Source organism: Papio anubis, chromosome 11 (genome assembly GCF_008728515.1).
Source record: "Papio anubis isolate 15944 chromosome 11, Panubis1.0, whole genome shotgun sequence".
Lineage (NCBI taxonomy): Eukaryota > Metazoa > Chordata > Mammalia > Primates > Cercopithecidae > Papio > Papio anubis.
This window is the reverse complement of record NC_044986.1, coordinates 23,068,430-23,212,608: the sequence shown is the minus strand read 5'-3', so window position 1 is coordinate 23,212,608 and position 144,179 is coordinate 23,068,430. Positions and strand designations below refer to the sequence as shown.

Below are 144,179 nucleotides of genomic sequence, written 5' to 3'. Positions count from 1 at the left end.
AAGACATTTATCACAGTCCTGGCACATAGTAAGGGCTCAATTAAGAATTTTTTTTTTTCAAGGCAGGGTTTTGCTCTGTCACCCAGGCTGGAGTGCAGTGGTACACAATCACGGCTCACTGCAGCCTCGACTTTTTGGGCTCGAGCAATCCTCCCACCTCAGCCTCCTGAGCAACCGGGACTCCAGGTGCATGCCACCGTACCCGGCTAATGAGAACTAATTGAGTCACTGCTCCTCGCACTACTTCTTTGTAGTGTAACTCATCTGTTTCCTTGAAGCTTGAAGAGATCTGATCCAGCCTTCTGTGTCTTTCAACGGGCCCATCAAGGTTTGTAAAATAGCTTTGAGCATTTGGAAGCAGTCCCCAAACCTGCAGAGGTCTCTGCCCAGACTCCCAAGCTTCCTGTCACCTCCTCCTTCAGTAGAAAGAGAGAGTCTAGTGTCATGAAGAGTTCAGGGAGGCTCTTCTGTGCCTTGGGAGAGCACACAGGGCCCTCTGAAGGGACCTCAACTTACCTTCCCTGTAGGTTTTGCTTAAGATTTTCTCCTGATTTTTGCACTGAATGGCCCCGATCCCAGAAAACTCCTCCATCCCGGGCAAACCAGGTCAGTTAGTCACCCTACTTTCCCCCTACTTTCCCGGCCCCCCTCTGGTGGCCTTTATCCCCCACCCAGGACTCCCTGCAGCCTCTCACTTGGAATCCCCCGCCCCTCGCGCACATGCACGCTCTCTGCTTTCCTGCTCCCTGGGCCCTGGCTTCCTCATTCGCTGCCTTCAAAGGCCCCAGCTTCACTGGCATTTCTCAGTTGACTCATCCACCTTCGCAACTAATCTCTGTGTCCCTTGAGGCCAGGGACTCTGTCTTGTCATAAATTCAGCCTTGCACCCCTCAGCAGATCCCACCACTTGAAGGGGAGGACTGGCGCCTGACTGAGCGCTGGGCAGTTGGCTCAAAATCAGGAGAGAACAGCTCCAGGGATCACCTCCTCCTCTCCTCCCTGCTCATTTCACAAACCCAGGATGCCCCCCACCCCTCTGGAATTCTACATGGATGCCATGGCCCCAGACATGAGTAGAATTAACTGAGAGTCCTTTTGACTAGAACCATCAACAGAGATGACAATGTGGACTCTGAACCAGTCTTGCTCAATGGGCCATGTTATCAGGAATGATAGTGACCTTTATTTGAAAACACTGGCCGGGCGCGGTGGCTCAAGCCTGTAATCCCAGCACTTTGGGAGGCCGAGGCGGGTGGATCACGAGGTCAGGAGATCGAGACCATCCTGGCTAACATGGTGAAACCCCGTCTCTACTAAAAAAATACAAAAAAATAGCCGGGCGAGGTGGCGGCGCCTGTGGTCCCAGCTACTCGGAGGCTGAGGCGGGAGAATGGCGTGAACCCAGGAGGCGGAGCTTGCAGTGAGCCGAGATCGCGCCACTGCACTCCAGCCTGGGCGACACAGCGAGACTCCGTCTCAAAAAAAAAAAAAAGAAAACACTAATTCTTGCTGGGCGTGGTGGCTCACGCCTGTAATCCCAGCACTTTGGGAGGCTGAGGCGGGTGGATCACCTGAGGTCAGGAGTCCGAGACCAGCCTGGCCAACATGGAGAAACCCCGTCTCTACTAAAAGTACAAAAATTAGCTGGGCATGGTGGCGCGTGCCTGTAATCCCAGCTACTTGGGAGGCTGAGGCATAAGAATCCCTTGAACCCGGGAGGCACAGGTTGCAGTGAGCTGAGATCGCACCACTGCACTCCAGCCTGGGTGACAGAGTGAGACTCCATCTCAATAAAATAAAATAAAATAAAATAAAATAAAATAAAATAAAACAAAACAAAATAAAATAACTCATCAATTCCTGAATTCCACCTTGTTGTAATCAATCAGAATCCTTCAGGATGGGGCCCAGGAATCTGCTTTTGAACAGGTAATTCTGACGTCAACTAAAATCTAGAAACCATGATCTAGTTGTAGAACTTCCTTCACCTGCTCCACTCCCAGGTACCTTTCCTGGACTCAATCCCTGGCTCACACTCTACTGGAGAAGCAAATGTCGGCCCACCCAGTAATTTCAGAGCAAGGGGTCAGGTGGGGGGCGAGTGGCCCAACAGCATGGTCATTCCAAACGGATGATGTGGACAGGCCAGCCCCTTCCCCAGCCTGAGACAGACCCTAGAATCTGGAATTAGTGAAGGGGAAAAGTTGGCTCCAGAGCAGCCTGGCCAAAGACCCCCTGGCCTGGGGCTTCCCTCTTCCAGCATGTGGTCTTTGCAGAAGTTTAAGCCCCAATATTAGTCTTGAGTTTTTATTTTATTCTTTCATTTTTATTGTGAGACAGGTCCTTGCTCTGTTGCCCACGCTGAAGTGCAGTGGCACAATCTCGGCTCACTGTAGCTTTGACCTCCCGGACTCAAGCGACCCTCCCACCTCAGCCACCTGAATAACTGGGACTACAGGTGCATGCCACCATGTGAAGCTAATTTTTAAATTTTTGGTAGAGATGGGGTCTTGCTGTGTTGCCCAGGCTGTTCTTGAACTCCTGGGCTCAAGCAATACTCCCACCTCAACCTCCCAAAGTCCTGGGATTACAGGTGTGGTCTACTATACCTGGCCTGTTTTGAGGTTTTTTTTTTTTTTTTTTTTTTTTTTTTTCTGAAGTGTTGCTCACCTGGAACTGGACCCCAAAATAGGATTTTAGGAGAGTCACACAACCCTTGAAATTGACTACACAGTTGTGCCTCTGTGTGTGTAAATGCACATGTACGCTCATGTGCTTAATAATGGTTAATGGCGTGGACTGTGGAGTCACACTCACCACGTTTGAAACCTGGCTATACCAGTTTACAACCAGTGACACAAGTAACTCAACCTCTCTGAGGCTCTGCTCTCTCATCTGCAAAATGGGGATAATGAGAATATTTACCATATGGGTTGTTGCTAGGGTTAAATGAATCAGTACATGTAAAGCACCTAGAACAGCACTTGGCCTGCGGTAGATATTACTGATCATTGGCTGACAAAATAATAGCTTTTGGCACATCTTCAAAAGTCAATGTTCCAAAAGGAGGTTAAGAAACATTGACGTTCTCTTGGGGCCCAAGAGGCAGGATCGTGGGGTGGTTAAGAGTCTAGTAGTCCCATCCACGAGCTCTGAAAGCTCTGTCAGTTTCAGCCAGGCTGGGGACAAGTAACTAACTGTACCCCTCTAAGCCTATTAACACATCCTTAAACTGACAGCAACCATGGCACTCATTTCATGAGACTTCTGTGAGGGTTAACTAGGGGGCTGGATTTAGGGTGCTCAGCACAGCGTCCGGCAAGCATCAGTGAAGGCTCAGCAGCCATCACCATCATTTTGCTGCTGCAGGGGTTCCCAAAAGACAAGACTTCTCTATAAAATCTCCTCTGCCAGCTTCCCAAAACACCATCCACCGAAGCAGTCGGGAGAATGGTCCACGAAAACCTCTCTCCATCCATCCATACTGTCTCCGAACGGGTAACTTCTCCTCTGCAAGGGAGAGTTTTAACCAGGACAGGCTCCCTCCTCTCAGCCTCGGGGTGGAGAGAATCACTGAATACCCTCCGAGCTAGAAATGAAAAGCTTCCCCCTTCACCTCCTCCCCTTCAGCTGGCAAATGTGGCTTTCCTCTGCTTTTTCCTGGCTCCCAGGGCTCCTCCCAGCCCTGCTCTAGGTATCTCTGGGGCATCAGGGCGGCTCTGAAGACAGCTCAGGTGCCCTGGAGCCGTCAGAAGGTGCCAGAAAGTCTGACACAGTGGCTCAGGAAGGACCTGCCTAAAAATAGAATCTCCAAATCTCAGGCCACACAGGAGTCGGAAGCCCTGATAGAGTATCGGGTGGAGCTTCCTCTCAGTGGGGGCTCCCTAAGGCCATGCCTCCCACACCTACTTAGCGCTTGCTAAAAGCAAACTCTGGGGACCACCCCGCCTGCCCGCCCCCGGAGATTCAGCTGTGGTTCTGGAGGGGGAGGCCTGGAATCTGGAGGTGGAGAAGCATCTAAGCAATTCATGTGTCAAATAAGTTATAGCGTCTCTTGAATACCTCTGGGAATGAGGAACTCACCTTTGGCTGCCCAAGGTTGTGAGGAGGATGGAGTTAATGGTTAAGAGTGTGGACTTTGGAACCAGCAGCGGGTAGGGACCTCCGCTCTCCCAGGTGCTAGCTCAGCCACATTCAACCAGTTACTTAACTTCACTGAACTTAATTTCTCATCTGTGTGTGATCTAGGGACAGTAATTAATTGCAGGCATCTACTTCCCAGGTGGTCAAGAGGTTTACTTAAGCCAGTGTAGATAAAAGTGCTTAGCATACAACTTGATGTTGTCCTCCAGAAATGGCTGTTGCTAGAATAACAATGACAACAACAACAACAGCGAGAAAGTAGTTCTTTCTTATGTTAAAAGAACATCTCCCTCTCTAAGATGTATATCCAAGGCGATTCTCTCTGCCCTCTGAAGCCCCACTTCCTAATCTCTTTTTTGTGGCAGCCCTGCAGGTATCTGAAGGCAGGCACCACATCCCACTTACTCTCCTCTCCCCAATATTTTTTTTTCTTCCCTTTGAATATGAGAATTCTTAAGGCTGGGTGGCAACCTCCCAGGTACAATTTGAGGACGCAGTAGAACTCTCCCCCTCAGACCCTCCAGGCACCACAAATCACCCAAAGTGTCACATCTTTATTTCTACAAGGCCCCTAGTAAAAATGTTTGTGATGGTGACTTAATGGCAGTCAATAGCCACTAGCACAAAACAGCTTTTGGAATGTGTTAGAAAAGGGGAGCAAGATACTCAGGAAGAGGGTCACAGAGCAGCCAAGGTGGCTGGATCCCAAGCATCCTCCTTGCACTGAGCATCTGCTTCTCTCACCCACCCACTCCTCAGCTCCGTTCTCTTTCCTGGTGTTGAACCTGTACCTCAAAGCCTCTGGAATAACTGCCCCCACTCCACATTTTTCAGAAGGAAGGGAGAGAGAGAGGGCTGAAAACGTCCCATTGGATGGCCTTCAGGGGATGGAGGACATTGTGCATTTTTTGCAACTCTGAGAGGAGCCCAGTATCTTCCCGTGATGTAGAGGTTAAGTGCTCAGGCTTTGCAGAGACTGCTTTGGCACTGATCTCCCATCTACCACTTAACCTCTCTAAGCCTCTGTTTATTCATCTGTTAAAAAAAGAAAGAAAGAAAAAGAAAACAACAACAACAACAACAACAAAAAAAACCCACGAATATCCACTTCACATGGTTACATTGAGGAATAAATAAGATAATCCATATGAAAGTATCCTGCAAGCCTTTGCTACTGTGATCTCCTGCGCTACAAATGGGAAGGTTTCACCAGCCCCAGCGGGTCTCCACAGCCGTGACAGATTTGGTTTAATGTCCTGGGCGTCAGAGCTTCGCACGATGTCCCCTAGAGCCTAAAGCCTGGTGGGGGGACTGGAGCAGCTGTTTGTCAATGAGGAGAGATCAATGTTTCTGAACCAGGGGCTGGGCTCTGCCACATCCCCAACCCGGAGCAGCTGCTCACATGGTACAGTTGAAGTGACAACCCTGGAGCTGCCCTTGAGCCCTTTATGACCCTGGGCTCGGCCATGGCGGCTGCCCCCTCCCCGCCCCCGGGAAGGAGATGGTCAGTTTCCTTGTCCTTTTCTCTCAACTTGTAGCAGGAGGACACCCTGGAGGCAGGAATGGGTGTGGCTTTGCCGAAGAAGAAGTTTTCTAGCAGCCTGGGGGTTGCAGGAGGGGATCCTTCCTCTCCCTAACAGCCTTGAGCCAGGGACTTTAAACAACCCAGGGTGGATTTTCTTTCTGTTTGCATTTGGGCTCCGGGAAATTAAGCCTGATGTGTGGTCCTCCCAGGCCTTCCTGGAGAGGATCCCCGCCTTTCTCTCTTCCTCCCCAGCCCATTTATTGTGTAGCCCTTGTGGGCTGCTGGGTCCATCAGTGGCCAAAAACATTTTTTTAAATCTGCTAACAAAGAATACTTCCTCTATCTCACACTGCACTGAGGAACTATACACTTTCTAACAGAAATGGGAGATGAGGAGTCAAAATATGAAACCAGAAAAAAAACCACTAAAAACCCAGACTGTTAATTTGCACAAAGGGCTGGGCTCTGTCTCGCAATGACTGCTTGTTGGAAGGCAGCTGCCCCTGGTCGGGGGCAGACCATCCTTTTCTTTCAGGTCCAGTGACTCCCTGAGGCTCTGAGCTGAGGAGAACCCCAGTCGTCCGCTGGGAGCCCAACCTTGCCTTTATAGATGCAGTAGCTGAAGGGAAATGACTCACCTAAGATCACAGCTGAGTGAACCTTACCTTTCCTCTCCCAGGAGGAGGATGTCACACCTCATGTTTCAGAGTTAGAACTGTGCTGTGCGCAAATCGCCACTATGTGATGTTGGAAGCAACAACGGATCTATATGTATGTATTAGACACTACAAAATAAAAGGAAAGAATGAAGATGAGTGTGCATCCAGTTTGCTTCATAGAAGCCGTTTTATTATCAGAAAGGTCAACGTAGGATGTTTTGGGGATCAAAGGGAAGCCAGCACATCCATCCTCTCGACAAACCATCTTTACCCTAAACTGCACAGCTTGAAACTCAACCCATCTAATAAATCTACTTTTAGTCTGAGAGTACACACACACACACATACACGCTCACACACACACACATATAAATATATATATACACACACGCACACACACACATATAAATATATATACACACACACACACATATTTTTTTTTTGAGATGAAGTCTTGCTCTGTCAACCAGGCGGGAGTGCAGTGGCACAATCTTGGCTCACTGCAACCTCTTTCTCCTAGGTTCAAGCAATTCTCCCTCCTCAGCCTCCCAAGTAGCTGGAATTACAGACACCCACCATCATGCCTGGCTAATTTTTGTATTTTTGTAGAGAGGGGGTTTCACCATGTTGGCCAGGCTGGTATTGAACTCCTGACCTCAAGTGATCCGCCCCCCTCGGCGTCCCAAAGTGCTGGTATTACAGGAGTGAGCCACCATGTCCGGCCTTATTTATATTTTTTAAACATCGCAGAATGACTTGACCACAGTTTAAGGACCTGTCTTTCATGTGATTAGTGGGCATCCAAGTTCCTGATGTGATTTGAAGGACATGGAAGAGGCCGCCCTGCACCCTAAAACTCTCCCCCAGCATGCTGGCTCTGTGTCTGAAGTTCTATCATAGGTTCTGCTGCACATTCTTTGGTTTGACTTTGTATTTCTGGGGTCCCCAGAAATAGTTCCAGGGTGCCAGCTGAGCATTTGTCTACCATGAAGTCATTCAAGTTCCAACTCGAATGACCACAACTTTTCCTGATTTTTCCCATTACCGTGCACTTGTTTCCTTCCAATCTGCACTGTTGCTGTTTTGCAGTGCTCTGACAGCCAGATGTCACGCGTCTCTCTCTTGCTACCTTCAAGATTTCTCATGCATATTAAGCAAACATGACTAAAAATGACAGTAATGCCCATTTACTTTAAAACAACTGTTATTTTTATGTTATGATGTCCCCCTACTGTCATTGTCACTATGCTTATACGATTTTACACAGGTGTAATCAAGGCTTGGAAACTGTTTTGTATTCTTTATTTACCTGAAATTGTTTCATATGTACTTTTCCACAGATCTACTTAAACTTTCGTATTATCTTTCCTTTTTATTTAATATTATTTTACCTCTTTTATTTTTCTTTGGAGAAGGCATCATAACTCAAAAACTTCCTTATTTTCTTTCTTTCTTTCTTTCTTTCTTTCTTTCTTTCTTTCTTTCTTTCTTTCTTTCTTTTTCTCTTTCTCTCTTTCTTTCTTTCTTTTTTCTTTTTTTTTGAGGCCGAGGGTCTCGGCTGTCACCGGGCTGGATGCTGGTGGGGCAGCAATCTCACTAAAATCCGCCCTCGGGTTCAGGCCATTCTCCTGCCTCAGCCTCCGAGTAGCTGGGACTACAGGCATCCCTTCACCCGCCAGGCTGGTTTTGTATTTTAGTGAGCGGGGTTTCACCATGTTAGCCAGGATGGTCTCCCGGATCCTGATGACCTGCGTGATCCGCCCGCCTCGGCCTCCAAAGTGCTGGGATCAGGCTTGAGCCACGGCGCCCGGCCTCTTCACTTTCTTTTTTCTTTCTTTCTTATACTACTCTGTCTCTCACTGCTTTCTTTCTTTTCAGATAGAGTCTTGCTCTATCGTCTAGGCTGGAGTGTAGTGGCACAATCTTGGCTCACTGCAACCTCTGCCTCCCGGGTTCAAGTGATTCTCCTGCCTCAGCCTCCCAAGTAGCTGGGATTACAGGCACCCGCCACTACTCCCAGCTAATTTTTGTAGTTTTAGTAGAGACGGGGTTTCACTGCGTTGGCCAGGCTGGTCTCGAACTCCCGACCTCATGATTCACCAGCCCCGGCCTCCCAAAGTGCTGGGATTACAAGCGTGAGCCACTGTGCCTGACCCCTTATTATCTTTCATAACAGTAATGTGCTATTCCATCAATTTAATAAAACAAGTGTACTTAACTATTTTCTTTTGTTGGACATTTGGGCAATTTCCAAGTTTTTATCACTGTGGATCTTGCTGTTATAGCTTTATACAAACAGCTTTTTAACTTTTGACCAACATCCTGGGGATGGCTTCCCCAAAACCCCTTTGGATTTTGAGTTCATGGGAGAAAGGGACTGCACTTGCTGTTTCTTTGACATTGCATACTTTTATTCTTTCTTTCTTTGTTTCTTTTTTTTTTTTTTAATTACAGGCAGGGCCTCCTCCCTATGTTGCCCAGGCTGGTCTCAAACTCCTGAACTCAAGTGATCCTCCTGCCTCAGCCTCCCAAAGTCCTGGGATTATAAGTGTGAGCCACTGTGGCCGGCCATGACATGTCATACTTCTTATGTCCACCTCTCAACCCCTGACCTCACCCAGGAAAGAAATCTGCTCATCCCGAGCGCTCTATGCTTTTGCTGACTGATACTGCAGAGGGATAGCCCTGTCTTTCTCACTGTCCTTAAAGAAAGGGATAGACGATCTTTCTTTAGGAAATACCCTAATCCTCGGCCGGGCGCGGTGGCTCAAGCCTGTAATCCCAGCACTTTGGGAGGCCGAGACAGGCGGATCACGAGGTCAGGAGATCGAGACCATCCTGGCTAACCCGGTGAAACCCCGTCTCTACTAAAAAATACAAAAAACTAGCCGGGCGAGGTGGTGGGCGCCTGTAGTCCCAGCTACTCGGGAGGCTGAGGCAGGAGAATGGCGTAAACCCGGGAGGCGGAGCTTGCAGTGAGCTGAGATCCGGTCACTGCACTCCAGCCTGGGCGACAGAGCGAGACTCCGTCTCAAAAAAAAAAAAAAAAAAAAGAAAAAATAAAAAAATAAAAAAAAAAGGAAATACCCTAATCCTTAACAGATTTGGCTGCCAGGACACATTGTCCAATGGTGGTTGGAGAAAGACCCTCCCAGGAATTATGGAAAGAAGGACTGCCCAGTACACGAGGCCGGCTGCCCACACATCAGCTGCAGAGTTTCACGTGAATAGCGCTCCTTTAGAACTGAGCGGGTCCGGTTATTTCTGACCTGTGAGTGATGAAGACAAGGAGTGGTTCTTCACCCCAGCACAAAGGGTCCTGGACCGAAAAAGTCAAAGGCCTCGGTGCTGAGCCAAGGTCAAGTCTGATTGTGTTTCCAGGAGATCAAGAACATTTCATGTTAAGCTATATGTATTCAATAAACAGAAAAAGAGAGATTATGTCCCATTAGTGGGACTCCTCACAGGCCCTCAACACTGTAACAACTGGTCTGTGGGGGCAGGATGGGCTCTTAGAATCTCTGCCCTGGCACTTATCAGCTGTGCATCAATGGGCAAACCACTTGACCCCAGTGATTTCCTTGGAGGCTACACAATGGAGACAATGCTGATGCTAAGGGACTCCACAGAGTTATTGTGAAATTAAACAATGTAATATATGAAAAGTGCTTTGTAAATAAGAAGCAGATGCCAAGGATTTCTGTTACTGGTATTTGGATGATCATCGTTGGCTAATTGGAGAACACGTCCATTGTGCTTTTGAATGGAGGCTGTGACCTATGGCTTCTCTTTTGAATATCAGGTAACTGAGCTTAACAGCTCAACCTAGTCATAAGACAATATGATTTCAATCATCATGATTGAATGTCAGTTTTTTCTTTTTTTCTTTTTGAAACAGAGTCTTGCTCTGTCACCGAGGCTGGATAGTGGTGGCATGATCGCCGCTCACTGCAACCTCTGCTTCCCAGGTTCAAGCAATTCTCTTGCCTCAGCCCCCTGAGTAGCTGGGACTACAGGCGTCTGCCACCACGACCAGCTAATTTTTATATTTTTTAGTAAAGACCGGGTTTCGCCATGTTGACCAGGCTGGTCTCAAACTCCTGACCTCAAGTGATCTGCCCACCTTGGCCTCTCAACAGGCGTGAGCCACCATCCCTGGCCAATTGAATGCTATTTTATGTGTAAGACTCTGAGCTTCCGTGGAAAGAGAAGAGAGAGTTACTCACTGTGTGGGAGACTCTTCCCTGTCCATTATGTTATTCAATCCTTACCACGACTTTGCCTGATAGATACTATTATTCCCCTATAATGGAACAGAAATTACTTGGGAAAAGTCACATCTCTGTACATGCCACAGCCTGGGACCTGAACTCTGTCTGACTCCAGGGCCTATGTTTTCGCCTTGATATTTTGCTACCTCTTTGTCCCTAGGACTTCAGTGTAGATGGGCAGTAGGTCAAGAGACATAGACAGGAGGTACTAGAGGAGGGAGAAAGGACAATAATAGCTTCCTATATGCATCAGTTAGCTATTGTACATAACAAACCACCGCAAAATGTAGCGGCTTAAAATAATTCACTTGTCTTTAGATCTTGAGTCTGTGGGTTGATGTGGTGGTTCTTCTGGTCTAGAACAACTTTGTGTGTGCACCTGTGTTCAGCTATTGGTCATCTGTAGGTTGATTTGTTGACCTTGGCTGTGCTTTCTCACATATCTAGGGCCTCAGCTGGGACAATGAGGCTGATTCAGTTCTGCCTCACTTAGTCTCTTATCATCCAGCAGGCTAGCCTGGGCATGTTCCCAAGGCAGAGACAGAGTTCCAAGAGAGAGCAGAGTGGGTAAGACCTCTTGGGGCCTAAGCTCACAACTGGCCCACCTGTCACTGCTGGCCGAAGGCGGGGGGCAAGGGTCAGGGGAGCAGGCGAGGCAATGTTTCCTGCTGGCCAAAGGGGAAAAAAACTAATATTTATGTTTAACATAAATTAAAATATTTAATCCTAATAATAACGTTTTTGAGATGGAAACTGCTCGTAGTCCCACTTTACAGGTGGGGCTATTGAGTTACGAAGGGACAAAGCAAATTTTCCCTAAGCAGCACTCTCTGTTAAGTGGCAGAAAGTTGAGATTACAACCCAGAAGTCACTCTCTCAGCCACTTGTGCCTACAGTATTTGCAACATGATGCTCCCCTGGGGAGGGGCGGAAACCAAGGCTGCTGAGGGAGATGGGGTAGGTTACACAGCACTGAATGCCTGCCTGTGCCACCCTGATAGGCACCCAAGTTGCCCAGCTTCTGTGACCTCCTTCTCCTGAGAAGATGCCGAGGGAAGAGAGGGAAGGGGCCCTGGAGGATGGCACAGCCCAGCTCGGGCCACTGGCCCTTATATCACTGGAAATGCTTGTTTTGGTGCATTTAATTTTTTAAAAACGTCCCCTGGCTGGGACTTTCCATGTCTGGCTCAGTCAGAGAGCTGTTTGTCTGGGACGAGCTGGGAAGCCCTTGGACCTCGGAGGCCCCGATTGCCGCGTCAGCTCAGCATTGTAACAAAAATAGCCCTTCTGGGGAAGGTAGGTACTTCCTCTGGCTGCGTTTCCCCTCTCAGCCCCGCCTGGCCCTCAGAAGAAAAGAGACACAGAAGCCACTGCACACAGGACTGGGACGTGGCTGGGGAGAGGGCTTTATGGGGACTCAACAGTAACAAAGGGAGGAAATGAATATGCAGTATTAGTAATTATACTGTACGCGTCCCAATTTGTATTTCAATATGTCATTTCCATAATAAAACTGCTGAAGCGAGTAACTAATGACACGGACTCATGTCAGGGAGTTGGGAGAGGAGAGGGGTGACAGGGGCTTTTTTTTTTTTTTTTTTTTTCCCCTAATAACAAAATTGCCTTCAGTGAGAAACTCTTTCATGGCAGACTGGCTGTTCACAAGGCAGATGTATTTCAGGAGATGAAGCTGCAGCCCAAACCCTTTATGGAAAAGGAGTCAAGGTTGACTGGCCAACTGTTGGAGCTCCCTGGCTTCCGCTACTGTGTGGAGTTATGCTCCGGGGCAGGGACACAGACTATAGGACCTCGAGGCTGGATAAGAACAAACTGAGATGTAATCTGAGCTTTTGAGTATGAGCTGGCCGGTCTTGCGAATTTCGCTGTCCCATTCAAGGTCCCGAACCTATCATATTTCTTTTCTTTTCTTTTTTTTCTGTGAGACAGAGTTTCACTCTTCTTGCCCATGCTGGAGTTTCTTTTTTTTTTTTTTTTTGAGATGGAGTCTCGCTGTGTCGCCCAGGCTGGAGTGCAGTGGCGCGATCTCGGCTCACTGCAAGCTCCGCCTCCCGGGTTCACGCCATTCTCCTGCCTCAGCCTCCGAGTAGCTGGGACTACAGGCGCCCGCCACCTCGCCCGGCTAGTTTTTTGTATTTTTAGTAGAGACGAGGTTTCACCATGTTAGCCAGGGATGGTGTCGATCTGCTGACCTCGTGATCCACCCGCCTCGGCCTCCCAAAGTGCTGGGATTACAGGCTTGAGCCACCGCGCCCGGCCCATGCTGGAGTTTCTATGGCGCGATCGCAGATCACTGCAACCTCCACCTCCCAGGTTCAAGGGATTCTCCTGCCTCAGCCTCCTGCGTAGCTGGGATTACAGGCATGCGCCACCATGCCTGGCTGATTTTGTATTTTTAGTAGAGACAGGGTTTCTCCACGTTGGTCAGGTTGTTCTCGAACTCTCGACCTCAGGTGATCCGCCCGCCTCGGCCTTGCAAAGTGCTGGGATTACAGGCGTGAGCCACCGCGCCCAGCCCTGAACCTATTATATGTCTAAAAACCTCCTTGCCTTTGCATTTGCTGTTCCTTCGCTTGGAGTGCCTTTTCTCCTTTCTTTTTCTTTCTACTTGTTCATTTGTTTGAACTCAGCATTATGGTCACCTTCCTAAAATCCAGCCCTGGCCACCAGTCCCCAGATTCGGATTCCCTATATTGGAGAAATGTGCTCTGTGCAGGCCCTGGGCTGACATCTGCAACACTGACCTCATCACTTCACTTCTCCCCTCCCACCTGGGGCAGAGAACCCAGCACAGTAGGTCAGAAACTCCAGGCCAGGGCCCTTCTGAGGAAGGGGAGGAGGAGCAATCGCCAGAACCTTCTCCACCTCCCGATGATCGGGTCAGATTTACCTGGCTTTGCCCAAAGCACCTTTCTCCACTTACAGATGGAAGAGAGTACAGGAAAAATCACAGAGTAAGTGTCTGGTTATGAAAAAATAATAATAACACCCCCATAATTGTATGGTGCTCTACCAATTACACAGCCCTTTGGGAACCCTGTTTCAACGGATTCTCTCTTAACAACACTGCAAGGTAAGCAAACAGGAATTATAGTTATTTTCATGTCACAGAGAAGAAAGCCAAGACTCCAAGAGTGAGTGACCTGCTCAAGGTCACATAGTGCAGATGTGTGTTTAGAGCTGAGACTTGAACTCTGGTCTCCAATTCCAACTCCAGGGCTTTTCCTACTGACATGGAAGGTGTCGTGATGGTTTCATAAAGCATATCAGTCATCAGGTTGAGATGTTATTATTTTTTTTAAATTATTTTTATTTTTATTTTGAGACAGAGTCTTGCTTTATCACCCAGGCTGGAGCGCAGTGGTGCGATCTCGGTTCACTGCAACCTCTGCTTCCCAGGTTCAAGTGATTCTTGTGCCTCAGCCTCCTGAGTAGCTGGGACTACAGGCATGTACCACCGCACCTGGCTAAGTTTTGTATTTTTAGTAGAGATGGGGTTTCACCATATTGGCCACACTGGTCTCAAACTCCTGACCTTGTGATCTGCCTGCCTTGGCCTCCCAAAGTGCTGGGATTACAGGTGTGAGCCACCGTTCCTGGCCAGGCTGAGATGTTATTGTGGCTCTGCAACTAGCGGGCTTGGGTTACCTTTAGCTCAGATTTTTGTCTTTTCTTGTTTTTTTTTTTTTGTTTTTTTTTTTTGTTTTTTTTGAGATGGTGTCTTGCTCTATTGCCCAGGTTGGAGTGCAGTGGCCTGATCTTGGCTCACAGTGTCCCCCACCTCCTGGGTTCAAGCAACTCTCCTGCCTCAGCCTCCCACATAGCTGGGATTACAGGTGCTCACCACCTTGCCCAGCTATTTTTTTGTATTTTTAGTAAAGACTGGGTTTTGCCATGTTGACCAGGCTGGTCTCGAACTGGCTTCAAGTGATCTGCGTGCCTCAGCCTCCCAAAGTGCTGGTATTACAGGCTTGAACTACTGCACCTGGCCCTTTAGCTCAGATTTTTGAAGAAGCCAATAAAAAAGATTACGAATTTTATATATATGTACACACACACACATATATATACACACACACATCTATATACAATATATAAACTCGCCTTTCCTGAAACTGATATCAGATGAATATTCTTTAGAATTATCCTCCAGTGAATTTTAATCTTAGAACAGGAAGTTTTGAGCAAAATGAAAGAAAATGAGGATATTCTCTAGCTGAGGGACCCTGGAAACACAAGCCTTTTGAGTTGAAGAATTACATAATACAGTTCAACCTTTTATTTCCTCAAAATCTCCTTTTTCGTCCACTGTCTTGTTCCCTCAGCCGAAAATTGCGCTTACACTTCACCATCCAAAGAAATAAAACAAGATCAACCAACAAGCAAATAAGAAAACTCTTGGCCAGGTGTGGTGGTTCGTATCTGTAATCCCAACACTTTGGGAGGCCGAAGTGGGAGGATTGCTTGAGTTCAGGAGTTTGAGACTAGGCTGGGCAACATAGCACGACCTCTTCTCTATTTAAAAAAAAAAAAAAAAAAAAAAAAAAAAAGCCAGGTGTGGTGTGCACCTGTAGTCACAGCTACATGGGAGGCTGAGGTGGGAGGATCACTTGAGCCCAGGAGTTCCAGGCTAGAGTGAGCTATGATTGCCACTCCAGTCCAGCCTGGGTAACAGGGGGCGACCCCGGCTCAAAACAAACAAATCAACAAACAAACAACAACAAACTCTTCCCTCAGCTCCGTCTTTTCTTCTGTTCTGCAGTAGGTTTTTAGAAAGAGCATTTTCAACGTCTCCACATCTTCTTCCAAAACAACTTGCCTGCTCCATCTCCAAAACCACCAGCTTTATTGGGACCCTCCTTTTCTTGCCCCTGAACAGTTGCATCAGCCTTCTGAAGGGTTTCCCATCTATCTTCTGGCTAGGCCCATCCTCTTCGCAGCTCACCAAGAGGAGCTCTCCAAAGCCCCCAGGTCCCCATTCCTGACTCAGCCAGGATTCTTCAGACTTGATTCTACTGCTTGTAGGATGACCAGCAGAGGAGTTCCTGAGTGGGCTGTTGTCTCCCACTCTCAAAGCGTGGTCGATCCTCATGGGGATAGGAGGAGGGAGGGAGGTGGTAAAGGGCTGTATCTAAATCACAGACGGTACTGGAGATATGCTTGTGCGTGCAGAGAATATCTCCGGAAGGATACCCAGGAAACCAGGTGGCGGGGTGGTGGGAGTCCAGGAGTGAGAGAGAGACACCTTTTGTTCATTGAGTCAATAAACAAAAGGTATCTCATTGTTATTGAGCTACAATTTGTCAGGTACTGTTTTAGGCACCCCTCTGTACAGCTCACATCTTCCCATGTATGCATTCTCTTTACAAAAAATAAGTAATAGCCTTACCAACATGGTGAAACCCTGTCTCTACTAAAAATAAAAAAATTAGGCCAGGCACAGTGGCTCATGCCTGTAATCCCAGAACTTTGGGAGGCTGAGGTGGGTGGATCAGAAGGTCAGGAGTTCAAGAGCAGCCTGACCAACATGGTGAAACCCCGTCTCTACTAAAGATACAAAAATTTGCTGGGTGTGGTGGCACACGCCTGTAATCCCAGCTACTGGGGAGGCTGAGGCAGCAGAATCATTTGAAACCTGGAGGCGGAGGTTGCGGTGATCTGAGATCGCACCACTGCATTCTAGCCTGGGTGACAGGGAGAGACTCTGTCTCAAAAGAAAAAAAAAAAAATTAGCCGGACGTGGTGGCACACGCCTGTAATTCCAGCTACTTAGGAGGCTGAGGCAGGAGAATCGCTTGAACCTAGGAGGCAGAGCTTGCAGTGAGCCAAGACCATGCCACTGCACTCTAGCCTGGGTGACAGAGCGAGACTCATCTCAAAAAAATAAATAAATAAATAATGATTTTAGGCTGAACATGGTGGCTCACGCCTGCAATCCCAGCACTTTGGGAGGCCGAGGTGGGCGGATCACTTGAGGTCAGCAGTTAGAGACCAGCGTGGCCAACATGGAAACCCTGTATCTACTAAAAATACAAAAATTAGCTGGGCGTGGTAGTGCATGCCTATAATCCCAGTTACCAGGGAGGCTGAGGCAGGAGAATTCCTTGAACCTGGGGGGCAGAGGTTGCTGTGAGCTAAGATCACGCCACTGCCCTCCAGCCTGGGCAACAGAGCAAGAATCTGTTTTTTTTAAAAAAAGAAACTGTTTTAATAAATAAAATAGAGGGGGAAAAGTCACATCCATACTATTGAACACTATGTGCCTATTCAAAAGGATGGGAAGAACACAAAGATATATACATATATAAATAAATTCGAAAATGTATTTTTATGTAGGGAAACAAATCATAATGTATACTGTATTATTTTCTGCATGTAAAGAAGTGTACATCTATAAAATCCCATATGTCTATGTTTGCATAGATGAAAACATTAATTAATTAATTAAGGTTAAAATGATTAAAATCCCAGAGATGGTGGTGAGTGCCTCTAATCTCAGCTACCCAAAAGGCTGAGGCAGGAAGATTGTTTGAGCCCAGGAGTTTGAGGCTCGCCTGAGCAACAAAGTGAGACCCTATCTCTAAAAAAAATTTTTTTAAATGTTTGCATAGCTAAATGCAAACATAGAAGGAAAAATCTGGGAGGACTGTAGTGCGTGTATGGGGGTATAACAGAATGAATGAGAATTACACTTTTTACACTATCTTATATATTTCTGTGTTATTTCAAATGTTTTTATGTGTAAAAATTAACTTGAATCTTGAAAAAGAAGCCAGAGACCATGGCTGGTCTCAGAGCCCCTCTCCCGGCAGGGTGAAGTTCCACGGCCTTTGAAGGCTACTTCTGGCCCTGGTTAAGACAGACACTCCAAATCTAGTCAGGGCCTAAAAGCTTCTCTTCTGTGGAAATAAAGCAAGCCTGTCAGCTTTGAAAACTGGTAACACTGTACCTGAAGATAAGTCCAAAGCCCCCAGGAAGGCTGGAGTGAGTGGGAGGGCTGGGGGCGCTGCAAGAAACCACATTGTTGATGGTGTCGTCTGGGTCCTGGCTCCAGGAAGCAACAATGAAAAGATATTGGCAACTTTGACATGGGGGAAATTGCTCTCTTCTGTAGGAAAGAGGATTCTGCTTTGAGGACAAAAAGCCACTTGCCCTGACAAAATGCTTAATTAGGAGATAAGCCAGGGAGCAGTGGGAGGGGTGTCGTTTGCCAGGGGTCCTGGGGAGAGTGTACACAGATGCTGTCCTCCGTGTCCTGTGGTCAGGGCTGATCAGGGCTTCGCAGGCTGCTGGAGAAGCTGTGTATAAGCTATTACCGCCAGGGCTCTCCTGGCCCCTGGACAAGCCATCGAATCTGTCAGGACCTTAGTTTACTCATCTGTAAACTGGCGACGGTAATCCCCACCTCACCAGGGGTGGAGAGGATTAAGCGAGACTCTGCATTTCAAGTTCTCAGCACAGTGCCAGGCACCTAGTCCCTGCTCAGTGACTAGTGGCAGATGTCACTGTGATTATTACAAAGGCAATTCCACACATTGGTAAGGACATGGGCTCTAGGCTCAGACCACCCTGGTAAGATTCTCAGCTCCCTCACTGACTAGCTATGGAATTCGGGCAATCTCTTGACCGCTACATGCCTTCGTTTACTTATCAGTAAAATGGGGATAATGCTAGTACTTACCTGGTAGAGTTGTTGCTAAGATTAAATGAACTAATGTTTATTAAGTGACATATGTCTGGCCCAAAGCGGTCAGGGCTTGGTACATGTTAGCTGCTACTATTGATAACAATGGTGGTAACCACAAGGTAAGTATGTCCTGAGGGTTTGAAGTCTTCTTTCCCACACGCATTCTCTCACTGTCCAATCCTGTTAGGTTGAAAGAGATATGCAACAGAATTCCCTTCTTCCTCCTGCCCAGACAGATAAAATAAAGAGGGAGGAGGTTTCATTCCATGTCCCAGATGCCCCTGCTGGAAAGTTGAGGCCCAAGATTCTCATCTCCCTTGTTTCAAGACCCATGCTGTTTTCTCTCAATGTGGCTCCAGGCACTGGCCTGATAGTCAGTGATGTGGACTGAGTGCCACTTGCCTGCAGCTTTGGATAAGTCTCACAAGAGGGAAGGTGGCAAGTGCAGGGATTCCTAATTGGAATTTGAAACCTGAGATGGTCTAGTGGGCACTGCCACCACTGAAGGTGGAGAACCTGGAAGTCTGAGAAGAGATGACCTGGGTCTGTCCCTAGGGGTTGGCACTGCTCAGATTTGGGCTCAGCAGTTTTTAGTGGAATCATTTCTTCCCGAAAGGGTGAGGGAGTAAAGTACTCCCTGCAAATCATCTACTGAGGCAGTGGTAGCTGAGGGACACCCAATCTCTTAGTGCCAGATGCAGATGTTACAGAGGGGTAGTCCACTAAAGAGGCCCACACGAACCTTCTCAGACACCCATGTTTAAAGTACCAATTGCTGGCCAGGCATGGTGGCTCACGCCTATAATCCCAACACTTTGGGAGGCCAAGGTGGGTGGATCATTTGAGGTCAGGAGTTTGAGACCAGCCTGGCCAACATGGTGAAACTCCATCTCTACTAAAAATACGAAAATTAGCCAGTTATGGTGGTGGGCGCCTGTAATCCCAGCTCCTCGGAAGGCTGAGGCACGAGAATTGCTTGAACCCAGGAGGTGGAGATTGCAGTGAGCCAAGATCATGCCACTGCACTCCAGCCTGGACAATAGAGCGAGACTCAGTCTCAAAAAATAAAACATAAAACAATTAAAAATAAAGTGCCAATTGTCACGGGAGAGTCATCAGCATAAACTTTTATGCATATGTTAAGAGCAAATCACAAATTAATTGGCAGCTTCTTGAAAATTAGAATGACACTGAAGTGATGAAGACACTATGTGTTGGGGAGAAGGGATAGGAAGTAGACATCTTCATACACAGCTGATGGGAGCAAATAAACTCCAGGACAATTGGATAAAACCTTTCTCTAACCTCAACAATGTACAAATGTCTATCCAGCTATTCTCTTTCAGGGAGGATTCCTAAGGAAATGATTAAGGATGAGGGCAAAGATTTTGCTATAGAATATTTATTGGAACATTGTTTACAGCAGCAAAAAATATCTGGAGACAATTTAATTGTCCACCATTGGGAGACTAGTTAAATAGTTAAATTAATTATGGTGCAGCCATACAATGGAATATTGTACAGCCATTAAGATATCATAAAAGCATACTTATTGACCTGGAAAGATGTTCATGATTCATTATTGAGTGAAAAAAAAAGAGGTTACAAAACTGTCTGTATGGTATATAATTTTCAAGAAAAAAATATACATACATGCACACTTTGTAGGTAGGGAGAGCATTTTTTTACAGAGGACTTTGCTAGGAGAACATGTAATACAGGGCCTTATGTGGAATGTTTCTGCATTATGGCAACACAGCTTTTTCACATAACATGTTTTTACTTTACCCAGAAGGTTTGGGGAGGTACAAACCAAGGAGTCTAAGTGGGAAAATAGGTGTTTGTGTGTATATATCCACCAAAAATGTTATCACTAGCAACTGGGATTTTGATAATTTTTATCATCTTCTTTTTTCTTTTCTTTTCTTTTTTTTTTTTGAGATGGAGTCTTGCCTTACTGCCCAGGCTGGAGTGCAGTGGCGCCATCTCGGCTCACTGCAACCTCTGCCTCCTGAGTTCAAGTGATTCTCCTGCCTCAGCCTCCTGAGTAGCTGGGATTACAGGCATCTGCCACCACGTCTGGCTAATTTTTTCTATTTTTAGTAGAAACGGGGTTTCGCCATGTTGGCCAGGCTGGTCTTGAACTCCTGACCCCAGGTGATCCACCCACCTCCGCTTTCCAAAGTGCTGAGATTACAAGTGTAAGCCACCACGCCTGGCCTATATCTAATTTTTTCATCTTTGTATTTCTGTAATGATTATTTACTTATTTCGAAATTTTTTAAGTCTTTTTTTTTTTTTTTTTTTTGAGACGGAGTCTCGCTCTGTCGCCCAGGCTGGAGTGCAGTGGCCGGATCTCGGCTCACTGCAAGCTCCGCCTCCCGGGTTCCCGCCATTCTCCTGCTTCAGCCTCCCGAGTAGCTGGGACTACAGGCGCCTACCACCTCGCCTGGCTAGTTTTTTGTATTTTTTAGTGGAGACGGGGTTTCACCATGTTAGCCCATGTTGGGATGGTCTCGATCTCCTGACCTCGTGATCCGCCCGTCTCGGCCTCCCAAAGTGCTGGGATTACAGGCTTGAGCCACCGCGCCCGGCCTTTTTTTTTTTTTTCTTTAAAGACTAATGGAAATCTAGATGGCCAGAGTTCTACAAGACTTGAAAGGGAGGGGAGGGGAGTGGAGAGGAGAGAGCAATAAACTCCAGTTGCCTCAGAATCTCATCTGCAGCCCCTCAGGGACCGATGCCCCTGACATTTCCAGAGACTCTCTTAGACACATGCCACCAATTGCCAGGCCTTCTTTTCTCTGGTCACATCTCCTTGGGGTGATGGTGCGGACAAGTACCACGTGCTAGATTCTGTTTCTGAGCAGACACTGGGTCTCTGCCACATGGCCACCTCATTTTGGTTAGGCTTGGAAAAGAGAAAAAAACAAGGGAAACCAAAACCACTGCTGCACCGGAAAAACGTGAATGGGAACCGGGGGGACACATGAAAAAGAGAACTTCAACCCAAGACAACAGTGCGCAGAAAAGAGAGCTCCTGCCTTGTGCGTGTGTGCGTGTGTGTGTGTTTTAGCTGCAGCCAATATTTTATGAAAATGCCATTAAAGTGAATATAAGCATATATAAAAATAAGTAAATAAAACATACAGTGATAACTATTAGAATATAAGAACGTTATACTGAATAAGTGTATTATACCAAACATTTGTGTTAGAGGAACTCTATACAACACTAATGAATTGTTTTTTCTTTTTAAAATTTTATATCACAGTAAGATAACTGTAGTTTGTTTCTGGGCAAGAGGCTACCCATGTTGAAGTGGAATAAGGTATATTTTGACAAATATATATATATTCAGCACCTATGAGTGGAGGACATAGTTATATCTTCCAAGGGTAATTCTGATTCCTTCTTTCTGTTTATTTCTTGCCCTATTTTTAATTAATCTTTTTATTTTGATATAATTATAGATCTTGTCTACCCTTTACCCAGTTCTCTAATCCTGCAAAGCTATCATACAATACCACAACCAGGATATTGACACTTCGTACAGTTAAGCTACAGAATATTTCCATCACAAGGATTCCTCATGTTGACCTTTTATAGCCACACCTACTTCTTCTCTTCTGCATCCATCCCCTCTTTAATCCCTGGCAGCCACTAATCTGTTCTTAATCTCTTTAATTTTATCATGTCTTTTTTTTTTTTTTTTAATTTTAAGTTCTGAGATACATGTGCAGAACGGGCAGGTTTGTTACATAGGTATACATGTGCCATGGTGGTTTGCTGCACCTATCAACCCGTCATCTAGGTTTTAAGCCCCGCATGCATTAGGTATTTGTCCTAATGCTCTCCCTCCCCTTGCCCCCAACCCCTGACAGGTCCCAATATGTGTTGTTCCCCTCCCTGTGTCCATGTGTTCTCATTGTTCAACTCCCACTTATGCGTGAGAACATGCAATGTTTGGTTTTCTGTTCCTGTGTTCGTTTGCTGAGAATGCTGGCTTCCAGCTTCACCCATGCCCCTGCAAAGGACATGAACTCATTCTGTTTTATGGCTGCATAGTATTACAGGGTGTGTATGTGCCACATTTTCTTGAGCCAGTCTATCATTGATGGGCATTTGGGTGGGTTCCAAGTCTTTGGAATTGTAAATAGTGCTGCAATAAACATACGTGTGTATGTGTCTTTATAGTAGAATGATTCATAACGCTTTGGGTATATGCCCTGTAATGGGATTGCTGGGTCGGATGGTATTTCTGATGATATAGAAATGGAATCATGTAGTGTGTAACCTTTTGGGATTAGCTTTTTCTTTTCAGTGCAATTCCTTTGAGATTCATCCAGAAGGTTGTTTGTTTCAGAATTTCATTCCTTTTCAGTGCTGACTAGCATCTCACGCTATGGATGTACCAGTTTGTTTAACCACTCACCTGTTGAAGGACATCTGGGTTGTTTCCAGTTTTTGGCGATTACAGATAAAGCCACTGTAAATGTTCATTTACAGATTTTTGTATGAACACAAGTTTTTCTTCCTCTTGGTTAAATGGCCAAAACTACAATTGCCAGATCATATGATTGTTGGATATTTAGTTTTGAAAGAAACTGCCGGCCGGGCGCGGTGGCTCACTCCTGTAATCCCAGCACTTTGGGAGGTCGAGGCGGGTGGATCACGAGGTCAGGAGATCGAGACCATCCTGGCTAACATGGTGAAACCCCCTCTCTACTAAAAATACAAAACAACCCAAAAATTAGTAGGAGGCTGAGGCAGGAAAATGGCGTGAACCTGGGAGGCGGAGCTTGCAGTGAGCTGAGACCACACCACCGCACTCTGGCCTGGGCGACACAGCGACACTCCGCCACTCCGCCAAAAAAAAAAAAAAAAAAGAAACTGCCAAACTGTTTTACCATGTGACTGTACCATTTTACATTCCTACCAGCAGTGTGTGAAGGATTCCATTTCCCCACATCCTCATCAGATGTCACTTTGTTTTATTTTAGCTATTTTGATAGGCGTATGATGGCTATCTCATTGTGGTTTTAATTTGTGTTGAACATCTTTCCATGTGTTTATTTGCCATCTGTATACCTTCTTTTGTGAAATGTTTCTTCACATCTTTTGCCTATATGCTAGTTGGATTGTTTGCTTTTTTTTAACCGTTGAGGTTAGAGAGATTTTTATACACTCCAGATACTAGTCCTTTGTCAGATATGTGGTTTGCGAATATTTTCTCCCAGTCTGTAGCTGGTCTTTTCATCCTCTTAACAGGGTCTTTCATACAGGAAATACTTTTAATTTTGATGGAACTCAATTTATCAGTTTTTCCTTTTAGGAATCATGCTTTTTATGTCGTCTGTGAACTGTTTGCCTAGCCCTAGACCCTAAAAGTTTTCTCCTATGTTTGTTTCCAGAAGTTTTATATTTTTATGTTTTACCTATAAGTCAGTGATCCATTTGAGTTAATTTTTATAAAAAGTATGAGACTTAAGTTTAGGTTCTCTCTCTCTCTCTCTCTCTCTTTTTTTCCTATAATGCTCAATTACTCCAGCACCATTTATTGAAAAAGCTATCCTGGGAGGGTCAGTTTCATTTTAACAAGTATTTTTATACTTTTGGAGAACGACTAGAATTTCTGTATATATACAGAAGTTTAAAAGAAAAGTCTGTCTTTCCTCCGTTGAATTGCATTTGCACTTTTGTCAAAAATCAGCTGAGCATATTTGTGTTGGTCTATTTCTAGATTCTTTACTGTCTTATTAATCTACATGTCTATTCATATGCCACTACCACACAGTTTTGATTACTCTGTGTGTGTGCATAAATCTACTTGATTTTCTTCCTTCCTTCTTTCCTTCCTTCCCTCCCTCCCTCTCTCTCTTTCTCTCTCTCTTTCCCTCTCTTTCTTTCTTTCTCTTTTTCTTTCTTTCTCTCTCTCTCTTTCTCTCTTTCTTTCTTTCTCTCTTTCTTTCTCTCTCTCTCTTTCTTTCTTTCTCCTTCCTTCCTTTCTCTCTCTCTTTCTCTCTCTCTCTCTTTCTGTCTTTCTCTCTCTCTCCCTCTCTCCCTCTCACCCTCTCTCCCTCTCTCCCTCTCCCTTTCTCCCTTTCTCCCTTTCTCTCTCTTTCTTCTCTTCTCTTCTCTTCTCTTCTCTTCTCTTCTCTTCTCTTCTCTTCTCTTCTCTTCTCTTCTTTTCTCTTCTTTTCTTTTCTTTTCTCTTCTTTTCTTTCTTGGCAGAGTCTCATTCTGTTGCCCAGGCTGGAGTGAAGTGGTGCACAGCGCCGCAATCTCGCCTCATTGCAACCTCTGCCTCCCGGGTTCCAGCGATTCTCCGGCCTCTGCCTCCTAACAAGCTGGGACTACAGGCACGTGCCAGCACCTTCGGCTATTTTTTGTATTTTTAGTAGGGACAAGATTTCACCCTTTTGGCTAGGCTGGTCTGCAACTCCTGAGGTCAAGTGATCTGCCTAACTCAGCCTCCCGAAGTGCTGGGATTATAGGCATGAGCTGCCGCGCCCGGCCAATTCTCAAGATTTTCTTTTCTTTACTTTTTCTTTTTCTTTTCTTTTTCTTTTTTTTTTTTTGAGACGGAGTCTCGCTCTGTCGCCCAGGCTGGAGTGCAGTGGCGCGACCTCGGCTCACTGCAAGCTCCGCCTGCCGGGTTCACGCCCTTCTCCTGCCTCAGCCTCCGGAGCGGCTGGGACTACAGGCGCCGCCACCAGGCCCCGCTAATTTTTTGTATTTTTAGTACAGACGGGGTTTCACCGTGTTAGCCAATATAGTCTCGATTTCCTGACCTTGTGATCCACCCGCCTCGGCCTCCCGAAGTGCTGGAATTACAGGCTTGAGCCACCTAGCCCAGCCAAGATTTTCAAGATTTACTATACATAACAAAGGAAACCAAAACTGTTGCTGTGCAGAGCTGTAGCTGCGACACATAGGGGGTGGCTACTGGCTCCAGTATGCATGTGTATCTGTGTGTCTATATACATACATAAATAAATGTGCATATTCATGTACCATATAACATTTTGGTCAACCATGGACTGCATATATGATGGTGGTGTAAGATTATAATATTGTGTTTTTACAGTAACTTTTCTTTTTTTTTTTTGAGACGGAGTCTGGCGCTGTGTGACCCAGGCTGGAGTGCAGTGGCCCTATCTCGGCTCACTGCAAGCTCCGCCTCCCAGGTTCAGGCCATTCTCCTGCCTCAGCCTCCGAGTAGCTGGGACTACAGGCGCCCGCCACCACGCCCGGCTAGTTTTTTGTATTTTTAGTAGAGACGGGGTTTCACCATGTTAGCCAGGATGGTCTCGATCTCCTGACCTCGTGATCCGCCCGCCTCGGCCTCCCAAAGTGCTGGGATTACAGGCTTGAGCCACCGCGCCCGGCCTACAGTAACTTTTCTATGTTTAGATACACAAATATTTACTATTATGTTACAATTACCTATAATATTCAGTACGGTAACAGTCTGTACAAGTTTGTAGCCCAGGAGCAATAGGCTGTACCAGATAGCCTAGGTGTGTAGTAGGCTATAATATCTAGGATTGTGTACGTGCACTCTATGATGTTCACATAGTTATGAAATTGCCCAATGACTCATTTCTCAGGAAGTATTTCTGTCATTAAGTGACACATGACTATATATATTATATACACACAAAGTTTTAAAATCTGGTTTGAAATCAAATAGATTGATACCTACCACTTTATACTTTTTAATTCAAAATTGTTTTAGCTATTCTAACTCATTTACCTTTCCATATAAATTTTAGAATAATTTTGTTCATATCTACAAAAAATCTTTCCAGGATTTTGATAGAAAATGTATTAAATCTGTGTCTCCTTTTAGGAAGAATTGACATTTTTACTATGTTGAGTCTTCCAATCCATTAACATGGTATGTTTCTCATTTATTTAGCTTATCTTTGATATCTTTCCTCAGCATTGTGTCATATTCACCATACTAGTCCAGAGCTATTTGTTGTTTTGTACCTAAGCATTTCTCTAAAGAAAAAATTTGTCAATTTTATTGATTTTTTTCAAAGAAACAACTCTTTATTTTGTAGATTTTCTCTATATTTTGTATTCTAAATTTTGTTTATTTCTACCCTATATTATTTTCTTCCTACTGCTTGCTTTGGGATATTTTGTTCTTCTTTTTCTAGGTTTGTGAAGTGAGAGCTTGTTGATCTCAGACTTTCCTCTTTCCTGATGTATTCATTTAGAGCTATAAACTTCCTTCAGTACTGTTTTAGCTTCTCCTCACAAATTTTGATATACTGCATTTGAATTTTCATTCAGTTCAATGTATTTTTACTTTTCCCTTGTGTCTTCCTCTTTGATTCATGGATTATATGGAAGTGTGTTGTTTAGTTTGCAAGTGTTTGAAGATTTTATTGTTACCTTTCTATTATTAATTTCTAGTTTGATTCTATAATAGTTGAAGAACATGCTTTGTAGGATCTTATGATTTTATATTTGTTGAACTTTTTTTGCAGCCTAGAATATGATCTAGCTTGGTATCTCTCATGGCCACTTGAAAAGAATGTGTGGCAGGGCGCGGTGGCTCACGCCTGTAATCCCAGCACTTTGGGAGGCCGAGACAGGCGGATCACGAGGTCGGGAGATCGAGACCACCCTGGCCACCAAGGTGAAACCCCATCTCTACTAAAAATACAAAAAAAGAAAAGAAAAGAAAAGAAAAGAAATTAGTTGGGCATAGTGGCGGAGTGGCGGGCGTCTGTAGTCCCAGCTACTAGGGAGGCTGAGGCAGGAGAATGGCGTGAACCCAGGAGGCGGAGCTTGCAGTGAGCCGAGATCGCCCTACTGCACTCCAGCCTGAGCGACTGAGCAAGGTTCTGTCTCAAAAAAAAAAAAAAAAATGAAAGAAAAGAATGTGTATCCTGCTAGAGTTGGGTCAAGTGTTGAGTAAATGTTGATTAGATCATATTTGTTGAAGATGCTACTGAATTCTTCTATATATCCTGATTTTCTGTCTAGCTGTTCCATCAATTATTGAGATAAGATTACTGAGATCTACAAGTATAATATTGAATTTATCTATATCTCTTTTCAGTTTTAGCTTTATGTGTTTTGCAGCTCTGTTGTTTGGTGCATGTGCATTTAGGACTGATACATCTTCCTTATGTATTGACTCCTTTATTATTATATTCTGTTCTGTTTCTTGTGTTTTTTATCCTCTGAAGTATACTTTATCTGATATTCAAATAGCCATATCTGCTTTTCTTTGATTAATACTTGCACGATATATCTTTTTTCATCTTTTTACTGCCAAACTGCTTATAGTGTTACATTTGAAGTGAGGTGGTTTGTTTTTTGTTTTATGGTTTTTTTGAGACAGGATTTCACTCTATCACTGAGGCTGGAGTGCAGTGGCATGATCTCAGCTCACTGCAGCCTCTACCTTCTAGGTTCAAGCAATTCTTCCACCTCAGTCTCCCAAGTAGCTGGGACTACAGGTGTGCACCACCATACCTGTCTAATTTTTGTATTTTTTGTAGAGACTGGGTTTAACCATGTTGCCCCGGCTGGTCTCAAACTTCTGAGCTCAAGCAATTGGCCTGCTTAGGTCTCTTAAAGTGCTGGGCTTACAGGCATGAGCCACCATGCCCAGCCTCAAGTGTTTCTTGTAGACAGCAAGTTTGGTCATGTTTTTAAATCCATTCTGTCAATCTCTATCTTTTAATTAGTGTATTTTACAATTTATATCGAATGTAATTCATGATATGTTAGACTTAATTCTGCCATTTTATATTTTGTTTTTTGTTTGTTCCGTTTTCTGTTTTTCATTTTTTAGAATTTTATTTTGATTTCTCTACAGTATTTTTGAGAGTATCTCTTTGTGTAGCTTTTTATGGAGTTTTATTACAGTCTACTTATATCATCACTTTACCAGTTCATATGAAGCACAGTATCCTTACCTCTCTTTACTTATCTTTATCCTCCTCCATTCTTTGCCATCTTCCATATATACCATATAGTTAAGAGAATTATATATCCTGTGATATAATTATCTTAACTATTTCCTCTACATACATTTAGAGTAATGTCAGACAGCTGTATTTTCTTTCACCATCAACATATAATTTTAAAAATTCAAGAGGAGAAGGAAAGCTTAGTATATCTACATATATTTTCGCTTACATGTTCTTTCTTCCTGATGTTTCAAAGTTCCTTTTTTTTTTTTTTTTTTTTTTTTAAATCATTTACTTTCTTGTTTAGAGAACTTTTTAAGCCATTCATTTAGGGTATGTCTGCTGGTGACAAATTCTCTTAGCTTTCCTCATCTGAGATGTTCTGATACTCTCTTCATCTCTGAAGGATATTTTCAGTAGGCATAGGATTTTCAAGTGACAGCTGTTTCAGCACTTGAAAAAGATTGTGCCACTTCCTTATGGCTTCCATGGTTTTTGATGAGAAACGTACTCTCACTTGAATTGTTTTTCCCTACAGATAAAGTATAATTTTTCTTTAGTTACTTTCAAGAGTTTGTCATTAGTTTTCAGAAGCTTAGTTTATGGTGTATCTTGGAATCAGAAGCTTAGTTTATGGTGTATCTTGGAATCAGAAGCTTAGTTCAATTATGGTGTATCTTGGAATGAATTTATTTGGATTAACTCTGTTTGGGGTTCACTAGGCTACTTGTATCTGTAGGTTTATATCTCTTGACAAATTTGGGAAGTTCTCAATCATTATTTCTTCAAATACTTTTCCAGCCTTGCTGTCTTTCTCCTCTCATTCTGGAACTCCAATGATAAGAATGTTAAATCATTTGTTATAGTCCCATAAGGCTCTGCTCATTTTTTTCAGTCTATTTTTGTCTCAATTATTCAGTTGAGTAATTTCATTGTTCCATCTTCCAGCTCCATTTTTCTTTCTTCTGCCTCCTCCATTCTGCTGTTAAACCTATCTACTGAGCTTTTTACTTTTGTTATTGTACTTTTTAGTTCTATAGTTTCCATTTGGTTCTTTTTTATATCTTCCTTTTTTGCTGAGACTTTCTATTTATTCATATATATATATAGATATATATATATATTTTTTTTTTTTTTTTTTTTTTTAGACGGAGTCTCGCTTTGTTGCCCAGGCTGGAGTGCAGTGGTGCGATCTTGGCTCACTGCAAGCTGGTGAACCGGCTCACCCGGGTTCACGCCATTCTCCTGCCTCAGCCTCCGAGTAGCTGGGACTACAGGAGTGCACCACCACGTCCGGCTAATTTTTTTGTATTTTTAGTAGAGACGGGGTTTCACCGTATTAGCCAGGATGGTCTCGATCTCCTGACCTCGTGATCTGCCCGCCTCGGCCTCCCAAAGTGCTGGGATTACAGGCGTGAGCCACCGTGCCTGGCCTTATTCATATATTTCAAGTATGTTTGTAATTATTCATTGAAGCATTTTATTGTAGCTATTTCTCTTTCATCTAAGCACTGTCATCTATTTTAAAATTATTTTTAAAATTGACAAACACAAGTTGTATACATTTATAATGTGCAACATGTTCTGTATATATGTATATATACACAATATGTATACATTGTGGAATGACCAAATCAAGTGAACTAACATATTCATTATCTCATATATTTATCATCTTTTGTGGTGAGAACACATAAAATCTACTCTCTTAGCAATTTTCAAGTATGCAGTATGTTGCTATTAACTATAAGCACCATGTTATAAATCGATTTCTTGAATTTATTCTAACTGTCTAACTGAAATTTTTTTTTTTTTTGAGACAGTTCGTGCTCTGTTGCCTGGGCTGGAATGCAGTGGCACGATCTTGGCTCATTGCAACTTCCGCTTCCCCTGTTCAAGCGATTCTTGTGCCTCAGCCTCCCGAGAAGCTGGGATTACAGGTGTGCACCACCATGCCCTGCTAATTCTTGTATTTTTGGTAGAGACAGTGTTTCACCATGTTGTCCAGGCTAGTCTTGAACTCCTAACCTAAGGTGATCTGCCTGCCTTGGCCTCCCAAAATGCTGGGATTACAGAGATGAACCACTATGCCCAGCCCTAACAGAAGTTTTATCCTTTAGCCAACATCTCCTCAATTCTCTCTCCTGCTCCCATCATCTTTTGAGTGTCTTTTTCATTTGGTTCGAGATCTTGCTGGTTCTTAGAATGATGAATGATTTTTTTTAATGGAAACCTGGAAATTTTCCTGTTATGTTATAAGGCTCTGCATTTTATTTAGACCTTCTGTTTCATGTGGCTTTCTCTAACACCGCCATGGCAGGGGAAGAAAAGGTACTGCCTTGTTACTGCTAGGTGGAGATAGAAATCCAAGTTCCTTTGTTGGTCTCCAAGGACACCTGAGGGGGCACTTTGTTAAATTGTGCAGGAATGGGAGCGCCCCTGTGGTCTCCACTAATCACAGTGGGGAAGGCCCTTATTACCAGCTGGTAAGATTGAAAGTCATGGCCGCCTATTCTGCCTTCTCTGACATCATTCTGGTGGAGGAGTGGGGAAGGCGTATTACAGCCTGGCTAGGGTGAAAGTTGAGGCTCCCCACTTGGCCTTTGCTGGTGAGAGCGTGGGTGGGGTCACAGTTTCTCTGTGGTACTTGGCTGGAGTAGAGTGGTTATTATCTAAAAGTTTTTGTCTTGCTAGGCTGTCCCTTTCCTGGTCCTTTGGCTAGAGAGGATAGGCTTTTGTTGAGATTGTTTTAACCTCTGCACTTTTTGGAGTGTCCAGGTTACTGACTTCTTCAGCTCTAAGCCTGGAACATATAAGGCAAACATAAAATCCAGAGAATTAATCACTGTGTTGTTCCCAGGCTTCTGAGATCTCTGGGCAGTCTTCCTTTCTCTCTCCACCTTTTAGAGTTGTCTTATGCTTGTTTTATATATAATGTCTAAGGTTTGGGGTTGTGCTTAGGAGGAATAGAGAAAACTATGTCTACCCCTTCTTTTTGAAAGTAGAAATTCTTTCTGCCCCGTTTTTATTTACACTTCTTAACCGAAGCAAAACCCCACTAAAATTTCAGTATCATTCCAACTTTCAGCGTAACTCATCAACATTTTCAAGCGATCAAAATCCTTTGCTAATAGAACGTCTCCATGAGATATTTTGGGCCCATCTTTCCAGAGAGCTAATCAGGCCTGAGTTATTCAAGCATCCTCTCTGGGTAAATCTGTTATCACAGTAAAATTAACCCCATCAAAGGTTGTTAAATCTCCATAGTTCAAAGAGGGAAGATAGTTTTACACTCCGAGTGGCTGTCCCAAAAACACCAAAATGCCCAGCTGTTGGGTCTTGCTTTACCATGTCAAAACTCCGACTGGTGGCTGGTGATGTCCCCAAATTAAGTATCTGCAGCCCACATCCCACTTTTTAGATTTGATCTCCTGGAGATGTGGCCTAAATTCCTATTATGTTTCTTTCAGCAAAGCAAGTGACCAAAGTCGAATCAGAAACAAATCTCTGAATATTATGAATAAAGAAGTTTCCTGTGAACTGAGTCTTTTTAACTGTGTTTCCCAGAGATTTCCTGTGCAGCTTCAAAAGGAGTTCACGACCACTTTGATTAAGACTTTATCTCAAATCCTAATGGAGACAGGCGTTTTCTCAGAATACCCGTGTATGAATGTTAGCCAGTTATATAGCCTTGTTAAAAAAAAAAAAAAAAAAGCAACATAACCTCTCCTTGGGTTACACACTAATAAAATGATTTTCTTCATTAGAGGTGAGAGGCAGCTATTTATCCAGCTCTGAACCCTGTGGCAGGAAACTTCTGGAAACCCAGAGAACTTTTCTGTTGGTACCATGTTTGCTCTGAGGTTCATCCTGATACTGATCAAACATGGACAAAATGCTGTGTGTTGCAACCAGATAATATATTGTCTTTTATTTCACTATTATTTTAGTTATTTGGGGATTTGGAGAAAGAGGATGGGGTGGGGGATGGTTAATGGAGACAGATGGCCAATGCAGTTATCACTTGAAAAACAGGTTTGTCCTTCAAAAATGACAACAGTGGACTCTCAATGGCAGGTGAAATTTGAAAAAGGATTAGGAACGGATTACCTAAGAGAAAAAGAACAGGTGCATCCAGGGTGCTCCAGTGAGCAGGGAGGGGCTTCAGCGTTTGAATGACACCCTCAAAATAGTCCTTTTGCATTTCAGTTCTATTTGTACTCTGGACTTCAACAATGGTCAGTGCTGGGTGAGTTTGGGCTCATCTTAAAGATGGGCAAAAGACAGAATGAGCTAAGAAGTTTCTCTCCATTCTTTGACGGGAAAACAGAACTTAAAGATCATATGTTGTACTTTTCAGTGAAACAGATATACAGATGTACCTGAAGAAAAGGCAGGAAACCCACAACTCTGCGTGAGCCCCAGTTCTCCTCTTCGCAACCCTGGGAATAGGTAGGGAAAGAATATTAATTATCTGGGGAAGGTGGCGGTAAAGTCAAGGCAAGAATTTCCATAAGGGAGCTTATCAAGGAGTATTATGGATGGAAGTGATCATCTGGCCCATACTCATTAAACAGATGAAGAAACTGAACCCTAAGTGATGCAATGACCTGCCTAAGGTCATGACAAGTTATTGGCAAAGTCACAGCTGGAAATCAGGGAGTCAGGTCCCTTTTATCCACCCCTGCCCTTTTCTTTATGCCAAGAGTAATGCTATTTTGGCTAGGCACAGTGGCTCAAGCTTATAATCCCACCACTTTAGGAGGATGAGGAAGGAGGATTGCTTGAGCCCAGGAATTTGAGACCAGCCTGGGCAACAACATAGTGAGACCCTGTCTCTACAATAAATAAATAAATATGTGTGTGTGTGTATATATATGTATCTCCAGGAAGCATGATGGCTGCATCTGTAGTTTCAGCTACTTAGGAGGCTGAGGCAGGAGGATTACTTGAGCCCAGGAGTTTGAGGCTACAGTGAAATATAATTGTGCCATTGGATTCTAGCCTGGGCCACAGAGTGAGACCCTGTCTCAAAAAAAATTTGTTTTAAAGAGTGATACTATCTTAACAGGCTTGGACTATGTGTTTCCCTCAAAAGCTGAAAGATGGGAACAGGGCGTTCTGAGCCTACATTCTGTTCAGCAGAGGGACTCCTTGAGGAGCTCCAGGTTTTATAGTACTGCACTCCCACCTGCATGGACCAATGTACCCTGCTCTCCTGCTGCTGCCAAACGTTGGGAGAGGAGGATCTGTAGGGGACCTCTGGGAATGATAACAGCAATAAAATAATAATAACTACTTATTGAGCGCTTTGTCCATGCCAGACGCTGGACCAAGTAGGCATTTTATAGGCATTATCTCATTTGATTCTCATGATAATCTTGTGAGGGAAGTATAATTATCATTCCCATTTTGCAGACGAAAAACTGAGGTTCAGAGGAATTATGTAATTTGCCCAAGCTTATGTACCCCCTAAGTAAATGACAGAAATATAATTTGCACCCATCTCTGTCTGGCTCCAAACTTCAAGCTTTGGACCCTGTGTTGTGTGACTTGTCAAGACGGACTTCACTCTGAGCTCCTCAAGTCACAGGAGACATTTGGGTGGCTGCTTAACTCACATACACAAAGGAAATGAAATTTGACACATACTGGTTTTGCTGTTTCTGGATGGAGGTGGTTAGTGGGAGGGTTGATGTCTTTGGAGGGCACTGAGCTCCCTCGAGATGGTACTGGGCACTCTGGTGTGACCTTGAAAACATGATGGCTGCACAGTCCAGCTCCACTCTGACTGTGGCTGATTTCGTCTCTGGGATGTGGCCCAGCAGAGCTCCCTGAAGGCAGAACTTTGGGTAGGTGACATTTGTCACATGTCTCCACTCCCTTCCTACTTAGGGGTTGCCCACTCTGGGCCAAACCCCATTTTCCCTCCTATGATCTCCAAGATTTTAGCTCTCTTCTATCAGTGATTCCCAAGCACAGCTGGCCACTAGAATAACCTAGGAAGCCTTTTAAAATTGTTAGTATCTGGACTGCATTTCAAGAGATTCCGATTTAATTATTCTCAGTTGTTTCCCAATTAAGGTTGCCAGATAATATATAGGATGCTCAATTAAATTTCAATTTCAGGCCGGGCACGGTGGCTCAAGCCTGTAATCCCAGCACTTTAGGAGGCCGAGACGGGCGGATCACAAGGTCAGGAGATCGAGACCATCCTGGCTAACACGGTGAAAACCCGTCTCTACTAAAAAGTACAAAAAACTAGCCGGGTGAGGTGGCGGGTGCCTGTAGTCCCAGCTACTTGGGAGGCTGAGGCAGGAGAATGGCATGAACCCGGGAGGCGGAGCTTGCAGTGAGCTGAGACCACGCCACTGCACTGTAGCCTGGGCGACAGAGCGAGACTGTCTCAAAAAAAAAAAAAAAAAATTTCAATTTCAAATGACAATGAGTACTTTTTAGCATAAATATGTCGCAAATATTACATGGGCCATATTTATACTAAAACATGATTTGTTGTTTATCTCAGATTTAAATGAACTGGGCATCCTGTATTTTCACTAGAAAAATTTGGCAATCCTATCCCCAAGTGATTCTGATGTACAGGCACAGGCTGAGAATCTGCCATATGCGATCCACAGTCCTTGCAAATGCACTTATGCATTACTCTCCGCTTCACAACCTCTGTCCAGGGCAGCAAATGCATGCATTTTCTTAGGGTCTTCTGTGGATAATGGCCTAGTGTCTGCCCTCTAACTCAGCAGTGGGGCTGATCATGTGAAGGGGAAGACAGACACCGTGAGAGGTCACTGTTGGTGCTCATAGGAGGTTGGTAATGTCTGATAAATAACTGGAGGTGCTATCTACTCCCTGGGCTGGCCCTGTATGGAGTTACTAGTAATTGAACAATCTTATTGGGTAGCTACTGTATGCATGATGCTTGGTAGGCCATGCAGGGGATGCCATGGATGCTCTAGAAGAACTCACAAACTGGGAAGGGAGAATCCGAGTTTCCTTTACTAGAAATTTTAATCTACAATCTAATGAGGATTAGATTGGAACCAGTACCCCTTTATGCACATAAACCCAATTAGTAAGATTGCATACACTTATACCCAACCAATAGGTGCCTGTACAGAACTGAATGAAGATATGTGCATTGTAAGCAGGAAGAAGGAACGTCTTGCCATTTCAGGCTGGAGACCAAGAAGAGCTCCAGCTCCACCACTTACTAGCTATGCCGTCTGGGTCATGGTATTTATTTTTCTTCAGTCTCCATTTCTTCATCTGTAAAATGGGAATGATATAGGCCGGGCGCGGTGGCTCACGCCTGTAATCGCAGCACTTTGGGAAGGCCGAGGCGGGCGGATCACGAGGTCAGGAAATTGAGACCATCCTGGCTAACACGGTGAAACCCTGTCTCTACTAAATATACAAAAAAAATTAGCCAGGCGAGGTGGTAGGCGCCTGTGGTCCCAGCTACTCGGGAGGCTGAGGCAGGAGAATGGCGTGAACCCGGGAGGCAGAGCTTGCAGTGAGCCGAGATCACACCACTGCACTCCAGCCTGGGCAACAGAGTGAGATTCCGTCTAAAAAAAAAAAAAAAAAAAAAAAAAGGAAATGATGATAATAGGTCATGGAGAGAGTATGACGGTGAAATGAAACTGTGCATGGAGTATGGGTGCTGGAATACCAACACACCTTAGAGATACTGCAACTTTGGAGTTTTGATTCCAGACCACCTTCATAAAACAAATGTCACAATAAAGCCGCTTACATGAATTTTTTGGTTTCCCAGTGTATATAGAAGTTATGTTTACATTATACTGTATTTTATTAAGTGTACAATAGCATTATGTCTAAAACATAAATGCACAAACCTTAATTAAAAATACTTTATTGTGGCCAGGCACAGTGGCTCACTCCTCTAATCCCAGCACTTCAGGAGGTCGAGGTGGGCGGATCACCTGAGGTCAGGAGTTCAAGACCAGCCTGGCCAACATGGCAAAGCCCCGTCTTTCCTAAAAAAAAAAAAAATTAGCCAGGCTTGGTGGTGTACACCTGTAGTCCCAGCTCCTCATGAGACTGAGGCAGGAGAATCACTTAAACCCAGGAGGAGGAGGTTGCAGTGAGCTGAGATCATGACCCTGTATTCCAGCCTGGGCAATAGAATGAGAATTCTGCCTCAAATAAATAAATAAATTAAATTAAATAAAAAAGAAAGAAACTTTATTGCTCAAAAATTCTAACAATCATCTAAGCCTTCAGGGAGTCATAATGTTTTTGCTGGTGGAGGGCCTTCCCTCGATGTTGATGGTTGCTGAGTGATCAGCGTGGAGTGACTGTGGCAATTCCTTAAAATAAGACAACAGCAAAGTTTGTTGCATTGATTGACTCTTCCTTTCACAAAAGATTTTTCTGTAGCATGTGCTACTGCTTGATTTCACCTTACCCTCAGTAGAACTTCTTTCAAAATTGGAGTCAATCCTCTTAAACCCTACCATAGCTTTTTGAACTAAGTTTATGTAATATTCTAAATTCTTTGTTGTGATTTCATTAATGTTCACAGCATCTTCACCAGCAGTAGGTTCACTCTCAAGAAACCACTTTCTTTGCTTATCCAGAAGAAGCAACTCCTCATCTGTTCAAGTTTGATCATGAGATTGCAGCAGTTCAGTCACATCTTCAGGCTCCACTTCTAATTCTAGTTCCCTTGCTATTTCCACCACATCTACAGTTACTTCTTTCACTGAAGTCTTGAACCCCTCAAAGTCATTCATGAGGATTAGAATCAACTTCTTCCAAACTCCTGGTCATGTTGATATTTTGACCTCTTTTTATGAATCACAAATACTCTTAATGGAGTCTAGAATGGTGAAACCTTTACAGCAGGTTTTCAATTTACTTTGCCCAGATCCATCAGAAGAATCATGATCAGTGGCAGATACAGGCTTATGAATTATATTTCTGAAATAATGATTTGAAAGCTGAAATTACTCCTTGATCCATGAACTGAAGAGTAGATGTTGTATTAGCAGACATGAAAATAATATTAATCTCCTTGTACATCTCCATCAGAGCTCTTGGATAACCAGGTGTATTGTCAATGATTAGCAATATTTTGAAAGGAATCTTTTTTTTTTTTTTTTTTTTTTCCTGAGCAATAGGTCTCAACAGTGGGCTCAAAAACAGTAAACAGATGTGCTGTTATCCAGGCTTTATTGTTTCATTTATAGAGCACAGATGTAGAGATTTAGCATAATTCTTAAGGTCCCTAGACTTTTCGGAATAGTAAATGAGCACTGAATTCAACTTAAAGTTACCAACTGCATTAGCTCATCAGTCTCTACCAAGACAGTCAGCCCGGCCTTCGAAGCTTTGAAGCCAGGTATTGACTTGTTCTTTCTATGACTTCTTTAGCTATGGAAGTCCTAGATGGCATCTTCTTCCAATAGATGGCTGTTTCATCCACATTGAAAATCTGTTGTTTCATGTAGCCATCTTTATCCATTATTTTAGCTGGATCTTCTCAATAACTTGCTGCAGCTTCTACATGTTATGGAGATGCCTATGTTATTATGGAGATGGCTTCTTTCCTTAAATTCGTGAACCAGTCTCTGCTAGCTTCCAACTTTTCTTCTGTAGCATTGTCACTCCTGTTAGCCTTTATAGAATCAAATAGAGTTAGGGCTCTGGATTAGGCTTTGGCTTAAGGAAATGTTCTGGCTGGTTTGATCTTCTATCCAGACCACTAAAAACTTTCTCCATAGCACCCACAAAGCTGTTTCACTTTCTTACTATTGACATGTTCACTGGAGTAGCACCTTTAATTTCCTTCAATAACTTTTCATTTGCATTTACAACTTGGCTAACTGGTGCAAGAGGCCTAGTTTTCAACCTATCTTGGCTTTGTCACTAAGGTTAATCATTTCTAGCTTTTAATTTAAAATGAGAAACATGTGACTCTTCCTTTCACTTAAACACTTTCTGGCCATTGTAGGGTTATTAATTGGTCTAATTTTAATATTGTTGTGTCTCAGGTAATAGGGAGGCCCCAGAAGAAGGAAAGAAATGGGAGACTAGCTGGTCCGTGGAGCAGTCAGAACACACACAACATTTATTGATTAAGTTTGCCATCTTTTGTGGGTGTGGTTCATGGTGCCCCAAACATTACAATAGTAAAATCAAAGATCACTGACCACAGATCGCCATAACAGATACAATAATTATTTGAAAGTTTGAAATATTTTGAGAATTATCAAAATGTGACACAGAAACACAAAGCAAGCACATGCTGTTGGAAAAATGGCGCCAATAGTCTTGCTCGATGCAGGGCTGGCCCCATTTTCCATTTGTGAAAAATGCAGCGTCTTGGGAATGCAATAAAGCAAAGCACGATAAAATGAGATGTGCCTGTACTAAGCATGCTATAAATATTAGCTCTTATAATGACAGCATCTCTAAGACAATATGGGACCATATTACCCATGTTTATAATGCACTCAAAAGTGTCCATGTCCAAAGAATTTAAGAATAAAGCTACCAAGAGAAGACCTTTCCTTTAACACCAGTTTAGTCTAGGATTTGATAGAGCCTAAATCTTTGAAGACTGTGAAACGTGACACAGGAAATGGAGAAGAATTTCCCAATTCTAGTCTCCCTGTTTAGTATTTTCTACTAAATTTTACTTTCACAATGATGCAATAAGTATCCCAAGTGTAGAGCAGGTTCTTGCAACTGTATGCCAACATGTTATTCTCATGTGCCTGCCTGTCTGGGATGGGTGTTTTTAGGGTGTAGTTATATGGAAATAGCCTCTGATTATGTTTCTGACTTTTCCAGGTAGGTTATAATTTCAGACAGTTGTTTTGACGTGACTCTTTGGCGAGGCACACATATCTGTGAGATCTTCAGAACTCTGAATTAGAATGACATGAAAAATTTTAAGCTATTCTAATACATGAGGTAGTGTGTCTTGATACTGTTTTGTTTTGTCTGAGATAGAGTTTCACTCTTGTCACCCATGCTGGAGTGCAACGGCACGATCTTGGCTCACTGCAACCTCCGCCTCAGCCTCCTGAGTAGCTGGGATTACAGGCATGCACCACCATGCCTGGCTGATTTTGTATTTTTAGTAGAGATGGGGTTTCACCATGTTGGCCAGACTGGTCTCAAACTCCTGACCTCAGGTGATCCTCCCGCCTCAGCCTCCCAAAGTGCTGGGATTATAGGCTTGAAGTCACCGTGCCCAGCCTTGGTACTGTTGTAACATGCAAAGGGTCAGCTGTATGCAAACAAAAGTTAATTTCCAGAATAAGGAAGGAGAAAGAAAAGGAAAACATGAAAACAAACCATTCCTCACTTTTATGACTATTTCTGTGGTGTGTGGAGAGGATATATAGTCGTCCTTCTGTATAAATCCTGCTACTCTGGCCCTAATTTTGAGTTTACATTTCATTATCTGAAAGACACAGCAGTTAAGGGGCCTGCTTTTGTATATGCATCTGCATGTGTATGCCTGGGTATGAAATAAGTCCTGTGAGGTTGGAAGGTTTTGGCTGTTTGCTCACTGCTGTGTCCCTGCACCTAGAACAAGCCTGGCACACAGGAGACTCTCAGTATCCTCTGATGGAATGAATTAACGTATATGTAGAGTATGTGCTCCTGGATCTGTTATCCCTGATAAACATACTCACTTCAGTGCTCATCAACTTTTTCACCCATGAAAATTGTGCTTTGGATAAGGAAAGGGAGAGGGACAACTTATAGGCTACTGGTAGGAGAGACAGAAAAAAGAGAAAGAGAACATAGACTTCAGAGGTGAGGACAGGGTGGGTGGTAGGCAGGTGTCCAGGCAGAAGGTCAGGAACTAGAAGCAGCAGATTTTGTATATCCTCCAAAGTTGGGTGGGGGGCTGTCTTCCAGATTATTCAGTCCAGGCGTCCTGGGCCCCTAGACTAGGAATGAGGTTACTTCAACTTTCCTTTCTTTCTTTTTTTTCTTTCCAAAAAAGAACCAATGGGAAGCAGTCTTTTCCAGAGATAAGGCAGATTGGGTGACCTAAAATGCCAATCTTTTTGCCTTGGGCTAGAATTTTACCAGCTCGGTGTGGTCACAATGGTTCTCCCATGCTGTTCCAAATACTTCTGGGCAGTGACATCCCAGTCTGCGATTCATGAACATAGGAGAGATGAATTAATGAAGCTTTCTGGAATAGTGGAGAGAGGCAGACTCTGTGGCGATGGAATACCCTCTTCATCAGCAAGGACACTGAGGCACCAGATGATGAGATTGTTTATTCAAAATTACACAGTAGTTCAGTAGAAGAGTTGGCCCAAAGCCCTGGTCTTCTAATTTCTTCTCCCATCTTCTTGTCATTTTTGGTTTTGTTTTCCCTAAAAATCTTCCAGGACTCTTGTAGCCTGATTCTATCCTGACATGCACACCATTGTGGTTTTTTTTTGTTTGTTTTTTGAGACAGAGTCTAGCTCTGTTGCCCAGGCTGGAGTGCAGTGGTGTGATCTCGGCTCACTGCAACCTCTGCTTCCCGGGTTCAAGCAATTCTCCTGCCTCAGCCTCCTGAGTAGCTGCGATTATAGGTGCACGCCACTATGCCTGGCTAATTTTTTTTGCATTTTTAGTAGAGATGGGGTTTCACCATCTTGGCCAAGCTGCTCTCAAACTCCTGACCTTGTGATCCGCCCCCCTCAGCCTCCCAAAGTGCTGGGATTACAGGCATGAGCCACCATGCCCAGCCACGCACACTACTCTTTACAGTTTCAAAAGTTTCTTCATGTATACCCCTTCAGCAAGGCAAGCATTGTTCTTCCCACTTCGTCGATGATAACACGGATTATCTGAGAGGTTAAGTGACTTATACAAGTTCAGCTAGCTAATAATCAGGAGGAAAACGCTTTGCCACTTGCAAACTACCTTGCCCTTTCATCTCTTGATGCCTAATATTTTACCATTAGAACGTTATTCTTTAAAGCTTAAGGCACTGGTCATCTTTAATTCCAAATGCCTCCAGGGAAAGTCATATTTAAGCTAGTCTGTCACTGATACCTGCCACTTTAATGTACATAAATTTAGAAACTTTTGCTGAATTAATTAAAAAATAAGGAGATGTTAAAGGAACTGGGTCCTGAAAGACTGAGAAGACACCCTAGAATGGGGGAGATGTGAGAAAAGCTCCATCTGACTTCTAATTTAGTCTCAGGCCACTGCCTTTACCGCCTGGTGATTCCTGAAAATTCTCCATTAGAGGCATCTTATAACACAGGAGACCCATGTTGTCACCAGATCTGTCACCAGCAGTAAGGACAGGGGAAAGGGCAGCTGAGTCTCTGCACTTTTTTGTAATGGAACCTCAACCATCTGGCTCAATGGGTTTCTGGCTTCTCCACGGAGACAGCATTTAGATATTTAAACTTTAATGTGAGTGACTCAGGAATAGTTTTGCAGACAGCATCAAATGCCTCTTCTCACCACTGGAGCAAGAAGCCATGAACGGCCAGCACCGAGGCTCTGACCAGGCAGGGAAGGGCATTCAAGCCTTTGACTCGTGACCTAAGCCCCAGTATTGTGCCATGCATGTGCTAGGTGCCAGGGCCTGGGGATTCTAGGAGGAGCAAGGCGTGCTTCCTGCCCTTGATGAGCTCATAGTCTAATGAGCCCTCTAAGTACTGGGTGTTGGACAGGAGAAGCCCAGGAGTCTGCTGAACCAGGAAGAGGCTGCCAGACTCACAGTTCTAGAAGAAAGGAGGGCAGAGTCCAGGAGAGCTGAGATAATGCCTCCAGGAGCAGGTGACACCCAGTGAACACCACTGTAGGGTGGAGGCTACTTATTGCCTGCCCATGTCTATACCCACTGGTGAGTGTGTGGGTGGTGGTGGGGGGTATGGGGAGTGGTTAGAGGAGGCCTGGTCAGCACTTTTAGGCCAGTAGGAGAGAGTCTCACAGTTCTCCTTGCTCCTGCCATTCTGCTTGTGTCTTACAGTTCCTAACCCTCTATTCTTGGGCTTTCTACGGGGCCACTCCTTTCTAACAAATGAAGGCAAGAGTCAGACCTCCAAGGAGAAGGAGCTGTGAGCCAGTTCCTCATCTAACTGCTGGATGATTCCTTTCCAAAGGGGAAAGGTACCCTGGAAAACTGTGACTGGGAAAGCTGTGAGAATTAGGACTCAAGTGACAAGGGAGGGGACAGAAGAGCTCTTCATGGTGTTTGCCAAGTCTGAGTACAAAGACCACAGGGCAGAGAGCAAGGAAGAACCTGACTAGGACATTTTGGCAAGATCCAAAGGAAAACTAGAGAGTGGAAGAGTGATGGATTTAGGCAGAAAAGGCTGGTGAGCGGGGAATAGATGAGGCAGGAAGAGCAACGCTAACGAACCCAAGAGAGCCAAAATGGTCCATGACAGAGGGAAGAGCATCCCATCCCAACGCAAGGTGGGGAGGTCTCATTGGCAACGCATCCATCACCTTCTCAGTAATTAACCAGCCTCTGTGTACATAAAGACATAATTATAGGCAAAACAACTCCTTTGATATAAGAGTATAGAATGTCTGGGGGGAAAGGGGCAAATAAAAGAAAGAACAATCTTGCTTTAATATACAAACAAGGTCCACGGAAAGGTGTTACCAAACAAGCAAATAAGCCAAACAAACAAATGAACAGAATGTTGGGAAAGGAGGACCCAGGCTGACTGGGCACCCAAGATATCCTGGGCCCTCTGAGAGCATTCTAGCTGACCTCATTGGGCATTCCTGCTTTTCTTTCAAAGAGTTCATGTCTTTTCATTAGAGTGGCTGTATTCGCATCCCCTACCTGTTCTATGCAGAAATTATCAGCATTTCCAAAGGGGCTGGTTTCCTTCTGGAATGAAAGCCCCAAAGAAAGGGGGGTTGCAAAGGGTTTGAATGGCTCCTCCTGGGAAGCAAATCTAATCGGGAATGGAGCTGAGCTTGTAACCCAGCATCCTGGATGCCTGTCCTGTGATATAACCCCTGAAACACCACTCTTTCTGTTGTGGCCAACTTTATTAGAGAAATCTGTTAATTGGGGAACGGAGGGGGAGAAGGGAGAGAGCAATGGGACGTTAATATGATTTAACACTTGATGGGCTCTGAAAACAAATAAGGAGGGGGCTTGGCACATTCGTCGTTCCACATACGTGTTACCAAAATGAATATATGCAAGTAAACTATATGCGAGACTCTGGGGGCACAGTAACACAGACTTTATGAAACAAAAAGGCATTTCTCCTGCTTCCACTGTGTCTCTTGTGGTGCCATTGTCTGATGCTAAGAACTCACATAATAACAAAAAACAATGCCCCTATGATGGGGGGAAAACTTGATTTGGCACCAGCCGTGGTGTTTTCCATGGGAATGATGGTGGGGGCTGTGGCCGACTGTGGGAATAGTGCAAATCAGCACTTTTTTGTAGATTTTCTTCAAGCCATTGTTTATTTTGGCTTTGGTCAGATCCGTGGCCCAGCTTGAAGATTCCCACTGGGCTTTCTGAAACTCGCAGACCTATGAGAGATGGAACAGGCATAAATAAATAATTACAAAACACCCTTCCCCCACCATGCCACTCATGCACGCGTGTGCCTGCCTTGGTGGTGCATATATGTTGCAGTACTATATATCTGACCCATGCCACCACTGGGCAATTAAAGAGAAAGCAAGGTTTTGTCTGGGCTTAGCTGGTTCATTGTCTCAGTACCATCTTTCATTTGGGGCAAGAGAGATCAGAGCTGTTTCACACGAGGGCCAGTTTTTGCAAAAATGGCATTGGAGAAAGCTGGTTTGAAACTGTGCATACATGAGGTCTTCCTAACATTTTTAGATGTTTACGGGTGTTTCAACACGAATAACTCAGGTTGTGGTTCTCACAGAAACAAAAAAGTCAGTCATTGTTCTAATAATGGAAGATAAACTTTTATCTCCAACACTCAGAAGGTTCTGCTCTATCGTAGCTAAAGGATGCAGCGATCACCCAGGCAAAATTTGTCACAAGATGGAAAATGAGCAAAGAGTATGTGTGGTATAATTATATTATGGTCCAAAATGAGAATACGTCGGCTTTAAAATGACAATTGCTAATTGTTCCTCTCATAGCAGCAACACATTATTATGTTTTTAAAAGTGCACAAAGGCTTTCTTGAAGGCTTTGGGAGAGTGTGTGCATGTATACATATTCTGTAAGTTTTATACAGAGTATTTCACAAAGAAATGTATTTTCCTTTTTTTAAAAGAAAAGTTTCCATGACCTGTAAGAGTTTTTCTCCCCTCCCCTCCCCTCCCCTCCCCTCCCCTCCCCTCCTTTCCTTTCCTTTCCTTTCCTTTTCAGATGGAGTTTCACTCTTGTTGCCCAGACTGTAGTGCAATGGCGTGATCTTGGCTCACTGCAATCTCTGCCTCCTGGGTTCAAGAGATTCCCCTGCCTCAGCCTCCCGAGTAGCTGGGATTACAGGCATGCGCCATCACGCCTGGCTAATTTTGTATTTTTAGTAGAGACCGGGTTTCTCTATGTTGGTCAGGCTGGTCGCCAACTCCCAACCTCAGGTGATCCGCCCACCTCGGCCTCCCAAAGAGCTGGGATTACAGGCCTGCGCCACTGCGCCTGGCCATCAAGAGTTTTTATGACAATGTGTATGAAGCTGCCTCTGAGTAGGGTGGCTGCATCGCACACCTCCAGGGGGCAGCATTGTCTTTGTCCTTTATATAAATGGTTTTCCTGGAGGAAAACTCCAGGTGACCTTGCAAAGTAACCATATTTAGATGGGCTTGTCATAGAGATATTTTCCAAGGAAGTGCAGAAGAGTATTGTTCACTACATCTTGTTCCTTTCTTAGATACAAGTTACATCAGAATAGGGGACTCAGGCCCTTGCCTGGGTCTGGATTGGAAAAAAAAGATCTTACCATGGGCCAGTCTGTGCTAAGTCAGATACAATTTAATATACAAGCATCTTATCAGACATTTCAGTGATGTGGAAACTTAGGCCAAGAGAAGTTAAGGGACTTGTCCAAGCTCACACAGTCTGTATGCAGCAGCGCTGGGATTTGAACCCTTTCCTGTGGCACTCTAGAGCAGCCTTCAATTATCCCCTGCCGCCTCCAGTACTTCCCAGGGCTGGAAAGCATCCATGATTGCTGACAGCAGCGGCAGTGAAACAATGTCAGCTGGGGAAGGGGTCTTCAAAGGCAAAAGGTGGAATTCAGTTGGGGAGGAGGGTGGTTCCTGAGCTGCCACTTCTGCCTTTCAAATAAAAGGGAGCCAGGTGTGGAGGCATCCTGGTGTGAGCTTTGCACAGCTGAACCACGGCTGGGGAGACGAGTGTGGAGAGGGATGCTGACATCTCCTCCCACTTCTGAAAAATAACTTTGCATTTGAAGGGAGAAAGGAGTGAGTAAATCTGTAACTCGGATTTGGACGGCCTGGGGATTTCATTTGGCTGTGTGAAGGCACACACAGGTGCCTGCAAGTGTGTGCATGATTACGTATGTATGTGTGTCTGTGTGTAGGAGTGTTTGTGTTGGGGGTGGGGAGATCTCCTGGTTACACACTGGTTCCCTTCTTCCCATTTGGATTGGGGGCTTTTATTTAAGTCATAGCAGCCACCATGTATGGAGACCTAACTATGTGCCAAGCATTGTGCTGGACAATTTTTGAGGTATTATTTTTCTGTGAAAAAAGTAGTTTGTTTTTATGCAGGTGCACCCAGAGACATCAAATATTTTTTTCCATTCCGGTTAAAACAGTGTTCTACTCTGTGGTAAGTCTTGAAGAGAGGCAGGGAAGGCTGCGGGGACGGGCAGGGGCGGTCCCGGCCTCGCTAGTCTCCACCTTTTATTTTGACCGGTCCGATGGCGACAGTCTCGCACTAGGACCCAGGCGCCAGAGCGCCTCCGTCTGTCCTGTAGGTTCATTCAATCTCCCATACACACAGACCCACTGCGAGACCGACACACACTCCCATACACTCACACACACAACTGCAGGCAGCGAGGCTCGGGAAGTCAGGCCGGCTCCTCGCCCCGGCGCCTTCTCCTCTCCAGCCGGCCGGGTCTCCCTGGGGGCCCGGAGCTCGGCCGGGCCGCGCAGCCCCGTTAGAGGACGAGCTCGGCGGACCCCCGTTGCTCCATGGGCAAACGCGGGCGGCCGCGCAAGGAGGCGCGCTGCGAGGGCGCGGGGCTGGCCCCCGCCGCGCCCCCGGTTGTGCCCCCCGCCGCGGCCGCGCCCCAGCCCCCGGCCCTGCCCGAGGAGCCTGCGGGGGCCAAGCCCAGGTGCCCCTTCTCGGACATTTTCAACACCAGCGAGAACTCGATGGAGAAGCACATTAACACTTTTCTGCAGAACGTGCAGATTCTGCTCGAGGCCGCCAGCTACCTGGAGCAGATCGAGAAAGAAAACAAAAGTAAGTTTGGGGGCCCCTGCTCTTCCTCGGCGCCCGGCTCTTTCTTTCTCCCCCACTTGGGCGACCCCTGTCGCGAGCTCGGCCCGTGCCCCCCCCCCCCCCCCCCCACACACATCCAGCCCTTGGCAGTAAAGCCGATGACACCGGAGAAAGGACACGCACGCACAAAGCTGCTAAAGATGTAACAAAGACGGGCAAGGGGGAGAGAGGGGCCTGTCGGTGCGTCGGTCTGTCCGTCTCCGGCGGGCTGGGGCTGGGAGGATGGCCCAGCGGAGGAGCGGGGGAGTGGTGTTGTTTGCTGACAACTGAGCCGAGAGCTCATCTCTTTGAGGTCGCCTTTCTTCCTTTTTTTTTTTTTTTTTTTTTTCCGGAGCCTTCTCAGGCAGACAAGTGTTGTTTTTCTGTCGCTCGTTCCTGGGTGGGGTGGGGATTAGAAGCCGAAAGTTGGAAACCATAGGCAGAGCTCAGAGGTTCCAGAAAGAAAACACAGACACACACTACAACAATAACAACCAAACAGCTCTCCACGGCGTGGGCTCGGCTCTGTCTCTCTCTCTCTCTCTCTCTCTCTCCCTCCTACTTCGCCTTTTTCCTTCCCTCTCGCAGCAGGACTGGGCTCAGGCCATCACGTCCACGGACACAGTCCCCCAGTTGCCCTGGGGTGCCACCGCCGCCCCCCCCAAAGAAAGAGGCCGGCGGGGCCAAGCAACGCCAGCAGCTCGCCCCGGACACGCCGTCCTGAGCCCGGGAAACTTGGCCGTGGGGACGCGGCTAGAAGGAAACTTTGGGATCTTGGAGAAACAATAGTTGGGGAACAAGGTGTGGGCTGTTGTGTGCTTTTTCTTTATTTTCCGGGAGACGGCTCCTGAGTGAGCGCGCAGGGCAAGCAAGGCAAACGCCTTCCTGGTCGATTTCTACCTCCCCCCCCCCAACCCGCCCACCCCCAGATTCACGTGGAGAATAGTGCGTGGGTGGGGGTGTGCTGGGAACCCCACCGTGGCCTGGCGTCTTTTTTTGTATTTATTTGTTTCATTTTTGCCACTACCAGCCAGGTCCCCCAGCTTTCCCCAGGCAGTCGACTCAGCGCCCTAACGGGGGCACGCGTGTGCAGCGTATCCAGCACGGTCCTCAGAATAATAGCTGTGAAAAGGAGGAAGGGAACTAGGCAGACAGACCGACAGACAGGAGGAAACCGGGATGTTTAATGTGTCCGAACAAGTAGGAAGATCAGTGAGGTGCGAGTGTGTGTGTGTGAGAGAGAGAGAGAGAGAAAGAAAGAAAGAAGAAAGGTCCCGATTGCAACGTGTCAGATCTTGCAACCTTCCCCCCACCCAACACAACAACCCTCAGACACAAAAACACCATTGCTGACCGACACCCCAGGTTTTTAGGATTAAAGTAACCGTGTGTTGGCAGCGCAATTATGCAGACGCTGTAAGGCCAAAACAAGGATTTGTGTTGCGAGGTCGGTGGTGCGTTCTTTTCTTTCTCTTCTCGCCTGTTTTCCCGGAGTGCTTGGGTTGCGAGAGAGGCGCATCGCAGGCTATGCAGCCGAATCGCTTCGCAATTATTAATGCTGGGGGGGGGGGGGGGGGGGGGGCGGGGGCGGGGGGGAAGCTATGTGTGCATTTGTCTGGAGGGTAGTTTCTGAAAAGCCAGAGCTGGTGGGGAGCTGGGTGAAGACGTGGTTTTGTTTGGTGTGTTTGCTTTTGTTGCAGGGGGGAGGGGCGCGATTTCTTTAGCTACCCCTATCCCCGGCTCCCAGTTCTCTGGAGTCTGTCCCGTGGCTTTGACTCTAACTAGGGGTACACCCCATGAGGGCACCTTGGCAGTGTGTGGCGAAGCTGGCTTGTCCCCCCACCCCAGCCCCCCACCCCCGCCCGCCAGCGAGGTGTATGGAGGAGGCGGTCGGAGCTTCCTCAGCGTCCCGCCCCCACTTCGCACCAGCTCCGCAGACAATCGGAGACCTCCCCCCGCCCCACCCCGCCGCCCTGGCCGCCGCCACCTCGTTGTTTACCCCGTGCCGGGGCTCCGGCGTGGCCACCAGTCACGTAAGCAGAGAGCCAGGCGCGCTGGGCTCGGGCTGCCCCGCGCGGGGCGGGCCCGTGGCGGCGTAACCGGGCTCCAGAGGCTGGTGAAGCCGAGGGGCTTCCTCCCAGCCCATCTCCCGAAGCGTCCGCCCTGCAAATCTGCCGGCCCCCGAGAGGGGTTTGGAACCTTAGCGCCCTAGTCTAAGTCAACTTCGTGTGCGTAATAAGTCCCTCGGCCCCGCAGCCCCCCTCCTCCGGCCGGCTCCCGGAGGGAGTATTTTTAGCTCTCTCGCCTCTTTTCGCCACTGCTGTTTGGCTCTAAATGACGTGATGCCAACGGCCCCCAGATTTCCCCGAGAGCTCGGGGCGCTGCGCTGTGCCCACTTTGGCTGCAGAGACCCTGCTCCAGGCCCTCGCCCGTCTCCAACAGCTCGGACAGGCTGGGGTGACCTCTGGCAAACTCCGTGCGACCACCCGCCAGGCCCTCCGTTGTTCCCCTCGCAAAGAGAGGCGGCCCACGGGGGCCACTTTATCCCACCCACCCCCTCTCCTCCCCTCCTTCTGCCCGGTCTAGGTCTCTGGGTACGGAAAACGGCGGGCCCTACATCTGCCTCGTTTTATGGGGGGCGCTTCTTCGCGCTGGCGGCGCTCGTCGTTGTTTTCTGCTCGCTGCACACAATGCCCGCGCGTCACGGCAATCCGCGTGTGCACAGCAATAACGCGAGTTGGGGGGCGGGTCGTGCGTGCGCCCGGCTCGGGCACTGCGGGTCGCTCTGCGCGCGCGGGGCTTGTTTTGCTCCAGAGCTCTGCTTTCCGAAACGCTTACATCATTCAGTCGTTGGGGGAGGGAGAGGGATCTGGGCGTTCCGATAGGATTCCAGCATCTACCGGGTCCCTGGTTTCTGGAAGGCAGCAAGGACCCTAGCTTTTTAGTTATTATTATTGGGGGTGGGGTGAGGTAGTTTGTTGTGTACTTTTTTTTTTTTAGGTCACTACTGCAAAAGGGCATCGCTGGCCGACTCAGGTGCACAACCTCCCCGCCTTCATTTCAGCGAGTTCCCCTATAATCACTTGATCTCGGTTTCTCCGCCTTCTCCTCCTCCCCCTCCCGGCTAGAGACACATGGTTTTCACATGGAGACAAACTTCTTTCCTCCGACTGGACTTGACCTAGCTGCGTCATTCAGCCAATCGGCAGCTCCAGCCTCTTCTGACGTCACGCGTTGCTGAGGCCGGAGGCTGCGGGGGTGGAGCCAGGATGCAAGCCAGGAAATCTCCCGGAGCTGTAGTGAGGCCAGCTGGTCCTGTCTCTTCTTAAAGGGACGCTTTTCTCTCCGGAGATGAGTGTCGGGCCCCGATTCTCCATTTCGGGTTCGGTGAGACCTTTCTGAGATGCACGGTGGACCCTGGTCACGAGTTAATACGTTCCATTTTTACTGCTGTTTGCAAAGTACTTACTTGGCAGGAGCTTGCCTTATTTTCCATCGTAGCCAGAACTGCTTTTCGTTCCCTTGTTGAGGTTTCCGTACTGGTAGTGTTCACCAAGTTGTGGCCACATTGCTGAATTATTTCTAGTGGAGAGGTTGAGTTTTCTTGGAGGAGGGGTTCAAATTAAGTCACCCGTTGTTGACTGTTTGCTGTGTGCAAGGCAGGGGGATTCTCTAGGAAAGGCAGGTACATTCTCCCAAAATTCCAACTGATGTGAATCTCTACGGATCACAAATTGAAGGCCTCCAGAAATATTAATCAAGAAGGCTGTGACCCTGTTACCATAAATTCAGAAATTATATGTAAATAATCTCTGACATCACCTATACGCATTTTGAGTCCAGTGGAAGGGTGGGAATTAAGGACTGACTCATAAGTAGAAAAAGATTTTGGAAAAGGTTAAAACTTTTAAAAGAGAAGAAGAGATCCATAAAGGGATGTTATGTGCATAAGAGCTGACTGGCAGGTAAGTGAAAGAAGCTGTGAGAGCAGGTAAGGTCTGGAGGAGAGAAATGGGCTTCCTAGTGTCTGGGGGAGGTTGCTTTGGAGGCAACACTTAAGATAGGGAAGGACGATCAGATGAGAGTAGAAAACCATAAGGCTCCTTGGAGTGGATCACCTGGGTTTGAGGGTGGGGTGCTTTCCTAGGGGCATGGAGAGCCCAAGAAGCAGCCTCTTCCTCCTGGCAGGGGAAGCTGCTGTTGTATGGTGTCATTTGGCCCCACCCTGCCTTCCTGACTTAATCTCCTTTGCCTTGCCCTGAAACCTCTGTGTCTGTCCGGCAGATCCACCAGCAAGTAGGCTTCACAGTCGAACCTCTGTGCTCGACTTAGACTCTTCTACTGTCTAGAATGCCTTCATTCTCTTATTCCCCTAGGGATATCTGTATCCTACCTTCTCTTCAAGACTTAGGGCAGTTTCCACCTCTTCCAGGAAGCTGCCCCTAGGTATTTCAGCCCATTTGGCTCTATTTCTTAAGTCATTGTACTTGAGAGAATGAAACCTTTGCAGTCACATGGAGCAGGGCCCAGCTTGCTACTCTACTGCTTACTGGCTTTGTGACTTTGTACACAACTTACTTAGCCTGAGGTTCCATTTCCTTTTTGCAAAATAGGGATAACAATAGTATGACCCTCATATCATTGTCAAACAACTAAATGAGGCACTGCACTTAAATATTTAACGTACCTGAAATATAATAGGTGCTCAATAAATAGCACCTTCTCTGAGCTTTGATAATCAGTACCATGCACTTCTCTACTTGCTTCCTGTGTGTTAGCTTTATCTTTACAAGGACATTATTAGTAACTTAAGAGAAAAGATCACTTACAGTATTCAGTGTAGTTACCCATTGCATATAGCACACCACTGGGCATACAGTAGTAGATCCTTAACATAAATTTTTTGATTGGTTAGATTTGTCATTTACTAGCTATGGCACAAGGATCAGGTTTGGAGGCCAGGGAACACATGACAGCCTTTCTGAAGATTTGGAGAAGAGTCAGAAATACTGATCTCCAACTCCCTTGGGTGATGAGACCAATCCCTGTAAGAAGATGATAGTTGAGACCTGAAGAGCTGAGACTGCATCCTGTGAACAGCTGTGACCCTGAGAACAAATAAGAAAGTAGGAGACTAGAGTGACTTCTGCTGAAATTGAGGGCTTTGACGGCAACTAATGTTCAAGCTGGTCGCATTTTTGCATGGCAACAATCTTATGATGAATTCATACATTTTTCAAATGTACATTGAACGTCTACTATGTGCAGATGGTTCTTTCTGAAAACTCTGTAGGTTGAAATATGGTGGGAGTGGAGTAGGGTATTTGTCTTTAGTGGAGTTATGTGAAGAGCATTCTTACATCAGGCCCTATTTCCCTGCATCCCAAATTATGTTCCCCAGATTTAACTTATTTTTTCCAGTTTTAAATATGATCTCTGCTAACTGGTAAATACCAGAAGAAGGCTTTTTTGAGGATATTGTTATGGCTTTCAGAGTCACAGAGCTCCCAAGGACTGCATGCCCTGGAAAAGGGGATCCAGGGAAAGGGGACAAGGCCTTGGAAGTTAGAGAAGCTGAATTGAGCCATTCCTGGTTTGGGAGCAAAAAGAAGGCTCCATTAGCTACCAAGGCAAAACAGTAGCTGCTCATCCATCTCTCGTCTCTGATCAAAACACTTTCCCACGGACACATCCAGAAATGGGGATTCATCTGGGGATGCCTGGGCAAAAGTCTAGAGGTGAAACTGAAGAAAATGAAGAGGGTGCCGGCATGCAGCAGCAGCAACTAATTGTATGGCATAATATCAATAATGGCTACCATTTATTGAACACTGACTATATTGCAAGTATGAGGCTATGCATTCATTATCTCCCTCGATCTTCATGCTAACCTTCTGATGGATGCAATTTTATTACCCCCTTTTACGGAGGAGGGAACTCAGGAGCGGGGATGCCAGGTAATTTGCCCAAAGGACATATAGCTAGTAAGTGACAGAGCTGAGTTTTGAACTTAGGCCTCTAATTCCAGAGCCTGTGCTCTTAACCATATACACATGTACTCATTTTACAGCCAAGGAATGAAGTCCAGAGAGGTGAAGTGACTTACTCAAGGTCACCCAGGAACCTGAAGCAGAGCTGGTATTTGAAACACCTTGTTTATTGTCCAAGGTCTTCTTGTACACACCTTGCTTAGAAAAGGTTTAGAAGTGAGGCTGGAGACAGAATAGCCAACCAGAGAGTTTTTTTTTTTTTTTGGTCTTTCAGAGTTGTTCAACTCTCCTGGCCTTAACTCAAGTTTAGGGCTCCTAGGAAACACCACCCCCCTCCTACTGCCTTTCCCAAGTCTGTCCTCTGGGCATATTAGAGGACTTGGGCTGTTGCTATGGTACTGGGGCCAACAGCAGGTTCATCAAAAGCTGGGTCTTTTGCCTTTTGAAAAAAAAAAACCAAGCCCTGCAGAAGCGAATTGGCCACAAAGATTTGCATCAGTCATTGTGGCTTATTCTGTTTTAGATCCCCCTGCCTCCCTACCCCACCCCCTCCTCCCTACCACCACTACTTTCTATAAATACAGTTGGATAAATATTGATTTAAACTGGGTTTCTGGAGGAGAAGCACATGCTTGCCTTGGCTTGGTCTTCACTTAGATACCACCAGTATGTCAAGCCTGACACACCTAACCCCCGACAGCTCTGGCTTCCAAATGTCCTGTTTTGGGGAGATGAATTGTGGTTTTGTGGCTTTTGAGTTTTTGTTTTTTTTTTTTAAAGGAGAGAAAGAAAAAGAAAGAAAAAAATAACAACCCAGCAAGAAATGGGAGTTTTCCTGCAGAATGAGGCAAGCAGTTTTCAGCAGGCAGAAATGCGGGAGCTTTATGGTAATCTGGCCTCCTAAACCATTCTTCTCCTGGGTTCATGCCATTCTCCTGCCTCAGCCTCCCAAGTAGCTGGGTCTACAGGTGGGTGCCACCATGCCTGGCTAATTTTTGTATTTTTAGTAGAGATGGGTTTTCACCATGCTGGCTAGGCTGGTCTCGAACTCCTGACCTTGTGTTCTGCCCGTCTTGGCCTCCCAAAGTGCTAGGATTACAGGCGTGAGCCACCGCTCTGGGTCCAGGTTTTGTTTTTAAAGGAGGCAGGTAGTACCACAGAGCATCAGGTCCAGAAGGAGCCCCAGAGGTCACAGAGCATCCATCATCTGTACAGTCATGGAGTCTTAGACCCAGAGAGGGACACTGGCTTGCCCAAGATGACACAGCAGAGGCAGAACGAGGTCTTTCTGGGCTGTGTTCCCTCCCACCTGATATGAGAATCAGTTCCAGGTAGAGTCCCAACCTGGGCATTTGTTTCACAGGTCCAGTGCTCGTAAAGTCAGCAATTTTCAAACCTGGTTTACTGATCCCAGGGTGTGTCCGGTTATTGCAAAGGTCGTTGCAACATTCTCAATAGTCTTTCAAAATGAAGCTAATTTCAATTTGCCATACTTAGAAAAATACTGTCTTTTACATTTGGGGGGTGGGAGGAGGGAGGAGCTAGAAGGTGGTGGCAGTGTCCAGATGGCTATCTCAAGCCTTGACTGAGGAGGAGGAATTCAAGTCTCGGGGGATCCTGCTGGAGGTCAAGAGTGGAGCTCTAGACTCACAGTGGGGAGAGAGAAAAAAAGAGAGGAAGGGAGGACGGAAGGGAATGGGAGAGGCTTCAATTCCCCAGGGATAGACACCTGCTCTCTGGCTCTTCTAACTTAAAGGAAGCAATTGTCTCTGATGTCATTGTATCCGAGTGGCCTGGCTAGAGGTGTTAAAGCTGTCAACAGCTGACTTGATCTTTGTGGTCAAAAATAATGGGCATTTGCCACCATCATGCTGAGCAGGAGGCTCCTTCTTTGCTTCCTCATCTTGGCAGAATGTGTGCTGGGCCCCTTGCTTATGAAATGTTTTGAAAGTTCAGGTGACCCTTGCTTTGAGCAATACACTCTAGGAAATATATGTAAACAGAATTCTTTTTCAAAAAAAATTTAGAGAAACCTCTTGAAAAGCCCTTGTGGCAACTATTTTAGTAAGATGTGGAATTACGTTGTGAGCCATTCTCCCTAAATTTGTGTTTATTCATTCATTTATTAATTAAAACATAAAGAGTACATACTTGCTTAATGGGAGCACTGGGCTAGGTCTTGGAGGTAGAGTCCCTGCCCTCATGGAGTGTATTATTGTAGTGCCAGGTTTTAGAGGTAGAGTTCCTGTCCTCATGGAGTGTACGATTCTACTGCCAGGTTTTAGAATTTCGCTTGTCTTAAAGTGAACCCCAACAATGCAGGATGGCATTTGACTTGAGGTTTTCTGTCTTTGGTTCTAGCCATCGTTATAGACTGAATAAAAATTTAGCCTGGGCTTCCTAAAGGAGTAGTTCCTTCCCTCCCTGTCTCTTCTATCTATGTTTAAAATATATACATATTTTTGGAGACAGGGTCTTGCTCTTTACCCAGGCTGGAGTACAGTGGTACAGTCTCAGCTCATTACAACCTCTACTTCCTGGGCTCAAGCAATCCTCCCTGCCTCAGCCTCCCGAGTAGGTGGGACTATAGGAGTGTGCCACCTTGCCCCACTGATTTTTTTACTTTCTGTAAATACAAGATTTTGCTATGTTGCCTAGGCTGGTCTCGAACTCCTGGGCTGAAGCAGTCCGCCAACCTCGGCCTCCAAAAGTGCTGGAATTACAGGCGGGAGCTACCGTGCCCGGCCTACAATCCTTTGTGTTTTTGTGTTTGTCCTTGTCATGTCTACAGATCTATTTTTTTTTTCTTTTACTGCCTGAGCTTAGGAAACTGTAAGCAACATTGTAAATAAATACATTCCACTCTCAGTTCTTTACAGATAGGGGCCTTCTGCACTTGGAGGATTGTCCACACCAGCATTCCTCCCAAGTCCACTCTCCTGTACAATATGCTCTTGGCCACAGACCTCTAATATCCAACTCCCGTGTCTGTAAGGAAATGTAGACACAGCAAAATTAGAAAGATAAACACACGGTCCTGAGGGAGAGGGAGATTGAGAAATTCAAACTAAAGCCAATAAAAGGGGATTTGGATTACCTACTATTTGAAATTTCTTTTTCTGTGTCTTTATTGCCATTAGCAAGGATACTTGAATAAAGATGATTTGGGAGTAGGAAGGCTATTGTATTGAAGTGGAGGGCATGCCCAGGGTTGCTCTGGGCAAGTGAAAGCTGGTGTGGACTTTGTGTTTATTTCTACAGGGGCCCAGAACTACCTTATGGTGCCCGTGTGTTATTTCCCTCTTACCTCCACTACAGCCTGACCGTCCTGCCGTATTTCTTGGCTCCCAAGACTGTGCGTGCCTTGCATACAACCTTCAATTTTTTCTACCAGTTGTAAAACTGAGCTATGTTCAACAAATAATTTCTAAAACCTGCCAGAGAGCCAAGCTCTGTGCTTGGTGCTTCCAAAGTGAAGCATGTATGATCTCCAGTTCCATGTCTATATTCTAGTTCAAATGACAGACATAGAAATCAGTCAACAATTTTTGTCTGTCTTCTGGGAGTGTGATAACCTTTCCCAAGAGAGCTGCTGACAAGCGCAGTGCCTTCTCTGTTTTCCAAAGGAATGGTGATAATGGCCTCCTGTTATTGAGCATTTACTATGGGCCAGCACAATGCTACACGCTTTATATTAAATTCTCACAAACATCCAATATGCAGGTGCTGTAATAACCCTCATGTTGTAGATGAGGAAAGCCTTAGCTTTAGCAAGGCTAACTTTCCTAAGGCCACAGGCTAATAAATAGTGGAGTAGAGACTAAAACCTCAGGGTTTTCTTTCTTCCTAGAGAGACCTTAGGGCTCTGGGAAAAGCCCTGGGGAGTAAGAAATGTGCAAGAGGCAAGAATTGGAATCTGGAGGCCGGGCGCGGTGGTTCACGCCTGTAATCCCAGCACTTTGGGAGGCTGAGGTGGGTGGATCACAAGGTCAGGAGATCAAGACCATCCTGGCTAACACGGTGAAATCCCGTCTCTACTAAAAATACAAAAGTTAGCCAGGCGTGGTGGTGGGCGCCTGTAATCCCAGCTACTCAGGAGGCTGAGGCAGGAGAATGGTGTGAACCCGGGAGGCGGAGCTTGCAGTGAGCCGAGATCACGCCACTGCACTCTAGCCTGGGTGACAGAGCAAGACTCCATCAAAAAAAAAAAAAAAAAAAAAAAAGATTTGGAATGTGGAATGTTTTAACTTAGGCTGAGGGTCTCTTTGGGGATGCCTCCCTGGAGCGACTTCCTTTTCTCCCCACTCTTGCTAGGGTAGAGAGCAGGCTGTCAGAACCTCTAGGGCCCTTTGGGTGTTGACAGTGGAGCCAAATGGCTCCTTTCTCTAGACGGAGATGGTTTAGGGTGTCACTGCTTGCACGTGCAGTAGTACCTTGCCCAGCACCCCCTGGGGAACTCACCCAACCAGTAGGTCTCCTGTGGTTCTGCATACGAGGGTGTCAGGGTGTGAATCCACACCCTCTCAGGCTGTATTAGGCTTCTGGAGGCGCCTGAGCTTGTAGGGCAACTGGGCTGGCCCATACATGGAGCCAAGGGCTTCTGCCAGGGAAGCCAGAGGAGAGAGGCAAGTGTGAGCTGCAGAGATGAACATTAGGTCCTCGCTGCCACTGTGACAGTGTGGGTCAGCTGGTTCCGGTCAGACAATGACATAGGCCAACCTCTTCCTCTTGCTGATCCAGAGCTAGGAGATAAGAGGGATCTTAAATATAACTGGGTTTGGCCGGGCATGGTGGCTCATGCCTGTAATCCCAGCACTTTGGGAGGCCGAAGTGGGTGGATCACCTGAGGTCAGGAGTTCGAGACCAGTCTGGCCAACATGGTGAAACCCCATCTCTACTAAAAAGTACAAAAATTAGCCGGGCATGGTGGTGGGTGCCTGTAATCCCAGGTACTCGGGAGGCTGAGGCAGGAGAATTGCTTGAACCCGAGAGGCGGAGGTTGCAGTGAGTCAAGGTCGTGCCACTGCACTCCAGCCTGGGCGACAGAGTGAGACTCTGTCTCAGAAAACAAAAACAAAAGCAAAAAAACCCAAAATGTAACTGGGTTCCTGTTACTTACTTTTTAAAAGCCCTTCAATAGTTTCTTTCCTGCCTCACTTAAAATAAAATCCGAACTCCTTGCCATGGCCTTCATCATTGCCGTTCAGAGTGAGTGTGATTGGAGGATGGAGAGCCTTGGTACCTGCTGGGAGCTTGTCAGAAATGAGACTCCAGATCTGCTGCAGCAGGATCTGCATTTGCCACAATACCCAGGTGATTTGTGTGCTCCTTAAAGTTTGAGAAGATGTCCTAAACAGTCTTTGTGATCATCCCAGAACTCCTCACCCACCCACCTAAACCTTACCCCACTTTTATCATTTATCCTGTATTCTACTCATCACAATTTACACTTACTCTACTTGCTTATTGTCAGTCTGGAGGGCTAGAATATAAGCACATAGAGGACAGGGACCATAAGTAGTTTTGTTCATTATTTTATCTTTGGCATCTAGCTTAGTGCCTGGCACATAACAGATGCTTAAGGAATATTTATTGAATAAATGATGAGTTTTCTGCCTTTATCTTTCTGACCTAGTGTTTCTCAACACAGGAGCTGTTGGTGTGACAGTTCTTGTACAGATTTGTCTGGAATATGGCAGGATTTAACATCCTTGGTTCCCACCCACTAAATGCCACTGGAAACTCCCTAGTCGTTGTGACAATAAAAAAGACACTCCTACAATGTTTCTAACACCTCTTAGTGTGATGGGATTGCCCTTGGTTGAGACCATTGCTTTAACCAATTTCGTCTGACCTTATGCGATTGAACATAACATGATGTATGCTGTAGGGTCCAAGAGTCAGAAAATTCAGGTTCAAATCTTTTCATAGCCTTTGTGACCTTGGGCAAATCACCTAACCTTTCTGGGTCTTATTTGTAAAACAGGAATCTCAGAGGCGTGCTGAGGATTAAATGAACTGACTAGAGGAGCAGCAACGTGCATGGCAGCCCTAGTTATGTGGCAGCTAGTAGGCAAATGGTTGCGTGTTGTTCTAGGATCTAGGGACAATCCCAGCTTCCTCAAATCAAACCACTGTTGCTGGAAGAGCTGGTGAGATCAGCTACACCTTGGACAGGCAAGAGAATGTTATTTTTATTATAAGTGCTGCATCTGAGACTGAGAGAACTCAGATACAAGGTGGCAGGAGCTGGTTGTGTGGTTTGGTGTTCAGGGCCTGGCTGGACCTAAGCGTGACCTCCACAAGTTTCTGCTGCCTGGAGAAGGGTGGTGATGCCAAGGGGTGGGGGCAGGGCAACTCAAGGCCAGCTCCTGGCAGGGGAGGGAAGGTTACCCAGGGCTTTGGCAAGAATGTGGGGCATCCTCTTAGCAGCAGGAGAAGGCCTCTGGCAGTCTTTTTTATTTTTTAAGGCTTTAAGAACAAGTTATATCTAACTTTGAAAGAACAGACTATTGCAATACCAACATCTAGTAAACACAAGAAAAAATACAGTTTACTTTTGCTTTCAAATATAGATGCAGAAATCCTAAACAAAAATATCAACTCTTGGAACTGAACAGTGCTTCAAAAGAATCACACACCATGGCTGACCAGGTTATTTGCCAGATATTGCTGAAAGTCACAAAATCTACCAGCATAAATGATTACAGGCACAAATTAAAGAATAAATGTGATTACACTAATAAATGTTGAAAAGTATTTGGGAGGCATTTCTAATGAAGAAAACTACTTTGACACAGCAAAGATTGTTTCCTGTGGTGGTCTTTTAATTATAGTGGAAGGGTGAGGTTGGGCCCAAGGCTTGCGGTCATCACCAGGAGTGAAGGAGTTCACTCTGATGGCAACATTTCCTTGGGGAAGAATGAACCACGAACAGAAAAAAACAGCACTCGGATCCTTTGGCAATGTAACTTGATCTTGATATTTAAAGGATTGGGCCCCACAGGTTTAAAAAGCTTGAGTTCTAACCCTTATTCCATCAGTTTGATAGACAGCTGTTGGCCTTCTGCCAGTTACCATACCTCTCTGAGCCTGAACTTTCTCAACTGAAAAATGGGGACTGTATTGAGAAACAAACTTAATAACACAAACTTCTATGACATAAACCTTGAAATGTTATTTGGGGAAATATTCACTTGGCATGGCCCTAGCAAACTCCTCCCAAATACCTTATCAGTAGCACCCTGGTGTCACCCCAAGTGGGGTGCTCCAGAGTAAGCAAGCCACTTAGATGTGCATGTTAATTGAGTCCTGCAATGCAGACGTCTTCTTGGATCCAAGTTCATGCAAAAAAGAAGGAAAAGGACATTTGAGAGATTAACACATCCATTATAATCACTGAAATAGGCTGCTGTAATAAGGGCCATTTAATAAAATGTAAGAAGCCCTTTTCTAAGAGGGAAGAGATGGGTCAGGATGGAAGTCAAGTGCAGCTGTTTGAGCCTTTGCCAGTGGTCTGATCTCACCAGTAAAACTGGAGTTAAAAAACAACAAACTTCCAGATTCAGCCGTCTCAGATAAACACTGCCTCCCCCTGGCGTTCCACCCACCCCAAGTCCTTTCCCTTTCTCCCCAGCTCGGGCAGCACCTGAGTCGCTTGGTACGTTTCCGTGTGGTTGAGATGTCAGCCGGCAGCCCTGGCGATCGGAGCCCTGGGAGGCGGCAGCTACCTCTCGGGTTTAGCATTACGTCATCCCTTCTAGGCCCAAATTTATCTCGGCTGCACAGAGACCCGCAGCTCTGAGCTGCCGCTGACTTGAGGAGAGCTTACGCATGAACTTAGGCAAGGCTGACTCACCGGGCGAGGGAAAGGTTTTCTGCTGTTCTTCACGTTTCTGGGCTCCGGGGGAAGAGGAGGGGAGGAGGCTGCGGTAGTCATTTTGGAGTGGGGGATGGAAAAATGTGTAACTGTTACGGTTCTCACTTAAGAGCTTGTAGTTCACCTCCCCTATCCCCAATGTTGAGTATTTGAAAACGCCCATCCTTAAAGATAGTTGCAGAAAACAGTGCCCTATTCAGTAAACACTTTGCAGTTTCAGGGAAGTTTTCCAAAGTGCAAGGTGTCATCAACACAGTGACTTTGGACTTGTAACTTAACCTCATGGCCCCTTCCTCTCTCCCCATCTCTCCTCCCTAAAGAAAAGATACAACACATCAGCCTCCATTGTTTATGAATCTGCAATAAATCACTTGGAAATTGTCACTAAGTAAACTGTGCTGAGAAAGGACCCTTAAGAATTGAGGGCTTTGCCTGCTTCCTTCAGAAGGCAGATTGTCCCCATCTGTGGCTGTGATCGTTATAGGCCTGGGGGATTCTGGGGGACTTTTTCCATTTTCAAATGACTCCCTTGAGAGAGATACATACTTTAGGGAGAGGGCAGAACAGAGACTATGGGTAGGATTCCAGGTTCTTATATCAGTAGACTTCGGAAGCCTTGCTTTTCCTGTTTCCCCATCTGCATTTGTAGTGGAAACTAGTTCATTGGAGCAAAAGAAAGGCCATGGCTGCCTCTGGGTTCCTCTGGGTTGAGACTGTTGCTGAGGGATGGTTTGTGGGTAGCATTACTTTCCTGTGGATAGAGCCCTAAGCTTTGTGCTGGAGAGGCCCTTATAGCTGATATCCTAGGAAGGACTCCAGGAGGCAGCCAGAGCAGGGAGAAGGAAGTGGTACCTCAGTTGCTTTTGGAAAAGGCTGGAGATTTCTGTACATGAACCAGCCCTTAATACTGCCCACCATGATCATCATCTCTCCTCTTCTTCAATGCAGGTGGCCTTTTGGTGAGTCTCGCTCTACTTTCCATGTCCTCATCTCCCTCTTGGCCATGGCTCTAGAAGAAGGGCTCTAGGTTAGTTCACCTGGAGGTCAACTGTGGAAGGCCATGCATAGGCCCCAGGCCTCTTGCATCTAGCCATCTCTTCCTAACCAGCTATGGCTCTGTGACCTCTGGAATTAAAGCCATCTTGAATTCATGTATATTTTCAGTTTGTACTACTTTTCTTGATTGCTTGTCACACAAGTTTACCTCCTATTAGGAAAAGTAGAGTTGTATTTGTCCTGACCAGGCGCAGTGACTCACGTCTGTAATCCCAGCACTTTGGGAGGCTGAGGCGGGCAGATCACGAGGTCAGGAGTTCGAGACCAGCATGGCCAACATGGTGAAACCCTGTCTCTACGAAAATACAAAAAATTAGCTGGGCGTAGCGGCAGGTGCCTGTAATCCCAGCTACTTGGGAGGCTGTGTCAGGAGAATCGCTTAAACCCGGGAGGTAGAGGTTGCAATGAGCCGAGATCGCACCACTGCACTCCAGTCCGGGTGATAGAGTGAGACTCTGTCTCAAAAAAAAAAAAAAAAAAAAATTCTACCCTCAACTAACAGATGTTCTAAATGAATGATATTTTCTGTAAAATAATCCACTCCCACCCCTACCCAACATGGCCCTTGTTAAGGGTGGAGGGTAGTTGTTACCAACACCCAATGGGAAAGCTCAGATCTGAAACGACCTAGTCAACAGCTAAAAAAACAGTCCCTTTTTCAAAGCCTTTACAAAAAAAAAAAAAAAAAGTTATTCTGTGGCTTGTGAATACCTCTCATTTTGGGTCTTCTTGGATTTGATGGAATATCTATTTGGTTTTAAATGTGGTGCCAAGTGTAATATTTAAAAGGACTGGCAGAATTTTGCAGCTTGTGACCTCACTGGAGATTTTATTCACTTTAGAAAAAAGGAAAAAGAAAACAAAAGGTATGAGGGAAAGGTATGTTAAAATGCAGCATGAAGCCGTTAACATTTTTAAGAGGGTAAGAGTTCCGTCTCAAGATGGTATTTTCTGCAGGAGCCAATGGAATGACCACGGGAGGGGGAAATTCTTCCCTCACCAGGAGCTTCGTGTTATTTTGGATGTGATGTCAACCAGCAGGTTAAAACGATTGGGGTGGAGGCCCGGCGCAGTGGCTCACGCCTATAATCCCAGCACTCTGGGAGGCCTAGGCAGGCAGATCACGAGGTCAGGAGATCGAGACCATCCTGACTAACACGGTGAAACCCCGTCTCCACTAAAAATACAAAAAATTAGCTGGGCATGGTGGTGGGTGCCTATAGTCCCAGCTACTCAGGAGACTGAGGTAGGAGAATGGCATGAACCCGGGAGGCGGAGCTTGCAGTGAACCGAGATCGTGCCACTGCACTCCAGCCTGGGTGACAGAGCGAGACTCCGTCTCAAAAAAAAAAAATAAATAAATAAATAATTGGGGTGGAGAACAGTTATGGGTATGTTTGCATGGTTCCCAGCTTGCTCCTAGAGCATTCAACAAGTACGATCCTCTTGTCCTTCCTCTCCCTAGATCCCTTGTTCCCAACTGGGGGACAGGGGAGGGATTTTGTGCCCCAGGAGACGTTTTTGGTTGTCACACCGGAGGGGTAGTGGTGTGCTACTGGCCTCTAGTGGGTAGAGGCCAGGGATGCTCCTAAGCATCCTGCAAAGCACGGAACAGAGCTCCTGCTCCAAGGAGGAATTACCCAGATCAAAATGTCAATGATGCTAAAGTTGAGAAACCCTAGTCTAGACTTTGATAATTTTTTAGATGGAGGACTTAGAAAGAGAGTGGCCATGAGAGCAGTCAGGGGCTTTTTTTTTTTTTCTTTTGAGACTGAGTCTTGCTCTGTTGCCCAGGCTGGAGTGCAGTGGCGTGATCTTGGCTCACTGCAACCTCCGCCTCCCAGGTTCAAGCGATTCTCCTGCCTCAGCCTCCCAAGTAGCTGGGATTACAGGCACCCGCCACCATGCCAGGCTAATTTTTGTATTTTTAGTAGAGACAGGGTTTCACCATGTTGGCAAAGCTGGTCTCGAACTCCTGACCTCAGGTTATCCGCCCGCCTCAGCCTCCCAAAGTCCTGGGATTACAGGCGTGAGCCATCGTGCCCGGCCAGTGGCAGTCTTTTAATGTGGTCTCTGCTCTCTTTAGCTAACTCCCCTTTTAGCTACAGAGGACAGCGTAAGAGAAAAACATCATCATCGCTTCGATTTACTGAGTGCCTAGTATATACTGAGTGCTGGAATTACTGCATTTAATCTTCGCAAAAAGCCCTACTGAATACATGAACCTCGAGAGCAGGTCTGCGTCTGTTTCTCTTTTACTATGCACACTAAGTCTAGTACAGTGCCTGGCACATGGCACGCGCTCAAGGCCGTGGATATGATCATATCCATTTTATACATAAGGAAAATGAGACTGGAAGAGTTCACACTGTCAGTGTAAGTAGCAGAGTCAGGATTTGAATCAAACTCTGTTCAGCACCAGGGAGAATTTTTTGGCGTCTAAAAGCATTAGTGAGGGACTGAGGGAGGAGAAAGTTTTAAAAAGTAAGATAACTACTTGTCTGTGTGCAAGCTGAGGTGGAAGAAGGGTTTCATGGAAACCCTCTCTGATGAAATCATCCCTCGTTTTTGAACAGCAATTTCGGCTTTTCCAGTTTCTGTGTGCGCTGTTGGTGCAGGTGTGTTACTCTTCTCATTTTGCAGATGAGGAAACTGAGGCACATACGTTACATGAGAAAGTAGGAGATAAAGGACTGCAACATGATATTTGGAATAAAGCGTGTCTCAGCCCCTGGGCAACCGCAGGGAATCGCTGAGAAACAAGTTTCCCCGGGAGTAGACTCCCAGCTTGCTCAAATCCTTCCCATTCCACATCGTGTCTGGAGGGGGAAAAAAAAATCCTTCCCTCCCAGAAGCAAAGTCCCACAACTTCTTAGGCTTCCCTAGAGACAGGAAAGGAAACCCAGCGGGACTACACCTTCCGACGACCTTTGCGAATCGTGCGGAACGCAGGCGCCCTGAAACGGCGTGCGCACTACGATTCCCGGCAGCCGCGGGCGGGGGCGGGACTACATTTCCCAGGGGGCAGAGGCAGGGGCGGGAGGGGGCGGGCCGCGGCGCTGCTCCCGCCCCTCCCCCGTGCTCGCGCGGAGAGGTAAACAAACCACGCGCGGGCTGCCGGTGGCACGGCGGGCGCGACTGGCGCGGCTGAGGCAGCGGAGAGCGCGCCGAGCCGCGGCCGGGCTGGCCCGCCCGCCTGCCGCACATGTTCCGGGACGGCGCCTCGCCGTAGCCGCCTGCGGCGCCTCCTGTCGGCCCGGGAAGGGAGTGCAGAGAGGCGCCGATCGCCACCCGCGGTGCCCATGGAGCGGGTAAGGATGATCAACGTGCAGCGTCTGCTGGAGGCTGCCGAGTTTTTGGAGCGCCGGGAGCGAGGTAATGGCTGGGCGCCGCTGCGTGAGCCCGAGCGCTACTAATCTTTATGGGGAGTGCGGTGCGGCCGGTGAGGGAGGGCACGCGTGTGAGGTGCGCGCATGTATGTGAGGAGAGGTGTGTGCGTGCGTGTAAATATCGCATGGAGGCTCAAAAATCATGACAATCGCGGGAAACAAAGGAAGAGAACAATCTCGGGAAAAGTCAAAGGAAAAGGCAAAGGAAGATCTGTAAAAGGGAAAGAACAATGTAAAGAGGCAATCGGAAAAGGTTAAAGGAAGAGCAATCGAGGTCTGTAAAAGGAAAAACAACTAACTATAAAGGAAATTTCCTGAAGAAACCAATCTATAAAGGAAAAGGCAATAAGGGCGTCTGCGGGTAGGGGAGCGCGCGTGTGAGCGAGGGGTGCGCGCGTGTGAGGGGAGGGACGTGTGAGGGAAGCGCGCGTGAGGGGAGGGGCGCGCGGGTGTGAGGGGAGGGGCGTGCGCATGTGTGAGGGGAGGGGTGCGTGCATGGGGGGGCGAGCATGTGAGGCGAGGGGCGCGCGCATGTGAGGGGAGGGGTGCGCGGGTGTGAGGGGAGGGGCGTACGCGTGTGGGGAGGGGCGTGTGAGGGGAGGGAACACGCGTGTGAGGGGAGAGCCATGCGTCTGTGTGAGGGCAGGGGTGCGCACATGTGAGGGGAGGGGCATCTGAGGAGAGGGACTCGCGCGTGTGCGAGGAGGGGCGTGTGCAGGGAGGGTCGCGCGTGAGGGTGCGCGCGTGGGAGGGATGGTGCGGGGGAAGGGGCGTGTGCGGGAAGGGCGTGCGCGTGTGGGAGGGGCGCGCGTGCGTGGGAAGCTCGCGCGCGTGAGGTGCGCGTGGGGAAGTGTGTGTGCTGAGATCGTGAGTGGAGGCGTGTGTGAGAGGTCGTGCAGGTGCGGGGGGAGGTGCGAGGGTGCGCCCGGAGGGTGGGGCTGTGGGTGTGCGGGGAGCGGGAAGGAGACCGGCGGAGGGGAGTTGGAGAGAGGACGGTCCGGGACTGGAGAGAGGGTGACCATGGAGAAACCAGCGGGGCCTGGAGTGGGAGAGGGTGCTGGGAGTTATGAAGAAGGAGGAACGCGGATGCTGGGGGTGTCTGGGGAAGAGACAAGGCCAGGAGAACACCGAGCGGGGGAAAGCCGGTGGAGAGTGGGCAGAGGACTGGCAGCGTGCGGAAGGGGCCTCTGAATACCTGCAGGGTGATGAGCTAGGGCCCCTTTGGCGGTGGCAGCCCAAGGGACTGTGGAGATGGGGCAGGAAGAGCAGGAACTCGGAGATTGTTGTGTCAAGAGAGAAAATGTCTCTGTAAGACTTGTTCGAAGTACACGAAAATATTGGGCTTAAAAGAGACTCTTTAAAACAGAGAGAGTTGAAAGTAAAGGGGAATTTTTGAGGCAAGTAAAATCAATGAGGCGAATGGTAACTGGTCAAAAAAATGTTGTTCTAAAGCATCTGAAATCTCAAAAAAAAATTTTGGGGAGAGAAGGATTTTGGAAAGGGGGGATAAATTATTTGGTTTAGAGGAGGTATCAAAACACCTTCCAGCTGATGGGGTGTCACAGGATTGATGTCCAAGCGAGGGACATTAATCTTCTAACCAAAAAGAGTGGAAACATTGTACCTTTTTTCTTGCTTTCAAAAACCTGTTACTGCAAAGACCTTGGATTTGTGGTTTGATGGATTTGGGTACTATATTCTTCTTACTATACCTTTTTTTCTTGCTCTCTTCAGAGTGTGAACATGGCTACGCCTCTTCATTCCCGTCCATGCCAAGCCCCCGACTGCAGCATTCAAAGCCCCCACGGAGGTTGAGCCGGGCACAGAAACACAGCAGCGGGAGCAGCAACACCAGCACTGCCAACAGGTAGCAAGCTGGGAACGCTTAGAAGAGGGAACTGGAGGGAAGGAGCACATTTCTCCTGTAATCCCAAGTCTGGAGGAGCAGCACTTGATGGGTTCCTTTACTACTAACTACCCTGGAGTGGGGATTTGGCCCTTTAATAAAGTCTAGAAATCATAACCTGGTTTTGCATGGAAGGGAAGGAATAGAATCTGGAAAGACAACCAAAGAAGTTCTTGCTGGGATTATTAAGATGGCTATGACTGAGAGGACAGTAAGTTGAGAAACTTGAGAAACTTGGCAGCATGTGTCCATGCATGCAGCCACCTGCTAAAAGTAATTGCGGGGTGGCTTTTAATATTCTGGTCAAGTTTAGGACAGTCCAAGAAGGTTAAAAAAAAAATCAGAAATAGGTCTGGTAGAATATAAAGCAGAATCAAGGGCTTTGTTAAAGGAATAAAAATATTTAGGTAGAATTGGTAGTGAGCAGGTATGGTTATTTGTTTAAGGAGGAAAGGGAAGACCGTGCTGTGAAAGTTTTGCCTCTTTAAATAAGATCGGATTGGTTGGTGGGCTCTAAAAGCAAAAATGAAAAAAAAATCTGCTTATCTTTCAAGCAGAATAGATCTTTTAGAATATACTTGTCTAGATGTACTTGGAAAGGACGGGCCTAGTGGCTCTCACCTGTAATTCCAGCACTTTGGGAGGCTGAGGTGGGAGGATTGCTTGAGCTTAGGAGTTCAAGACCGACCTGGATGACATAGTGAAATTTTGTCTCGAAAAGAGAAAAAAATAGATGTACTAAGATGTAGTTGACTTCCGTTTTTGAAAACTCTGAGTAGTATCTGGCTGTCTCTTCAGTGTTTTTATTCTGGGGAGCCAGTAAATTCCTAGGATTCATCTCATAAGAAGTTTTCAAAAGGCCTTTCTTAACAGAAGATTAACAGATGGCTGCCTTTTCCATTGATAAGGGGAATTAAATGAGACCTTTATTTCTGTTTCCCAGAGCTTTGTCTAGAGAATATAATAAACATTCATTTTGGGGAGGACACAGCAATCCCTGGGTAACCAAATTTCCCTGAAGGCTTTGGGGAGCTTCAGTCAGGTGGTTGGTTAGTCATTTGGAACAGCAGATTGGGACAGAATGGGGCTCTTGATGCAGAAAGCCTGAGGCTTCTATAGATAACAGTTGGAACTCATGAGGTTGGATCATCCCACTCTGTATTTCAGACATCTCCGAGGAAAAACTAGGATTCACTTTTCTCCTTTGACTTCTCCGTAGAGCTGCATGTTCCCTTTTTAAGCTACTTTTCATTAAGACTACTATATAGTTTTTAATTTCTTAGGTTATAAAAATAATTAACCATAAGCTTGATGTACTATATGTGTTATGTGTGGATCTAGAGATTTTGTTGTAGTATGGTGGAGATGAAAATATGTGGTATGATACACAGCATTTAAAAAAATGTACATTTGCTTGCCCTTACAGTTTCAGTGTTTAAGCTATCAAGAATTAAGACCTATTCAGGAATTTATGTATGTTTCAATCCACATAGATTAAAAAACCTCTTTTTTTCAACTTGGAGACATAGTAAGAGTACACATAGGAAACCAAACCTGAGTTCTGTCATGCTGCAAGTATTTAAGCCTTTCCTATTTTCTAGAAATTACGTATATAATTTCAGTACATTTCCCATCCCTTACTATATTCATCTGTAAAATGAGATGTATTAGATTCTCACCAAGGTCCCTCATTATCCTGAACTTCTGTGACTCTGATTTATTGACAGTTTTAGAGATTGGTTACTATATTAGTAATTTAATATGTCTCCCATCATTGCAGATGTGACATTTTTAGGAACTCAAGGATTGTAGAGGCATAAATAAGATGCACATTCCTAGGTTTTTATCAATTATGTTACCTGTCATTAATAAGAAACTCTTAGTCATCTGTTGACTTACACTTTGCTCAGCTTGGGGTTTGGGCTAAGTGATGTTTCTCTTTCATGCTAGCGTTTCTGTTAGGATTCTAATATTATGTGTGGGAACACAGTGCTAATTACTGTGTTTTAGCATAGCATGTCGGAAAATTTGTAAAACTGCAAGCATGCCATAGTGTTCTGATAGTGCCCAAAGGAGAATATGTGAACGTTAGACCACCTAAAACAAAAGAAGGTACTTTTATATGGGAATATAAGTAGCAAGAAAGAGAGAGAGAGAAATAAATAGATTTTAGAATGTATTATCAAAAGATCCACAAATGTGTGGGGTTTGGGCTGGGGCCTATGAGAGAGAACTAGTATGTTAAAATGAAACACTAGAAATTATTTCTCCTTAGCCTCTTATTTAAAATGCCTGCTTCGTGGAATTAAGGAGAGCTGAGGTAGAAGTTCCAATACTGGGGTATTTGGACAATAGTGTTGATCCATTTCAAAGAGGACTCTGTAGGCTTCTTCTTAATTTTAAGTTTACTGTTGGATTTTAATAGAGATTTTATTATGCTGGTTACATAAAGCAGAAAGAAGACTTACAGAAATTTCCATGTGTTTATCATCTGAAACAAGGAAAGGAATAGAGTTCATAAGTATATGTATCTTATTCTTACCTGATCAAAAAACTACTAGTGTGGAAGTAGCTTTTATTACTATACATCGTGAACATTGATGTATGTTATAAAATGACATTTGTTTCTTTGACATCATAGCATCTTTAAGATATAATGGTGATTGACTCTTTTACCCCTGATATTCTCAGGTATTATATGATATGCCTGACAAAAATGTTACTTTAGGCCAGGTGCAGTGGCTCACGCCTGTAATTCCAGCACTTTGGGAGGCTGAGGTAGGTGGATCACCTGAGGTCAGGAGTTTGAGACCAGCCTGGCCAACATGATGAAACCCTGTCTCTACTAAAAATACAAAAATTAGCCGGGCATAGTAGCGTGTGCCTGTAATCTCTGCTACTTGGGAGGCTGAGGCAGGATAATTCCTGGAATTTAGGAGGTGGAGCTTTCAGTGAGCCGAGATTGCGCCATTGCACTCCAGCCTGGGCCACAGAGTGAGACTCCATCCCAAAAAATAAAAAATTAAAAAGTTACTTTATAAATTTATGCTGAAAGTTAACTCCGAATACTATAAATTCCTATTCCCCTTTCCCCCATGCCTTAAAATCTTATTTTCACAGAAGTACAAAGGAGAGAAAATAAATGATATAATGTGATATTACAGATATGTTCCTTGCAAATACCAGTAATTTTATCATTTGGGATGGTTCTGATAGTTGGAAGTGGGACCTATAATATATAATTATTTTTAAAATAAATGCTTGATTTTACTGTGGTCTTGGTCACAGCCTTCTGGCACACTTCCAAAAATCAACATTGCTAAGATGTTACTGCTGTTAGAGAATGTGGCTGCAATAGCTATCTGGCTCTTTGGGGAGTATCAGATAAGCTCAGATTCTAGCTTATTTACTATTTGGTATCACAGGTGAAAAAATCTCAAGGTCTGTCATCCTTAAAACTCTACTAAATAAGTCATGGCTGCAGTGTAACACTGATTTCTTCCTAAATATCTCTTCAATCGGCCTTCTTTCCTGTTATCTTCATTACTGTCCTCCTAATCTCAGCTACCATCATCTCTTACCTGGACGACTGCAGTAACTTATTACCTGGTGTTCTTGCAACCACAGTTCTTTTTTTTTTTGTCTTGCTCTGTCACCTAGGCTGGAGTGCAGTGGTGTGATCTCGGCTCACTGCAAGCTCTGACTCCCGGGTTCACGCCATTCTCCTGCCTCAGCCTCCCGTGTAGCTTGGACAAAGGTGTCCGCCACCACGCCTGGCTAATTTTTTGTATTGTTAGTAGAGACAGGGTTTCACTGTGTTAGCCAGGATGGTCTCAATCTCCTGACCTCATGATCCTCCCGCCTCGGCCTCCCAAAGTGCTGGGATTACAGGCGTGAGCCACCGTGCCCGGCCAGTTCTTATGAATTATATTGGCCAACCTTCTTTGGATACATGTTTTCTTCTACCTCAAGATCTTTGCATACTTTCTGTTCCCTGCCGGAAATCATTTTTCCTCCCCCTTTGTTATCTCTGTTGAACAACACTTTTCCTTCAGCTCGATCATAAGTTCCTCAGGAATGCTTCCTCATCTGTCATAGTAGATCAGGTCTTCACATACTTCATGGCACCCCTATTTTTCCTTCATAGTGTTCATCACGTTTGTAGAAATACTGTTATCCAATTCTTTCTTAAATTCGTATCCTATTCACTGGATTAAAAACACTGTGAGGCGGGCAGGGATTGAGTCTCTTCTGCTTAAACATTTATCCCTAGTACTTATCACAGTGCCCTGTACGTAGTATGTGTTTCTTAAAGAATGGAAGGTTTTCAAACTCCAAGTAGACTGTCTTAAATTGAGTTTCTTTTTTGTGCTGAGTACCATATTAGACTTGAAGGAAGGATGGTAGAACCCCTGCTTTGGCAAACTCTAATTACTTTGTGTTCTAAGGGATGTTAATGATACATTTGGAAAAACAGTATGTAGTATTTAAAGAATAAAAATCTCTAAACTGTCAATTCTTTTAAACAAGTAGGCTACAGAATGCCACAATTTTGAAGAACGTTCAGTGTCATCCTGTTTCGTGAAAATAAAATAATATAAAAACTTGCGTATTGAAAGAACCAGAAGTCTGTCAAATATTGGCAATAAATATTCGTATGAGCCTGTGACACGCACATAGTAATTGCATTGTTTTAAGGTAATCTGGGAAGTAGTAAATAGCCAATGTATGCTTTAATTTCAAGTTGATACATTTCTTTTCTTTAGTGTCCTGTAGATACTAAAGAATCTCATAACAGCAGTATTTCAGTTCCACCTTCTAAGATTGAGGACACTAAAAAACAACTTTTCTGTTGCTTATAAGGCTTTAGTTTAATTTTTCTTAAACTATAGAATAAAGAAATGTTTTAGTCTTATTTTAGATAGAATTATTGTATTGTTACATTTTTAGCTTTGCATCCTTATCGGCTATCTTCATGGATTTTTAGTTTTTCTGCAGGGAGGGATGGTGGTGAATTATTTTCCTAGGATAGTTACACAGGATTTTTTCCAGTAGTAATTTGAGATGCTTTATCTTCTCTTTATTCTACATGAACCTATTTGTTCACAGAAGAATTGAATGAAGCCTTATTTTTATTTTTGTGTAATTTCTTTCCACTATTCTGTGTTTTTCAAAGTTTTTTATTTTAAAAAATAGTTTCTGGGTCTTTGTCCCATAGAAAACTCCCAAAGTTTCAGGACAAAAATGTAGATTAGTACCAGTTAAACTCTTAATGATGTTGTTATTATTCTTCAGTATTTTCTGCATTTTGAGTGATTAACACTTCCAGTGAAATGTGTTTTGTGATAGTCTTCCACGAAAATTGAGTTAAATGAAAAATTCCCAAGAATTTTATGCTTTATACTAAAAAAACTCAGGCTTTCCTTTAAATGCTTCCTTGAAGTGTAAGTTTGCTTCCTTGAAGTGTAAGTTTGCTATTTGTTTTTTGAGAGAAGTCTCGCTCTTATCCCCTAGGTTTGAGTGCAGTGGCTAGATCTCGGCTCACTGCAACCTCTACCTCCTTTAACAATTAACGATTCTCCTGCCTCTGCCTCCCAAGTAATGGGGATTAAGTCGCCTGCCACCACGCCTGGTTAATTTTTGTATATTTTAGTAGAGATGGGGTTTCACCATGTTGGCCAGGCTGGTTTGGAACTCCTGACCACAAGTGATCCTCCTGCCTCGGCCTCCCAAAGTGCTGGGATTATAGGCGTGAGCCACTGCACCCGGCCTGCTATTGCTGGGTTTCTTAAGGTTATATTCCTCTACGGAAGTGTTGAAGGAGACTTGTATGATCATGCCTTGTAAGTCAGTAGGACAGTTGTTTCTGTTCCCATTCGATGAAAGGCATTTTTGTCAAAATACTGAATATGTGATGTAGAAGATCACAAAATGTAGAAAGGGAATGCTTCAGTACGGTTCTCTGTTTTATGAAGACAAAATATTATCACTCATTTTATGGTTAAAGCACATGTGGCTTAGAGATGCTGATTGCTTAAGCCTTATAGCTGTAGATGGTGGCTGACTTTATTGTCAAGCTGGATTTTAAGCAACACATGCATCACTGTTGTAATCAGGCAGTACTGTTGACTTGAAGAAAGCTTTCTCTTCTAGATTTCTCCTTACAAATGAAAGAACATTGCCTCCTTTTGAATATGGCATGATTCTTTGTCATTTTTTCAGTAAGGAGAGTTCTCTAGATACTAATCTAATCAAAGAGGTTTGATAGTATGCTTTGACAAAGTATATTTCCAGGTCCCATTTTTAGTGTGATTTTATACTGCCGATGAAATATAAACACGCATTTTTTTGTTAGATTGTTTTTTTATTTTGATTTCCTACATTTTAAAACACAGTCAGTGGTACCATAATTAACAGCATTACCCATAATATCAAGTCTATTTTTTTGAAGTTGCTCCTAATTTTTATATTGTTATTAATATACTCACCTCCTCCCCATAGATGCAAGTGTTATACATCTATAGGACCACTCATTTTTCCCCCAACAATTATTTACTGAATATTTATTTCATGCCTCTTTTTTTCTTTTCTTTTCTTTCTTTTTTTTTTTTTTTGGGACAGAGTCTTGCTCTGTCGCCAGACTGGAGTGCAGGGGCACGATCTCGGCTCACTGCAACCCCCACCTCCCGGGTTCAAGTGATTCTCCCACCTCAGCCTCCTGAGTATCTGGGACTACAGGCGCGCACCACCATGCCCAGCTAATTTTTGTATTTTTAGTAGAGACGGGGTTTCACCATGTTGGCCAGGATGGTCTTGAACTCCCGGCCTCAAGTGATCTGCCCGCCTCAGCCTCCCAAAGTGCTGGGATTACAGGCATGAGGTACCGCGCCCAGCCAATGCCTGACTCTTTCTTAAAATGATTACCTTTGGAAGTCAGGTGAGTTAGGAAATTGCTGATATTTTCTGTACTTTTAAAGGTTTTTTAGAATATTGCTCTGTAATAGAATTTGTTTTTAACCAATGAAGTAGTTTAGATAATTAGTGGTTTATCTTAATGTCTTTTTAAACTTTGAGAATATGTTTAAGACCAGTTATTTTAACCTTCAAAGTTCTCAGTAGTTTCTAGTGTTGCTCCCTTACCTAAGAAGTATTATTTTACAGGGTTAGGCGTGGTGGCTCACACCTGTAATCCCAGCACTTTGGGAGGCCAAGGAGGGCGGATCATGAGGTCAGGAGATCGAGACCATTCTGGCTAACATGGTGAAACCCCGTCTCTACTAAAAATACAAAAAATTAGCCGGGCGTGGTGGCGGGCGTCTGTAGTCCCAGCTACTTGGGAGGCTGAGGCAGGAGAATGTTGTGAACCCGGGAGGCGGAGCTTGCAGCGAGCCAAGATCGTGCCACTGCACTCCAGCCTGGGCGACAGAGCAAGACTCCGTCTCAAATAAATAAATAAATAAATAAATAAGCTCTGTTGGCCAGGTGTGGTGGCTCACGCCTGTATTCCCAACAGTTTGGGAGGAAGAGGCAGGCGGATCTCGAGGTCAGGTGTTCGAGACCAGCATGACCAACATGGTGAAGCCCTGTCTCTACTAAAAATACAAACATTAGCCAGGCACGATGGCACACGCCGGTAATCCCAGCTACTTGGGAGGCTGAAGCAGGAGAATCACTTAAACCTGCATAGTGGAGTCTACAGTGACTTGAGATCATGCTACTGCACTCCAGCCTGGGCAACAGAGTGAGATTCCATCTCAAAAAAATTTTTTTTCTTCTCTATTTTCTTCTAGCAGTTTATGTTAGGTTTTACATTTAGATCTAAAATTCATTTAGAGTTAATTTTTGCAGAGGGGGTGAAGTAAAGGTTGAAGTTCATTTTTTTTTTTTTTTTTTTGCAAATGGACATCCAGTTGTTCCAGCATCATTTGTTGAGAAGTCTATACTTTATTCATCAAATGGCCTTGTCATCTTTGTGAAAAATCAGTTGACCACAGACTTGTGCATCTTATTTCTGGATTTTCTGTTCTGATCCTTTGATCTAAATATTCATCCTTATTCTAATGCCACACAGTCTTAATTATTATAGTTTTTCAAAAAGTTATGAAATCAGGTAATGAATGTACTCTGACTTGGTTTTCTTTTTCAAAAGTTCTTTTGGCTATTCTGGGTCTTTTGCATTTTTATTTTAATTAATTAATTTTTTTGAGACAGACTTTCACTCTTTCACCCAGGCTGGAGTGCAGTGGCATGATCATGGCCCACTGCAGCCTTAACCTTCTTGGGCTCAGGTGATTCTCCCATCACAGCCTCCTGGGTTAGGAGCTGGGACCACAGGTGTGCACTCCTACACTTCGCTAATTTTTGTATTTTTTGTAGAGGTACGGTTTCACCATGTTGCCCAGGCTGGTCTTGAACTCCTGGGCTCATGCAATCCTCCCACCTCTACCTTCCAAAGTGTTGGGATTACAGGCGTGAGCCACTGCACATGGCCGGCATTTTTACATAAATTTTAGAATCAGTTTGTAAATTTCTACAACAGAGAGCCTGCTGGAATTTTTATTGGGATTGCATTGGATCTGTAAATTAATTGGGGGAAACTCGATATGTCTTAACTATTGAATCTTCTAGTTCATTAACATGGTATGTCTATTATTTGGACGTTTTCAAATTTCAGCAGTATTTTTTAGGTTTTCAGAGTGTGGGTCATGCACATACTTTGTTAAATTTACCCTTAAGTATTCTTTGATGCTATTTTAAATGGCAATTCAATTTGGCATATTGGTTTTGTGAACTGACTTCGCTAAACTTAATTGTTCTAATAGTCTGTATATTCCTTAGGATTTTCTTTTTTTTTCTTTTTTCCGAGACGGAGTTTCACTCTTGTTGCCCAGGCTGGAGTGCAATGGCGCAATCTTGGCTCACTGCAACCTCCCCCTCCTGGGTTCAAGTGATTCTCCTGCCTCAGCCTCCTGAGTAACTGGGATTACAGGCATGCGCCACCACACCCGACTAATTTTTGTATTTTTAGTAGAGACAGGGTTTCTCCATGTTCGTCAGGCTGGTTTCGAACTCCTGACCTCAGGCAATCCACCTGTCTCAGCCTCCCAAAGTGCTAGGATTACAGGCGTGAGCCACCGTGCCCAGCTTCTTTAGGATTTTCTAAATAGACAGTAATGTTTGCAAGTAAAGACATTTTTATTTTTTCCATTTCCTTCTCTGTGTTTCCTTTTTTTTGTTTTATTTCACTGGCTAGAATCTCTAGTACAGTGCTGGATAGAAGTGATGAGAATGGACATTCTTGCCCTGTTCCTGATCTTATGAAAAAATGCATTCTTTGACCATTGAGTGTGACTATAGTTTTTCTTAGATGCCTTTTAGGTTGAGTGAATTCCTTTCTTCCCTTATTTGCTAAGAGTTTTTATCATGAATGGATGGTAAATTTTATTAAATGCTTTTTCTACATCTATTGAGGTGATACTGTCATTTTCTTTTTTATTCTGTTAATATGGAGGATTACATTGATTGATTTTTGAGTCTCTTAAACCTGCATTCCTGAAGTAAATCCTACGTAGTCATGTTGTATTGTGTACTGTTGCAGTACCGATACTAACAACCGAGAGCTAAAACAAACTTCACAGGTTTAAGGATTTAGTCCCCAACATGTCTGCCCTCGCTACAGATGCCAGCCGTAAGTTTAGGAGTCCTCAGGCCACTCTCACATCTGACCAACCGGCTGCAAATTCAGAGGTTCCTACAGCCCCTTCAGGTTTGACAATTTGCTAGCACTACTTGTAACTCAGGAAAGTGCTACACTTTGTCTGTTTTTAGAGACAGGGTCTCACTGTCACCCAGAGTAGAGTGCAGTGGTAAGATCATAGCTCACTGCAACCTCAAAATCCTGGGCTCAAGGCAGTCCTTCTGCCTCAGTCTCTCAAGTAGCTAACAGTACAGGCATGCGCTACCATGCCCAGCTGCTATGCTTATAATTGCAAGTTTTATTGTAAATGATACAGATCAGGACCAGCCAAATGCACAGACACAGAGAGTGAGGTCTGGGAGGAACCTGGACACAGAGCTTCTGTGCTTTTTCCATGGAATCAGGATGCATTACCCTCCTGGCACATTTATGTGTTTACTAACCATGAAACTCACCCAAGTTTCAGGTTCCAGAGTTTTTATTGGGATATTATTACATAAGCATGATTGATTGAAGCATTGGTTATATGGTTGTCAGTTCCCAGTACTTTTCTCCTGGCCAGGATCAGTGACTCAAAGCCCCAACCCTCTAATCACATGGTTGGTCTTTCTGATGTGACCAGCCCCTATCCTAAGTTCTCTCTCCTTGGCATAAACTCAGGTGTGGTCCAAAGACTCACCATGAATAATGAAGACACTCCTAATTACTCAGAAAATTTCAAGGTTTTAGAAGCTCTGTCCCAAGAACTAGGGTACTTTCTGTATATTATTAGGTTCAATTTGGCAATATTTTGTTAGAATTTTTGTGTCTATGTTCATGAGAGATATTAGTATTTGTTTTGTTTGTTTTCTATGTAATTTCTTTGTCAGGTTTTGGTATCAGGCTAATACTGGTCTCATAAAATGATTTGGAAAGTGTTCCCTCTATCTTTATTTTTTCAAATATTTTATGTAGGATTGGTTTTATTTATTCCTTAAATGCCTGGTAAAATTTGCTAATGGAGAACTTACAGGCCTGGAGTTTTCTTTGTGGGAAGTTTTTTTTTTTTTTAAATTATGATTTTAATCTCTTTAATAGATGAAAGGCAATTCAGAGTTTCTGTTTCTTCTTGAGCTAGTTTTGATCATTTGTGTCTTTCAAGAAATTTGTTCATATCATCTAAGTTATCAAATTTAGATGATCTGGACAATTGTTGGCATAAAGTTATTAATAATATTCTCTTATCCTTTTAATGTATGATGTATGTAGAATCTGTAATGATGCACACTCTTGATACTGTTTTTGTGTTGTAATTTTTGTCTTTTATTCTTCATCAGCCTTAGAGGTAGTTTATCAATATATTGATTTTTAAAAGTCAGCTTTCAATTTTACTGATTTTCACTATTTCTCATTTTCTATTTCTTTCATTCCTATCCCTGGTTTTTATTATATTTCTCTACTTCAGTTTCTCAGCGTTAGCAGTCTTGACATTTGGGGTCAGATAATTCTGTTTTGTGCATCTTAGGATGTTTAGCAGCATCCCTAGCATCTCCTCACAAAATGCCAGTAGCCTCCTCCTAGTTGGCATAACCGGAGTATCTCCAGACATTGTCAGATGTCTTGATGGGCAAAACTGCTCACAGTTGAGAACCATTGCTCGACTTCTTTCAGTTTAGTTTGTTCCTTTTTCTACTTTCTTAAGGTGGAATCTTGGATCATTGATTTTGGACACTACCTTCCCAACAGAAGGATTTAAAGCTAAACAGTTGTGTTTAAGCACTGCTTTAGCTACATTCAACAACTTTTGATATGTTGTGTCATTAAGTTTAGAATATTTTCTAATTTCTCTGCAATTTGTTCTTTGAGCTGTGATTTATGTTCCAAATATTGGGATTTTTCTAATTAGCTTACTGTTGCTGATTTCTAATTAAATTTCATTGTGATTGGAGAACTTACTGTGTATGATTTCAGTACTTTTAGATTTGTTAAAAATTATCCTTTACAAAGCACATTTCTTTGAGATGTTTATGTAGTATGCCAAAAGATTTGTCAAGGACCTACATTAGGGTGTTTGCTATATTTGAAGTAAGAATTGATTTTTAAAGAATTCAGTCTGTATGCTATTAAAAAATTTTTTCCTGTTTACCAAAGTAAAATGTACATACAAAAAAGCACACAAATTTTGTGTACAGTTCAATGCATTTTTACAAAAGCAAAGAAATATTACAAATCTCAGAAACCCCCTCCTGACTTTTCCAGTCACTGTCACCCCTTCCCCAAGGTAACTGCAATTCCAACTTTTTTTTTTTTAATTCTAACTTTTTATGCCACAGTTTAGTTTTACCGGTTTTGAACTTTATGTGAATGGAGTTATGTAGTGTGTACTTTTTGTGTGTGTTTGGCTTTTTTCATTCAAATTATGTTGAAATTGTGTCGATTAATCCATGTTACTGTACAATAGTTGTAGTTAGTTTATTCTCATTGCTGTATAATACTACGTTGTATGAATGTTTCACAGTTTATGCATTCTACTATTGATGAATGTTTCCAGTTTGGGGCCAGTATGAATAGTTCTATATGAGCATTCTTTTGTATGTCCTTTGGTGAACATGTAAACATATATTGGTTTGGTATATGCCTGTAAGTGGAAATACTTAGTCACGAAGTATACTTACATCCAGCTTTGATATGTAAGTTTTAAGGAAAAAGGTTTTTGATTGTAGTTATTGTTGTGCATCTTGTTTAGATACTTGCTGTTTGGGGCTTAGTTATTGTGGTGGTAATGGTTTTGTCATTGTTAAGAAAGAAGCAATATATTTCTTATGAGGCATTTTTTCTAAAAGTTTACAGTATTCAACTTTTACTGTTTTTAATGGTTTTTAAAATGGTTTTTGATGGAAACAAATGCACAAAACTACCATCTTAAAAGAAGAGTAATAATAAATAGAAGTTTTACTGTTCCACTAATCCCAGTATATTTTCAATCTCAACCCCTTTGGTACATCCTTGAGAGATACCTGCTCTACTGTAGCTGAAATTTTTTGTTTTTCTTGCCCTCTACGTATATGTGTAAGAATTGTAAGCTTTAGGATACCAATTAGAATTTAGCTTCGTAGAATGTGTTCTTTTCATTGTGTGGAGGGCAACATGTGTGAGGCACTTCAGGATTAGAAAGTAAGTTAAATGATAATGTTAACAAAGTGTAGGGGTTTGGCTCATTAATTCAGCAAAATTAGAAATCTTTTCTTTTGCTAGAAGATAGTATTGGAATTCTGGAGTAGGGGTTTTTATTTTCTTTCCACGATGGTACTGCTCTTGAGCCAAACTGTACCATTTCGTATAGTTTCAATTCTATGGTTCATTTCTTTGACTACCACCAAACTACACCCTAAATAATCACAAGTTTATGTATTGGAGCTATGTTGTAGTCAATGAAAAGTCACATATCCGGTTAAGGTAGTCACATTTCATAGATAATGACTCCCATTCAAATAGGGAATACATTAGGATGCCTCTCTTAAAGGGATGCTGTTTGTGAAAAATATTACCTGTGATTCAGTGATAAAATGATAGACATGTCTTTTTCTCTGTCATTGGAAGTTGTTAAGCATTCAGGGTAAGGGTGTTTGAAAGGAAGACACAGTTCATTAGTGTTTGCTCTCAGAGGTGCATTTTATTGGGAGAAGAAAAGTGGGCTAACTAGATGGGTTATTCAGAACATCTCAGCCTTACACAGGGAATTTATCGTAATTGAATATTTCAGTGGAACATTATTGGAAGGGCTTGGGTGGACCCATAGCTCAGAGAAGCAAAGGGGTTGTTTCTGAATGTGCTAGCGTGTGATACGTTTAATTACTTGTTTATCGCCTCTGCTGTTTGGATTACTTTCTCTGTGTACATATAATTAGGCATCTCTCTCTGTAATATACTCCTAAACCTTGTACTGTCCTCACAGCTGACTAAATGATCAAGTAGCTTCAGTCACCTATCGTTCAGTTTCTCTTTCCATCATTATGGTTGTCGTTTGCTTATTTCCAGGCTAATTCAAAGTGTTATTGAGAATCTATCAATTTGTTGTCCCATGTAGTATAGTTAATAACGTTTTGGGTACCATAATTTTAGTCTTTTAAAAAAATAATAAAAATACTAACAGCTAACAATAGCTAACGTCTATTAAATGTTTATTAGGAGCTAGATGTTTTTATATATGTTTCTCTAATTCTCACAGTAACCTGGCTGAGGCATATGTAATACTCCAGTTTTACAGATGAGGAAACTAAACCAGAGAGGTTAAATAATTTGTCCCAAAGTTACACAGCTAATGTGAGTGACAGAGTTAATATTTAGATTCAGGACTTTCATTCTCTAACACCATGGGTCTTTATGATCTCTCTGTGTTGTTTGCTGGTTTTGCTTTGGATTTCACAACTCGACTTGTTTGCTTATCTTATCCCTTCCACTTGGAATGGCATCTCCTTAACAGTTTCAGACTCTACCAGTAGCCGATGTACCTATCATTTAAGCCTTAGGCCAAATGCCACCCTTTTCTAAAGTTTTTCTTACAGTGCCATTTGGAAGTAAACTGTCTCTTTTGAACTCCCATAATACTTTGTACCTTTCTTTGTATATTTATTTTGCCTTCAGTTATTATTTTTTTTTTTTGAGACGGAGTCTCGCGCTGTGTCACCCAGGCTGGAGTGCAGTGGCGCGATCTCGGCTCACTGCAAGCTCCGCCTCCCAGGTTCAGGCCATTCTCCTGCCTCAGCCTCCGAGTAGCTGGGACTACAGGCGCCCGCCACCACGCCCGGCTAGTTTTTTGTATTTTTAGTAGAGACGGGGTTTCACCGTGTTAGCCAGGATGGTCTCGATCTCCTGACCTCGTGATCCGCCCGCCTCGGCCTCCCAAAGTGCTGGGATTACAGGCTTGAGCCACCGCGCCCGGCCGCCGCCTTCAGTTATAATTATTGCTAAACATATCTTAATTTACCCAATGGAGACGGTCTTTGATTTCCTGCACTGTAAGACAGCCTTGAACACTGAAGCTTCTCAGTATTTGTTGACTTGATATTACAGGTAAAAACCCATCAAAACAGAAGTAAACACTATTGATGCTTTTTAAAAAAAATTGGAAGAACATGGCAACATGGTAATGATTTGTATATTTATGATCATTTTTGCTTCTTGTTATTTGAAAATCTTGCTAAATTTTGCTGGTGGTATAATTAAATGTGGCATGCATTTCCTGGTTTAGTGAAAAGGTTCATAATCTTAGCTATCATTTTCTTTAAAAAAAGATAATAAAGAAATGTCTGTTTGACAGGCAGGAAGAACCCGCTGTTTTAATTTTGTTCACAGCAGTGGGTCAGATTATGATCTTTTGGAGCTAGCTTTGATAATAGACTCAATATAATATTGGAATTCAACAATTGGTTATTGTCGAGTATATTATCTCTTGCACTGATGGCTGTCAGTGCGATTGCCAGACTGTTTAGAATAAGTTTATGGCTGTTTAGAATAAGTCTATGGCAAATAGTCTACTCTTCTCTAAATACAATGTTTCCATTTATTACTTACTGTAGTATTTCATATGTGCATTGTCTTTTTGTTTTGTTTTTAGTTTTCTTCTCAGAGAGAGGCAATTAAACCAAAACTTGCTCACTAGTGGGGGTGGGGAATCTTATTATTGATTCTTTACTCCAATTTTGAATGATATTTTTTCTTCTAAACCTCTTTAAATAGGCCTTTTCCCTCTTCTAACTTAACTGATTTACTTTAACATTTAATTCAAACAAAGATTAACAAAATTTTAAATAAACACTTTTATGGTGATAAAGGCACACTGTGGTTGTAATTTATTGAATTTTGAGCTCCGAGTCGCTGTTAAACTAGGATTTCTGACTATGCTTTTATAGTTTCTTCTATCTGAATTCTTGAAACATCGTAAGACTCTATTTACTTCCCTCAAAGGAGAAGTCCTTTTGTTAAGATAATATTTTTTAAAATGAGTATCAGTCTTTTTAATCTCTTTTTCTTTTTTTTTTTTTTTTTGAGACAGAGTCTCGCTCTGCCGCCCAGGCTGGAGTGCAGTGGCGCGATCTCAGCTCACTGCAAGCTCCGCCTCCTGGGTTTACGCCATTCTCCTGCCTCAGCCTCCCGAGTAGCTGGGACTACAGGCGCCCGCCACCTCGCCCAGCTAGTTTTTTGTATTTTTTAGTAGAGACGGGGTTTCACCGTGTTAGCCAGGATGGTCTCGATCTCCTGACCTCGTGATCCGCCCGTCTCGGCCTCCCAAAGTGCTGGGATTACAGGCTTGAGCCACCGCGCCCGGCCTTTAATCTCATGTCTCTTAGACTTTATGAAATTACTCATGAAGCAAAAGGTGGATAGGAGACAGTAACTCAAAGAAGTCTTTTGGCCCTTGAGCTAAGACAGTGGATAAAATTTACACAAATTACGAGACCAGCAAAAGCACTCTTTTTTTTTTTTTGACACGGAGTCTCGCTCTGTCACCCAGGCTGGAGTGCAGTGGCCGGATCTCAGCTCACTGCAAGCTCCGCCTCCCGGGTTTACACCATTCTCCTGCCTCAGCCTCCCGAGTAGCTGGGACTACAGGTGCCCGCCACATCGCCTGGCTTGTTTTTTGTATTTTTTAGTAGAGACGGGGTTTCACTGTGTTAGCCAGGATGGTCTCGATCTCCTGACCTCGTGATCCGCCCGTCTCGGCCTCCAAAGTGCTGGGATTACAGGCTTGAGCCACCGCGCCCGGCCAAAAGCACTCTTAATTTTAAGGTTTGAGGATCTGATTATTAAATATCCATTGAAATAATCAGATTAAAGCAGTCAATATTCTTTAAGCATTTGACATTAACCAGAATCTACAAAATGATGAAAGTTTTAGTTCTAGTGACAGGAATTTAAATTGTCCTTCACAAAATTCCTATTGTTGTTAATGTTAAGTTATTGCAAAAGTAACACATGTTAATTCCAGGGAACTAGTATAATTCTAATAGTAGCTAGCTTTAGAGTTCATTATATTTTGCTATTTAGTGTAAACTTGTTAATCCTTATAACAATCATATGAGGCAAATACTGTTATTTTTCCTATTTCACAGATGAGGAAACCGAGCACAGAGAAATGGAGGGACTTTACTGAGGCCATACAGTATTTGAACTCAGGCAGTTTGGCCTTAGAGTCTGTGCCCTTAACCTCTATTCAGTATTGCTTCTCACTGAATGGTTAAGATTTGGGGATTATTAAGATAGACCTGGATTTAAATCATGGCTGCCACTTTATACTCTTGGGATAGGAGTATATTTCTTGACTTCTCTGAGCTTCAGTATTCTTGTTTATAAAACAAATGTTGTTTTAGGGATAAAATAAGATACATTAACTGCTTATCCCACTGTTCCCCATATGCTGTGCTTGTTCAATAGATGGTATCATTTAAAACAATGAGAAGCAAAATGAAAAAAAGGCACCAAAACAGAACAATAACCATTGCTAACATTTCGAATTATCCAGTCTTGTAAAATATGTTTCTTGATTTTATTAATATATTTTTTCTTATATTAGTATATTTTTCTTTCATGTATAACTTTTTCTTGTTTTTGTTTCACAAAATAAGGTGGGAAGACTTGGATTTGCCTCTATCACTTAGCAGTAAGGCAAGCCTTTTTCGGCTTTTATGCTAGCCAAAACTTTTTTTTCTCTGTTTAGAAGTGGGTAGATGGAGATAGAGGAGAACATGGAAGTACACACACTTTTTTTTTTTTTTAAACAAAAACAGGATTATATTTAAAATTTCTTATATAACATCTACAGATCAACAAAATCTAGGATGCTAGAAGTAGGGAGAACATGTGCTAGTATTACTTTTATTAAAATAACAAACTCCAGTTTCAGAATATTTAGAGCTGTTAACTGAAAATACTCTATTTGAATAAGCAATCTTAATGAATGTAGACTATTTCCTCTTGATGAGTGAGCTTGTAGAAGTGTGACCATATATTGCATTGTTAAATACATTCATTGGGTGTAGCATAACCTCCTGTCTTTCTATAACTTTTATCAACAAAGCATGGCTAATGCTTTTTTTTTTTTTTCTTTTAGATCTACACACAATGAGCTGGAAAAGAATCGGTGAGTCAGTGATGAGGTGCAGCTTTCACTTATGTTTAAAAGCAAACTCACCATTTTACCTGTGAAAATAATGTAATAGTGCATATGTAGTTGTAATTTTACTTTTCAGATGTACAGCCTATTGTGAGTCTGATACATATGTATTTTCTCCAAAAAATGACTTAAATAGTAAGCTTATAGCAGCTAGAAGACGTAAATACATTTTTAAAGCTTATTCGAATTTGAGTTTTAGGTGTAGCCTTTATTTCTGTCTCTGAAAACGAGTTAATTATTAAAAGCTCATGGTTTAAATGTGGTTTTGCTAAAGGGTAGTATTTCTAAAGAGTAGGTAATAAGCATTACAAATTGGAGGGTATTGAATTTTTCTTTCTTTGTAATTTGTTCATTCATTCATTCATTCAATTTATTCATGCATTCAACAACTATTTATCAAATATGAGCTGTATGTCAGTGCCAGACAGGCAGAATGCTTTATATAGGAAATATAAGAATATATAAGATAGTTTTTATCCTTTCCTTAAGGAATTCAGAACTTTGTAAAGGAAAGACAGGTAATTAAAGTACTATATAACGTGGCAAGTATGGTAATGGAGAAGCAGAAGGTACTGGACGTACTGAAAGATATTTTGGAAGGTCACCTGATTCCTTTTTGAAGGGAGTCTTGGAAAGTCTGCAGAGGATGGTGAGTGAGCAGTGTATACTGAGGAAGCTGCAAAAGGGTTCAGGATGACTATAAAAGATTGTAACATGAAGTAAAGCATGCCAGGTATTGAAAAGTCTTGTCTACCATGCCGAACGAAGAGTTTAGACTTCCTGAGATCCATAGGGAGCAGTTAAATAATTTTAAGGTGGTTATCATTTGATCAGCCTGTTTCTTGGAAATATCATTCGGCTATAGTTTGAAGAATTGGTTGGTTGGGAGAAGGGATACCAGAAGCATAAAGACGCTTTTTAAGGCTGTGCAGTAATTTAGGTAAGAGATGATGGTGGCCATTGAGATAGAAGTAGACAAAGTAAAGAGTATGGAATGGAGTCAATAGAAATTGGTGATTAGTTAGTTATGGATAGTTGAATCTTAGATGGTATTACTATTACTTGAGGAAAGAGAAGAAGAGGACAAGTTTGGAAGAGAACATAAGAATTGTAAGAGTAAAATACTTTCTTTTTGGTATAGCGATTAGGTTAATAGCAGCCAGGCATGGTGGCTCATGCTTGTAATTCCAACACTTTGGAAGGCCCAGGTGGGAGGATCACTTGAAGCAAAGAGTTCGAGACCAGCCTGGGCAGCAAAGTGAGACACCCTCCATCTCTACAAAAAAATAAAAATAAATTAGCTGGGTGTCGTGGCATGCAGTCCCAGCCACTCAGGAGGTTAAGGCAAGAGGATCACTTGATCCCAGGAGTTGAAGGCTGCAGTGAGCCATGATCATGCCATTGCACTGCAGCATGTGTGACAGAGTGAGACCCTGTCTTAAAAAAAAAAAGAGATTAATAACAAACTGAAATCATATGTACCAGCTGTTTTTGACAAATAAGATCTCATGACCTTCAACTTTCTGTCCTCTCTTTAACACAAAATAGATTGACTAGCCTAACTGCCTCATTGCAAGTAAGTTTAAATGTCAAATCCCCTTGAAAAGGCTTAGCATAGTCTTTTAGGCAGACTCAGTGGCTGTTACTACTTTGTTTGCACGATACTCTGTTCTTGTCTCCTATTGTAAGGCTGAATAGTTAGCATTGTAATTATTTGTTCGTATGTCTCTTTCTGCCAAATGACTATGCCCCAAATGCAAAGATTCTGTTTTGTTCAATTTTGTATCCTCAGTGCCTAGCATTTGAGGCATGTATAGGAGACAGTGGCTCTCATATTGAGTGAAGGATAAAACTGGAGCTCAAAGTTGAGTGGTCGAGTCAAAGACATTTTGGTAGTTAGTGGTAGAAACTCCTTCGTTTTAAAGAATCTCTTTTCTGCTTTTAATTTCTGATTTATTAAAGATCTGGATAGATAAAGGAAGGGCATATCTGGCTATGTTAAACATAACAAAAAAGACTGAGAAATGAAAGTTCTGAGGATCCTAAAAATAAAACCTTAAATTGAAGTTTACTCTAAATTAGATCATAGAGTATGTTTTGGGCCCATGGATTAAATATTGATAAACATGTGGCTTTTATAGTTACTTCATTTGGATGTGGTCCTTGGGAGACCCTCATTGGAAACCTGGTGAAAACCATTAACACTGGAGTAGAGACTCTTTTTAGTAACTATTTGGAATGGAGCTTTAAAAATCTTTGATTCAGTTTTGTTGAATGTATTTTGCAGATTCTTTCTGACTCATTGATAACCTTTTTAAAAACCCTCACAGAAGATGTGTGCATCACCCATAGTATTACTTTGGTATGCCATATAAGTTGTTTAATCTAGCATCTAGCTGTGGCACAGGTATAACACGTGTGGTTTTATTACCTGGGCTGTGTGTAATCTCCAATAAAAGTCATTTGTTCCTATTTTATTTACTTAGATATAAGACTTTTAGACTGGTTTCTTACCCTACCTTACTTCACTTAAGGCCTGATTTCCTTTTCTTCTTCTAATAGCTTTGGAAGTGCTAACAGATATTCTTTATTAGCCCAGAGGACTAATAGACATTGTTTATTTCTCAAATTATATCTTCCCCTCTCTCTTTACTCCTTTTCCTTTCGCTGTTCCCTGAGGCTTCATTGAAAGATGATATAGAATTAACTTTTCCAAGATATATTTGTTTTTAAAAGGGATTTTTATCAACAAAAATAAAACTCAAATTTAGAATAATAATCTGTACCCCGCTTCTGGAAAGTTACCAGTGGTGGTCTGGCAAAAAACAAAAATACTGGTAGATGTAGGATAGGGGAGGTGGTTTAGCAAGAAGGTGGCAGAGGAATATTTTTAAAATTTAAGCCTATGTTGTTTTTATGTTTTAAAGCCCCCATCCAGTTCTGTTTAACAGTCCTCTTTACCAAGGCATCATTTTTATTTGACATGTTAAAGAAAGAAAAGTTAATCTAGCTTTGGCATCCTTTAAAATAAATAGAATTTTGGCTTTACCTTTGATATGCCTTTGAGTGTGATGTTATATGAAGACAGTAACTCACTATCAAAAGATTAGTTTTGTCTTCATTTTGAAAGACATTCCTGAACTAATTCATATTTTTTAAAATTTGTTGCTTTATATAACATATTTGTGTCAGAAATTACTTTTTTCCTTTTTAGCTTGGTTCTGAAATCTTGGATATAAGCTTCTCTGCGTCACAGTTTTTTTTTTTTTTTTGAAACGGAGTCTTGCTCTGTCACCCAGGCTGGAGTGCAGTGGCGTGATCTCAGCTCACTGCAAGCTTCGCCTCCCGGGTTCACACCATTCTCCTGCCTCAGCCTCCCGAGCAGCTGGGACTACAGGTGCCCACCACCACACCCGGCTAATTTTTTTTCTATTTTTAGTAGAGACGGGGTTTCACTGTGTTAGCCAGGATGGTCTCCATCTCCTGAGCTGTGATCCACCCGCCTCGGCCTCCCAAAGTGCTGGGATTACAGACTTGAGCCACTGCGCCCGGCCTGAGTTAGTGTTTTTTTATTGGAGCAAATGCAGTGAGATTTGGAGTAGGTGATTTTAAATTGCTGATGAATGGCTAAGTAATTCCAGATAGCTATCTCAAACAAAGCCCTAAAATTGTTGAAGCCCTGGGATCTGGCCTAAAGGATATAATAGCCACCAGATGTTGAGGTTCATACTACCAGATCTCCAAGGGAAGTCTAGTGGTGGAGTTTGGGTTTTGACAGGCCCAGAGTAGTTGGTTGTGATCCACAATTACCCCAGGATTCCTATAGCCCATTAGGGAGCTCTAGGTAGTTTCAGGACTGATAGAGAAATTCAGATTTTCTTCTTGGATAGGTCTTGGGAGCTGTTTTCTGCCCAAATCCTTATTGGTTATACTGAGTCTGCTTTAGATGGTTCAGAGCATTTGTTACCTGTGTACCAACCTTGTCTGCCTAGGCCCACAACAGGTCATAATAGGCCTAGGAGATGGAGGGGAAGCAAGATACTTCAGATGTTCTGCATTCCTCAGGAACCTATGTGAATCATCTCATAGTAAACTTAATGAGACTTTGAGATTGAAGAATTAAGATATTACTTTGCCCATTGGCTTATCTTACAGGTTGGGTCCTTTGTCAGAGAAGACACAATTCAGTATCAGTACAGATTTTAGATTGCCTCATTGTTTTTTCATTTTTTTAATTCAAATTGCTGATGATGTTTTAGAAAGAATCAAAAACTTTGGCCAGGCATGGTGGCTCAGGCCTGTAATCCCAGCACTTTTGGGAGGCCAAGGGAGGTGGATTGCTTGAGGCCAGGAGTTTGAGACTAGCAGGGCCAACATGGTGAAACCCCGTCTCTACCAAAATTAAAAAAATTAGCCAGGCATGGTAGTGCATCCTTGTAATCTCAGCTTTTTGGGAGGCTGAGACACAAGAATTGCTTGAACCTGGGAGGTAGAGGGTGCAGTGAGCCAAGATCATGCCACTGCATTCCAGCCTGGGCAACAGAGCAAGACTTGTCTAAAAAAAAAATAAAATCAACAACTTTAACAGGACTCTGATGGTCAAGAACCTTAGTGCTAGAAGGGCCAAAAGAGAACACTGGACTAATAATGTCTTCCTAGGCAGAGGAGAAGTGACTAAATATTTGTTAAAATAAAATAAAATAAGAAAAGGATGTCTAGTGAGTGGTAATAGGTGTTCTCCATATAGGGACTTTCACATACCTCTGAGGGAAAAATGGAAATTAGCATTTATAGAGTTCTTACTGTGTTCCTCCACTGTGCAGGGCTGTTACATAATTCTGTAAGGTAGAAAGGCTGAAAGTTTGAGTCAAAGTGTCAAAACCTGGCCATTTTATCATCATAGCTACAATTTGAAACAAGATGGATATGAGCACAAAACAGTTCTAATCATGATCCTTTTTGATCATGAATATGAGAGTTATGGTTAATATCAATCTTTCTCTTCAGCAACAATTAATAAATACTATATGTGGCATCATGATAGATCAAATGAAGTATAAGATACCCTATTCTATTCTAAGGTTAAGGTCATTATAGTTTGGTATTTATATTTCATCTTTCAATATGATCTAGTTAAGTTACCAGTAAATGTCTAGAAGGGTACACTAATAGTGTTTTTCATACTGAAAATTGAAACTCACTAGTGGTCCATGTGATCATTTAGTGAATCATTTTGAAAAAGAAATTGAAGAAAACACCAAAGTACACTGCATGAAGTAAAGTTAAATATGGAATTGTGAAACTTGTGTATACTGGATTGTGATATAAAATACTGTGCGTCATAGTCAAAACCTACTACTGTGGTTAGTTAAGGAGAATGTATACTGAGCCATGAAGAAGAGAGATAATTTGAATATAAGAAAAGAATATGGAAAGGAGTCAGTGTGAGTAGAGCCGTGGAAGCAGGAATGTAGCATTGTAAGCTGTGTTCAGGAAGGAGTGAGTAGACCATATTGAGTTAAATAGCAGAGTCTTATCAGATTAGTAGTGGAAGATGAGGCTGAAAAGGTGGTTTGGAATTAGACTGTGGAATGTTACTGAATGCCAAGGAATTTGGATTTTATTTTATTGGCAGTGGTGAATTTTTTTTTTTTTTTTTTTTTTTTTTTTTTGAGACGGAGTCTCGCTCTGTCGCCCAGGCTGGAGTGCAGTGGCCGGATCTCAGCTCACTGCAAGCTCCGCCTCCCGGGTTCACGCCATTCTCCGGCCTCAGCCTCCCGAGTAGCTGGGACTACAGGCGCCCGCCACCTCGCCCGGCTAGTTTTTTGTATTTCTTAATAGAGACGGGGTTTCACCCTGTTAGCCAGGATGGTCTCGATCTCCTGACCTCGTGATCCGCCCGTCTCGGCCTCCCAAAGTGCTGGGATTACAGGCTTGAGCCACCGCGCCCGGCCAGCAGTGGTGAATTTTTGAGGCTTTTGAAGCAAAGAGATAGGCATGTACAAAGCATTAAAAAAAGTACAATCTAGCTCTGGAAGCAGGGAGACCAGTTTGGATGCTTTTTGAAGTAGTCCATATAGTAAAAAGATATGAGTCAGCACTCAGGTGATAGAATTGGGAACAGAAAGGAAGACAAAGGTCTAAGAAACACTGTAAATAAAAAATTATTTTCTGTTAATTGGTACTACTTATTTCTTCACATAGCTGCAAAAGTTATCTTCTCTCAGTGCCTACTGCAGCAAGGAAAAAAAAATGATCTTCTCAAAGAATATATCAAATTGAGTCATTTCTCTGTTTACAGTCGGCTTCTCACTACAATTAGATGAAGTCTGTGGCCTGCAAAGTGCACCACTCTATCCCTTATCTCCTGTAGACCTTCTGACATTGCTTCCTCTCTTTTCTTTAAACACAGCATGATCATTTCCATCTTAGGACTTTTACACTTGCTGTTCCTTCTGCTTGGAAAGCCCTGCTCTAGTTCTTCATCATTATTTAGTTCTCAACTCTCAGGTCATCTGATTAGAGAATAATAATCACCTCCTGGTCACACTCTATTGCATTAGTTTTTATGTCACCTTAACATGTATATCTGCCTGAGTTATTTATTCATTTATGTTGTCTGACTTCTTTCACTAAAATATAAGTTTCAGGAAGGCAGGACTTTGTCTTATTTACCCGAGGACATAGCAGTCATTTAGTAAAAATTCATTGAATAAAAAATTATATGTGATAGTAGATTTATAATCAACATGTTTTCACATTATAATGACTTCAGTGAAAAATGATGAAGATATATACTCTTGAGAGTTCAGTTGACCTAATAAAATAATTTTATAATAGGCAAGTAGAAAATTTAATGAATTCTTAAAATGTAAATATATGAGAAAACTTGGTAAGTGAGAACAGCTTAAAGGATTTTTACCATGCCAGAGTTTATCCTACTTTTTTAGAAGTGTATGGACTCATTTAGTCCTTTAGGATATCATACAGTACACTAAGATAAGGATAGGTAATTTTATAAAGGAGAACACTTTATCTGATGAAGTTTTTGATGTACTTGTGGGATCTTTATTCCTTTCTCATCCCATGACTTGAAAATGGTAAGCATTTTTACGAGGAAAAGATTTATTTATACTTGTAGACAAGAATCCTGTAAAAAATTTCAAATTTTTCGTGTTAGAATTTTTGATGGATTAGTTCTGTTTATTCCAATTATTTGGACATGATAATGAATATAATTTTTTTTTTATCTATACTGCCTATCATGTCCCCATTTTACATGGATGTTTTAACAGAGTGATGGTTTTGGTCTACCTTATCTTAGAACAAATGTAAAAGTAAATCTTTATGACTGAGGTTAGGCAGTGTTTTCTCTTGGTACATCATCAGACTAATTTAGGATTCCTTGGCAGGAAGAGCATATCTGAAATGGTTTTCACTGCCTATTTTTTGTGCTTTTAAGATACTTGTTTAAAAAGGACCTTTTTTTTTTTTTTTTTTTTTTTTTTTTTTTTACATGGTGTGCACATTCTAGAAAAAGAATGTTCACTTGTTAGTAGGAAAGAAATAACATTGGTTTGGCAGAACTTTCTTTAAAACTCTTACCTCAACTAATAGTACTTAAAGGGTATTTGCTTGCATTAAAGTCTAGTTGCAGGGTTAGAGAAGTCAAACCTTTATTGTAGGTTTGAAATTAACCTATAACTTCAGCTGGATTAGAAGTCTATGGTTTTAGATTGGGTACTGTAATTTTGGGAAGTTTAGTCAAAATCCCATTTTAGCCTTGGGTTTTACTAGGATGCAAAGGGTATTAGTATGTCTCAGTTTGAAAATACTTTAGAGTAACTTTCTCAACCTGATAAACAGTGTTAATGACAAACTCACAGCTTATGGCACTTGTAATGGTGAAAAACTGAATGCTTTCTCCCTAAGATCAGAAATAAGGATGTCAACTTTCATGACTTAATACTCAACATTGTACTGGAGGTTCTATCCAGGGCAGTTAGATAAGAAAAAAATAAATAAATAAAAGGCATCCAGATTGGAAAGAAAGAAGTAAAACCATTTATGTTTGCAGGTATCATAATCTTATGTACAGGTATACTTCGTTTATTGCACTTTGCAGATACTGCATTTGTTAGCAATTGAAGGTTTGTGGCAACCCTGTGTCAAGCAAGTCAGTTTCCAACAGCATATGTTCACTTCATGTTTCTATGTTGTATTTTGGTAATTCTTGCAATATTTTAAACTTTATTATAATTTTATGCGTTATGATGATCTGTGGATCTGTAATCTTTGATGTTACTATTGTAATTGTTTTAGGGTGTCACAAACCATGCCCATATAAGATGCAGACTTAATAAATGTTGTGTGTGTTCTAATGGCTTCACTGACCGGCTGTTGCCCCATCTCTCTCCCTCTTTTGGTGCCTCCCTATTCCCTGAGACACAGCTATATTGAAATTAGGCCAATTAATAACCCTACAGTGGCCACTAAGTGTTCAAGTGAAACGAAGAGTCACGTGTATTTCACTTTAAATTTAAAGCTAGAAATCGTTAAGCTTAGTGAGAAAGGTATGTCAAAAACCACGACAGACTGAAAGCTAGATCTCTTATGCCAAATAGCCAAGTTGTGAATGCAAAGGAAAAGTTCTTAAAGGGAATTAAAAGTGCTACTCTGGTGAACATCCAAATATGAAAGTGAAACAGCCTTATGGGTGATATGGAGAAACTTTTAGTAGTCTGGATAGAGACCAGCCAGAACATTCTCTTAAGCCAAAGCCTAATCCAGAGCAAGGCCCTAACTCTATTCAATTTTATGAAGGCTAAGAGGGGAGGAAGCTGCAGAAGAAAAGTTGGAAGCTAGCAGAGTTTGGTTCATGAGATTTAAGAAAAGAAGTCATCTCCATAACAAATGTACAAAGTGAAGCAGCAAGTGCTAAGGTGGAAGCTATAGCAAATTATTGAGAATATCTAGCTAGAATAATCAGTGAAGGTGGCAACAGGTTTTCAAAGTAGACGAAACCACCATCTATTGGAAGAAGATGTCATCCAGGACTTTCATAGCTACAGCAGAAGTCATAGAGAAGAGAAGTCAATGCCTGGCTTCAAAGTTTCAAAGACTGGGCTGACTGTCTTAATAGGGGCTGATGGGCTAATGCAGCTGGTGACTTGAAGTTGAAGCCAGTACTCATTTACCATTCTGAAAATTCTAGGCCCTTAAGAACGAGGCCAGATCTCCTCTGCCTGTGCTCTGTAAATGGAACAATAAAGCCTGAATGACAGTACATCGTTTATAGCATAGTTTACTGTTTGAAGCCTACTGTTGAGACCTACTGCTCAGAAATTTTTTTAAAAAAATTATTGCTCATTGACAATACACCTGGTTACCCAAGAGCTCTGATGGAGATGTACAAGGATATTAATGCTGTTTTCATGTATGCTAACACAGCATCCATTCTGCAGTCCATTGGACCAAGGTATGATTTCAACTTTCAAGTCTTTATTATTTCAGAAATACATTTCATAAGGCTGTATTTGCCATAGATAGTGAATCTTCTGATGGATTGGGCAAAGTAAGATGAAAATAATTACATGTACAATAGCATCCAAAAGAATAAAATACCTAGGAATAAATGTAACCAAGAAGATGAAAGCTTTGTACACTGAAAACTATTAATACAAAATACTTTCAAAATAAATTAAGGAAGACCTAAATAGATGAAAAGATATCCTGTGCTCATGGATTGGAAGACTTAATATTTTAAGATGGCTATACTCTCCAAATTGATCTACACATTCAGTGCAAGCCCTATGAAAGTTCCAGCTTCCTTTGTTTTTTTTGCAGAAATTGACAAGCTGGTCCTATAATTCATGTGAAAATATAAGGTACCCAGAATAACCAAAACAATCTTGAAACGAATAAAGTTGGAGAGCTTGCATTTCCTGATTTCAAATCTCACTATAAAACTACAGCAATCAAGGCAGTATGGAACTGACCAAAGAATAGACTTACTGATTAGTGGAATAGAGTTGAGCGTGTAGAAAGAATTTCTGACATTTATGGTCAACTAATTTTTAATAAGGATCACAAGACAATGTAATGTCTTTTCAACAAATAGAGCTGACACAACTGGATACCTACATACAAAATAATGAGGTTGGATCCCTACCTCATACCATACACAAAACTCAAAATGGGTCATAGACCTGAATTTAAGAGCTAATAAAATTCTTAGAATAAAACATAAGTGTAAATCTTTGTGGCCAGGCGCGGTGGCTCAAGCCTGTAATCCCAGCACTTTGGGAGGCTGAGACGGGCAGATCACGAGGTCAGGAGATCGAGACCATCCTGGCTAACACGGTTAAACCCTGTCTCTACTAAAAAATACACACACACAAAAAAACTAGCCGGACGAGGTGGCGGGCGCCTGTAATCCCAGCTACTCGGGAGGCTGAGGCAGGAGAATGGTGTAAACCCAGGAGGCGGAGCTTGCAGTGAGCTGAGATCCGGCCACTGCGCTCCAGCCTGGGCGACAGAGCGAGACTCCGTCTCAAAAAAAAAAAAAAAAAAAAAAAACGGTAAATCTTTGTGATGTTGCATTAGGCAACGGTTTCTTACATATGACACCAAAAACACAACCAACAACAACAAAAAGATACATTAGAATTTATCAAAGTGAGCCACGCGCGGTAGCTCGTGCCTGTAATCCCAGCACTTTGGGAAGCTAAGGCGGGCAGATCACCTGAGGTTGGGAGTTCTAGGCCAGCCTGACTAATATGGAGAAACCCCGTCGCTACTAAAAATGCAAAATTAGCCAGGCGTGGTGGCACATGCCTGTAATCCCAGCTACTCGGGAGGCTGAGGCAGGAGAATCACTTGAACCTGGGCAGCAGAGGTTGCAGTGAGCTGACATTGTGCCACTGCACTCCAACCTGGGGAAAGAGTGAGACTCCATCTCAAAAAAAAAAAAAAAGAAATGGCCAATATACATGTGAAATGCTTAGTATTAGTAGACATTAGGGAAATGTGAATCAAAACTATAAGATACCACTTCACAATTACTAAGAGTAACCCATCTAGGGTTGCTCACCAACTTTGTAGTCATCCATTCATCATACCAGTTACCACTGATCGGAGAAAGGTCTTGAAAAGTCCATTGAGTTTGCAGTTTGGCACTTAAAAAAACTGATAATCTCATCATCAGCTGATGGCACTGCACAGATGGCTCAACACTTTGCAATTACTTAAGACATGTAATTAACCACAGGTAAGTTTTCAATATATTATGTGGTGCCAGTATGTAATGTGGTATGAGTATTTAATAATGGAGAAAGATTAGGCTCAATTTAGCATATAAAAAGAATATACCTTTCTTTTAGCTGGAACTACCATCTTCCAGTAATTTACCAAAATAACAAACATAAAGGGAAAGAGGAGAGACTCCTGATATATGTTCTCTGGGTTTTTTAGAAAACATGGAATTGTTCCTTTGGCCACAGACATGCGATTCTGCAAGAAAGATGATATTGTAGACCTCAAAGGAATGGGTACTGTTGAGAAAAAAGTCCACAAATGTTACCGTGGCAAAACTGGAAGACTGCGAGCATGATATTAGCATTGTTGTACACAAACAAGTTCAGGGCAAGTTATTTATTTATTTATTTTTTGAGATGGAGTCTCGCTCTGTTGCCCTGGCTGGAATGCAGTGGTGCAATCTTGGCTCACTGCAACCTTTGCCTCCCAGGTGGTCCAAGTGATTCTCCTACCTCAGCCTCCCAAGTAGCTGGGATTACAGGCACCCACCGCCACACCTGGTAGTTTTTGTATTTTTAGTAGAGATGGGGTTTTGCCATGTAGGCCAAACTGGTCTCGAACTCCTGACCTGAAGTGATCCACCTGCCTTGGCCTCCCAAAGTGCTGAGATTACAGGCATGAGCCAGTGCGAAGGGCAAGATTCTTGCCAAGAGAATTAACGTGTATTGAGCATATTTTTTAAGCACTTTAAGAACTGAGGTAGCTTCCTGAAATGCATGAAGGAAAACAGAAAAAGAAGCCAAAGAGAAAGGTTTCTGGGTTCAGCTGAAGCACCAGACTGCTCCATCCAGAGAAGCGTACTTTATAAGAACCAGTGGAAAGATGCCTGAGCTGCTGGAACCTACTCCCTGTGAATTCATGGCATAATAGGTGTTTAAAAATCAAACAAGCAAACAAAAACCCTCTGGACTGGAAAAAAAATGGGGGGGTGGTATAGGTTTCAAGGATTTCTAAATAACAGTGAAATCTAACAAAATTAAGACCAGATATTGAAAGAATTTACTAGTTTTATAAATTTCATTTAAGATGTAATGGAATATAACTTGATTATATTTGTTATAACAACAAAATTAAAGGAGTATAGTTGTGGAGGAAAGGAGAAGCAACATTGTCCAGTGATCAGGAAGTAGTTACTGATCCAGTTTTCTGGATTTTATTTCTGGCAGATAAAAATGGTGGTTACTTCCCATTTTTATTTATTTATTTATTTTTGAGACGGAGTCTCGCTGTGTCTCCCAGGCTGGAGTGCAGTGGCGTGATCTCGGCTCACTGCAAGCTCCGCCTCCCGGGTTCACGCCATTCTCCCGCCTCAGCCTCTCAAGTAGCTGAGACTACAGGTGCCCGCCACCACGCCCGGCTAGTTTTTTGTTATTTTTAGTAGAGACGGGGTTTCACCATGTTAGCCAGGATAGTCTTGATCTCCTGACCTCGTGATCCACCCGCCTCGGCCTCCCAAAGTGCTGGGATTACAGGCTTGAGCCACTGCGCCCGGCCCCCATTTTTAACCTAAAGGTAGAAAACTGACACCCATACTTTTAATTATTGCAAAAGTCCTGAAGAAGATAATTATATTCTTTGCACTTTTTTAGACAGTAGGAGTCCAATTGCAGGGCTTAATTATAGAGGGTTACTGTAGAACACTTAAAAAGTGACTATGTCTTGGAAAGTAGGGATCCCTCATTTAATTGAATTTTCTTATGAAACTCCAAGTAGGGGACACTCATTTACTTGAATTTTCTTAGGAACCAGATAAATATGTAAATTAACATCAAACAGTATGAAGAATAGGATCATTTGTCAGACAGACATATAATTCATGTATTTCTTTTTGTATGCAAGTAAATGAATATTTTAACTGTAATTTCTGTAGGGATAGGAATACTGAAAACTGTAGACCAACTAAAAATAGTTGTCAGAGGGCAGAGATAGGCACCTGTTAGAGTTATAATTGAATGCTATATGAGATAAAGATGAAGTAATATGCAGCTTTTAGAGATAAAATAGAGGAAATGTAGCCAGGATAAAATTACACATCTAAAATGCAGTCTGTACAATGAAGTCATGGCAGTTGTGTCTAGATAGATTCACAGTTTCTATACTGATCTTTGTTAGAAATAGTTCATTAAGACTAAGTTTTCTTCTCCCTGACCTAGGTTACATATACAACAAGGTGACAGAGGCTCATTCAGAGACAAAGACTGAATTGTAGGAACCAAGTGTTCTTAGTATTTCAGCTATCCAATTATTAAAGTTTAAAGCAATTCTACAACTGATGTGTGGGAAGAAATAAGATCATGAGATCTTAAAAAATAATCAGAAGTATTATGACTTGAAATTCAGCTTCTAAAATTATGTATAGAAATAAATAAGTCAGACCTTGAATTATTGACATGGTATATTATAGCGAAGTTGAGGTAGCTTTTTGTGCAAGTGATTGCAGAGTGCCTAACTTAAGCTGTAACTTGTTTAAGAAAACAGTTCTTCTCAAACTATGAATTTGTAATTTAAAAAAAAACAGGAAGAGTTTAATTAATAGATTTTCTTGAGATATTTTAGATGATGCAATATAAATTTATTTTATATGCAGCTTTGAGGAATGTGTTTGATTCATAAACTGACTATACCTTTAGTACTGATGCTTGTAATAATTACACAGGAGAATCCTACTAGACTTTAAGGCAGTATGTTATTTTGCCAGATTCTTTTGCTGCATATTGTAAAGGAATTTGTCCATTGTAAATGCTGTGATAAATATTGAAAGTTGAATAGTAAGCACAATTCAAATAGTTTTCCTTAGACTAGAATCTTCTTCATTTAAAGATAATTTCTATTCTGGTACAAATTTTGGCAATTAAAGCATGCCAAGAGGAAAATCAGTAAGAAATCTTGTCTTTTTATTAGATGGGAGACTTTGTTAGTATCTTGCATTTATATTCTAAAAATGAAGAGATTCGGATTTTTTCATATATTTTAGCTGTTTTGAGGAAGAGGGTAATTCTTTTCTGCTTGCTTATCTTTTTCTTTTTTCTTTTTTCTTTTTTTTTTTTTTTTTGAGACAGAGTCTTGCTCTGTTGCCCAGGCTGGAGTGCAGTGGCCGGATCTCAGCTCATTGCAAGCTCCGCCTCCCGGGTTTATGCCATTCTCCTGCCTCAGCCTCCTGAGTAGCTGGGACTACAGGTGCCCCACCACGCCCGGCTAGTTTTTTGGTTTTTTTTTAGTAGAGACGGGGTTTCACTGTGTTAGCCAGGATGGTCTCGATCTCCTGACCTCGTGATCCGCCTCTCTCGGCCTCCCAAAGTGCTGGGATTACAGACTTGAGCCACTGCGCCCGGCTTGCTTATCTTTTTCTATTTATTCTAGTAAATAATGTCAATCCCATGACAGTGAAAGTCCTGAGTTACTAGTGAAAAACTTTAGGTCTAAACTAGGATTCAATAATGACAACAGAATTTCCTAATCTGATTACTAGCTAACCAGTTCTTTAAGGCAAATTTGTTTGGAAAATAATTAATCAGCACTATGACAAACACATGACATATTGCTTATACTCACATCTTCTAAATCAAGAAAAGTTGGAACTTAACTCATAAGTAAATGACTTCCTTGTTTTGTTGTTATTTTGGGAAACGCCAATGGAGAAAGACAGTTTTTAATACTAAACATGATTTTGGAGCCAAATTGTCAAAAATGATACTCAGAATCCAACACAGATGACCCTTGAGAGATATGTAATGCATTGACTTGAGTGTCATACCAGAAGTCAGAAGACATAATTTTTCCATTCATCTCTACTGCTGATAGACTGTGAATGTTGTATAAGTTATATAACTTCTTGGGGTCTTGCTTTTCTTGGCTATTAAAGGAGGAGCTCTAGATAATCTTTGAAATCCCTGCTTACATGTAAAGTTTTGTACAGTTTTGTGAATTTTTGAGTTCAGTTATTATTGGCATATTAGAAACTTAGTTGTTACTCTACTGTTTCTGAAGCATTTTCCTTGATACAGGTGTGTGTGTGTATATATATATAATATATTATATATATAATATATTTTATATATATACACACACACACATACATATACACATATATATGACACTTAAGACACACATACACACGAAATGAAAGACCAGCAGGAAAAATCAGCTTAGAATCTTACTTCATTTAAAATTTGGTACTTTGTAAATATCTAAAGATTATTATAATACATGGTACTGTAGCTATAATAAGGTTTTAATTTATAATGAAGTACTTTGATAAGTAGTAAATATATAAGACTAGAATTTGCCCTAAGAAACATATATTTGTGTGTATATTACAAACACATTCCTCAAAGCTGTGTGTACACATATACACACTCATATGGATAGATACGGATACAAATTCTGAAATTTAAATGCTCAGGAACATTCAGGACCCTGTCCCTTTTGGAAAACTGCTTACCACTGACTTCTAAGGAAATGTAGTTAATCTGGTAAACATTATTGTGCTATAACTTCTGGCTACTTTTTTTTTTTTTTGTATTGTCTGACAAGTTTGTATTTGCTCAGGCTCCAGAAATCTGGTTTTGTGGTTGTAACTGTATTATATTATTGTATCTCATCAGTCACTTTAATAGGCTCCAGTGATTACTGGATGGAGTGAGCCATATACCAGGAGGAAAGAGCACACTGCTCTTACACAAAACAAGGAGCTCAGCTTAGCTCATCTAAAATATTTGTCTATAAACAATCTGAAGAGAAAGTAGCTGCAGGTCAGTATGTTGGAATCTTTCTTCCTAACCATTTAGACAATAAAAGTAGCTTTTAAGTAATGTCCTCACTGCTTTGATAATCTGCCAAGCACCATTCCTAATTCTAGGACATGTCTGCTGTTTATGTTTTGCTTGCAGAGTTTCTAAGCGTTGGAAATCAGAGCTGTACTGACTGAGTCCACTAGATAGTTACGCTGTGTTTTAATTGCAGCCTTTATGGATTGGCCATTTTCACTTCTCATTGTCCCCCTATAGCATTTATCATAATGACTATTCAAACAATTTTTTTTTTTTTTTTTTTTTTTTACTCCTCCAAGAGAGTGTGAGGCAAAAGCCAAAGCTCTAGGGGTCATCAAATGATATTGTAGTTTACAGACAGGACCTTAGTTCCTCTAAAATTATGTGATAGAGATGAATATCTTTTAAGATTTCTTCGAGACTAAAAATTTCTGCTATTTGAAGTACCCAATCCCACTTTTTACTCTTAGATCTAGTTTTTGATCCAACGGCTAGGACCCGTATCTCCCATCTCCTAGTCTAAAGGTATTTCCAGTATCCTGTTGTGACTCTTCATTTCTCCCTTTGCTGAAAATATGGATGCCTGGTCTGAGCTTTTTCATCTTCTCCTATATTTTCTACCTTTATAACTTCAGCTCAGATTGACTATATACTTCCCCTGCTTTTTGAACTTCTACTCATGCACAGATAGGCGTGAACAAGAATAACAAAAGAGTTTATAATAACAAAAGAATTAGAAGTAACATGAATTTCTCCTAACAGGGGAATGACTAAATAAATGATGATACATCCATACCATGTAGCAAGTAAAAAGAATGATGTAGATGTGTATATGTGTATGTGGAGAGATTTCCAAGTCATATTAAATGAAAATAAGCAAATTGCAAAATAGCATTTCAATATGATCTCATTTATGTTAAAAAATAACAAAGCAAAATCACATATAGTTGGCTCTTGTATCTGTGAACTCCACATCCATGGATTCAAATGACTATGGATTGAAAATATTTGGGGGAAAAATTGCATCTATGCTAAACATATACAGACTTTTTCCCCTTGTCCTTATTCCCTAAACAATACAACAACTATTTACATGGTATTCACATTGTAGTAACTATTATAAGTAATCTAGAGATGATTTAAGGTATAGAGGAGGATATACATAGGTTATATGCAAATATTACACCGTTTTATATCAGGGACTTCAGCATTTGGGGATTTTGGTATCCCCCATTGATACTGTGGGATGATTATATTTCTATATGTACATGTATGTGTATATAAACGCATAGGAAAAGGCACACCTCAAAAGAGATGTCAAACGGATACACTTTTGTTACTTCTGGGGAAAGGAGTGAGATTCAAGGGGAAATGATCATGTTGATTTTATTGTCATAGTTTCTGTAGTAAGAGTGCATTAATTTGTGAACTTAAAGATTTTTTTTGAACCACTTAGTTTACAGTACTTTAAAGTAAGATTTTAAAAAAGGCAATAGGTGTATTCTGTTCATACATTTCCACAGACAATAAAGGTGGGAGAGACCTTAGAAGATCATCTAGTAGAGTATTGAAAATCTAAGTCCCTTTAAGTAATATGCTCTGCCAGTCTGGTTAATGACAAAGTCAGGATGAGAAACTAGGTTTTCTGATTTGCAGACCAGAGTTTTTTACACTACCTTCAAGGTGCACAGCTAAGATACATAATTTTTCACAAAGTGTTTCCTGATTATCCAAACTGATCTCTCTAAATTCCTATCTCAGATTCACTGTTTGTATCACTTGTATGAATTTTAACCCATACTACTTTATAGTGTTATTTCCTCCCTTTCTAGATCATTTATATTCTTGCTAGAGCATGTATATTCCATGAGGGCAGAAACTGTAACTTGCTTGTCTTTGTACCTGACACAGTGCCTTACACTTAATACTTAAGGTGAATTAGTAAGGAACATTTCTGTAACAGGCTCTGTACCTTTCGTTAGATTAAGAGAAAAAAGTTGACTGCCAAGTCAAATAAATAGCTGAATTTTTTTGTTTGTTTGTTTTTGTTTTCGCTGGTAAAACCTGCCATGTCAAGATAGAAAATATTTTAGGAAGGCACATACTGAGATATTTGCTACTCTGCAAATATATTCCCTTTCCAAGGAAAATAGTTTTGTTCTCCACTCCTGCTTCAAAGAGAACAGTTTGTCCCCATAGAATATTCTAGGTAATATGACCCACTTAGGAAATATGTGGTGATTGTGCTTCATAATGGGACCTCTTTGCTAAAGTCGTACCATGAGAAAATGCCTCTTGAGTGCAATGGTTTTACAGATGAAAGTACATTTTTTCTGTATTTGAATTGGTGCAGCAGACCAAGAAACTCCATTGTAACTTGAAGTTTACTGTAATTAGCATAGAAGCTGTGACAGATCTTTTTTGTTATGAAAACATTCCTCAGAATTTTTGGAATTTATACAAATATCTGGCCCTTGAGGTGTTGTTACCCTGTTCTGTCTAAATAGCTCTATACTTTGATATAGCATCTTAGATTTCAGCTTGCTTTTTGAGATAAACTCTTTTCTACGATTTTCATCTGCAGTTGTGTTAATCCTATTTTCCTTCTGTTTTTTTGTTTCTTCTCACAACTATTTAATTTGACATCATTTAAGGCCTGTAGAATTATTTACAGAAATACAATCTTTCATGGAAGTTTCCATGATCTGCTGGAACACTGATCTTGGACAGAACCTTAGGAAGACCTATTCCTTTTTGGAAAGTTAATGTCTCTCTTAGTTTAGAATTAATAGCTTTAGGAAAATATGTTAGGATGTGCTAAATTTCCATACATGCTGCTAGCTACAGAGATTATTATTGAAATGGCCAATGGGTTCATCTGGAGCCACTTTTCTGTTGCAACAATTTAAAAGCGTATATGAGAGAGATACATATGCACATCTTTTTTTCCACAAAGGTATATGAGTTACATATATGTGAGTTCTGAGTTTGATTCATTTGAAGGCTGTGAAGCAATTAAAGTAGAGATAAGAGGTTATTAAAAATAAAGTAATTTGGCTGGGCGTCGTGGCTCACACCTGTAATCCCTGCACTTTGGGAGGCTGAGGCAGACGGATCACGAGGCTAGGAGATTGAGACCATCCTGGCTAACACGATGAAACCCCGTCTCTACTAAAAATATAAAAAAATTAGCCGGGCATGATGGCGGGCGCCTGTAATCCCAGCTACTCAGGAGGCTGAGGCCAGACAATGGTGTGAACCTGGGAGGCAGAGTTTGCAGTGAGCCGAGATTGCACCACTGCACTCCAGCCTGGGCAACAGAGCGAGACTCCGTCTCAAAAAAAAAAGAAAAAAAAAGAAAAAGTAATTTATAACTATTTTAGTGAGTTTCAAATATCATATACCAAAACTTGTTCCTGCTGTATTGGGCATTTTATTAGAAAATTTGAAAATAGTTTTGTTTAGCACATTCTGATTTGCTGTGCTTAGAAGGAAATATATTAGTGATTGATTGATTGATTGATTGATTGATTGATTTTTTTTTTTGAGACGGAGTCTCGCGCTGTGTCACCCAGGCTGGAGTGCAGTGGCGCGATCTCGGCTCACTGCAAGCTCCGCCTCCCAGGTTCAGGCCATTCTCCTGCCTCAGCCTCCGAGTAGCTGGGACTACAGGCGCCCGCCACCACGCCCGGCTAGTTTTTTGTATTTTTAGTAGAGACGGGGTTTCACCATGTTAGCCAGGATGGTCTCGATCTCCTGACCTCGTGATCCGCCCGCCTCGGCCTCCCAAAGTGCTGGGATTACAGGCTTGAGCCACCGCGCCCGGCCTATTTATTTATTTTTTGATAGGGAGTCTTGCTGTGTCACCAGTCTGGAGTGCAATGGCGTGATCTTGGCTCACTGCAACCTCTGCCTCCTAGGTTTAAATTATTCTCTTTCCTCAGCCTCCTGAGTAGCTTGGATTACAGGCACCCGCCACCACGCCCAGCTAATTTTTATATTTTTAGTAGAGACGGGGTTTCACCATGTTGGCCAGGCTAGTCTCAAACTCCTGACCTCGTGATCCCCCCGCCTCAGCCTCCCAAAGTGCTGGGATGAGCCACCACACCCGTCCTAGTAATTAATTTTTAAATATTCTCGAGATGATAAAATTTTAAATTTCATCCAGATAAAGATTTCTTATGTAGATAAATTTACTCAGGCAAATTCCTGTTAACTTTATTATTTTTTAGATTTTAACTGGGTTTATAATTTGCCATAATAAAATTCCATTCATTTAAAATTGTAGTCAACAATGTTTAGTAATAGTTGAATGGAATAGAAAACAATTGATTTTTAAACATTAGCTTGAGGCTACTGCTGTTTAGTGCTTTATGTTAAAAATTTTGTTTTTTCAAATGGTGGTCCTCGATGGAGAAATGTTTTCTAGAAATGGTATAGAGAACTGTATTCTACTTCTATTTAGGATTTTTTAGTTCGGATATGGAAAAGCTGGAGCTCAAACATATGTTTGAGTTTGTCACCTTCGATTTGCAAAATGGACACATCTTTCTTGGCAGGTGAAGATTTTGGTAGAGCTCTTGAGTATGGCGGAGTTGGATGCTAGTACAGGCCCAACAGTGGTTAGGAATAAATAATAGTTAAAAATTGTTTATCTTTTAACAACAGTTTTACTGTTTTCAATAAAGTACAATTTGGCTCCTCTCTCTGACTCTCTTCCCTTCCTCACCCTTTGCACTTTTAGATGAGAGAACAAAGAAATATGTTAAAAATTTAGATTTAGGGTTTGTTTCAAACTTCCTTGATTACTTGATCTTGAAAATTTAGGATTTATTTTGAACTTCCTTTGATTATCAATCTAGGGTGACTTACAAGTAATGGGTAATTATGCTGATGTCTCTTGACAGTCTTACATACCCCAAGATGATGTTTTCTGATTTGAAATTTTTGGTGGAAATGGGAGTTCATTTGAAGTGGTATAGATCCTAACACTGACAGAGGACTTCTAAAGATAATTACAAATCAACTGACAAGCACGTATTAGGCATTGACTGTGTGCTAGGTAATGGGGATAGGATAAAAGAAGTAGAAGTCCTAAGCCCTGCTCTGGAGACTTATAGTCTAGGTAGAAGACAAAAGATATTATAAGCTTCTATAAGCAGCATATAATTAAGTGCTAAGTTGTGTGTGTTTGAGATGGGAGTTGAGGTAAACTCATAGCAGGGGTTATCCCAGGCTGAAGCTAATATGAACAGCTTAGACACGAGTGGTTATTCCTCTGCATGGTTCTGTCTTGGAGTTTGCCATAATTGGTTTTTATCATGTTTTCAGTATGTTTAAAAGGGCTTTCAGGAGAAATACTACATCTGAGTCATTTTTGCTCTTTTAATCATTATAGTTGTCACCTACTCTGGGGTGAAAGTGAGCTTGCAGCTTTTCAGCATGGATAAGATAGATACAGGCCTGAGAGTACATTTGGAGAATGTGATACAACCTTCTTATTAATTTATAGTTGCTTTCCTGGTATGTCTCTGATGACAGCTAAAATACAGTGTCATTTTTAATGGCTGTGTTTTCTATGAAGGAGTGTCTACAATGGTTCTCCCTCTTTTTGTGGTGGCAATGTTGGTGAATGCCCAAATGTCTTGTGAAAACAACCAAAAGCCTCAACTGGGACAGATCAATCTATCATTATCTCTAAGTAAATAAGGATAACTGAACATCCAATTCCTTAGCCCTCCATAATTTTCTTTTTTCTTTTTTTTTTTGAGATAGAGTCTCGCTCTGTCGCCCAGGCTGGAGTGCAGTGGTGCAATCTTGGCTCACTGCAAGCTCTGCCTCCTGGGTTGATGCCATTCTCCTGCCTCAGCCTCCCAAGTAGCTGGGACTACAGGTGCCTGCCACCACGCCTGGCTAATTTTTTTGTATTTTTAGTAGAGACGGGGTTTCACTGTGTTAGCCTGGATGGTCTCGATCTCCTGACCTCGTGATCTGCCAGCCTTAGCCTCCCAAAGTGCTGGGATTACAGGTGTGAGCCACCACGCCCGGCCAGCCCTCCATAATTTCTTAGAGGTCATTCTGTTTTGGAGTACTATTGAAGATGTCAACTTTATTCTAGTAGGCCCTATATGATGAAGAGCCTAGTAACTTTTGAGATCATGTATTTCACCTTGTACATTATATTTTATCTGAGTGCTTCTCATCCTTTAATAGAGAAGCCCAAGCAAGATGTTTGCATGGGAAATCCTGTGCCTTTTTAAACTTTCTGTCTGCTTTAGTGCATCAACCCGTGATTATTGATTTTTAAAAATTTTAACCCATAACCTATCTCTTGTAAGCTTCCCTAAAAACTGAGGTTAATAGGGGATTTTATGCCATTACAGAAAAATCTATGTTTCATAGAATGCATTATTTTCTGATACTTTTATCCTGAAGTAACTAGAGCAAAGCCGTCCCTTTAAAATCTAAAATTAAATGAGAAAGATACAGGTTTTCTAACGTTGAAGTGTAATGGCTGAATTAAGATAAGGGAGAAACCCAGAAATTAGGAAAAGGTACACTTAGATTTCTTCTTCAAAAATCATAATGACTAAAATGAGGGTGTCTATTCCCTTTGAATCTTAAAAGAGGAATTCTCAAATTAAAAAAAGACAGTCTTAATACAATGTGTGGTAACTATCTTACTACCCTAATAAAAATAGAAATAAAATCAAACCAAGTTTAGATCAGTTCTTTGATTAAATATTGCTATTGGGCTTTAGTAAGGAGATGTTAGGCATATGTTTCTGTAATATATTGGTTACTGTCATGGAGGACAGCCATCATAGTTTTTTCTGAGCCATCTGTTGGTGTCATTGTCAATAGTGAACTCTTTGGCATTTGGACCATTGATGCAACCAAATATGTCATTTTTCTTTAGAATTGTTATGTTTGTAGGGTTTTTCTATCTTGATTCACTTTATTCCAGCCTGATTCACAATTACTCCTTTACAGAACAGCTTGTATTCGACAAAGCTGTGAAAAAAATCACTCTTTTCTAAATAAGGTTCTTTTTTTTTTATTAGAAATTCCATCTTTGCAGTTAAAACATTTGTAAACATAACACAATTTAGATAGAGCTGATTGACTTTTCAAGACTGCTATTTTTATAATGGAAAATGATTTTTCTTAAAGAAGCAATTTGGTGATATGGGCCCTTAGGACTTCCTTGAAAACAGTTGGAATTTACTGCTAGCATATATTGGGTCAGATGAATGAGGGAACATGGGTTTGCTGGTTTGCAATGTTCAAGAAATATTGATATTTTAGAAGAAAATACAGAATATATGTTGGGTCTTATTTTCCACCATGTCCAAGTATCCTTCATATGCCTTTTGTTCTGTGAGATAACAGTTGTTGGTGATCCTGAAAGATGTTTTAGAACTTTCATCCTGCAACATCTGAAAGGAAATGTAGCCAAGGTTGGAAAATGTAACCTCCATACTCTACTGGCTTCTTTAGTTGGAGTAATAGTCAATATGTTCTTGCTATTGGAATATACTTAGGCAAGAGAGCCACACAACCTGCCTGATGAACAACTAAATTATTGATTGGCAATAATTGAAACATGTTCCCCTCCGCCTGGCTCTTCCTTCTTTTCTCAAATCCCTGGAACTGTATAGATTTTTCAGGGCTGTTCTCCTGAGCTATTGATGAAATGAAAATAATAGCACTTGTGTAGCAGTCCTTAGAAAATTGTAATGGTATTGAGCTGAGGCTGGAATCATATAAAATAAATACTAGAGCTCTGATTCCTCTCTCATTTAATCTTTTCCTGGGCTTTTCTAGAGGAGAGTCAAACTAAGATTTAGACAAATATAAATAGAAGCAAGTCACACAGTGTAATGTTGCAACCCAGATATAACTTGAACCCAGTCTTTTACTTGATAAAGAGGAGATAATTGTAATTGGTGTTAATCTATCAAACCATCTTTCCCTTTTCAGAAGGGTTTTAAAAAAGTAGTTCTTAGGGTTCACTTTCTATCTGCCTAAAAGTGCTAATCTGTAAGTGCCCTACTATAACACTGAGAAAATTTCTGCCTTATCAGAGAGCATGCCCAGGATTGGTGCCAGGTGTTGTGTTATGCTAGGCTGCCTCCAAAAGTTACTCTCAAAAACTACTCTTCAGTTGGGCCCTTTGTGGTCAGGGGAAAAAAAAAAAAAAAAGTGATACAGTATAATGAAAGAGAGCTCAGAACAATTAAGTAATTTAGAAATAAAAAGACATACCGGCCGGGCGCGGTGGCTCAACCCTGTAATCCCAGCACTTTGGGAGGCCGAGGCGGGTGGATCACGAGGTCAGGAGATCGAGACCATCCTGGCTAACATGGTGAAACCCCGTCTCTACTAAAAATACAAAAAAACTAGCCGGGCGTGGTGGCGGGCGCCTGTAGTCCCAGCTACTCGGAGGCTGAGGCAGGAGAATGGCGTAAACCCGGGAGGTGGAGCTTGCAGTGAGCCGAGATCGTGCCACTGCACTCCAGCCTGGGTGACACAGCGAGACTCCGTCTCAAAAAAAAAAAAAAAAAAAAAAAAAAAAAAAAGACATACCAAAACATCGATTCTCTATTATTATCGGGGACTATGGCATATTTTAAATTCTGTGAATTTTATTTTTCCAGAGGTTGCAAATGGCCTGTAAATGCCTCAGTTGTTAACAACGACAACACCACCACATACACATACACATTGGCCAACCGTTCACTTTGTTACCCTTTTTCTACTGCAAATTTTATGTCCTCCTCACCAAAAAACAAACTGCATTTTGATTTTGGGAAAATTGTTCTAAAATGGGACTTTAAAAATAATTCCTGGCTGGCTTAACTGGATTGGCAGATGTCCAGCAATGCCAAATCATTTGCCATCTGCCAGTAGTAAGCATGGTTACCACTTTTAATCGTTTAACTCTCTATTTCAGGTTACTCATATTCAGTACAAATTATGAATATTCACCTTCTGGGGTGAATTAATTCTTGGGTCAGATTATTCCTGTTCCATTTAATAAAATGTCTTTCCTCCTACATGAATATATCTCCTTAAAATGAGCTGTTTTACAACTCACATCTTATTAGTAGGGCCATTTTTAAAGGTGCTTTGCTATTTTCATTTTATGCTTCTAGATGAACAGCTATATTACAAAGCATTCTTTAAATGTGCTGTTTTGTGCTACGTAAGATCACCATTTTAATTAGAGATCAGTAACAGTATTTCATCATTTCCCTCTTCCATCCTGGACAATAATTTGATATAATAAAGCAATTATACTGGGCTCTGGGTAGGAATAGAGCTGTGAGAGTTAGATTTAAACTTTCATAGAAGAGTAGACTTAATTCTTGCATTTTGTATATAAAACTAGGTCAGTGTCTTATAGAACGTTATCACTGTATCTCAGATCTCACTTGCCAGCACGTAGGAAGTTTGTTTTGGTTTCAAAATGTACTTTACCCCATGGTGGCTGGCAGGGTACAATACTATTGACATCACTGTGTTTCAAATAGAAAATTAACAAGTAGCTACTGTTGTGATTGCAGATTGCCTTCCCAGTCCCTGTGAGAGAATGCTTTTTCTTTTGGACAGCAACACTTCTCAGCCCCTTGGTACCATTAAATCAGCCAATGGGGGCTGCCAGAATAGGGATGAACACCAACAAAAGGCCAAAGAGTAGAAAAACTGTTAATAAGGCAGAAATCTTTAATCAGTTTCCAAATTGATGTGAAAGATAATTAAAAAATATTCTCTCCCATCGATGGCTAAGTTTTGACAGTAGTCCAGGTTCAGAGCCTGATCTCTCTAGAGAGGAGTATCCCTTCCGTCCACCCAAACCCCTGGAAAGTTGCCAAAGGAAAATAAGCTATTTTGTATTTAGAACAAATTGCCACTGTTTTCTCCAGTGATGTAGCCCTATTTCCCAGACTTTGAAACTTGGAATACAGAAAGTTCTTGTGTGACTAAAGAAGAAATACGGTGAATGAATGATCAAGTTTTTCTTTTTAACTAAATCCTTATAACCAGATAAGAGAGGGTTTTGGAAGTATGCATAGAAACTAAATTTAGCACAGAATGGATGTCAAGTGAGCAATTTCTGTTAAATCACTTTGGAGACTGGGTTCCTTGTGGGAGTTCCAGTCAAGAACAAATGCCTCTGGAACAAGATTTAATTATTATTATTTTTTTCAAATGAGGCTGTCAAAAATGAAGTCTTCCTTAGACATGAATGCAGGATAATTTAAAAAATAGTTGTTTATATGTTCTGCACTATAGTCTTCAACTTAGCAAGCAGTCCATGGATCTTGTAGGCCTATGCATACACTAGTTTCTCATTTATCACATGGGACTAAGAACTGTTGATTTAATTTTTTTCTTTGCATTGTGGAATATTTCTTTCTGGACTTTCCCTTCTCATACCTTGGTTTTCTTAGCTGTTTCTTTTCTGTTTTCCTAGTCCTAGGCCCCTATCACTGTAAATACTTTGATAAAGTCATTCTGTTGTAAAAGCTGCAGTTCTTAAACTCTGCTTCACTATTAAAAAAGGTGTTGGCTGGATGTGGTGGCTCATGCCTGTAATCCCAGCACTTTGGGAGGCTGAGGCGGGCTGATTGCCTGAGCTCAGGAGTCCGAAACTACCCTGGGCAATATGGTGAAACCCTGTCTCTAGTAAAATAAAAAAATTCGCCGGGCGTGGTGGCACGCGCCTGTAATCCCAGCTACTCAGGAGGCTGAGGTGGGAGAATTGCTTGAGCCCGAGAGGCGGAGGTTGCAGTGAGCCGAGATCGTGCCACTGCACTCCAGCTTGGGCAACAGAGTGAAACTATGTCTCAAAAAAAAAAAAAAAAAAAAAAAAAAGTGTTGACTCTCATGAAGAGTTAAGTTGGAGACTGTTGGTTACTCTACATGTAGACATCTTTGGTGGTGTGCACCTTAACATTTGCTGGTGACTTCAGTTGCACCAGAAAACAAAAAACAATAAACAAACAAACAAAAAACGGTTAAGAGTTCTGGCATTCATAAACAGATCTCTCACAAATGCTAGCCTGGCATCTGATTATACTGTTTGGAGGTCTTAGTATTGATTGTTACCTCAACTTTGGTGAGTTTAAGAGTCCCAGAAACATCCACTAGACATATTACATCTCTTCTCCCCACTGTGTGCCAGTCATTTTGTTTATTTGAAAAACAGAAATGACTGAAAGTATGGCTTCAGTCTCAATTGAAATACAGTGTGATTAGTATAAAATCAAGTATTATCTGAGGAAGGAGTATCCCTAGGATGATCTTGTGGAAGAAATTGTTTGGTCATGGCCTGAAAATGAGTTAGATGCCCACCAGGTGGACATTTGGAGAGAATAGCATTCCAGGTAGAGAAATTGGCAAGTATAAAAAAGCACATTTGGTTATGGAAGAGGTTTGCAAGGGTATGAGTTATGGGAAATGAGGCTGGAAAGGTGGTAGGCAGAGGACTAAATTATAGTCTTCAAACAGGTAAAGATTACTGACAACTTGAAAAATCGTTACAGCATTTAGCTCAGTGGTATAATAGGGCACTGTTGTTTACTGATGATAATTGTTACTGACTGAGTGACACTTGACGTTCTTCATATTTCTGAGTTGTAAAGACTAAATAACATTTCAGCCTATGTGGAATCTGTGTAGTTTGAGAAAGAATATGCTACTATTTTGTCATCATTAATTTACATCTCCCTTTCCTCTCTCTTCCATATCTTCTCTCCCTTCTCCCTTGTCCCTTATTTTTCCCTCTTCAAACCTTTGAGAGACATAATCCTAGCCATGAGTCAAAAATGATGTTCCAAAGTCTATAGTGATGTGTAGTGATTTGCTCTAGCAGTCTGAACATAAATTCCTGGAGATCCTGGGATGTAGTACAGGTTGAGCATCCCAAGTCCAGAAATATGAAATGCTCCAAAATGTGAAACATTTTGAGCATCAACATGACTCTCAACAGAAGTGCTCATTGGAGCATATCAGATTTGGGATTTTTGGATTTAGGATGCTCAGCTGAATATAATGCAAATATTCCAAAATCCGAAAAAATGAGAAATCCAAAACACTTCTGGTCCTAAGCATTTCACATAAGGAATACTCAACCTGTCAGAAATAATATGAAATTTGATGTCTTCTTTTAAAAACATATTTTGCATTATCTGTGCTTGTTTTTATATACAATGTTTTTCTTCCAAATTTTTGAAAAAAAATTAGGACTTCTGGAAAGGATAGTATAACCCTGTGGCTTCAAATATCCTCTGGCTCAGTGTTGAATACCTCTAGCGGTATATATAGCCTATGCTAAAAACTATTTAGATTTTATTGAAAGAAAGTGGTTTTAAAAAGTCTCCCAAGGGGGAGGGATTGCATTGGGAGTTATACCTGATGTAAATGACGAGTTGATGGGTGCTGACGAGTTGATGGGTGCAGCACACCAACATGGCACAAGTGTACATATGTAACAAACCTGCATGTTATGCACATGTACCCTAGAACTTAAAGTATAATAATAATAAATAAATTAAAAAAAAAAAAAGTCTCCCAAGAATAAGTAACATGCATCTCAACCATTTTAATTCTTATTTGTATACAGATAAGATAAGCCCTTTCATGCTGAGGCTGACAATGTGACAGAATAATTTATATTATTATATATTATATGTAATTTGTATAATTTGCAACTTTATAATAACACGATATTTCTATTTGATTTTATAAGATACCAATTAAGACTATTTAAGTGAAAGCTGCTTCTTTTTGAAAAGTGAGAAGAGAGTCCCAGCTATTTTCCTAAGTTTTTATTTCTGTCATCATTAAGTCCCATGACTACCACAATCAGATCTGACGCTAGGGACATGCCACTTGCCAAGTTACTACCTGGGAGTTAACAGTCTGTTTATTTTCTGTGAATTAGATAATATATGAGTTGTAGGTGAAACATACAATTATCAAATGCCATTTTGTAGAAATAGCTTGTTTAGCTTTTTTTTTTTTTTTTTTTTTTTTTTTGTGTGAGATGGAGTCTCACTCTGTCACTCTGGTTCGAGTGCAGTGACGCGATCTCGGCTCACTGAAACCTCTGCCTCCCAGGTTCAAGCGACTCTCCTGCTTCAGCCTTCTGAGTGGCTGGGACTACAGGCGCGTGCCACCACTCCTGGCTAATTTTTTGTGTTTTTAGTAGAGACTGGGTTTCACTGTGTTAACCAGGGTAGTCTCGATCTCCTGACCCCGTGATCCGCCCGCCTCAACCTCCCAAAGTGCTGAGATTACAGGCATGAGCTACCATGCCCGGCCTTTGTTTAGCTTTTTTATTTCATGAACAGAATAAGCTGAACAGCAGAATATGATCGTACATGTTTTAGTAAATAAAACTCAGCCACAATAAGCTTTTGATATATCAGGATCCATTTTTAATGTCATTTTTCATTAGGAAAACAGGCAGGCAGGGTTTTTTTTGGGGGGTAAATTTGGGTTTTCAGAAGATTCTCAACACATTAAGTTTTAGAGACACTTTGGTATATAGAATGTGTAGGATAAGTAGCTAGCTGCTGTCACATGCAGGAGTGTGTGTCAGGAGTTGGGAAACCTGGCCACAAGCCACTGCAGCTTTGAAGAATGTGGCTCATGGGAGGACTCATAGCCTATTACGTAACATTCAGCAGAGAGGAAAATATAAGCACTGTCTCCATCACTTGACTTGCTTTCCATTTTGATTTAGTTACCTGGTAAAGTCTAGGTATCCTATAGTGGAAGAATGAAAGACAAGCAGGATCCAATGAAGGACCATGCCTCCAAAGGCATCTGCCAGTGGATCATCTGTGGGGCCAGGCAGGGGTTAGATTTATTATTGTTGGACAGGGGCATTAGAGTTTTAAAGACTACTTGAAAAACATCATCAAATGATACTTGGTTTGTTTCTGAAAGGGTATTCTTTCCTCTCTTTTTCCACAACAGTGTACGCTTCCTATAGTTGATACACCTGTGCTTTAAAATAGCACAGCTACTAGTGGAGCCATTTTATAGCAAAATCATTTCCCTTCATGTTCTGTGGTACATCAGTTTGGCAGTAGAGGTTACAGAGTTTGAAATCAAAAGGAGCATTGGTTCCTTCAGGGAAAAATGATCCCAGTCTTCCAAAATAAAAGCCAAACAGACTCTAATTGTTCTTTATCCCACAAGGGGCTTGCCCTTTTTTGAAGGTGTTGTTAATTTTGATAGGACTCTTCTCTCTAACAGGGTTAGTGGCTGGGAATTACCTTTTTCCCTGGGCAAAACCCACTTTAAAATCTCATTTTAAAACAGAACTCAAAGTGTCTTTGAAAATAAAAGTACTTTGGGAACTCTTCATTCTCCAACCCCCTCCCTCAGCAAGGCAACTCCAGTTTTCTCACAGGGCACTTCCTGCTGCAGTACTTTAATTCTAACTTTGTTTTACTGTAACTCATGCTAAAATAGGAAAGGTTTCAGTTTTACAGTTTTTATTAGCTGTTCACGTTTTTTTAAAAAGGTATATGTTAAATAAAAGTAAAGTAAATGTCTACCAAGGAGCTAAATGTTTTCAAAAATCAGTTTCCATTAAATCTAGTTCTATAAATGTTTCAGTACCAGGTTTTTTCTACTTGCTGTTTGTCTAGTGTTCATCATAATATTCAGAACAGCAGCCTTAACTTTCCCCGTCCTTCTTTCCCTTCTTTTACTAGAGGTGCAGGACCATGCCTTTCATGAATCCTTATTCTCTGTGTCAGCTCTTCTCTCCCTTAGAGACTTGAAAAACATCATCATATGATAGTTGCAATTTTTTTCCTCAGTGAATAAGGAATTTTTTTTTTTTTTTTTTTTTGGTGGAGTCTTGCTCTGTTACCCAGGCTGGAGTGCAGTGGCGCGATCTCAGCTCACTGCACCCTCTACCTCCCGGGTTCAAGCAATTATCCTGCCTCAGCCTTCTGAGTAGCTGAGATTACAGGCATGGACCACCATGCCTGGCTAATTTTTGCATTTTTAGTAGCGTCGGGGTTTCACCTTGTTGGCCAGACTGGTCTCGAACTCCTGACCTCAGAAGATCTGCCCTCCTGGGCCTCCCAAAGTGCTGGGATTACAGGCGTGAGCCACTGCACCCAGCCCGTGAATAAGGATTTTCAAATCAAACCAAGCTATTTTCTTCTATTGCTTGTCTTTTTTCCTTCCCCCGAAGTCTTACAGCATCCATGATTTGGCAACCTCATACAGGAGGCTCTTGAGCTACCAGTCACATGAGAATGAAGGCAAGAAAAGAAAGGACCAGATGGCATCAAAAGATATGCCTTTCTAGGTCACTGGTGGTTAAGCTCGCAATCTGGTTACCAACAGGGAGACTTATGGGGGAAAGGGTGGAGAGCAGCACCAATGAAAAGGAAGAATAATTTTGCCATACAATTGCTGTTCTAAGAATTTGTAGGAGAGAAAAAAACTTACACATTGAGGAGAATGGATTTTTCTGATTTAACTCTTTCCAGTTTACAGTTACAGGGCATCCATTGCTCTTGGAAGGGTACATTTACCTAAGTGGCATCTAAGGACATGTGGTAACCGTGTGTATTATTTGGATGGGACTCTCCCTCTTGGTCAGCTGCTGTTCAACTGCCATTAACCATTTGTTATTCTACTCTCCAAATGCCTGTTTCATTTAAATACAAAAACTTAAGGAAATGACATTTATCTTCCACAGGTACACCTCTCTCCACAAGAGCAGAGGAAATAATTCACTGTTCATCCTTCATATTAATATCAATTTTGGAGGACTGTATTTACAAAATATGAAGAATGGCATCACTGGCCCTTGTGAGAGATCTCAGGGTGTATTTTCTTGGTGTAAGCTGTATCTCAGAGCAGATGAATAATTATTTGACAATAAATGTTCAGTAGTGGCTAATAAAAAATACCTTTTAGAGCATTCTGCCTTCCCTGTTCATTTAGGCATTTTTCAAACTTTGGTCTGGGTACCTCCTGATTTGTCAGTGCATTGCAGATCCTCAGACAGCTGAAACTAGCTGATTATTTCCTTATAGAATTCCAGCTCAGTTGTTTTCCCTTGAAGGAGAGAAAATAAGGCATTTAAAATTTTATGTTTAAACATGCTCCCAGTTTATAAATTTAGGTCCTTTACTTTTTAAATTACCTGGAGAATCCTTGCTTTTTCATAGACAAATTCAATATTCTTCAAGTCCAAAGTCAAATTTCAACCTCTTTTTCAAGTCTACCTCCTCTGATTACAATCTCTCCATTTATTCAAATTCTATTGTCCTTGATATCTGTATGACTCATTCAGTGTGGACCAAATGATACAAAACAGTATGTTTCTTTCTGTAGTCTAGAACGTAAACTCTTAAAGTTAACATTTCTTTTTTACTTTTCTTTCTCAAGCAGGTATCTGAAACAGTGCTGAGTACGTAAAATCCATGTAATAAATACATGGAATGATTAAAGAGAGAAAAAATTTTAATATGTTAGTTATTTTCATTCTAGGTTTTAGCAAGTATCACAAAACGGAAAATAGACCCACCTTTCTTTTCCTTGATATGAAAGTTTACGGAATCATTTTGATCTCCCCTCCCCTCCCCTCCCCTCTCCTGTTGTTCCTGAGGCAGACTTTCACTCTGTGGCCCAGGAAGAATGCAGTGGCGCCATCTCGGCTCACTGCAACCTCCATCTCCTGGGTTCAAGCAATTGTCGTACCTCAGCCTCCCGAGTAGCTGGGATTACAGGCATGCGCCACCATACCTGGCTGACTTTTATATTTTTAGTAGAGATGGGGTTTTGCCGTGTTGTCCAGGCTGGTCTCGAACTCTTGGCCTCCAACAGTCCGCCCACCTCAGCCTCTCAGAGTGCTAGGATTGTAGGCGTGAGCCAGCATGCCTAGCCCATTTTGAAGTTTCTTAAAAACTAAAAAATACAAGATAATTCTTACATATACTGAAGTTTTGGAGTTAATTCGAACAAAATTGACAAGGTATTCTTGTGGTAATGTGCTTAACTTTACTAGTTGCTTTGTTGAGTTTTTTAGAAGACTGAATTTAAAGCTGGAATGTCTATTAATGTAGCTGCCAGTCTCTGTTTCCACGCTCCAGTCATATTATATGAGTGCAGTTGTTATATGCCATAATAATCTTAATGAAGAGTTTAAAGGCACTTTTTACTCCAGTGTTTTGTTGTTGTCGCTGTTTGTTTGCTTTTTCTGGTCTGCTGAGCAAGAGTACTGTGGTCACATGGGAATCCTCACCTAAGAAATTTTCCAGTTAAAAATAAAAATTTAGCTAAAGGTTCCATGCATTTCAGTAGTATAGTAGGGGAGGAAAGTGACTTTGAAGTTGTTAAATATCATTAAGGAGAATCCATTGATACACCTTTAATTTAGGGATTCCTTTATCCACATCACTTATGTCAGGTTTCAGCCTGGACCCAAATATTAGACTTGAGGTACTGAACTCAATAAAGAAATTTGAAATGGAAATACTGTCAGACCTTTAACTATAGTTAGGTTAGTAGGTGCTAAAAGAATCTTAATTCATCAGCCAAACCTCTGACCTCATTACCTTTAATCATCCTTGTTTATCATGACATAATTGGCTGCTTATTGCCTTCTCCTACCTCTCTTTCAAATTGCTAGCCTTTTAGAATTTCACTTGACATTATTTCTTGTCTATTAAGACAGAGAAAGCACATAGTTTGGTGTATGAATTAGCAAAACCATTTTGGTCCTCTTTCAGAAGAGAATGGAGGGTATGTGTTTTGTTCTTGATGCAGTTAAGACAGTTACTGAAAGTTCAATTATAGGTCCTTAAGGAGGAGGGGTAAACTATGAACATATTTGTGGATTTTCTTTTCAGATATGCTGTTAACTGCTGGATTACCTTATCCCTTATGAAACACAGGACCAAAGATGTGGACTAGTATTGTTTTAGGATGAAGTTAAATATTCAGAACTCTCTCATCACCATGATCATAGTTCTTTTAGGGCACAGGGAAGGTAAATCCATGAGGTTCTCTGCTATCATTTCTAGGAGAAATTTCCGTCAACTTTCCCACAGAAAGGGTAGATTAGAGAATGCAATGACTTTCAGTAAGTAATTTTTGTCACCTGTTGTCCTTGTGGATTGGAGGCAGGTAGTGAGAGAGAGGAAGAGAGAAAAATAAAAAAAAATTAAGCTAACAAGCTAGCACACTTAGGTAAGAAGCAGGGGGTTATTTTCTGGGTTATTTCTGTGGCTAGAATTGACCACAGGACATATATTTTGTCTAATCCTACCCTAGCTGGTCACAGAATTTTGCTTTTTCTTTTGTATTGGAGTATAAGAAATCACCATTTTTATAAGTGAAAAGTGGTTGAATATCAGAAATTTCATATGGTTCAAACTAATATATAACAACATGTAACACACTGTAGGATGGCTACAGTTGTAGAGAAGTAGGGTATGTGTGTGTGCGCGCGCGCATGCCCACACACACATGTGCAAACAAGTAAAAGGTGGGAGGGAGGAAATAGAAACTTGTGAGCATTTTATACTCCCTTGGGGTACCACAGCTGAAAACCTCTCCTCTCGCCTGTGGTTTTAGTTATTCAAGATCAAATACAATTGTCCTTTTAGTTATTCAAGATCAAATACAATTGTCCTTTTAGTTATTCAAGATCAAATACAATTTTCACACTTCCATATTATACAGTTGAGACAGTTTATGGGGTGAGTTAAAAAATAAACCATCTTGACAGAGATTACCATTGGGGATAATAATCTAAAGTGACTGTTGTCTAAAGAGTACAACAGAAATAGCAGAGACTGAAATGCAGCCACCCCTACATTCTTTGAAAGTGGAGAATTAGGGGTGTAACATCTATCCTGTGGGCTGAATAGATGCAAATTATTGTTTATCTTAAAATAGATTTTATGATATTTCTAGTGAAATATCCAGACTGTGCTGATTTGACTTTTTGTCTTTCTTAGACGAGCTCATCTGCGCCTTTGTTTAGAACGTTTAAAAGTTCTGATTCCACTAGGACCAGACTGCACCAGGCACACAACACTTGGTTTGCTCAACAAAGCCAAAGCACACATTAAGGTGAGAATTTTTACTTTCAGATTTGCACAATTCACTCGGTTCTGGTTTAATTATTGGCACTGATTCCTATTCATATATATCAGCTAGTTCACCATGCCCTTCTTAGTAACTGACCTCAAGAGAAGTCTTTCTAAAAACTTATCAGCTAATCTGATGGGAACGACATAACCTGATTAAACAAAATTGTTTTGACAGTGTGGCCATTTGAAGAGCTGGGAACACTAGGAAAATAACAATTACCCTCTTCATACTTAGAAGGAAGGCAGTTGTGCCCTCTGGTGGAGATGACTTCATTTGGCTGCATCCTTCAGTATTTTTCCATCAAATACCACACTACAGAGGAAGTTTCTCTGTGGAGATTATAGACTTTTAGAAGTCCATCTTGTTCAGTAACATAGCATTCATTACATACACACAAAAGTAAAGACAAAACTATTTTTCATTTTTAAAAATATGTATTTATATGCATTCTCATTTCGGAGGCTTTAAAAATGTATTTATGTATTTTTATACACACACACACACACACACACACACACACGTGTATATTCATTCATGTTTTCTCTGCCAAAGAAGGAATCAGTTTTTGTTTGTACTGGACTATACACAAATGTAAAAATCATTTCATCATTTCAGAAACTTGAAGAAGCTGAAAGGAAGAGCCAGCACCAGCTTGAGAATTTGGAACGAGAACAGAGATTTTTAAAGTGGCGACTGGAACAGCTGCAGGGTCCTCAGGAGATGGAACGAATACGAATGGACAGCATTGGATCAACTATTTCTTCAGATCGTTCTGATTCAGAGCGAGGTAGGCAACTTGCCTCTTCTTTAATGAAATACTAAACATCTCTGTATCTGGATTTAGGGAGGGTATGTTGGGAGGCACTGTATTTGCTTTCTTTTTAGGGAACAGTGTAACATTGTAGGTTTTATGCAATCATAATATTGTCTGGCAGAGCCAGTGTGGGCTATTAAACTTTTTGGTTTTTTTTCCTTGAAAAAAATATATATTCATATTTATGTATTTATATTATATATTATATAATGTCCCTCAATATGGGTTCGTCTAATGTTTTCAAATGATTAGATTGAGGGTATACAGTTGGGGTAAGGAATATCACAGAAGCAATGTTGTGCCCGGTGGCTCACGCCTGTAATCCCAGCACTTTGGGAGGCCAAGGTGGGTGGATCACGAGGTCAGGAGATCGAGGCCATCCTGGCTAACACGGTGAAACCTGTCTCTACTAAAAATACAAAAAATTAGACGGGTGTGGTGGTGGGCGCCTGTAGTCCCAGCTACTTGGGAGGCTGAGGCCGGAGAATGGCGTGAACCCGGTAGGCAGAGCGTGCAGTGAGCCGAGATCACGCCACTGCACCCCAGCCTGGGCGAGAGCGAGACTCCGTCAAAAAAAAAAAAAAATAATAATGATGTGCCCGTGTCAGGAAGATACATGATGTCAAAGTTTTTATTACTGGTGATGTGAATTTTTATATGTAGATTTTAAAGTACAACACCCTTTATTTCGCTTTCCATCTATCCTAGAATATTTGTCTTTGACAGAATTAAAGAACAGAAGTCAACCAAAAAAGAATGGTTTGAATTTTACTGATCATTCTTCTAAAGCTCCCACCACATCAGGCTTCATATCACATTAAAAGATCCCAGAGGTGAACACTGGTGATTTGAAGCCTTACATTTGGAGAAAAGAGCTCATGAGCTCTTCAGGATTCTAAAACATGAGACAAATGACAGGGTTTTTTTGTTTGTTTTTAGGACTCTGATTTTGTTTTTTGGTTTTGACTTTTTTAAGTGGAAATTTTCAAACATACTTAGAATAGAATAATGAACTCCTGTATACCCACCATTCAGTTTGAATAGCTGTCAACTTGTTTCATCTGTTTTTCACTACCCTCACCCTCAGTATTTTTTCTGGAATGCTTTAACTCAAATCCCAGATAACATCATTTTGCCCCTAAATACTTCAGTATGTATCTTGAATAAATAGGATTTTAAAAAATGTAATTATAATGCAATTATAATACCCCACAAAATTAATAAAATCAGATAATCTTATTTAATATCATCTAATATCCAGTCTGTGATAAATTTTCTCCAGTTGTCTCAAAAATGGTATTTTACCATTGGTGTGTTTAAATCAGGATCCAAAGGCCACATTGCATTTGTTTGATGTGCCTTTTAAGATATTAATCTATAATAATTTTTCCTGTTCCACACCATTTTGGTAGAAACAAAAACTGATTTCTATACAACATCTCAAAAAGACTTCTTTGGCAGAGAAAACATTAATGAATATATAGGTATAGATCTGTGTGTGTATATATGTACATATTTTTTGAAACATCAAGAGACTGAGTCATTTTTCTTATAGAATTTCCCACATCCTAGATTTGTCTGGTTGTATTCTCATGGTGTCATTTAATATGTTATGTCCTTTATGTTTACTGTAAACTAGTTGGAAGATGCAGAATACTTCATAGGTGGTGCTTTGTACTTCCTGTTAAGTCAGTATTGTGTCTAGTTGTCGCACTTTTAATATTAATCAGTAGGTTCAGGTAAGGTCATTTAAATACATTTATATAAATGTATCAGCCTTTAACTTAATAGTTTTAGCAATTATTGCCCTTATTTCATTGAGGTGTCATAAAATAGTGGTTTTCTAATTGTGTCATTCCTCATGTATTTATTAACTGTTTTTCTTCTATAAACATTTTCTCAACTTTTCCGTTATCCTGAAATAAAGTTCATACAGGGAAGGTGGGATAAATGCTTGGTCTTGTTTTTTGCTTTATCAGTTTCCCAAACAGAGCTGGTACCATAGCAACTTCCAGAAGTAACAAGTTTTGGTTTTACTGGTTTTTGATTATATCATGAACTCACGTTTTGCTGTACCGAATGTGTTCCAATCCATTGCAGTCATCCTTTTAAACTCTTTTGAATGCTCAAACTGTCCCAGATTTGGTGAGTAGGAGCCTTTCAAATAGTTTTTTCATCCTTTTTAACACAACCCTAGGAGTTCTTGTTTTTCTGTTCTGTTATTTTTCTATGTAAAAGTTTATTTTTGTGTGGCACTCAGTTTTCAAGAAAAGTCTACCAGAGGCAGTAGCAAGAACCTGAAGGACATGCTGCATTTATAACAGTGAAGTATAGCAGAAATAACCCTGAATTAGGTATAGCAGAAATAACCCAGACCTTGGTGTCCTGGTCTTTCCTCTATTGCTAACTAGTGGAAACCTCTTCTTAGGTCTTTAGGTTTTAGCTGTCCTTCCTGTTACCTCCTCCTTGTACCCACCCCAACTATCTCCAAATTTCAGAGAGGAGGGTGTATTTCATCACTATAGCTCTCATATTTTTTTTAGTGTTCCCAGTGTACCTTACTTTAGTAGTACCTTACCAAGTACCATCCTTATCCTGAGCTGGCAACCTCCTTTTTGTAGTGTTACAGGGGCTTTTAGTTAACATCTCTGGTACACTTGGCTAAAGCAGTTTCTCATTTTTTTTTTTTTTATTTTTAAAACATTTTTAAATTTTATTAAAATAGAGATAGGCCTTGTTGCCCAAGTGGTCTCAAACTCCTGGGCTTCAAGCAATTCTCCCGCCTTGGCCTCCCAAAGTGCTGGGATTACAGGTGTGAGCTGCTGTGCTGGCCATCATTTTACTTTGTTTTGACTGAGTTCAGCATGCTCTTTTGAATAGTGTGCCTTGTTATTATCTTCTAGTTGTAGGTTGGATGAATGTTCAGTGGTGTGGGGAAAAATGGTTTCTGAAGCAATATGGATATAGAGCAAATATATGAATTAATAGATTATTTGGATAGCTGCCTACATTTTAAAAACACAACTCTAGAATCTCTAAAACTTTTGAAGCAACAAGCCCTTTTGAAAAGTATATTCCTGGAAATAGCTTCACCCTATCCTTTTGGCCTCACAAGAATCCACTTTTTTTTTTCTTTTGAGACAGAGTCTCGCTGTGTCTCCCAGGCTGGAGTGCAGTGGCGCGATCTTGGCTCCCTGCAATCTCTGCCTCCCAGGTTCAAGTGATTCTGCTGCGTCAGCCTCCCAAGTAGCTGAGATTACAGGCGCGTGCCACCATGCGCGCCTAATTTTTGTATTTTTAGTAGACACAGGGTTTCACCAAATTGGTCAGGCTGGTCTTGAACTCCTGATATCGTGATCCACCTCCCTCGGCCTCCCAAAGTGCTGGCCGCACCTGGCTGAATCCACTTTTTTTTTTTTAAAGCAGTTGTGATTAGTGTGACCCCTTAAAGTCAGTGCCAAATGTGAAACATCAGGCTTTGAATTTGTTTTAAGGTAACTGAAAAATCCTGGGTTCACTCTAGCTCTGATGGGAGAAAACAACTTTTTAACTCCTTTTTGTTTTTAACGTGTATTGCTTTATGCATATTATTGGTGATTGAATATCTAGTATTTAACAATTAAGTTTTTTTTATTTGTAAGAGACAGGGTCTCACTCTGTCACATAGGCTGAAGTGCAGTGATGAGACGTGGGCACACTGCAGCCTCAACTTCCTGGGCTCAAGAGTGATCCTCTCACCTTAGCCTCCCGAGTAGCTGGAACTACTGGCTCACCCACTGTACCCAGCTAATTTTTGTGGGGGTTTTTTTTTTGGTAGAAATGGGGTCTCACTTTGTTACCCAGGCTTGTCTCAAACTCCTGCGCTCAAGCGATCCTCCTGCCTTAGCCTCCCACAGTGCTGGGATTACAGACACTGCATCCAGCAACATTATCTATTGATAGCTGAGTCAAATATTTATTTATTTATTTATTTTTTAATGTTTGGTTTTTAAGTCTGTATACTACCACCAAAATGGATCTCACTATAATCTGAAGACTTTTAAGTCTCAGGCCCTTATTTCAAGCTATATTTGATGCAAGAAAATTAAATCTAAGACATATCCCTCAAACTCTACTTTATTATGACTTGTTTGACTGACTAGTTGAAGATCTTTATGATGAATCCTAGAAGTCTGTTGAACTATCTGTAGAATGGCACCACCAAAGGCCTGGAGGGGTAAATTTTCTAGTTTGCCTATATTAAGTTTATGCTCCTGCCCACCATTTAAGGCAACCCTGATTAATAAACAGAACTGAGAATTAGTTTGTGGTTTAATGCAAAACAGATGTTTTTAAACCACTTGGGGGTTAGGACCTTTTAATATTAAGCACTAATTCCCAAATACGCCAAGTGGTTTTAGTGGGAGGTCCAGACGAACTGGCGTCAAAGGATTTAGTAAATTTGCTGCCTAAATTAAGACCACCACTGTATGTCAGACATTCCCCTTGGCAAAAAAATATTCCTGTCTCTTCACCTTCAGTTCCTCTGTTCTCCAGGGATCACTGATAATAAGCTTGTTGTATTAACATTTCTTATACCTCTTTTCCTCATGCCGTTAGTTTTTGAAGGTGTGCTATACTTGATTATTAATGTTCTTTTTTTTTTTTTTTTTTTTTTTCCCTTTGGCAGAGGAGATTGAAGTGGATGTTGAAAGCACAGAGTTCTCCCATGGAGAAGTGGACAATATAAGTACCACCAGCATCAGTGACATTGATGACCACAGCAGCCTGCCGAGTATTGGGAGTGATGAGGGTTACTCCAGTGCCAGTGTCAAACTTTCATTCACTTCATAGAACCCAGCATGACATAACAGTGCAGGGCAAAATATTCACTGGGCCAATTCAATACAAACAATCTCTTAAATTGGGTTCATGATGCAGTCTCCTCTTTAAAACTAAACTATACTTGAACAAAAGGGTCAGAGGACCTGTATTTAAGCAAATACTTAGCAAAAAGTGGGGCAGAGCCTCCCAAGGAGAACAAATATTCAGAATATTCATATTGGAAAAATCATAATTTTTAATGGCAGCAGAAAACTTGTGTGAAATTTTCTTGATTTGAGTTGATTGAAAAGAGGACATTGGAGATGCCATCCTCTTTCGCTTTTCTAGTTTGCTCATACTACATTGAGTAGACACATTTAAGGATGGGGTTATGAACCCTTCCTGAGCTTTATGGTCCTAAAAGCGAAATAAAAAGTATTCAAATGAAAAGACAAGAAAATCAGGTATTAATCTTGGATAGCTAATGAGCTATTAAAACTCAGCCTGGGACAGTTTATCATGAAGCCTGTGGATGATCAATCCTTTATTATTATTATTTTTTTAAAAAAGCTCATTTCATGCTCTGCAAAAGGAGAGACTCCCATGAAGCCTTTTGAAAGGGATCATCATGCAGCTCAGCTTTCTGTTGGATTCCATGCTAAGCAAGCTAACCTTATCCTGCATTGTTAGCACTAGGGCACCCAACTGCCAGCTCTCCATCCTGCTGCCCTTAGGCCACATGGGAGCAGTTCATGCATGACAGCCTCTATCCTACAAGGCCTATGAGTATGGATTGGGGGGCCAGAAGGAAAAAGCTCCACGTGCCTGTGTGTCTGCGTGGGTCAGAAGAGTTGTGCACGCAGACTAGCAGGCCAAGGTCTGAGCCACAGCAGCATTTTTATTTCAGATTTTGATAACTGTTTATATGTGTTGAAAACCAAAATGACATCTTTTTAAAGCTTATCCATAAAAAAAAATAGATGTCTTTTATAGTGGAAAAACACATGGGGAAAAAAATCATCTATTTTGATGCAGCATTTGATAATGATAAAACACCTCACACCTCACTCTTTATAGTGCACAAAATGAATGAGGTCTGGGCTAGGTAGAAAAAAGGTCAATGCTATTTTTGTTTTTAGAATCATTACCTTTTACCAGCTTTTAACCATCTGATATCTATTGTAGACACACTATCATAGTTAACATAGTTAAGTTCAGCACTTGTCTCATTTTAATGTAAAGATTTGCTTCCATTTTCCTACAGGCAGTCTCTCTCTTCCTCACAGTCCCACTGTGCAGGTGCTATTGGTACTCTTACGAATATTTTCAGTAATGTTATTTTCTTCTAAGTGAAATTTCTAGCCTGCACTTTGATGTCATGTGTTCCCTTTGTCTTTCAAACTCCAAGGTTCCCCTGTGGCCCTCTCTCTTACCCTGGGAAGGCCTCTTGGAGACCTTACCCCTGGCTGTTTGGACTTTGTATACTTTAAATAATTTAACTACCCTTAATTACTTAAAAAAAAAAAAAAAAGCTTTATGATTTTCATAACTTATTGCTGATTTTAATGGATTGTTAATTTCAGTCCTGTAGTTTTATTTTATGTTTAGATAGGGCTGGGCAAGGAAAAAGAAAATAAAGACAACCATATTTAGCAGTGCAGTTGAGTTGTGTGTTAATGTTAGACTATCCCTTTGTAAGTGGCACTTTAACAGCATTCACTGCTTCTATATATAGTGTACCATCTTGGTCATATGTTACGCCTCAACATATACTTGTTCTTGTGCTCTTCCTGTGCCTCTGGAAGTTTTTCCTTGATTGTGCTATGTTTGAGTGGAAGAAATTCTTTGAAGTAGATGTGAGTGAAAAACTGCATGCCTTTAGAAGCCCAGTATCAGAATTTGCTACGTTTCAGGTGCTAGGGACTTAATGAAAAACATGACAAAACAATTCATTTTTGTGGCCCAGGTAAATTATTTCTGCTTTCACTTATAATTACTACTGGCTGAGTGAAGATGTTGCCTCTATATTTGCTTACTCTTGACCAAGTGTGAGACAGTTTGAAGAGTGTGCTACCATGGAAATTGAATGAAGCCAGTGACTAAGCTTCTGTTTTATTATTCTCATGGCCTTTGCTTGCATTATTTGCCCTAGGGCATTATTTGGGCCTTCATTCAGAAGAACTTGAGGTGCTGCCATTTCGTTGTATATGTACAGGATTATGGGCTGGAAAGCATTTGTTATAAACCTATAGTGCACATTTTAACTGCCCCCTAAATTATTCCTTCCCTGGGTTTGTTTTCTTTGGGGTGGTGTAGATTGTATGACAAGTAAGAAGTATTAATTTTTTAAAAGACAAATCAACTTTGAAGACACAAAAGTTAATTGGAAGAAATAAAAACTGTGAATGAAGAATACCCGAGTTCTTTTTGTACCATCCTTCTTTATGAAGGCAAAAACATGAATAGGTATCCACACCTAAAGAGTTAACTATCTCCTAAATGTCTATTTTGTTACCAAATCAGTATCAATGACAAATCGAATAGCAGTTTGAATTATAATTGCCATTCCTGTTCTGCAATTTCAACAGGAGCCTGACTTATAACTCCATATAACCTAACTGCATGTGGTTTAATGTGCCATACTAATAATAATCTTAACTGCTTCAGGTAGGACACAAAGCCATTGTCATGATCTGTTCTCTAAATAACTTGGGAGCATCCCTTTAGCTACACTATTACTCAAATTGCAAACAAGTCTGGAAGTTCCACTAACCTTAGTCTTCACTAACCTTATTTAGGGTACCCTATTTATAAAACACCTGAGTGACATTTGTATTAAAAGGTACAGGTAGGCCAGGCGCAATGGCTCACACCTGTAATCCCAGCACTTTGGAAGGCAGAGGTGGGCAGATCACTTGAGTTCAGGAGTTTGAAACCATCCTGGCCAACATGATGAAATTCCATTGCCCGCTAAAAAAAAACCTATGAAAAATTAGCTGAGCGTGGTGGCATGCGCCTATAGTCCCAGCTACTCAGGAGGCTGAGGCAGGAGAATCACTTGAATCCGGGAGGCGGAGGTTGCAGTGAACTGAGATTGAGCCACTGCAGTCCAGCCTGGGCAACAGAGCAAGACGCTGTCTCAAAGAGGTACAGGTAAAACCTATAGTGCATTATGACTAGAGGATTCTGAAGTCATGGCAACTCAAGTTTCTGGTTAGAATAGGTATGAAAACTCCTATTTTCATACCTTTCTAATCTCCCCGACAATGACTACTTTTAGCGTTACAAAGGAATTTTAAGAGGCAGTGAGAATTATTGAGGCAAAGTTCCTGACCAAAATCAGGTTCCCAACAGTTAACCCAAAACAGTAAAATGTGGGAAAAGCAAGTGTTTTAATTATACTTTAATCCCAGTTCCAACATTTGCTGACCCTGGTTGTTACTTAATTTCTTCATGGAATCTTTTTCCTCCTGAAAAGCTATTATAAGTACTACCTCTATCTTGAAAGGTTGAACTTAACCACCCCACTCCCCGACTGCCATCTAGGAAGATGTAGGAAATTAAAAGGTGTGTGTTTCTCTAGTTTCTCTGTTGAATGCAACCTTCTAACGCATCCTTAATCCTCAATTTTAGTTACTCTGACTAGATCTTGCAGAAAAAGACTGTTTCTAAATATTAGTTCACTTAAGCAAAATTCCATGGTAGGTAATACTTTAATAAAGAAGTCATTTGTTATTTCCTATAGAATTTCTGTCACGCAGGCTGTAGTGCAGTGGCGCGACCTCAGCTCACTGCAACCTCTACCTCTTGGGTTCAAGCAATTCTCCTGCCTCAGCCTCCTGAGTAGCTGGGACTATGGCATGTGGCACCACACCCGGCTAATTATTGTATTTTTTAGTAGAGAGGGCATTTCACTATGTTGGCCAGGCTGGTCTCAAACTCCTGGCCTTATGTGTTCTGCCCACCTTGGCCTCCCAAAGTGCTGAGATTACCGGTGTGAGCCAGTGCACCCAGCCTCCTACAGAATTTCTTAAATGAAGGCTTTATATAATGTAGCATCAGTTTTAGTGATTATTTGTTCTTAAAAAAAAAAAAAAAAAAGGACTAACCTCAAGTTGAACATATTGTATACTGATAGTAATGTGCCCTAGGTTAATATTCAGTGTTGACTTTGCCAAGAAAGAGAAACAGCAGTTATCTCCTTTCCTATGTATCAGATCTAATAGGAAACTGGTTTTCTTGTAGAATATGTCAGATTGTTTTAAATAGGCAGCGTAGTTCAAAATAAATGTACGGGCTGATCACTTCCTGTTCTGTTTTACCTTTCTATAGTCATAAATTAGAGAAAATGGCTTCAAATGAAGTTCTTTTAAGATACTGCCAACTAACTTACTGTAGTTTTGGAATTTTTTCCATATCCTCAAGCTCATAGCTCTTTGCCATGGGGAATGCTTTAAAAATCTTTATTGGTAGAGTAATAATTGAGATACTTATTTTAGATGCTCACGCCAGGGCACAGAATAGCACTGTAAAAATATAACAAAACCTATAAAAGTACCTCTAAAATTTATAAGAAGAGTATAAATTTAAGATCATCAGTCATTTCTAAATTAGTAGCTTCATCACACTTAGAAACCCTAGGTCAACTAAACCTGAGGGTGATTTTGGAGGGAAAAACTCCAGGCAAAAGAATAAAAGGGATACTTACTCCTTCCTGCTACTTCTGAGCAATGAACATTTGGACAGTTACCATCTATTAAAGTGATTACTAGCCTAGCTTCAGATCTCAGGCTTCAACTCTAGTTTCCCAGGATATGGAGTCAAGTGTTTCCTCCAAGCCTGAATTCTTTGTTTCTCTGGTCAGAAATTCACTGCATCTTGCTAAAGTAAGTACAGGGCTTGAAAGGGGAAAAAACAAAAGCACATCAGTTTTACCAAGAAAGGGAAAACCCTGAGCCAGCAAAACAACCACCACCTTAACTTTCAGCCCCAAGTTGAGAAAGTAGCTCTTCAAACAAAATGCCAACTTTCTCTCCTAGTATCACCATGGCTCTTTCAGCTGTATTCTTAAAAAAAAGACTAAGTGGAGAAACAAATTACAGTTTAAATAATTCCAGTGACTATACTGGTTTTGTTTTAAATAACTGGTAAGGTGTGTGGTGGAACTAAGTTTCCAGTTTTTATTGCCTGGGAACTGAAAGATTAATTAAATATTTAGCTAGTTCAGCTGTCAACTACCACAAACCCTTTATTCTCAGTTCTGCTTTACCCCAGTCAAGGCCACAAAAGAACCACCTTTATATACGTAAGTTAAAAGGCAATTAAAACACCTCACAGAAATCTAACACCATTTTGTTTTGTTTTATTTAGTTTGGCTAGGCCAAAACAAATGATTAAAATGTTCCAACTATAAAATTGTTTTCTGAACCTCTTAAGATGTTTCTTAAGAACCTAACTATACACATATATATAGGCCTTTTAAACGATGATCTGGTAAAGGGCGCCAATTACTTGGGTTTTTCTGTTTAAAATACAATATTACCTGTTATTTTGCCTGCTATGCTCTTCCTCTCCACTGCAGTAAAAATTCAGTTTAACTTGCAACTCAAAAATCCTAGATACAAAGAATGTTTACATTTACTGTTGAACTTGTAAACTGCCATTTATACTAATTGATTGCTTCGTAGTACCATACAAATACTTAATTCAGCTGATATTTATCGAATCAAGATTTTAACAAATATAAAACCTCATTGGTTTTAATAGATTTTCTTCCTTTATATTTACAATTACTACCCAAGTTAAAGCAAAAAGCTATATCAAAGCTTTAAATGTTTTTTTTTTTTTTTGGTTGAATTTACAACTGGTAGTTTTAATCTTACAAAAATTGTAATAATAAAATTATAATCTAGACACACAAGAGTCACAAAACTACAATTTTCCTTTATGTTAACCTGATGGTCTCCTTTGCTATTTTTAAGGCAGACATTCAGCATTAGAATTGCATACTGGAAACATACACACCCTTCAATGTGACAACAAGCAATTTTTTTAAAAAAAATGTGTTGCTACAATAACTGATGCATCTTGTTTTGGTTTGATGCCTTCATGATTAGGCTAAAAGGTAATTTTTCTTAATTTCAAAAGTCAAATCTTTATAGTTAACAAAACAGTTCTCAGACGGGGCTGCACATCAGGATCACCTGTGGTGTTCGTCAGACAGACATACCTTGGCCTGGATAAGTCTAAGGTTGGTCCCAGGTCCACAAATTCCTCTTTAATTTTAAACAAGCATTAGGGGTGACTTTTATTATAACCTTCACCCCCTTCCCATTAAGAAAACATGCCCTAGTATACAAATTAGTTCAAACATTTAACTAGGAATCCTAAATATATCTTACAACCTTGGTACTTTGGTAACACTTGAATAATGGTTATAATTGGATGCCTCAAATCATAAACAATGGGTATTGTTATCCATTGTAATGTGGATTGCTGTTGAAGTTACAGAAAAAATACCAGATAATTCACCATTGCCACTCTGCAGAGTAATAGCAGACACTTCTATAGTGCTTATGCCAGACACTCTTAAGCTGTTTACACATTTGAACTCAATCCTTAAAACTGCAACAGCTTTTTCCATTCTACAGCTGAGAAAAATGAGTCAGAGGAATACACAAATAATAAATGGGAATACACAGGTAATAAATGGTAATAAACACTTGTCTGGTTCTAGAGTCCTTGCTGTTTTCCAATATACTCTGTGGCCTCCCTACATGTTAATTAAAATAGCACTTGTTACCTGTGATTACTACTAAAACTAAACATTTTGGTTATTAATTTCCGGGAGGTTAGAACTGTTCTTTCCTTGAAATGGTAACAACAGTCAAATGTCAAGCTTTGGTAAGTTACATGCAACCATTTCTACTTAGGGGCCCATAACTCCGTATTTAACATTTCAGTCTGTCACAGTTTCAAAGCTTCAAGTCTCCTTTCTTAATGGGGAAAACTCCACATTAAATTTTCTAACAAAGCTTTTTAAGGTCAACGTTTATATTTCGTTTTAGAATAGAGAGCTTAACCACCTTCAATTGTAAAATACTGTTGGTATCATGCTTCTCATTGAGCGTCTTCTCAAATTCAGTATCACACTGACAGGTAGTCTCCCCAGGAGTCCTGCCTTAGTTCAGACACAATCATCATCCTGACACTAGGATTTTCCAAAGGGCCACGTCTAGATCTTTGACACAATGGCTGCTGATTTCATTCTAAAGGTCTATTTTCAAAATGGATTTTTGTTTTTTTTTGATAAGGTCACTTTTATTCCTTTTCTCTCTCCTACTGCAAAGTCCTCTGGGAAAACTAAGGCCCTCAGGGTCAAAAGAGGGACAAGACTGTTAACAGTCCTGCCTACACAAACATCAGGTGAATTACTATTCTAACACCACCAAGGTAATCTCAACAACCATTTTCTGGGGTCACAATGACACCAAATTTCTTCCCATTGCTTTTAATTCAAAGGATTCTCTTGCAGTCCATCAAGGCCACTCTTGATTATTGATAAGCTCTTAAGATGTTACAATAAGAAACTTTATTTTATTTAGAAGTTTACAGGCTTCAAAGAGCCCTTTTTCTACTGCAATTTGTGCCTTTCTGTCCTTTGTGTCCTACCCTGTGGCCATGAATTATATGAAGAAAAAGTGACCCTCCTGGGTTGAGAGGGGTTGGGGGTGGAAGGGAGAGATGGAGAATTCTACCTAACACTGTCCTAAGTTTCAATTTATAAAAAAAGTTAAAATTCATGAAATAAAAATTTATTTTCCCTTTCCTCCAAAAATCTACAAACACCCATTAAAATGAGAACATCCTATAAACACATGCCTAGTTTGCCCTTTAAGATCCAATTTCTTCTAATGGAAGGAATACTTAAGGATTTACTGAAACCTTCCTCTCACACTCAATATTCTCTTCCATGGCAATGCTGTGTGCAAGTTTAATCACTGTTAAGTGCTGACAGCTAAAGAGCTTACCCTTTTGTTAACACACCCTGGAGATTTTAAAAACACTTTATTTAATAAAAGTTAAAGATACAAAACTGAAATAATACACATCCTAAAAATTACCTTCTTCCATTAACAGGAAGACCCTTTTCTATGCATGTATTTGGCTTAAACTCAACTCAGGATAACTGTGATGTTCATTTACACCAACAAATGCAGACAACTTGATCTAATTAACAAAAATTACAAACAGCTAAATGAACATAATATACAGGGAAATTATGGTCAGATTAATGCACAAGAAATACAAGAAATTTTTAATGATGAAACATTCAGTACTCTTGTTCATTAATTTAGCCTTGTGTTTTTACAAAAATAGTATCTACACTGTATACAGGGCTATACATCAGCTTTTTGTTCTCCCATATAAACATTACACATCCAAAACATGGTACCACTGCCGTAAATGAAAAAAACAAAAAACAGGAAAAAAGCAAACATACAAAAAACAAAAACACCTTAGAAAAGGGAGCTTATCCTAAGGTTTCTTACATAGAACTAAGAGTACATAAAAATAAAACACATCAATTTTAGAGATGGCCTAATAGGCCTAGGATACAAGTTTTTGAGGAAAAACCTCAAAACAAACTTTGCCATTTACAAATTAACCTATCTTTAGGCTTAACTGAACGACAGCTAAGTTTTAAAGTTGAAAATAAGAAAAATGAAAGGATCTCTTTAGCAGGTTGGTGTTTTTGCCTTGGTGTTCCAATGAATTGCCAGAATATGTGTCAAGTTCAAAGCATCTGAAAATTTCAAGTTACAACTTACAAAAAGTACATACCATAGGTTAAGTAGGCGCCTGATATTAGGAAGATCAATAATTCATCTAAGTGCTGTATGAAACAGCATCTACAAAAGTTGCTTTATTCAACAAACTTTGAGGGAACCGTGGTACTGATAATGAGAAAAGTTAAACAAATAGCAGTTATCAAATGCAATTTCTTCACGTTTCATTCTACTGAAGTCAACCAATGACGACAATGGTATCTTGCTTACTCATCTAACAAATAATTTACCTTTAGAAAAATATAAGGATAAAAAGGTAAATGTAAAGCCCTGCAGAGATGAAATCCAACAGTTTTTCTGATTATTGAGGCATCAAATGCCTGACATTGTATTTAGAGGTATCTTGATATTGTGTCATAGGTTTATCGGCAATTCCACAAGTTCCTACTCCAACTTTGCCAGTCACACTCTCAGGTGAAGCAAAAATACTCCTCTTTACCTAGGGGAAAGAAAACAGAAACCATTCCTATTAGTATTGGAAAAAATAAAAAATTTCAAATTTTAAGTAATGTTAAAATACATTCTGGTTTTAATGTTTAAAAGAAGAAAAGCATATTGCCTTTGTTCAGTGTTAAAAAATGGGTACAGAAGTGGTCCCATGCTGGAAGCCATTTACTCTAACTTCTAAGTTGAGGAAAATATCATTAGACACTAATACTCATAACACTTGCTTTCTGATACCTCAAAATTTTAGTTTTGAAAACTCAAATCCTAACTTCAGCTGTTAGCGAGCCATTTTAGCATGATTAAAGCTCTGGCTATATTGCGGTTTACTGTGGGGCCTGTTATGATATCTAAATTGTTAAGTCCCTCGGCCTTTATTTGTCACAAAATAAACATCTTTATGAAAAGGAAGCACTTCTTTCCAGAAGCCATGTCCATCAATGGAAGGGCTACCTTGATGAGAGTGACGAGTAATACATGGGTGAAAGTCAGGCTATCCTTATTCTCAACTTCCTATATGAATGCTACAGTTTTTTTCTACCCAACACACACTCAGAAAGATAAGTGTATCAAGGGAAACTGAATGTACTTTTAAATAAAGTCTACCCCCTAATGCCCAGCATGAAGGCATGTTAACAAAGCAGGTAGAGTTAAGCACACTGCCTCCAAGTAGCAACCATTTTTTCAAATATTAGTTTATTAAAGGAAAAGAACATAGACCTTTTGTAATTCCTGATATAAATTCTCTCATTTGTAATATTTTTATGCAGAGACGATGGCTAACATTTTTCAATAAGCTAAATTGAGCATCAACAAGGATTCTGAATGCAAAATCTGAGTTAATCATACTTTAAAAAAATCTACATACTTCTCTTTTCATTTTAAAGTTAATAAGTCACATTTCTCAAATTTACAAAGTGTCATAAAAAGATTTACCAACCTGGCCTTTTTTGTTTTTGGAATAGGCTCTGTTGTTGAATTGTTGCCATTTCACTTTCTGGTCCTCTCTTTCTTGCTCAAGTTCTTTTATTCTCTGAGCTTTTTTCAAAGCTTTCTTCTTTTTATATTCACGCTGCTGGGCAATCATTTCTTTTCTGCATGAAAAAAAAGTTAAATGTCAACTGTTGAGACTTATTATACAAGAATGACTTCCTTGAAGACACCGGCAGTGCCAAAAAAAAAAAAAAAAAAAAAAAAAAAAAAATCAAACATATACAATGGTCTATGAATAAAAAGTACTAACTCATTAAAATCAGTACCAATCACCCAGAATTACTAAGCAATTTTTTTTTTTTTAAATAACATCCTTGGGAGCTTTCAAACATAAGTATAATCTATTTACCCATATAAAGTAAACATTCCAACTATAATTTTTTTATTTTTTAATTTTGCGTTAGAGTCTTGTTCTGTCATCCAGACTGGAGTTGGAGTACAGTGGCACTCTTGGCTCACTGCAACCTTCACCTCCTGGGTTCGAGAGATTCTTGTGCCTCACCCTCCCTAGTAGCTGGGACTATAGGCGTGTGCCACCATGCCCAGCTAACTTTTGTATTTTTAGTAGAGATGGGTTTTTGCCATGTTGGCCAGGATGGTCTTGAACTCCTGGCCTCAAGTGATCCACCTGCCTTGGCCTCCCAAAGTGTTGGGATTACAGGCTTGAGCCACTGTGCCCAGCCTCAACTATGACTTTCTATTTTACTTTTGTATAGCTGTTACCAGTTGTTTTAGGAGTAAGTTGAGTTTCAGTATTAATGGGTATCTAAGCCTTCATCTACTTCCAAACAGACACAGTTAACAAGTATGGCATTTAGAAAAAAATGTATGAAGAGATTCAGTGCAGATAAAATATTTTACCTACATTGGAAGAATGCAGCAGCACAAAGGGAAATCATAGCTAACAATTCTCATCAAAACAAAACACCTGCGGGTTTCAAAAACATTCTAAATAAGATTCTAAATAGGATCAGAGCCTATAACCCCCAATAATTTCTGCTCAGTTAACACTGACTTCTCACCAAAAGGATGAAAAAAAGATCTTTAGGCTGGGCGCGGTGGCTCAAGCCTGTAATCCCTGCACTTTGGGAGGCCGAGACAGGCGGATCCCGAGGTCAGGAGATCAAGACCATCCTGGCTAACATGGTGAAACCCCGTCTCTACTAAAAAATACAAAAAACTAGCCAGGCGCAGTGGTGGGCGCCTGTAGTCCCAGCTACTCGGGAGGCTGAGGCAGGAGAATGGCGTAAACCCGGGAGGCGGAGCTTGCAGTGAGCTGAGATCCGGCCACTGCACTCCAGCCTGGGTGACAAAGCAAGACTCCGTCTCAAAAAAAAAGATCTTTAAGAGGGGCATTATCTAGACTCCCTGGTACCATATTACCACCATGAAGCTATGGCTTTTTACACAGATGACAAAGACATAAAAAAAATATATATATATAAACACACACACAACTCAATTGTTCTAGAATTGGATTTTATTGGGATGCTTACGTTAATATATAATTTTTGCATATTCCAATAAAAATATGTAGCAACTAAAGTTTTGAAAACTCTTGACAAATCAAAAGACTAAGTTGTGGCAAATACGCAGAAGTTCACCAAAATATTGTTAATTCTGCCTCTTACTTTTCAAAACTGCATAGTTCCCCATTCCCATTGCTACTCCCTGGGTTCAGGCCATCATCTTATACCTGTATCACAGCAGTAGCTGCCTCTCCCTACTGACAGTGATCATTCTAAAGCTCAAATGTGAGCACATCATATCCCCTCTACTTAAAATATTATCAGTGGCTTAAAGCTCTTTATGTTCTGGACTTTACCACTCTAATCTCTTCTCAGACCACCCACTTTCCAAGTCCCAAGTTTCTACCACAGGGATTTGTTACTTTTACATGCTCACCCCCTCTTTAAAACTTACTAAGCTCTTACTACTACATGTAAAGAACTGTTACAAGCTTTACTAACACTTATCATTTGAATCCTCACACCCAATAATGTATGGCCCCTATCTTACAGACGAGGAAACAGAGTTAAACAGCTTATCCAAGGTCATAGTGCTCATTAATAACAAAAAATTCAATCCTAGATCAAAGTCATATCACCTTGTAGCTTTGTACTTGGTTATCTCTTATTCTTTTCAAATCTCAGTTTAGATGTCGTTTTCTCAAAGAAATCTGCCCTAATAAAAGTGTAGGCTGAGTACCTCTTGTTCCCTTACAGTATCTGTTATAGCCCCTTTGTAATGTTTACACTCTATTATTAAAGCACTTCATTAATGATGAGTTTTCTTCTCTAAATATAAACTCAGTTGGGACAAGGCCCGAGGTGGTCTCCTGTGGTGTAGCCCCAGCACCTGGCTTATAAAATATGCTGGGAAGATGTTCATTGTACATAGTATCTTCTTAATATTTACTGAATGCCTAAATGGGAATCAAAATTATCTTCACTTAGGCACATTTATACAGACAATGTTGACCCTTTGTTGCTAATCTTCAAAACAACAGTAAAACAGTATTATAACTTTCTTATGCATAGATTCTCTCTGCAGACTACTTCAAGTATCCAAGTGGGGAAGATTACACCTAAAATGGAAAAGTCAAAGTCACTTACTTTGACATGGGTTTGTTGCCACTGTCCTCCTTTGCTTTCCTTCCTTCTTCTACAGGCTTGAGGTTCAACAGTGGAGTCACTTCAGCATTGCCATAACCAGCAAAGGTGATTGCAGCGGTGCCATTTTCTTCATCTATCTCTTCAATCTCCGCTTCATAACACCTGTAAAGATATCATGGCTGTAAGCAGGTGAGTAAAGGTTTAGTACTCAGCCTACAAGACTTATACTGTAGTGATACAATTATTACATGTGTCTATAATGAAACTTCTATAATCAAATGGTTGTTTTAGCAAAGAGAATACAAAAGAGTGGTTGAAGTTAGTTGTATTTTATCAAAAAAAAAAAAAAAAAAAAAAGACATCCTAATCAAAATATTGCTGGGAAAGTCTCTTGCATGTATCTACCCAATGTGCTTTAATGTCTTTGAGAAGAGGTTTCTTTTCTTTTTTGCGACAGAGTCTCACTGTCACCCAGACTGGAGTGCAGTATTGCAATCTTGGCTCACTTCAACCTCCGCCTCCCAGGTTCAAACAATTCTCATGCCTCAGCCTCCCAAGTAGCTGGGATTACAGGCACACACCATCACACCTGGCTGATTTTTGTATTTTCAGTAGAGATGGGGTTTCACCATGTTGGTCAGGCAGCTCTCTAACTCCTGATCTCAAGTTATCCACCCACCTCAGCCTCCCAAAGTGCTGGGATTACAGGCATGAGCCACCACACCCAGCGAAAAGTATTTCTTATAGGAATGATTTCAGTGTATGCTCTTCACAGAATTCTCAGAAAAACCAGCCGTTCACTCAATTTTCAATTTGAGGAGAAAAGAATTTAGATTATTTTAGAAAACACCCATTCACTGTCCTGTTTTTCCTTCCTCTAGAATCCAAGTCATTCTTATCCCCGAAACTTAATCTAAAGCTAAAACTAAACTGTATTAATGGCAACCACCCAAGAATCAAATTGGCTCTATGAATCATACTGCCTAATAGAAGTGAAGATTAAAATAGGGTAGTTAAAACTGAATAAAAACTTCTTACCATTGTATTTTATTATTTCATGTTACAGTTAGGGTTTTTTTTTCTACACTTACTGTCCATCTTCACTCCAGATTGCCATACACTTGTCTCCTACTTTCCATGAATGAGTAGGTTGAGTAGAAGCAAAACTGTCTGAACTTGCAAGCGTCTCAGAAGGTTGAGTTGACAGAAGGTCTTTGGTTAGTTCTATAACTTCCTAAAAAAGAAAAACAAAAACCACAACATTATTTTCGTAATTCTCACTGTCAACTTTGTTTTTGATGACAGCTTTCATACTGTACACTAAGTACTCTCTATATATTTCATTTGCAGTTCATAACACTATTAAGCAAGTACTGTGATTATCCCCATGTAGAAACTGAGATACAGTATTTTCTACGAGTTAAGTGGTAGAGCTGTGATTTAAGCCCATATAGTTGCCTTTCAACTTAACCACAAATACTAATGAAAATGTAAGACTTGAGCTTATACCATTTCTAAGTGCCTATTTTAGCTGAATAGATCTCTCTAAAGATGAGAAAGTCAAGTATGAGGGACTGAATTAGATATTCTTATTGTAACGTATTTTATGCAACTGTACTGTTTTATAGGGCATTACTCAGCAGTATTAACTGCCAAACAATTCCAAAACAGTTTAAGCAGCTTTATTAGTAACAAAAATGTTCCTACTTATACATATCTCAACTAAAATACTATAGGCATATGTAACAGAAACCAGTGGTCTTCCTATTCAATTACTGTAAAACTCACCCCATCTGGGTAAGCAAATTACCAGGTTAGATTTTAAATGTTCCATACCTTAATGTTAAGCACATCAGCACAGCTTCATTTAAAAGGGGGGAAAAAAGGTAACACACATAGGCAATGCCTTTCTGTGTGGCAAATATTTTTTTCTAATTCAGGCTTACATTTATTGGCTTCATTCAAAGATGTCTGGTGTAGGGATGGCTAAAAAATTGAGAATAGTACAAACTGACAGATTCTGCTACCTATCTACTACATTTTTACTCTAATGAAGATCCACACTATGCATCTTATCTGATCTAAGAACTGGCGTAGCTGTTCACCCACTGTTGCATTTAAAACATCATACTGTGTGTTTGGGGAGAAAAATGAACAAAATTAAACTATGTACTGAGTTTCTTCTAGTTCCCACTGAGGTTTCATAATAGTAAATCTGATTCAGTAGCCAAGAAAGTTAAATATTACCTCTCTTCTAAAGATTCTAAATCTTCCTGGCTATTTCTGAAAAAACTAATATTTGAGTCTTAAATCTCTTCAAGAAAGGTTAATTTTATAAATAAATAAATAGAACACTTTGGTTTGAGTTAAAAATTTAGTAGGAATAATATCTCTAAGTTTTGTTAGTTGCCAACTAGCCATTAATTAGATCTTTTTAATTAGATAGTCCTTTGCAAATAAAGCAAAGAAACTTCCAAATAACTAGATCAAGTAGTACACAAAAGAAGAGTAAATTATCTGGTCTTACTTTTAACCACTTTTAGGGGTAGGAATGTAATCCAGTAAGCCTGACTCAAGAGCCCACACAAATCTCTATCATTAAATATTTCCAGATCCACCTAGGGATCATTTAACTTAAGCACAGACATGAATTCTGCACTTGCAGGTTTCAGATTTAGAACTCTATTTCTTTTAGGACAGAACTATTTTCCAAATACACTTTGTTAGAGAAATATATTTCATCAAAGAAAAGGGTCCTGAAAAGCTGTGCATATTAGTGAATTCAGAGGCCTGTGCTGAAATGACCTTTTTTTTTAGAAAAAATCCAGAGCATTTACTCCTCATGTCCTCTAACTTTGCCATGGTTTTACATAACCCTCCCAACAAACTATGAAGAACCTTCTAAATTTCTATTCTTCACATGTGCGTATGGACCAAAGTATTAGAAAAACTATTTTATGTATGAGGGGGTTCTTGAAGGTACATACCATTAATTACTTTTCCTCCCTCAAGTCTGAGTTCTGAAACTGCTCCTTCATCGACAGATGGGCAGCAGTTACAGTAATCGGCAATTCCAGGAAGCATCAGGTGTTGTGATCTACATATCAGCAGGTCAAAGGGGGTGCACTCAAGCACTCTGCTTACTGAAGGAAGGCGTTTCGGGGATGCAGAGAGCCACTGTAATATATGAGACAAGTGACTTGACCCCTGCCTCCTTTAGAACCAGCTTATTCAGCAAAACAGCCTAATAAATTGACTATCTGTGATTATCATAGACTGCCCGGGGAGCTAGTCAGCTAGCTAGCCTGGATTTTATTACACCCACTTTTTTAAGTGAAAAAAGAGAGGCAGGACTTTAGTAGATTATTTTGCTGCCTGCTGAATAACTTTAGTCTCTATGAAAGACAGTACATGAAAGAGATAAACATAGAAACCTTACTGGCAAAATGAAGTCATTGAAAAGATGCAGAAAAAGTATTTTGTCATAAATCAAAGGGCAAACAAATTAATAACCAGGATAAGGATCTAATTCTATAGAGGAACACAAGAAATTAGAAACCATATGGTCAAAAAATATTAATATAAGGAAGCCACAAAATCAGTCTGAACAGACTTCTCACCAAATGTAACAGGCTGAATTAAATACCCATAGCATGCGATACATCCCAGAAGGCAGAGAAGGAAAAAAGAGGTGAATGAGCGGGGGAACCCCCATAGCTAAATAGAAGCTGTAAGTATAGTCTCAATGGAGACAACAATTACTGGGTGGAAGCATATAGCCAAATACTTTTCAGAGTATTACCTCATCTTAAAAGATGGTTTCCATTTTTGAGTAGTTTTCAATTCTAAACAGACCTTATCTAGTGACCAAAATGAAATTTCTAATGATAGAATAAAATGGGAAGAAACTTTGATCAAGACTGGTCAGGAAAAACATTGTTATTACTATCTGAAGTATGAGAACTTACACTTCTAAATTCTTGCCATCCAATATGGTAGTCACATGTGGCTAATTAAGTTATATTAAAAACTCAGCTCCTAAGTAAACCTAGCTGTATTTCAAATATCCAACCAAATGTGGCTAGTGGCTATGGTACTGAAAAGCAGATATAGAACATTTCCATCATCACAGAAAGTTCTACTGGACAGTGCTGTTTTAAATGGTTACAGAAAAGAGGATACTTTACAGAAAAATGATTTCCAGGTCATTATTAACTGAACCCCCGCAGGCAAGCCTTTTAGGGGCTTACTACAATGTTTATCACAATGGTTTCCCCCTACAGTACTTTCCACTACGATGATCATGACATGGTAAGGCAGTTCTGCCCAGACTCTAATGATGAATTAATCTAGAAATATTAAAAAGATCTGATGATAATGCTATTTCTAACTCCACTCCCAACTTCCCCAACCCAACCAGTTCAACAAATACCCCTCCTCCCACTGCCCAGGAAGCAATATACAAAACACTGGCACCCAATGTTTTATTTTCCTAAAAAAGGACTGCTTAAGTTGGTAAAGGTAGTCGAGGCATCTCTCTTTGGGACAAACAGAAAGTGCTTTACAGAGTGTAAGAAAAGAGGTTGGTGTACCTCTGTTGCCTCATCTTCAATGTATACTCACAACATGTGAGCAAATCAAATGGACAGGTGGCAAACCATTGGGTTATTTTTCACTTAAGGGCCTGGGAGTGGGAGAAAATGCTCCCAAAACATCTTTTTCTTATTGACTGGCACCCTGAAACCCACAGGCCTGGCTTCCACGTATCGAAGAGGGGTCTTGTTCATATTGAAATTATCCCAGATGGTTTGTGTGTGTTTAAAAATAACATACTACTGCAATTTTATTCTAAATCTAGAATTTGAAAGTATTCAACTCATTTTAATTATGCCCAGATAAGCAGTTCCAGAATCCCAAATCTGGACCCTATTTCAGTTAAGTTTGTCTGCAGTTGTGATATCCCTAAAATAGTAATAGTTTTAATGGACACTGGAATAATAAAGGGAGGGAAATAATTTTTAGACAGGATACAGATTCAAGTTTAGTACTCAATTGGTAAAGCAATCTCTAATCAAAACACCCTTGAAACTTTTTAAAAATCAGGTTCAGAATTTCAAGGAAGCTCTTAAAAGTCATATATATTTGTAAATTATATATGGCATTTTTCTGAATCAGTCCAGTGTCCTGAGAAACAAAAGGTATTTACTATGAAGGCTCTGTCTTGAAATCCCAGTGCAGGTTTTTAAAAAAAGGTTTTCATATCTACTGGACTTGACAAAGATCTCCTTTTCACCACATAGTTCAATTTCCCCAAGTGTCACCAACTTTACTGTAAAACCTAGCCTTAAGTCCTAACATCTGTGTAACAATTATACAGAGCACATGTCTCTCTCTTTGCAGTGTGTTTTCAATACAAGATATAACCCACAAGTTTTGGGGGAGGGGGGAAAGTCACGCATTTTCAAAGAATCTTGTGGTATTAGAAGGAATCTTAAGGTTCTATTTTTCTCCTTCAATCTTTGTTACTTTTTGAACTAAATTTCATTTTCCAGGTCTTAAAAAATAAAAGTATTTTTCATTGTGAAGTTACATGTACCTCTCGTCTTGAAAATCTGAGAGACTTAGAAATTTCTACCAACTTTTGTTTTTAAAAATCATGTAAGTACCCAAGA

General features: G+C 41.5%; 2 protein-coding genes across 6 annotated transcripts in view; one reads left to right on the top strand and one right to left on the bottom strand.

Moving 5' to 3' along the window:
* Positions 1 to 46,190: 46,190 nt before the first annotated feature.
* Positions 46,191 to 128,019, top strand: MXI1 (MAX interactor 1, dimerization protein). 4 transcript variants are annotated; one of them, XM_009215332.3, is made up of 6 exons: positions 46,191 to 46,668; positions 66,735 to 66,867; positions 84,693 to 84,722; positions 119,854 to 119,968; positions 120,605 to 120,776; positions 125,473 to 128,019. In XM_009215332.3, exons 1-6 carry the CDS (start codon positions 46,395 to 46,397, stop codon positions 125,634 to 125,636), a joined length of 888 nt encoding a protein of 295 aa, XP_009213596.3. In that variant the 5' UTR covers positions 46,191 to 46,394; the 3' UTR covers positions 125,637 to 128,019. The 4 variants fall into 4 exon arrangements, with proteins under 4 accessions (XP_009213596.3, XP_017800025.1, XP_017800023.1 ...); XM_017944536.2 differs by lacking the exon at positions 46,191 to 46,668 and adding an exon at positions 47,728 to 48,133 and having other exon boundaries at positions 125,473 to 127,264; XM_017944534.3 differs by lacking the exon at positions 46,191 to 46,668 and adding an exon at positions 64,704 to 64,986 and having other exon boundaries at positions 125,473 to 127,264.
* A 5,637-nt stretch (positions 128,020 to 133,656) lies between these two features.
* Positions 133,657 to 144,179, bottom strand: part of SMNDC1 (survival motor neuron domain containing 1) — a 12,234-nt gene continuing 1,711 nt past the window's right edge. The window contains exons 3-7 of one of the 2 annotated variants that reach the window (XM_009215333.1): positions 141,495 to 141,684; positions 139,599 to 139,741; positions 138,508 to 138,669; positions 135,840 to 135,993; positions 133,657 to 134,894 (exon numbers count right to left, since the gene is read on the bottom strand). In XM_009215333.1, coding sequence (XP_009213597.1) covers positions 134,757 to 134,894; positions 135,840 to 135,993; positions 138,508 to 138,669; positions 139,599 to 139,741; positions 141,495 to 141,497 — 600 coding nt within the window. In that variant the 5' untranslated portion in view covers positions 141,498 to 141,684 and the 3' untranslated portion in view covers positions 133,657 to 134,756. The remainder of the gene's footprint in view (positions 134,895 to 135,839; positions 135,994 to 138,507; positions 138,670 to 139,598; positions 139,742 to 141,494; positions 141,685 to 144,179) is intronic. The other variant, XM_003904245.2, reaches the window with a different exon arrangement.

What these genes read in the sequence shown, in the direction of transcription:
- MXI1 (XM_009215332.3), top strand. Translation starts at nt 46,395, where the DNA reads ATGGGCAAACGCGGGCGGCCGCGCAAGGAGGCGCGCTGCGAGGGCGCG. An exon ending in GATCGAGAAAGAAAACAAAA is followed by an intron (nt 46,669 to 66,734) that starts GTAAGTTTGGGG and finishes TGCTCTCTTCAG; the next exon opens with AGTGTGAACATGGCTACGCC. An exon ending in TCGTTCTGATTCAGAGCGAG is followed by an intron (nt 120,777 to 125,472) that starts GTAGGCAACTTG and finishes TCCCTTTGGCAG; the next exon opens with AGGAGATTGAAGTGGATGTT.